Source organism: Oreochromis niloticus, linkage group LG2 (genome assembly GCF_001858045.2).
Source record: "Oreochromis niloticus isolate F11D_XX linkage group LG2, O_niloticus_UMD_NMBU, whole genome shotgun sequence".
NCBI lineage: Eukaryota > Metazoa > Chordata > Actinopteri > Cichliformes > Cichlidae > Oreochromis > Oreochromis niloticus.
In genome coordinates this window covers 31,478,157-31,621,459 of record NC_031966.2, presented here as the reverse complement: position 1 = coordinate 31,621,459, position 143,303 = coordinate 31,478,157, and the positions used below count along the sequence as shown (strand labels likewise).

Here is a 143,303-nt window from a genome sequence, read left to right as displayed (position 1 = left end):
TCTCTACAAACTGCCCAGTGGACCTTTTGATTCCATCCACTTGTGATTTTGTGTCTAGTGGGACCTTTTTTGTTATATAAATCATCATTGAGATAGACAGCTTTTTCCTTTAGGGAAGTCAACTTTCTTACTTGCAAAACTCAAGCTGGATCCTGACTGGGATCATTTTGAATTTAAACTGATAGTTTTCAGAGAGATCAGTCCCACAGTCATGAAAAAGCTCTTTTGGCACTTGACTTTGTGCCTCGTATTGTGCTTTTTGTCTTTTTCTATGTTACTCTGAAATAATATCTTCATTTTTTGACTGTTTCTTTGTAAATGATGTATGTGGTTTATATTTAATGCTTGTCCAAATACAAATAAGCAATAAATAAAAAAATGGGGGACATCAAGCTCTTTTATACAATCTGTGTTCCTGCTGTGTTGAGCTGAGAGTAGATGGCACAGCTAGTTGGCCAATCCCTGATGACCCTGTGAGCAACAGGCTTCTGCGTCTTTACCTTCATTTACTGCCACCTCCCCTATAAACATCCAAAATGGAGCTCTGTGTTCACCAGTTAGTTGCTAACGTTGTCTGTCTGCCCTTTGGCTCTGTGTGGGTAGTGTACTTTAGGTTTATAAGAGCACTTTGGCTGAAAAGAGCCCCCTCTCCCAAACACTGATGGGACTGAATCACAGCAGTATCTGTGGGCAACGATACCACGAAAGGGAGCTGAAACGAAGACACTAAAACACTCGACACATCTCACAACATACACATTTTTCTATTGTCAAAACAAAATATGGATCATCTTTTAATACACTGCACTCACAGACTGGGTTGAATAAACTTTATTTTCACATAAACATTACGGCTACGAGTCTCACAATAGCTGTGAATTTCAGGACGCTGTTAACTGTGCCAGGTCTTAAACAGATTAGGAGCCGATTTATGAATATGTTCAAAAATGGAATATGTTAGGCAGACGGTGAAACACAGAGAGAGAGAGAGAGAAAGAGGCAATGTAGCAGCCAAAAGTAACCTGCTGTTACTGTAACAAGGGACCCTGATAACACGGTAATAACAGGCTAATCGTATTTGGGTTCAGAAACCACAACATGCTAATTCAATTAGCTTAATAAGCCCCTGTAGATAAAGGGCTTGTTTCAGCTGTTGTGATTGGCTCAAGGTTCCAGGGAGGTGGTCCTCTGGGGCAGTACGTCTCAGCATCTGCCGCCACCAGTAGAGGGAGAACTTCCAGTGTGCCAATACAATATACAGCCTATTTTATATGCTGCTTATAAAAACACACTTACACACACATATATATATGTACTTTAAATTATATTTTAATATGTATGATGTGCAGTTTTTTCCATGGAAACGCAGGCCTGGATCATATTTCATAGTTCAAGCTACTATAAAAAGTTTCCCTCCCCCCTAAGTAGAGTTACATACACGCACATGTGATCCAAACAGCTTCAACCATAAGATTCTGTGAAGAAACAAATTCTCAGCTCCCGCTTCTGTAAACTGCAACATCCTCTTAAAGTTTCAACAATGAGGAAGAAGTTGCCCATCCCTCGGAACTTTCTTTATTGTTTGTCTTCACAAACACGCAACACAATGCCGAACAAAACCGTTCTTAGTCTATTGTCCCGGTGCTGTGTCTCAGTTCACTGTGAGCGTCTGTCTCAGCGCCGGGCTCTTTGTGTGGAGATGCACAGAAAGGCACGGCAGCATTGTCTCACTGGCTGAGGAGGAGAATGGAACTGTTACAGTGGAGAGAATTGGCAGCTGAGCCCGGCCAGGAGATTCTCCACACAGCATTAGGGAGAGGGATCACGACACTCCACCGCCGCGCTGGCCCTGCTCTCTCTCTCTCTCACACACACACACACACACATATATATATATATTTATATACACACACAGCACCCCAAAAACTAGATGCACGGCCTCGAACTCCCTCCCATTCCCTGTGAAATCTGCATTCTCTCTTAACCCTTTGTTTCTCAGCAGACAAGCTAATCTGTTTATGAGTGTTTGTGAGAGTCCCTTTGTTTGTGCTATGCACATACACACACACACACACACACACACACACACACACACATTAATCTGCAGGGCCACGAGCCAGCTGACACCAGCAGAATATAACACCAATCCCCGCAGACTCTCTCGTACACGCCTTCTTTTCCTTTTTGTGCTTTCTCGTTCCTTTTCTTCCTCCCCTGGTTTTCCCACATGTGCATGCGTGCACGTCAGTGTATGCAACTTGCGGCTGTGCGTGTTCTCTGCCAGGCTATGGAAAGACCGGGCGGGGGGTGCATCTGATCGGCAGTACGTAGAGCAGATAAGAGAGGAGACAGTGTCAAATGAACAGAGGCAGCGTAGGCAAAGAGCGGCTGGTGTCTGGAGGCAGAGGAGTGCTGTAAACAACACAGCTTGTATTTAAAGGAGGATTTGTTCAGGAGCGGAGGGCACAGCTGGATCTGTACTGTACACATCAGCAAAAGAAGGGAAAACACACACAAACACACACTCGCACTCCCACTCGCTCTGTCACTGCTGTTTCTCTCCTCGCACCGGCCCCGATCCCCTTCATCAAACGTCACAGCAATTTGAGAGATTAGACAGCGCGGATTAGACACCACAAGGCTGCCTCCTTTTTGAAGCATCGGATGCCTTTGTGCTCCATTCTTCCCGAGCCTTTCATTTCATAAGACGATATTATATCAAGTGGTGGTAAGACGCTCACACTCACAATAACAGCGTCTCAGTTGATTCATCGACTATAGGATATGAGTGAGTAATTATGTAAGAAGTAAACACATCTCACTGGCTGCTTTTTATTCCCTTCTCCCCACCTTGCACTGGCATACTTGTTTATTGGTTGGCCTTACTACACTTCCCTGCCTCTATTTCTTCTCTGATTAATGAGAGACACGCACACAAACTCATACACACACTCGAAGGCACGTGCTCGCAGCACCAGCTCCCTTCTCACCAACTTAGTGGCGCTATTAGTAATGATTGAACCCTATCCAGTGGATGTAATATATTAGCAGGGAGATTATTCTGACGTTAAAACATGTTCCCTGCGCTGACAGCATCATCAATCACCCTCACACTGCCTGCAGAAGACTCACACACTGGACATAATTGCTTCAGCATGGGGCTGGGAGGGGAGGAGAGGGGGAAGGAAGGGTGTGTTGGAGGGGGGGCGTATGAGATTTAGTCGGAGTGTTTGTATTTGCATGAGCCACAGAGGCAAGTGCAAAAGCTAAGAATAATGGACGGCGCACTGCCTGAACGGACATGTTATGATCGAGATTAGTCTAAAATGAACTTTAATTTGAGTCATCGCTCCTGAAAATTGCCTCCAACAATTATTTCCCGCAACAAAATTGAATGTCTTTGTTACCGTTTTTTCCTCGAGTCCCGTTCAGGTGGACACAACTTCTCCTGTTTGATGTCTTAATACATTTCTGTACTTAAAGTGGCAAACCGCACGGCAGGCCGGCATATAATTATAATCAGTAAACTGCATTTAAACTCACTCGGGAGCAAAGCAGCGTGCCGTAAAGGCGACACTGTTGTAAAATGCAGTCAGAAGCTGATACGACTAATACGTTTCAGCAACAGTCGCTTTAGGTCAACTTTTTCTCCACCAGTTCCTCAGGGGAAAAATCCATCTGTTTAGCTGCTAATTAATCTAAAGCTAGAGCTAAAAGGAGAAGAAAAAACAATTCTGTGTGGGTTTGTCACATTTAATTGTTCTTGTTAACAAGTTTTCACGTCTTCATCTTAAAAGGCAGATGTAACCTTCATGTTTTAGAACAGCTTTATGAGGCCATAATGTTGTTTTGTGTTACTGGATCTTCATTCTTGATGCACACTGATGACATGTGTGCAAAGTTATAATGGTGCAGCTGTCTGATGTGAAACTAATTTCAAGTATTTTGGGGGGAATTTTAATCTGTGTTAGATGTTAAATCTGTATTTTTTTGGAGCCTATCCGAACTTCTATGGAGCGAGAGGTAGGGTGAACAGTGAACCTGGCATGTGTGTCTCAGGACTGTGTGTGGAAGCAGGAGCACCTGGAGAACACCCAACTCTGCACACTGAAAACATGCAAACGTCACATAGAAAGGCCCCAGCTGCTCAAACCCAGGAACTACTCCTTCCTGCTGTGAGATGGATTTAACCACCGCACCACTGTGCTGCTCGAGGTTTATTTTTTACTTTGTTAGCATTGTGTGCGTGCGGTTATTATGTCTGTAATAGCTCAGAAAGTTTTACATGCATTCTGATAAAACTTTGTAGGAGTGCAGAGTGGGGTCAATCCATTAAAATTTAGCTGACATCCACCAAGGTCTTCAAGGCCAACTTAATGATTTATTGGTGAAAAAGAACAAAAAGCCTTAAAACTTGTGTGAGTACAATATAAAGATTTCAAATATCATGTTAGATTTGACCTCTGACCTCTCCTTCAAGGTCAACAGATTGATATTAGGCACTAAGTACTAATAATGTTATACAGAGGTATTTGAAACTATGCTTCTTACTGCCTTTGTTTGTACTGACAACATATACAGCGAATGATATGTGGGGATTCAAATATCACCTCACCTTGGACCTCTGACGTCTTCTTCAAGGTCAAATAAGATCAAATTTTCATAAAATGTCTTTTTTACCTTTGAAACTATGCTTAAAATTAGTTTGTATTGGCAAAACAAAGGAAATGATGCTGATATATATGATTTCTAAATAGTTCTAATCATAGTTTGAATCCAAATCTCGAAGCACATTTCACCTTTGACCTCGTTTTACATTTCACATCTGTCTTTCTTTCAAGTAGACCCTAAAATGTGTTACATCTTTAATAATGTTTGTTCAGTCAAACATCTGTCATGCTACCCTTTTTAAAAAGAACAAAGAAAAAAATTATGAATATATGCTTAAAAGTAACTACTGCCCAGAGAGTGAGCACCGAGGTTTGTACTCCTCGAGTGCTTCTTGTTTGTAAATAAAACTACAATTCCCAAATGCAGTCGCAATTATGATCACAGATAATAGGAACAGAGAATAAAATATTTCACAGTGTATATAACAGGAATGAAGTGTGCAGTTATTCAGAATTTTGAATAAAACCAAATCTTCACATAATTGTGTTGGTTTTCTTTTTTGAACGGAGAGCATTTGATCTGATGTGTAATTAAAAAACAAATATTAGGAAAGGCTGGATAAACTCCACTGATTAAGATTCCTTAAATATATCCTTAATGTAATAAAATGCGGTACAATTATGCAGTTATGTTATTGTAAAGTAATTTCATGTACAGAAACTGTGCAGGAGCTAGATTCATTTTTAAAGTGACAGCACACTGTGATGTACTCGGGTTTATTCTACGATGTCTTGTGATATTTCTTTATATTTCCAGCTCCTTTCTGTGGGTGACTTTGGTCAGAAGGATAGAAAATCTTTGGCTTTCTCTGATCTCATCTCTGTTTCCCACCCTGCTGTTTAGCTTTGCTCTCACCTGCGCATGACATTACTTTTTCATCACTAACCCTGCAGTATTTGCATGCTGCTCACAGGAAGGTGTAGATGTAAAACTACACCGCGTCTTGTGGAGCCCACCTTTATATTTCAGTTATCTGATATAAACCTTGCCATTCTCCCTCTCCCTTTTTTCTCCTTCTCTTTCCTTTCTTTCTTCTTTCTCTTCTTCGTCCTATTCTCTCTCTCGCCCTGTCTCTCCATCCTTTTTCCTTTCTCTCTTTCTGTAATGTGATCCAGTGATTAGTATTCTGCTCAGGCGTTAGGATGGAAAGCAGAGTAGTTGCCGAGAGGTGCGCTGAATCACATCACTCATATTCCTTTACGTGTGTGTGTGTGTGTGTGTGTGTGTGCATGTGTAAAAGAGAGAGAACCAAATCAATCTTATGTCATTGACCGGCCACTAAGTGTTGTGCGTGCAAGCGACACTGCATTCCTTAAACACACATTTACCACCTAACTGAGCTGCTGCACTGCCATTTGTCAGTTTTGCCCTGCATGGTGTGTACATGTGTGTGTGTTTGTGTGTGCATGTGTTGTTCTCACACATGATAGGGTCTGCTGCACCTGATCGCTGCTGGCTGGTAAATGCAGATAACCCTTTTTACTTGTTAAATGTAAAGCGGGTATTCCACAGATGAAATGTATTCCTTCCTTTTGCTAAAATCTAGAAAGTTATATTTATGCATCACTTATGAGCCATATATCTACAGGTGCAGGCTGCTAAGCAGTAAAAGGTCATCTGGACAGGAATTTAGTTTGAATTTATTGCAGCGAAATATAAATAACGCTTGATAGTATTTTTTTATTATGGGTGTTAATATGCTGTAATATACAAAGATTAGAAGTGAAAGGTTTTATTGCCTGGAAAACAACAGTTGGAAATACAAATGGGTGAGTTGAGTCGGCATAAACCTCCAGACAGGGCAGCGAGGTCATAAATTAACCCTTTTGCTGCAAATTCTGTGAATGTCATATTTTATTATTATTATTTTTATATGATCAAACTTTTACTCTTTCTGGGCAACACCATTCAACCCTTTCTTAAGCTGCCTTCAGCTGAAAATAAGCATCCTCTATAAGGCTAAAATCTACAATGTTTTGGCACCTAAATGTTCTTTACACACACACACACACACACATATATATATATAGATATATATATATATATGTAGATCTATATTTATATAATATGTATATATATATATATATATATAGACATATATATGTATATATAGATAGATAGATAATGGATTGTTATAGTAAATATAACAATGTAATTATAATAATTAATTATCATTTCTCTTAAATGAGAATCAGCCATGTAGGCAGCTAATGCATGAGAGCTGCTCTTATAATGTGTTATTATTATCACCTTTTACTGTTGTTGTGTGGTGTTTTGGTGCTTTGTCAGACTTGTGTTTATTAAAATGGGCTTTATAAATCAATTGGATTGAGCAGGTGTAAAGTCTAATAATGATCAGTGGTGGGGTCCATACGCAAAAAAACGATGTATTACACATTAGTTGTTACTGTTCTTAAAGGTAAAGCAGTACGCTACTTGCTCACCAAAGAAAGTAACACTATTACTATTACTTTCACACTACCCCATTAAAATGCCCCTACAGTTCCACACACCAACACAAAAGGAAATTCTTTTAGTTTTTATGAATAAACCCAAAACTAACAGCACAAAGCAAAGATGAAAACCAGCCCAGAGCTACTTCAAAGTGATGTAATGTAAGAAACATGTACAAATAGAAACAGAGGCTACAAGTCTGACTGCTCATCAGTCCCTTTGTTACCTGTTAAAGTACAGATTCTGGCTGTGAGGCTGTGGTCAGGATTCACTAAGTTTTAACATCATTCTGGGTTTTTGGCTAGCTTAGTGTTAGCATGGTGTTAGTGCAGATACTTGCAAAGAGCCAAATTATGTTAGCAATAAATGCAGTTGTTTCTTTCCTGGATGCCATTTGCATTTCACCATTATGCTTGTTGTTGCAAAAAAATAAAATAAACATAATGTCCATATCGCCACCCCTCAAAAATCGCGGACTGCGCCATCATTTTCTTCCCCTGGTACCCAAACTGAAATCATTGTAGCTTGAATGTCCAGGAAGAAAAAAACATGTTTGTTTGCTTTTTTCCCCTTTTGTTTGTTCACCCTTTGTAGAACCTTGTAATACAAGTAACAACATAACTGTAACTGTAACAGTAATTCAGTAAACTAAATACTGATTCACCACAAATATAGCTTAAGCACCGCTAAAGGTAGCTAGCTTAGCAGAGAAAAAGTTTTACTGTTCTACCATATAAGCATTGGATCTTGTGTATGGTTTAGTAAATTTATATCAGAAATCAAATACAGAATCACAAAAATAGTCATTTCAGTTTTTGTTTGTTCACAAACTTCTTCAGCTGTTACACAAATTAATGGTGTATTTCTATCTCCACTGAGGTACAGACACTCATTATGTTTAGCACCTAGCATCAGCAGGCTAACACCTAAGGTCAGGAAATATTCTATGTGGTGCTTTAACGAAGCTAGCCAACTCTGGCTACAAGCCCCACGCCCCCGGTACCGGGGGCAAAAAGGAGGAGGTCACGTTTAATCGGTTATAACGCGGGTTGAGAAATGTAAGTCCAGACATGTGTGGTATCCACAGAAACCTCAGAATCTCAGCTAAAATGTCATATAAACCATTTCTACAACCACCAAACACACCGAAAACAAGCCACGATTAAACGAGCAGTTACGTAAATGCGCAGAAGTCCGCTAAACAAACAAAACCGAACCAGAAATTCTTCAGACTTCATGTAACCGGCTAAAGATAGGCTGGTTAGTTTCCAGGGCTATCACTGACTCCACACACCAAGTTTCACCACGATCAGACCAAAATTCACTGAATTAGCTGCAAAAGAAGACCGCAAAAACACACAGCGGCGCAAATGCGCTAAGACAGAAATTGGCTTACCGTCCCGATTTCCTCTGTTATTTTCGCCGGTAGCCACGTGATTGCCGGTAGTTACCATGCCTACCTAGCCACATCAGAGCCGTTTTCCGTCAACAACCTCCATTTTAGACCCACCTACAGACACGTGACTGGACAGACGCCACATGCAATTAATTTGGACACACGTGGGTTTTGGCATTACAACGTCTGATTGGTTGAAGTGACGTGGACGTGGCATTGTTACTTTGAATCTATTGGCTAAAACGATTAAAAAGAGGTGTCAATCACGCAAATTGACCAAAAGAAACCAAAGTTACAGCCCCTCGGAGTTTAAAGGGCCAGAGGCCAATGAAGCGCTCTATGCGCACGGCAGAAAAGGGCCATTACCATGTAAATGTGTGGTTAATTCTTCAAAAATATATTTTAAAAAATGCATTTTTAGGCCTATTAATAAAATTTATTAATTTCTGCTCTTTAATACCTAAAAAAATAAACTGGCATGGTGTCCAATTGTGTGCCAAAATTGGACATCTTTGTACAACGTCTGGATATTCATGTATTGACAGGGCTGTAGTTTTTCACTGTTTTACTTTAGAAACATAAATCTTTGCACAGATGATGCTTATATGTAGGTTACTGGATTTCTGGAACCAAATGTGAGCTGAGGCATATTTTTAAAAGGGTTATATGCTAAAAAAATATATATATGCGAGAATAAAATCTACTTACTTTTTCTGTGTTCCAGTCTCAGTAACTTTGACACAGTAATATCTGCTTTAATATTTACACCTCTGATTAAATGTCCCAAGTGTTAGCTTCATTTTGATACCAAGATTGTAAGGACAGAGTTTGTAATTGCAGAGAAATAATCAATTTAATTTAGGCATTACATTTTCGAGCAGGAAGCTCAGAAACCCCCCTGGGGCTTAAGAGGTTAAAATATAAAAGAAAAAGTTTTAATTTGTTAGCTAATGCTCTAACTCCTGATCAGTTCTCAGTGGTGCTACAGGAAGTCCAACCTCACCCAAATATTAAATGACTATGATGTCTTCAAACTGACTTTGACTGTCCAACAAAATTCTCCTCATCTCAGGCAGATCCGTATGATTCCATTCGACGTCCACCACATTTGTTAAAATGTTGGAGATCTTACATGTGTTTATTCATTTATACATAATGACCATGCCTTCGTAATCCCAACCAAGTGGCTCTGGTGCTTAAACCAAACCAAAGCATGAAAAAGGTAAAAAAGTGCTTTCTTAAAATCTAAAAAGGGAAGGCAAACTCGAGTCTCCTTACTGAGAGCCATCTTTCAGTAAAGCCAGTACAAATCTTCCCTCCACTTTTAAATAGAGGCTCTCTGGTTTGTGGAATAGCTGGAGCCTCACCACCACATAATGCATTCATAAGAGTTTGTGGTCATTTCAGAGATCAAGCTGGCGAGCACAGGTTTTTCCCTTCCAGTTCTAGAAACTCTGGTTCAAAGACCACTAGCCTGTACAGCTTCACTAACAGCTGAGGCCGTGACTGTCACTACAGCATAGCAAAGTTATTCATATTAACAGAATTTTGATTGGCTGGAGGAGTACAGCCCCAGCCAGTAGGAGTCAGGGTCATGGATGATGCAAATTTAATGAAGGCTAATAACTCCAAAAAAGAAGAAGAAGAGAGGACAGAGGGGAATCTGGACTGTGAAGAAAAAATGTATCCAAGCCTTGGTGAGTAAAACTTGGCAGACATTTTTTTGTAATTGAGTCAGTATTTCTCCTTCATATTTCACGAATGCAATCCAAAGCAAAATTGTCAGCATGCGTGCACAAACCATGTTTTTGCTAATTTTATTAGATCATTTTCAAAACACAGTCCCGCTCATCTCGAACCATTACGATCCTTTTCAAGCACATTTAGCATTTCTAATGCTTTGTTTTAGTAACAACACATATTTTCCGTAAATCTGAAATGTCTGTTATGTGATTATATTTGCTGACGATCAATGGACCGTAGCAGAATTTGGATAACATTTCCCCACAGTCTCTTCCATAATGATAGCGCGCAGCCAAACTCTACTTTGTGTGAATAAAAGGAGAAATTTCATCACCGTATGAATTTGCAAAAATGCCACCACACTGTGAAGATATTAGCATAACAGGTATTAGAAATGCTAATGTGTGTGCAAATCATGAAACGTATAGAGAGATGCTGTGCACAGGTACACAGAGGGATAAACCTGAAAGTGTGTGGCGTGTGTGTGCGTTTGAATGATGGGGGGTGTGAGGGCCGGGAGGTGAAAGAGGAAGACGGCGTGTGTGTGTGCATGCATTAAAACAGGGGATTTTCTTGTCAGAGTAGCAGGGTTGGGGATTAGTTTAGGATCTGACTGAGACATAGGAAAAGGAGGGCTGATGACTTTAGCCACATAAAGAGATGACTGGGCAAATATGAGCACGTGCATCAATATCAGCAGTGAACATATTATAGCTACACCCAGCAGGGAGAGAGAAAAAAACATCCAGCAGACAACTGTGAAGATTTTATTTGTTTATGCACGACTGGAGGGAAGGAAATTAATATCGGTGTATTGAAACTGTTCCTATGGAAGATCTTTATGCTTCCCCAATCCGCAGATTCATATGCCAGAATAGATGCAAGTGACGCACACACACACACACACGCACACCCTGGTGAAAGACAGGCACTAAAATAACCTCTGTTCCAGCTGGTGGACTGCTGAGGCCCCTGCTGGGCTGTTTTAATGGGGAAAATTAGCCAAGCAGAAAGGTGGATCCTGTTTGTTATGCTCCACTGTCCCCCCCTTCCACGCAGTCGGCCAAGGAGGCATCCTCTGTTGTCCTCTCTCTCTGTGTATCTGCGAGCTCTCTTGACACTGTGTATCTCCACCAGCTGCTGCTGCCTCCGTGCATCCCTCTCCTCCTGCCTCCACACTCTGCCAGGCACAGATACATGCAGGACATTTACGCGAGCACCGAAAGACACGCACACGCGCTCACACAACAGTAGAAGCCCAGTCACAAAGATGCTGCATCTGGGATCTAAAAATCACAAAACCTGCCAAGGGATTAATCCTTTAATATTTCATAATTTTATATACATTAACCCACTCCTGCACGCGTGCTCACCAGCAACGATCCCTCTCACAGGAGAACGCAGAGGGGAGAACGTTGTGAGGAGGGAAAAAAAAGATGAAAACGTGCAAACAAATGAGACGTTTGCATGATACGGGAGTCAGAATGAACAGGGCGAGACTGAGAGAAAAGAGAGAGAAGTGAGAGAGTAAAGGATGAGTGGAGGATATGCAGAGGGCTGAACAGCTTCTTTGTTCTGGATGCCCTTGAGACAGCTGACATTGCCACAATAAGACCTTCATTCAGAGGGAACGAGCCGTCAGCAAGCGTCAGCAAGGAAAGAGCAAGAGTCGGATTTAGTACTTTTGGCATACTGATATGTTTATAGTATGCAGATGCCATGTTGGGCTTGTGTTTGTAAAAGGCAAATTCTCATGCTTCATCAGCATTCACATTAACTAGCAGTCTCTCCCTGCTGCGTGAGTTTAAAGCCACCATTTCTACCTTTCCCCAACTCATCCACATAAACCAGAGAGATCCAACTGGGCCGGAAGCACAAAGAGGAAAGATTAGCAAACTTCCAGAGCCTTTATGATACATAGGATACAGAATTTTGATGTCTTTCCAGACTACTGCTGAGAAATGATGGCATAAAAGCTGGTAATACCCAACTAAACCTAGAAACTGCCAAAGTTCATGTCTTGTGGTGGGTATAGGGTAGGTCAAGATGGCATCCACCACTGCTGTTATGGGACACACCTGCCCACGACCAATCTGTCACGAAAGCCTTCCCAAACTCACACTTTGCCAAGTTTGAGGTGAAAGAGCTACAAAAGTAAGCACAGTTGCTAGAGTGGCAACATATATATATCCAGGTACAAACTGCAGGATGGAAGGTCACTCAAGAAAGTGTTCATAAGCTGGTAAAAAATGGATGTTGGGTTACATATCTCAAACGCCATCACAGTGTATTGTAAATGTTGAAGTCTCAGCCAAAGAGTTTGCCGTGGCTTTTTATGGCTGTTGGGTCATCATTGCCAGAAAAACAGTTGTGATGTGATTTGTGATAGATGGTCAAATGTTGCCATTCAGTCTTTCATTGGTCAAAGCTGCGACTTGCATGACCATGAAATAATCTGCAGCAGAGTTTGGCTGCAGAGAAGGAGGATAGGAACAGTGTGATCATTTAGAGGCTCACCTGCCATGCAAACACACCCAGAGTTGTTGCATGTGTTAGGAGCCAGCTTACAGCATCTAGCACTTTCTATCTGAGCACGACTTAACAGTGCAAAAGAGTTTTGGGGGGCTTCCAATCAGAAGAAAGCAGGTTTAAAGATACAGCATGAAAAACAGTTGGACGTGAGTAAATTGCAGATTGCAGTTATCTAAATTCTGGTTTCTTACCTCGCCCACATCAAGTGTATAATCTTAACAACTCTGGCTATTGTCCATTTGTAGTGAGTGTAGCCTGTCAGTCCGATGTTTACCTCAGGTGGTGTCCATGTCTGTTTATTCTTTGTGAAAGGAACACGTTGATAAGTCTGTGAAGTTCACTTCTGTCCGATGACAGTGATACTGAGGTGACTCGTTGAGGATATCCTGAACTTTCCTCTCAGTAAGCACTCCTGTTTTTGTTAGCTGCTAATAGCCTCTGCTAGCTGTTGTTAGCCTCTGCTAGCTACCGTTACCGCTCCTATGTTTTCTTAATGGATTAATTCTAAGTTTATGACCATCAACATAAATTTGTTGGAATACGTAGTGACATACTAAACTATGTATATTTATTATTACAACATTCTTTTTTTCTATTAAATAACCTCAAAAAATGGTTGACTGGAGCTTTAAAGAGAAAAGCGTGCTAACAGCTAAAGACAGAGGCTGAACTGTGTCACAGTTTTTGAACTGGGACTTATGCAAAGTAACTCTATTCAATGGATAGAATAAAATATAATTATTAATATTTTTCCCCAGAAGGGATAAAGTATGTAATCAGTTCCGTTTGTTTGTCTGTCTATTTGTTAGCAGTTTAGCATCCACAGTTTTCAAGATACCATTTTCAAATTTTGTCTGATGGTAGAGACCAAAATCAGCTCAAGCTGATTTAATTTTGATAAAAATCCCATAATTTCTTACGGATGGCCTGCAAACTTCACAACAGTAAACTAGGCCTTGTGGAACATGTGTACCTAGGTTGGAAAAACATTTGACCTTGACCTTCATTGTTAGCGTCCAAGGTTAAAGTTAACCTTGAAAGAAAGGTTAACTTTGACCTTGGACAAAAGTGTGTTGTGCGGAGAGTTCTGCACAACACACTTTTTTTCAATATGATTCCCTAGAATGTCACAATGATGCCATAACTTTACAAACTCACACACTGCATGAATATATCTTAAAATCTCAAGTTTTTATAGCTTTTAGAAGCCAAAGATTTGAGCCAATTCTTCTCCAATCGTATGTGTAAAGAAGATGACAAATATACCATTTTAGTATGCGATGCTTCAAGGTCATAGGTTAAAGGTCAGGGTAGCATGAATTAGGAAAAGGCTTTAGTTTCCTTTGGGTTAACCCTAATCCTCCAGCATTGTGTGACTTTGTTGCAAAATTCACAAATGTCACCAAAAATTGTGCCAAAAAACAAATGAAAAAACAAAACAGCTGCAATCAAACTGGATTTTTCTTCAAGTTTTGAGTATTTTCTCTACACTTAACCCCACTTGCAGAAATACAGAGGGAGGTTAGCAAGTTTAAATTTATGTTTTCATTATCAACAGCATCACTGAGCCGCTTCTGGTTTTTACTGCGGTTCTGTCCAGCTCCTTACTTGCTGCCCGACTCAGTCACATCCTGTATCCCATGCGCACTAACAAACCTCACACACAAACACACTTTCGAAATCTGAGAGTGTGTTAGGCCTCTCTTCCTCCTCACCCAAAGTTCCTGGCCCCAGGGGGTGGAGGGTCTCTACACCGGTCTTACACATCCAACTAAAACACACACACACACACTGGCAGCAGACCACATCAGAGGGGGTCCATTCCTCCCCGAGTCCACAGGTCTCTGGATAAACATATTATTCTGGATTAAATGTTTCCCATATTTGTTATTCTTCCCTTCGAGACTCCAGGTGGAATTGGTACGAAACCAAAAATCATATGTACATTCCTTTGAAGGAAAGAGCTGGTGCCGAGGGGGAATGCTCGGAACCGGGATCGAGAATTCCCTTTCGGAGTAAGAACTTGTAACAACATTTGTGCAGATTTTTCGATTGCCCACATTCTTCGTTACACATCTAACAAAGGCTCCGCTGTGTTGTCCACAAGTGGTCTTTTCCCCTTTCAAACTCATGCTGCACTGCTACACAGACATCTCTACAAATCCAGGAAGTGTGTGTGTGTGTGCTCCGTGGAGGTCCACTGCTGGCTCTGAATCAGATCAAATTGGTTCAAGAGGCGCTGACCCTCGCAGGGATGCTGCAGTATGTGGGTATAATTTACTCTCGTGCAGTTTGAGCAGCGATAGAAGGTGACAGCCGAGCAGCAGCTTCAGCCACCGCGAGGCCTAAATGTAAGACTTTAGACGCAGGAGCTGATCACCGAGTCCTGTTCAATTATCATGTTCAAATTACTGCCAGAGCCTCTTGCCCTATCAGAGCCCAGGTTATAGCCTTGGGCGAGCCAGTAGGAGAGGTGATGATGTGGAGTGGGAGATCACAGTCTGCCCACTTTATGACCCCTGTGGCAATGGTAATAGTATCTGAGCTGTAATGATGGACTGATGGATGGACACACATGTTGCGCCATCTTCTTCAGTTTTCAGTAGCTGCGAGAAAGCCTTTCAATTAATAAAAGAAAGACGTGTTCCATGTTCGGATATTAGCAGTCAGCAGCCCATCCTGCGCAATCTGATGCTCTTGAACGATCTCCAGCATCGGCCCCCTGCATGCTAATTCAACCGTGGGCCAAAGCAGGGACACACAATAGCAGAGAAACCTATAAACCCGAAAAGACAGCGTGTTTGTTTCTCCCCAACGTGTTTATTTTCGTAAACTGCGTCGCCCCCAACTCGGGACGTGTGTTGTGGACAGAGTGTTCTTGCTTCGATGTGTTTGATGTCTCTCTCGCTCTCTCTCTGTCTCACTCTCATAGGCCCTGGAGACACCGTTGCTCATGCATAATCACCGTATGCGTCTTTCTGATGTGCCTCTGTGTGCCGCTGGTGGAGGTTAATGCGCAGAGCTGCACACACAGAAAAGACACTCCTGAATTAGAGACGAGCAAAAAAAACCCCAAAAAGCACAACTTTGCATTTCCAACGAACAACGAAGAACGAGGCGAACGGAGGCAGAGGGGAGTTTTGTGTCGTTTATTGAGGTGATGTAAGAACCGGGACAGCTCTCCGGGCTTGTGTGTCATTTAGCACTCTGCTGTGATAAACAACTGGATTGATTATGATGGTTTAAACACAGCATACACTGTGCTTTGCTTAATAAAACCATCTACCGCCGTAATTCATCATCCTTACCGTTACACTGAGCTGGGAAATCAGGGGGAGGTGACGCGATCTAAGGGAGGAAAGCAACACTCACGTATGCTGGTGAGGATTCCAACTGTAGAGGGGGCAAAGAGGTCATGAGGTGTGCGTGTGTGTGTGTGTGTGTGTGTGTGTGTGTGTGTGTGTGATGGCAGCATCACCAGTCCTCCAGGGCTCAGCAGGCTAATTAATAATGAATCCCAGAGAGTCTGTGTTTGAAATGCAGATGTGCAACTGCCGGCTCCGCCTGCTCCTTCAGAGGGACCTGTGTGTGTGTGTGTGTGTGAGTGTGTGTGTGTGTGTGTGTGTGTGTGTGTGTGTGAGTGTGTGTGGCTTTGTAGGCCACAGGGGAAAGTATGTTATGCTGGCTGGGTGTTTAGCTGTGGCAGAGAACTTGCTCATACTCTACATAAAATTCGGCAGGGCCATTCATTAAGCGCCGACTGCGTTCGACTTTTGAGGGCGATTTGAAGGAAAGCTCAGCAAGAGGAAAGGTAGATCTTTAGTGGATAAGTTCTCGCCCCTCTCTTCGGCTCCGGAGTCCTTCTCTGCTGCTCGTTGGTGCCATCAAAGGCCTCAGAAACACCCCCAACTCCCCCTCCAAGCTCTCGGCTCTCAGTGCAGAAGAGGAGCAGAAGAAGGGCATGTGGACGAGGAGCTGGAGAGGGTCTGAAGAGCATACATCACATTTCTATAGACTCTTACTCTTCTTCATGAGTCTCTTTTAAAGATATTCTGTGTTTATGTTCACGTGTGTGTCTGTGTGAACAGTTTGAAGTTTAACATATGCTAATGTTATGTAGATCTTTTTCTCTTTTTTTACCAGCCGTGGCGCCTTCACTGACCCAGGAACAATATTCTAGCCTCTTCTGCAAACAGCACCTGTAACACACACACACACACACACACACACACACACAGAGCAGTGAATAATCTCTTTGACAAACGTTGCCTTTGTTTGAAAGAAGGCAAGAGGGACAAACAGTTTCAATTTTGTTCGGGCGTTTCAAATCCTTGCAGATAGTGAAAAAAATAATAATAATAACAATAATAATAATATTCCAACAGTTGCTTTGGCAGAGAGTGTTTGTTCTCCGAGTGTAAAGACTGAAGACGTTTCGGGGAGCTGAAAGACTCCCTGACCCCGGGCCTGTGTGTGTTGTTGTGACTGAATTCATTTTCTAATTAACTACAAACCCAAAAACAATTTTACGCTGGGATTCGCATCATAGTCGGAATACTAATATCCACACCTTAGACATTTTATTCAAAGTCTTTGCTGGACTCTGTGTCCTTTTGAATCCTCCGGGAAAATTAAATGACTTCATTTTAAAGCGATTTCTGCAATTTAAACATTATTTTGATTGCATTTTTCTGTATTTTACTTTACTCATTACTTTAAAAATGATATGGTCATGATGCTTGATTAATCGTGTATTGATTCTTTTTCATTTTGTATTTTTAGGACATCTGTTTATGTGGAGAAAACAATATCAATAATGATAATAACAAGAAAAACAGATAAAATAACTATTAACCTGATCCCCATAGCCTGAGACTGCTGAATAGATTAATTGAACCTATCTGCGTGATTTTTTCCACTGCTTTTTTTATTTAAATTAAGATCTCCCTCCCCAAATCTGTTCACTGCACTTTTCCTTCACAGATTGAATAAATGTTAGAGGTCACAGGAAGCAGGAAAGTTCTTGTCAATATCCGTTTGAGGGGGAAAATTTTCAAAATAAAAGTAAAATTTTGTAAAAATTAGTTTTTAATGAATGACACGTTTTGTGTTGCTGCAGTGCTAAAGCTCTGATTGCCAGTGCCCATGTTAGACGTTATCTATCCCCCACCCCATAAATAACATAATGGACTTTTTCCGGTGGAAAATCTGAAAATGGGATAACCTTCAGATACATTTTCTTCCACAAAAGTCTCGACAGACTTCATTCTAAACCTGTTGAAGACCTTCTCTATGCCATGATGCACAGATGTCTGACTCTCTCACCCACCCACCCACCCACCCACACACACACACACACACACACACACACACAGTGAGACAAACTGCCCCTTGAACAGTGCAGACCAAACAAACGCACCGGGCCTCATGCATTATGAATGTACATTTACACCGGCGTGCTCTCATGGGGATGAGTTTTAGCTCCACGTCGGCTACACTCACTCACTGGCGTGTCCGATGTGTGTGTGTGTGTGTGTGTGTGTGTGTGTGTGTGTGTGTAACCTCTACTGGACACAAACACAGAGAGAGGCAACAGTGGAGTCTGTGACTGACAGCTCCGTGTCAAAACCAGCGCTTTAAAAAGCTGATAAATAATTTTTAAAAGACGTTTTTGAGTGGAGTTGTCACCGAAATGATGCGAGATTAGTTTCGGGTGTGTTTCTGTAAAAGACCCCCCTCACAAACACACACACTCCCCTCCAGTCCAAACACGGTGTCAGTGTCCTTTATTAGCGATGTCACGGGTTAATGGGGATATCGATTTTACTGTCCGGGAGCTTGTAAAGTGTGCGCGGCGGGTGTCAGGGATGAGAGCACAAGCACAAGTTTAGACTCAGAGGTGACATGGATGGATCTGGATTCCTTTAAAAGAAGCCAAACCAAAGAAACTACAACAATAATAATTATAATAATAATAATAATTTTAAAATGTGCTTATGAAAAATAAACTAAAACAACCTCATAAATACAAATTAAACATGTTGTTTTATCCCACTTATTATTTTGAACAAGGAAACAAGCCGGGAAATAACGTTTATGTCATACACGCTTCTAACACCGAGGAGCAGAGATTTAAGCTTCGTGGGGAAAGTTTGCAAAGGTCACGACACCAAGTGACACGTCCCGCCCCGAGGCCCAGAGCTGTCTCCACAGCAGACTGAGTCTGATTTATAGAAAAGCTACAGCATTAATGTTGTGACCTGAACGGCCAAGATGGAGGCAAAACCCCCAAAACAAATTAAAATAAAATAAAACAATATAAAATACTCAACGACTATCAGCTGCAGGTCTAACCTTGCATATGAAACGTAACTCCACTGTCATTTTTTAATAATATTTTTTGGGGAAAGCTTCCTAACTATAACAACAAAACTGAAGCACTTGATAATTATAATAAGAGGAAAAAATGTAACAAAGCTCTTAAAGTTAGAAACATCATAGAGCCGAGACTCAGACTCTCCAAAGGAAATCTGTCATGTTGTCTCTCTCTGCTCTGTTCTGCGGCATATATATAATTAAAGTGACCTCACATGAGATATTAATGCAGTGCTGAACACAAATGTTGGAGTTTTACAAACGCTCGCGAGTACATGTTTCAAACTTGCAATCAATACGCATTTATTAGAGACCTTAATAAACATGATGGTGGATATGACACTCTACTCGCATTCAGTTTTGAGTGAATCTGTTTCCTTTTTTTTTCGTGTAAATAGAAGCATTTATTTACAGGGCCACGCGTGCCACACGAGGAAGGAAGGGCACTGCTCTTCTTTTCCTTTGTTTCTGAAAACTGAATCCATTTTTGTTTTCTTGTTTACCTTATAATTTTATTTTAGTCTGCCTAAATGAAGTCGTGAAACAAATCTATTTATTTCCTTCTCTGCTTATACAGTAAACAGCCCGAGTCAGAAGATAATCACTGGTTAAGACTCGCTTACAGCCGCCAGGCAAACACAAACAAGCCGCTGAACAAACGCACTGAACGACCACGAAGCAACACTAACACACACACACATAAAATAAAAATAAAATAAAGAAATGATAAGTCAGTTAGTTGGAGTTATTTAGCACTAGTGCGCACTGGTTTAAGAGAGAGTCTGCAGTGTTAGTGCGTGGTGTAAGTGTAGCAGGGCTGGCTCGGGTTATCTGTGAATGGGCTCTTTATTGGAGGCGCGGAGCGGGGATTTGCCTTTTATTCGCCTCGCTATGGAAACGCGCTCGACGGCAGAAAAATGTTGACGCGAATAAAAGGAATCGGCACAAGGAGCAGTTTCTAGAGAAGCATCTGTTACACTTAGAAACTTAGACTATCGAGAGCAATACAGCCCCCTCTCAAAGTCCCTCTCCTGTCTGCTTTATGCTTCACAAAAACCCCGCAGACTTTATCTTTGTAAAGACCCGAAAATTAAAAAGAAAGGAAAAAAAATTGGTTTTTAAATTCAAATTTAGTTCGAGTAAATCTAAATTTAAAATCTCAAATTTTGTACAAATTTTTCGTCTTACATGTAATTAATTAATTGGGTTTTTTTTTCTTCCTGGAAGATCCTCTTTTATTTCTTTTGAAATGGAGACCCCCATCCTCCAAAATCAATTCACAGTGCGTGTCATTTAATATGACACGTATGAAACTGCGGGAGTCTGCTATTGAAAGCCGCTGCTAACGCTGCGCAATAACTTTATATTTTGCATTTAATTCTCTCCCCCCCACCTCCAGTCCCATAACAGCTCCAAACGAAGCAACCCAATTCAGCAAACTAGGCCACTGGAACAACACTGCCATTCACATCAAATATTCAGCCACTTTCAGCCAACTTCCACAGACGCAGACACATAAGGAATTTACACGTAAGGCCACAGCAGAATGAGAATAAAGACACGACAAAACGTATCTGATTAATTATCCTTCCATCCACAGGCGAATCTACTGCACCATGTAAGAGTTAAGAGCGCAAACATCCTGCCATCCTCACAGCTAACTGCCCCTGTCTGTCACCCCCCACCCCACCCCGGTTACCGAGGGCCTGTTCGCCCTCCAGCGCGTCCCTGTCCGGAGTTCTATACCCCGCGGTCAGCTCACCTTGCTCCGGCCTCCTCCTCTGTCTTCCACCAGCAGCGTGTAGCTCGGCTATACTCGGCGCTCTTTAATGACTTTCTGGTGGCTGCAGCCTTCTTTTATTTCTTCTAAATGTATGAAAATGTATGCAAATTTAAATCAAGCTTAACCTGGGAGCTCGAGCAATATATTTAATGGAATTTCAGACCAATAAGGAGATTGCGACGCAGTCTTCTAATGGCAAATATAATTACGCCGCTAAGTTAGCTCGCTGATTTGCAGATCTTTTTTTTTTCCACCTCTGAGAAGACCTGATGAGATTCTTAAATACTGGGAGTGATAAGTGTCTACTGGCTGTGCTCGCGTTTATCTCTTTGAACCTGTGTAACATGGAGACGTTTTCCTTCTGGGAAAATGTGTCAGGTGAGCAGATGTGGATTTTGGGCTGTTGGAGAAATATAATTTTATATCCCTATGTGTTTTATAAAAATTACAGTTTTGGAGAGAAAGACGACAAGAGTAAAGTCAAACATGTGTGTTATATTTTCACAAGCAAAATAGCTCGGGATTATGGATGGCCCGTGCGTAAAGCAATTTTGCGTGAAACACTCTCTCCAGACGTGTCATTCTACAAACACCTGAGGAAATATTCTCTAAGTTAATAATTAGCAGTGAGAACTGCTCTTAGTTTAATTGTATCCTTTTAAATTAAGTGTTGGCACGTCTAAGAAATGCCATTGCGCTTTAATCTCCTTCTTCGCGCGCGCTCAAGGGTGACAGGAGAAGCAATAAACTCGTGCGTAAATCAGTTGGAAACTTTAATTAATAAACAGGAACTGCGCTCCACGCTCACATCATTCCACAGCCAGACCCACTGGACCAGCACTCCGACACACTTCCGGTTCGACAGCCTGTAAACCTTTCCTACCCGCAGCTCTGCTGCCGGAGGCGGAGGTTTCGGGTGTGCGCCGTCATTGGCGGAGACGTGTCGTCACCGCGTCTCGGTCGGACTGTGAGTGGTGGTGGAGGCTGTCAGTCACTCCCAGGCTGCTGCTGAGCCTCCGGAGAGAGGGAGATGTCAGAGGCTGAGCTGCTCCCTCCCTTCAGTAGCATTAGTGGGGTTGAGCAGCCAGCATGGCCACAGCTGCCTCTAGCCCCTACACCCTGCTCAGTTCCAGTCCCATGATCCACCCGGAGAGCCAGGCCATGCAGCCTGCTAGCCCCTACAGAGGACATCAGAAACTGCTCCAGAGTGACTACCTGCAAAGCGTCCAGAACGGGCACTCCCTCGGGCACCAGTGGGCAAGCAACCTGTCGGAGGGGAGCCCCTGGTCGGCCTCCATGGAGCAGCAGGACGTGAAACCGGGCCGAGAGGACCTCCAGCTCGGCATCATCCATCACCGCTCTCCGCACGTAGCGCATCACTCTCCTCATCACAACAACCATGGCAACCACCCGGGAGCCTGGGGGACCCCGGTGTCCCACAACTCCTCGATCACCAGCGGGCAGCAGATCAACATCTACTCCCAGACGGGCTTCACTGTCAACGGCATGCTGGACCACGGGGGGCTCACACCTCCACCCAACCCGCAAGGCCAAGGCATGCACCCGGGCCTCAGGGACACACTTAGCCCCGAGCACAGCGACCTCGGTGGACACCACTGCCACGACCACTCCGACGAGGAGACGCCGACTTCGGACGAGCTGGAGCACTTTGCCAAGCAGTTCAAACAGAGGAGAATCAAACTGGGCTTTACGCAGGCGGACGTGGGTTTGGCTCTGGGCACGCTGTACGGTAACGTCTTTTCCCAAACTACTATCTGCAGGTTCGAGGCTTTGCAGCTGAGCTTTAAAAACATGTGCAAACTAAAGCCGCTGCTGAACAAGTGGCTGGAGGAGGCGGACTCGTCCACGGGCAGCGCGAGCAGTATAGACAAGATAGCAGCTCAGGGGAGAAAGAGGAAGAAGAGGACGTCCATCGAAGTGAGCGTGAAGGGAGTTCTCGAGACGCACTTTCTCAAGTGTCCCAAACCTTCCGCGCAGGAGATCTCGTCGCTGGCGGACTCGCTGCAGCTGGAAAAGGAGGTGGTGCGCGTGTGGTTCTGCAACCGGAGGCAGAAGGAGAAACGCATGACGCCGCCCGGAGAGCAGCCGCCCCACGAGGGACCCTATTCTCACAGCGGGAGCGCGGGAGACGCCTCCTCGTGCCATGATCTCTGACCGAAGCACCTGGAGGAATCCCCCCCACCTCACCCCACCCCCTCCGACACACACCTCCACCCGGTACGGACTCTCGAGCGCTCGGACGCGTGGTGGCACCTTGTAGCCCTCCGCACCTGTCCCGGTACAGACTCGCCCGGATGCCTCCAGCACTGAAACAATAACAGAGATACCTGTTCAGCCTTCGTCATTGTTTTTCCTGCCACGAGGGCATTATCCTATAGCGGCATATCAAACATCACATTCCAGATCACCTTTCTTTTTCTTTTTTCTTTTTTGGGAGAGCCCGCCACTTTTTTTTTGTTTTCTCTCCATCACGGATATACATACAAAAAATGTGCCTAATAACCTGCCAGCGCCTTTGGTTTGTGTGTGTGTGTGTATGCGTGTGCGTGTGTGTGTGTCACCGTTTTTAACATCAGCTCGGTAATAACGATAAGATGGGACTGATGGTTTTGTTTTTATTGTTGTTTTCGTGGCTTTTCTCACACACGCCGTGCTCCCGTTGTACCCACGATCAGCGGCGTGGAACCAGTAATAATAACAACAACACCAACAATAATAACGATGATAATAATAATAATAATAATAATGTTACTGTTCTTAATTGATTTGTACCAGCACCAGAGGCCATTTTTTACACTCCACCTCACTCTTCCCCCTCGGGCTTTTCGAACGCTTTAGCTCTCCTCATATTTACAGTCATTTACTTTGTAACGTAGAAGATCTGTAATTTTTTAATTTTTAATTTTTTTGTGCATTTGCAGCCTTAGGCCCTCATTCCAGCTGTACACCCACTCCACATGACTCTTTGAGGACTGTTTTGCTTTCTTTTACTTTTGGCCTGTAGCTTACGAGGGTTGTACGAAGCCACGCGCAGTTGCAGCTCTATTTATTCATTTACTTCTTTTTTCATTTCGATCATCTTCGACCATTTAAACTGTGCGGACTCTGAAAAAGGACAAGAAAGAGCCGAGAGTCTAGAAAGCAACGCTATACACCTGCCTATAATTTTAATGTACGTTCACTATCGAAATTTTATAATCTTAAATACTCCTGTTATTTGGTTTATTTCTTAAGTATTTTTTCGAATATTGTACAGTTTTATATATTACCCTTTTGAAGTCATTAATTTAAATAAATGATCTTAGTTATTCACGCACTTGATTAGCAGTGTTTTAAAAGAAAGAAAAAAGCAAACAAACACGCAAAAAATTTAAAAAACAAAGAAAGAAAAAAATTATTTTCAATAAGACTGAATGAACTGTTTCGGCGGTTTTATTCCAAATTTCAATGACAGCTCAAGTAATTATTTATTTTCAGTATAAAGCTTGTATTATGTTTTTGAAATAAACTATGTATGTTGTAATAAACCATTTCTTGCTACAACTGCTCACTGTCTGAAGCAGAAGTCAGCTTCTGATTTTTGTTTTTTTAGAAAAGTAAAGACTATTCAGAAGTTGTTGTTTTTTTAATCACAGCTTCCTCTTATTGTTATGGAAACAAAGCAATAATTTAAATGAATCACAGCACTTTAAAAAAAAAATCAATATTGCTTTTAAAAGCTTGTATATAATGTGGAGCATTCTGTGTGGGAAATGGTTCGAGCTGAGCTTGTGATTAATTCTGCAAAGTCACCAGTTCAGTCCCTTAATGCTGCGTTCAAACTCTTATATTCAGATGAATTATATTGTTAGGCGGCGTAACCTTCACTTGGCCTCAATGTCATGTCAAGAGGCATCTTTTGCCAAATAAATAACAAATAAATAAATAAATCCCTACAACTAACAGCTGTAAAATATCCAGTGGTTCACAGAGACCCTGGCTGCACTGCAAACGGAGACACTTTCTCCTGCAGTTCCACTGAAATGTTATTGTCCGGGCCCTCTGCCCTTCTCAATCAGACATGCGTGATTTATCGCCTGGGCCGCTGGGCCTGACAGCAAAACACAATGACACACATATACTCAGACACACACACACACACAATCAGAAGCAGATGAATCTCATTTCAAAGGCTACGGCTGTGTATAATTGGCCGTGCCAGGGCAAAATAAAGCTGTACTCCCCCTTTAGAAAAAAGAAGAAAAAAACATCATAATGCCCCAAAATAATTTAGGGATGGTTTTGGAAATAAGTAGATACATTCAGTACTGCTTAAATGATTCAAAAATAGATCTGGAGAGGGAGAGTGAAAGAGGGAGAGGGAGGAGAGGAGAGGCGGAAGGGTGCTAGGCCTTGCCTTGAAATGGGGAGCCTGACTGGAATACTAATGTGTCTGAATTTATGCATCTCCTCAGTCTGCAGCCCTGAGAGGGGGGTGGGGGAGACACAGAGAGAGGAGAGAGGAGAGGGAGGAGAAGGGGAGAGAAAAAGGGTGTGAGGGTGGAGGTGAAGAGGAGGAGGAGGAGGGGGGGTAATGTAGAAGAAGAGAAAAGTAAAACCATGGCTGATTGATTCTATCCATCTATTTTAGTCTGAAATAATCCCCGGCTTCTGGGAGGAAGAAAATGACCCTGGAAGGAAGGAAGAACCCAGAAGCCGAGCAAATAAAGCAAAGCAAGCCAAGGTCCACGGCGGCGCTGCGGTATCCTTGAGCCTCTTCCACCTCTCCTTCCCCATGCAAACCCATCCAAATATGTTTTTAAAGAGTAACCGGCGCCTCGGCGTGAATAACTTACCAGTTTTAAAAATGATTGACTTGGGGAGATTGTGTAAAGGATATTGAGTAAAGAAGAAGAAGGGAAAAAAGATAACAGGTGCAAGATGAAAGCATACTTCAGAGGTATTGAATGATGAACTTCAGGTAATTATTTTTAAAAAAAAAAAGGAGAAAAAAAGGCTTCAGGTTGGCTCGGCTCGGCGCTCTGGCAGATAATTGAGCTTCTGAATCAGATCCTGAGTGACTGAGTGACAATAGAGAGGCGGGAGTGGTGAAGTTGTGCAGCAGCAGTTTTGGAGGATGAGCAGAGTTGTTTACTTGCAGGTTATAATGGGAGCAGCTGACTCACACCTTTTCTTTTCTTTTTTTCATAATTACATCTCTTCTCTAACCTTTTGTTCTCTCTTAATCTATTCTCTCTTTCAAAGAGTCTGTCTGAAAGTTAAAGGGAGGGGGTGTTTAAAAAACCCACACAGACCAAACCATTAAATAAACTGTTTTCCTGTGCTTTTAATACTGTTATTTTGCCCATAATCATAATAATATTAATACAATCTGTCAAGGTCAGTGAAGCGATTGAAACACTTTGTGATTAAAGTAACTTTAGGTGGTGCAAAGATTCTGGGGAAGGCAGGAAAGAGCAGAAGGGGCTGATATACTGTTTGCAGTAAAACGTTGGAGGTTAAAGCAAGGACACTCAACATCACATTTCTCTTTAATTAGACAGGGCTGCAGTCTATCTGCCATAGCAAGAGCACAGAGAAGAGCCAAACAGCAGCACCACATGAGAGGATGGGAGTAATGAATGTCGGCTGCTCGTCTGCCACGTGGTTCTTTCACTTTTGGACACCAGTCCAGTCTCTTCTTTTAACTTAAAGTGTATAAAATGATCCGCTCTCCTGATGTTTGCTGTGTCTGCTGTGTTACCTGTCGTACTGCGTCATATCTGCTTAGAACTGGACACCTGCTGTATTCGACCACATGTGACCAGTTCAGCCCCTCATTTTTATTTCTCTTTTTTTTCACTTTTGCTTGATCCAAACTGCCTAAAACGTGGCAGGATTTGTATGAAAAACATATATTCGTACCAAAAATTTAAAATAAAGTTCCATAAACATGACCACAATTACGAGGACTAAAGAAATTTGAAAAAAATGACAATGTTTGATACAGGAATAAAAAGAAGTAAAGCAAATAGTTCCTATATTATTATTATAGTGAATGTTTATGGAAAACGATCCAAAGATTTCCAAGGACACAAGCAAACTCTTCAATAAAACACACATTACGTTAATAAGAATCTGTTAGGACCAAGTGGTTCAGTCTGAGAAGCCTCAGGTGAAGGTAGAGGAAGAAAAGAGGGAAAGATTTGATTCATTCCTCGTAAACAAGCTCTGGATTCAGAGCATAAAGAAAAAAAAGTTAACTTCCTCTGATGGGAATGGATTTAGCTGTTTTGGAGTCTCGTCTTTACGTTCCTATTTGTTAGCAGCACGTTTCACACTTGTTGCAGGGCGATTATAATGTACACCACAGCATTTTTCAGCCTCTGCTTGTAGGATTATAACCTTCCGGTCCTGCAGGAGCACAACGTCTCAGTGAGAGAGCAAACTTTACAGCTGCTTTATCGCTGCAGGTGCTGATGCACTGCAGGACTGTCAGCTCTGAATCACTTCCAACTGGACGGTGGAGAGACAGAAGAAAGACAAGCAGGGTGAGGATGAGGAGGAAGAAAGGGGGAGCATCTGCAAACAGGGATGCAAACAGGTGTAACCTGAAATCAGTTTCACCTCCTCAGCTCTGGTATTCTGACACCAGGGTGAGTTAACTGTTAGTTTGGGTGGGTTTGACTCTTCCAGACAGTCTGAAAGGATTGCTCCATCACTCCTGGCAAAAGCATAAATGTTGTTTTTGTACGCTGGAGTTTTCCAGCTTTCTCACATGAGTGGAGCCACTGAAGAAGCCCTTTAAAATCCCAGAATCACTAGTGCCCCCCCCCCCCCTCACACCGGGTCAGTAATTAATAATAAAAATCGTGTCAGTGGAACAGCTGCCTCTGACATCCGGTTGCTCCTCTCTGTCTAGGCTGTGTCATTCATGCCTTTGCAGTCAATTAAAGCTATATTACCGCTGTGCAGTGTGATCCATCAATTAAGCAACATGTGAACACAAAGTGATACAGTACAGCTTGACATTTTCCAGGCTGCACTTTTTCTGTTGATGTGACGTTAGGGTGGTCACACGTGTCCCACGATTGAGCTGTACAAAGTGCCAGGTTTATAGGGGAACCCACGAACGTGGAAACACACACACACGCACGCGCGCGCGAGAGAAGAAAGGCCTGTTTGTGGCGCAGAGTGAGTAAATCACTGTGTCTGATATCTTCATTTGAGACAGGGGGCTGATCACCGCTCGTCCTGCTTGTTCCACATTAACTCATTATCACACGCGCTCACTCCATTAATTCTCCCGCTTTTATTAGCTGCAGAAGCGCGCGCGCGCGAACACGCGCACAGTGGGCCGATGACAGCCACTGCCTCTACCTCATCTGACAGCTAATGGCTTCATTAGGAGCAGCGTGTTAATTGGCTGACTTTGGGGAGACGCTCGTTAATGAGGATAAATAGATTCACACCTGAGCGGGGCGCTACCCAGCCACAGCAGCACTGTGGGAGCCGTGGAAGAGACGCGAGTGTGGGCTGCAGATACGACTGCATCGGTTTGAGTGAGCGGAGAAGAGACCTGTCCCGCTCTCCTGCTTCCTCCCAGCCTAAGCGCAGTGGTGTTTTCATTGCCAGGCAGACTTATTAGCCGAGTGGTTGATTAGCACCAGGAGGCCAAAACAAAGAGCAGTATGTCAAAGCAATTAGCCCCACTGTTTACCTCTCAGCTCCCACGATGACTGCAAAATGCATCTAATCCAGGACAGAGAGAGAAGGAGGGAGTCAGCTCAGACAGTTGCAGGAAAAGGACAACAGCTGGTCCCTGGGCCAAAGTGTGTGTGTGTGTGTGTGTGTGTGTGTGTGCATTGTGATGGGAGCAGTCCTCTTGCCTCAATCCATCTGCTTTCCTGCCTAGACCCTCCATCCTCTGCTGTCTGCTCGTGACAGCTCCGACACGCAGACACTCACGCAGACGCGCGCTTCTCCTTTAACACACCACTGCTTAGAGGAGCTCATATCCTCAGGGGAGCGGGGTGGGGAGGTGGTGCTGGTGGGGTGGGCAGACAAAATGGAAGCAGGCGAGACTGATGATTTACAGCAGGGTAGGAGGACAGGGATCCAACCTGGGACGCTGCGTGTTCAACGCTCGTGGAAGTTGGCATGTACTGGGAGGTAATACCACCTAGTGGTGGCTAGAACCCGCTGCAGGTCATTGATGTTTGTTGGGGGAGGCAGGGGAACAAAGAGAAGGTTAAGCGGATCGAGATGCGGCAGATATTTTTGAAAGAACCGGTTCACTCAATTTACCAAAAAAAAAAAAGAAACCAAAAACTAATCTAACACAACTGTTAAAGCTATTTTAGTCGGAACATCACTTATTTTTCAACAGGACAATGACCCCAAACACACCTCCAGGCTGTGTAAGGACTATTTGACCAAGAAGGACCGTGATGGAGTGCTTCCACGGTCACCTGACCGAAACCCAGTCGAGATGGTTTGGGATGAAATTGACCGACAAAAGAGCCAACAAGTGCTCAGCGTCTCTGGGAACGCCTTCAAGAGTGTTGGAAACCATTTCAGGTGATGAAGAGCGTGCAAAGCGGCAATCAAAGCAAAGGGTGGCTATTTTAAAGAATCTAAAATCTAAAACATGTTTCGAGTTATTTCACACTTTTTTGTTTACTACATAATTCCATATGTGCTCATTCAAAGTTCTGATGCCTTCAGTGAGAATCTGCAACGTAAATAGTCATGAAAATAAAGAAAAACCATCAAATGAGAAGGTGTGTCCAAACCTTTGACTGGTAGTGTAGCAGAGAGTGTTTTTAATCAGTTTCAGTTACTTTGGTGTCAATAAAATTAACAACAGGAGCACTAGAGGGGCAACAATGAGACAACCTCAGAAACAGGGATGCTTTCACAGGTGGAGGCTTATTGACATTTTTCCTTCTTCAACTCTTTTTCTGTTTGTTTTTTCACTAGTATTACATTTAGCTGTGGTGAGTATCACAATGGTTCAACTGCTTATTAACATCTATATCTAAACAGCCAGTCACACGGCAGCGACTCAGTACATGTGAGGTCAAGACCACCTGCTGAAGTTCAAATTGAACATCAGTGGGGAAGAAAGGTGATTAAGTGACTTTGATTGTGGCATGATTGCTGGTGCAGGCTCAGGCTGGCCTGAGATTTTCCCACACAACCAGGTGATAGAAGATAAACAGACTGCGTTGAGCTGATAGGAAGATAACAGCAATTCAAACAACCAGTTGATAAAACCAAGGTGTGCAGAAGAGCATCTCTGAACGTCTAACCTAGAAGCAGCTAGGCTAAAGTAGCAGAAGACCATGATGGGTGCCATTTCTAGGTGAGAATTTAAACCCCACAGCTACCCGACAATTGCCGCTGACCGTCATTTAATGACCACAGTGTATTCATCATCTGATGACTGTTTTTCCTGCAGACTGCTACACCATGTCATACAGTTTAGATCATCTCAAACATGAGATCAGTGTACTCAAATGTCCTCCACAGTCACCAGTTCAATACCATAGAGCACCTTTGGGATGTGGCAGAACGGGAGATTCACATCATATCAACATTGACCAAAGTCTCAGGAGTGTTTCCAGCACGGTGTTGAATCTGTGCTACAAAGAATTATTGGGTAGGACAAAAGTGAGTCCAACAGTTGTTTCTCCTCTTCAGGTATTCTAACCAAGTAAATCTGAAAGATCACATCCTGGGTCACTAAAACTGAAGTTACCTCTTCACGTGGCTCTGTCACACTCATTTGTTAAATCTGCCTCTGCACTATGTAACAAAGCAGCTCAGACCACAGTGGATGCATGTCAATAATGATCTTTAATGTCAATATATACAGAACTTGAAAGAAAAATAGAATCTTAAAAATCAAATGAAATAAATACAGTATCATACAATTTCCACAATGTCTTTTGAAGAGATTTCCATGGAAATGTTTTTGTTATTCATTTATTTATTCTTTTAAATTCAGCCTCTCTGGTTCGACAGGGTGCGTCCCATCCCCCCCAGAGAAATCCCGACAGCTCCCCCCACATGCTCTTCATCTTCATTATGTTCTATATAGTTATATCATTTTTGCAAACGATTTCTTGTTACCACATAGTTTCACCTTCAGTATCGAGACAGTATCTTTTGTCCGTCTGCAGCATATTTACCTCTTTTGATACACAAAGTAACACGAGTCCGACTGAGTTTCAAGGGAAAAGCAATACAGGATCTGTCCACACATGCGTTTATGTTACCAAAAGTGCTGGGAAGTGATTTTGTTTCTGAAGAACCTTTAAACCCGCTTCAAGCAGTATCTGATTTTTTTTTTTTTTTTTTTAAAACACATTTATAATTTATTTTTTTTAGTCTCAGAAAGAAAACAGTCTTGCAAAGCACCTCAGTCAATACCAACTTGCCAGCACTCTCACATAAATCATTACTTCACGTTGAAAAACAAAAAAATAAAGTTAGAGAGCAAAAGCAAATGAGGGGAGAGGAGGATGGCAGAGCGAAGATGAAGAGCAGTGTGTGGGGGGGGAGCACAGTTTAACCAAAGCAGCTTTTTAATCAGCCAATCACAGTGAAGGAAAACATCAGCTGGTGCGTTTCTTCCTCACATAAAAAGGAAGAAAGAATGAAAGGCGAGGAGGGTAAGTGCATATGAGAAGCTGTGGAAATAAATACAAGTCTGTCTCCCCAGCAGTAACAGATACGAGGTTCCTCTGTTCCTCTTCGGCTGACTTCTGCAATGCAACCTCGTCCAGTGTGTGTGTGTGTGTGTGTGTGTGTGTGTGTGTGTGTGTGTGTGTGTGTGTGTGTGTGTGTGTGTGTGTGTGTGTGTGGTGTGATTGCAGATGTTCGGGTGTTTCAAATAAATAGATTTTTTTTTAAAAGAAAGAAAACCTGGGAGACAGTAGTTCTGACTGGCCAAGACTTGGGGCTGTGGGTGTGCGCGTACTTTTTGCTTTTTCTTGTTTGCGTATGAGTCTGACAGAGTGAGATCAAAACTGGTGGGTGAGCAACGTGGGTCTACATGTCCGTTGAGGTGAGTTTCTTCATGCTGCGTCTCTGGGCTAAACTGGATGCCGCCACAGGCTCCAACACCGGCTGACTCGTCTTCTGGCTCAGCGCTGAATAGGTGGCCGCCATCGCTCCCTGATGAAACAAAGACACGTGGCTTTAATGTTTCAGCTGGCCTCAAAACCACCACTGCTGCTACTGTATAACTATATCATGAAATTGTTGCTTACTGGCTGGGAAAAAGATAAAAGTAGTTTCAATAATGTAACAGAAGCTGACGAAATATTGTTAAAGTTAGTGTTTTAGTAACCAATGAATGTCTTGCATATAAATGTCATATTTTCCCGTCTGTGTCGATCACATGTTTTGTCCAACCAACTGCAGTTCCTCAAATGGCCATTTAAGACTCCCAAAAAGTTTGAATATCTAACTTTACAGTAAAAATAAAAATATCGAAACTACTTTTTTGTTTAATGGTTAAAGTTATGCATTATAATGCAGCGGTCCCCAACACCCCCGGTCTGTGAGTCGTTTGGTACCGGGCCGCGAGAGTTGAGACTCGGGTGTGAAATTTATGGTTTTCAAGGTTTTTATCGTTAACTCGGTTCCCCTGGGTCTTTTCCGGTGTTGTAGTTGTGTCTTATTTTGAAAGAAATATTTACGTGTTACCATAGCGACCAGAGAGCATTAAAGGGCAGAGAGGAGGATGTTACTCTCAATGTTGTTGGTGCATTTCAGGAGGATGCTGCTAATAAAGTTACACAATTACACAGTGAATTCGAGTTTATTATTATATTTACAAAATACCACAGTTTTTGTTTTGGTTGTATCATTTTATTTTGTTGTATTTATCCGAGACACCTTAAAGGTGTCTGTGGCGCAAAAAAGTTTGGGGACCGCTGTTATAATGGATGTGATACATTTGAGTGACAGGTGGGGGCCAATATACTGACAACCAAGGCTGAAAGGTGATTTGAAAATGTCTTTGGGTAACTTCCTCCTCTTTTCGTAATCCTCTGTGATCCACATCAAATTGTCCCCCCCCCCGTAAGAAAAATAAAAACATGACAAGCAGCTACTCTGCTGCACAGTCTAAGAGTCCTTGATTAGGCATCTAATGTTTCTGCGATTGACAGTTAAATGAGCTTTTCTGTGTGGATACAGTTAATTATTGAAAAGGGTCAGAGAAAGCAGACATTAGGCAGAATTCTGACATGACCAGCACAGGTTACGGTGCAGCCCAGGCTACCTAATGTTAACCGAGCAGTCCGGAGACATAAGGGTTAACAAAGAATTTTGGGATTTTTAGGGCTGAAACCTGCTGTTAATCTGGTCCTTCCTTTAATGGTGACATTATCACCGGATCAGGAAGTGTAAAAAGTCAGAAGCAAAATCCTGTGCATGACTCTGGCCTTTTATACAGCTGCTGCTCTCTGAGATTAAGAGAGGTCAACTCAGCTGGGTCGAGTGCTTAGCACACATGCTACCCAGGCAACCTGGCCTGGCCCCCGTGTGCCCAGCCAAATTAGGGCGTCCGTATTCCAGCAGAGTGAGGGCAGAAATGATTGACCTCTCCACTCATTTGCCTTAGACCCATTTCTGGCTCCAGTCTTAAATCCAGATGCTTTTAAACTAACTCCTAAACTTTGAAACAACCTTCTGCAGTATACCAGATCTGCTCAGTCTGTGGTTTGTTTTAAAGCATCTGCTGAAGAATTACGTCCCCAAACTGGCCCCTTCATCTGGCAGCAGTGGACAAAAGCAGTCCTCAAAATCCTGAAGTTTTGGAGGAAATCTGTTTCACTGAAGCCACCGACATCACGATCCGAACACTTTTAGCTCCAACTTTGCGCCCACACGCGCCTCCGTACCCAAGTAGCAGCAGTGGCTCCACAAATAGCTTCCACTAAACCGTTTACTCTTCCTCAGCCTCCTCATCTGCTCACAAATCTGCTCGTTTCCACTGCACATCACTCCATAAATAAAAAACCCAACTTCCTTCTAAATACAATGTTATCACTGTCCATCTGTACACAGATTTGCACAAATCTTCTGACGCAAAGGAGAAAAATCTTACAGGTCTGAAGTCCAGCACACATGTTGAGGTGTTAATTTCTTAAAGTTCTCTGTTCTTTCTCTAATATTTAATAAAACCACACTACGGACCAACAAGCGGCTGGTTTTTTTATGCGTTGTCGTTAGCAACAACGATGGTAAAACCACTGCGTGGCTCCGCCGTCCGCTTGTTTATTTTCCACATAAACCTTTCACAATAAAGCTGAAGATCCTGTAGAGATTTTTCAAAATAAACTGAATCACGTGAAATACTATGCAGAGTGTTTATGGATGAGAAGCTAAAAAGAGCCGTCAGGTGCTAAAAACAAACCTTAGAACAGGCTTTTCCCCGCAGCACGCCGTGTAATAAATACTTAAAATTGCGTCTGTTTCAACTTATGTAACACTCGACTCCAGGTACACGACGCCCAGCTGAAAACACATCACGCAAGTAAACATGCCTGAGATTCACCGAATTTACAGAAAATGTAAAATTTTTGTGATATACATCGTTGTCGGGACGATAGATGTCCTATATCGGGATATGAGATTTTGGTCATATTGCACAGCCGTATTAGTACATAATAACAAATGTTCCTGTAAATTGAGGTCTATGTTAGCGGGATATGGTTGGATCTACTCACCTTGACGAGGTGCGGTGCATCATGGCGTGTGAGCTGGAAGTGCGGTAGCGTATCTCTGCACGTGATCCAGGAATGCTTTAGAACCTGCTCTGCTGTGTATCGCTGGTGAGGGTCCACATGGAGCATATGGGACAGCAAGTCCTGGAATACACAAATACAGATTTCTAAAGGTTCATCTTAAAAAGCCACTATGAACTCATACGGGTATAAAGGTTTAATTCTGGCCAATTTTAAGTCAACGGCATAATTTGTATCAAACTTTTAAGTACATGGGAAAAGCGGGTCATCTTCATTAAACTTCACAGCGCTAGGTTTACAAAAGGAAACATCACAGCTGCTTAAAAGGAAGCCCAAACAAAAGGATTTGGAATAACGTGTCAGTGTGTGTACCTTCGAGCTGTCTGACACAGTATCCCAGTTGCCACCCGTCAAAGAGAACTTCCCAGATCCTATCCGGAGAAGAATCTCTTCCGGTGTGTCGTTTGGCCCATTAGCGAACGGTGTGTACCTGACAGCGATGAAAACAAAGCACAGATTATGAAATGCATAATCATATCACATGCAGTTTGCTATTAATCATGCAAACGACTCCTGAGAGTTCTCCTGTGTGCAGTCTTACCCTGCTAACATGGTGTACAGCAAGACTCCAAGGCTCCATATATCACAGGCTGCATCATAACCTTGTCGCATTAGTACCTACGGAAACAAAGAACACCACAAGCCATCAGACTCATAAACAAAGCAAATCATGGAGTCTCTTCTGTGCCTTGCTTCCTGCTCACCTCTGGTGCCACAAAGTTGGCGGTGTAACAGGGGGTTAGAAGGAGGCCGTTGCCTCCCCGGAGCTGCTTAGCGAATCCAAAATCACAGATCCTAATGGAGTCGGGATTCCCCGAGTCGTCCATATACAGGATGTTGCTGGGCTTCAGGTCTCGGTGTACTACCTGAGGAGAAGGAGAAGATATTCAGAAAACGTGTCCAAATTAACTCTGCTGTGCACACGCGTGTAAGTGTTTCCTCACCCCTTGGCAGTGGAGGTAGTCAACAGTCTTTGTAATGGTGTAAAGAACAGCACTTGCTTCTCTCTCGGAGAAAAACTTCTGCCTGAGGATTCGATCCAGCAGCTCCCCTCCCTTCATCAGCTCCGTCACCAGGTATACATACCTGCCCTCGTCATACACCTGACACAGACACAACACAACCCATCAGAACATACCCGCCAAAACTGGACTGTGTCGGAAAGCTCACACATAAATGTCACTGACGTCTTTCAGAGTGATGATGTTGGGGTGCTGTCCATATCGCATCAGGATCTCGATCTCTTCAGAGGGGTCCCTCTTACTTTTGTCTATAATCTGAGTGAAACAAAAACACAGTATTAGTGAGCAAACAACTATAACTTCTATCAGAGACTTGAGACACTAACAGCAAACTCTGAAGCTGTGCTGCCATCTGCTGGTGTTCTATGAATAACCAAATTCCATTTGAGTCGCTCTGTTTTAAATGTATCAATAGTTAAAGACGCTGATGTCCACGAACTCTTATTCTACACACATCAACTGTACTTTCATCGGCCCTACCGAGAGGTGCAAAGCATGTGTAATAAAACAAACCAGTCGTGCCACTTAGCCATCTATTAACTTGCAGCTGCACAACACTGCAAACTAAAGAAGCTGCAGTTTACATCCATGCCTGTCCAGACATGAGAACGCACACAGGAAAAGGCTTTGGAGGAATAAAGCAGGCTCCACAGATTTGTGTCACCAATTCAAGCGTCTGACATTCACGTGTGTTTTTAAAGAACTTCTCCTTTTAGACATTTTTATTAAATCTTGTTATAATCAGTGTCAGTTCTTGAGGACTGGCAGTGAAGATGCAGTGATTTTGAAAGAACCCAAATTCTAAACAGCTCATGTCTGACTCAGAGTGCACATTTGTGCTATAATGTAAATGTAATTTACATAAACATAATGAAATTTCCCAACATGATCGAGATGCAGTCATAAGAAAACAGGCCATCTAAAAAAACAAAACACACTTCTGTCCTCTGGTATAGATTCTTTAACATGTTCGGAGGTCACAAGGAAACATAGCCGGTTACCTTCACAGCATAGTCCATGGCAGAGACTCGGTGTACACAGCGTTTACAAATAGAGTAGGAGCCGACCCCGATGTCCTCCTGCAGCTCGTACATGTCGGAGAACTTGGCTGAGCCTCCGTGCAGCTGGAAAGGGCAGGAATCATTAACATTTATACTGCGTTCTGTGACATTAAAAGTTCCAGCACAGCATCACCTCGTGTCCTTCACGAGCGACGCTGAAGGATGCAAGTAACACTTCAGCTTGTCTATGCAAGTCAACAACGTGTATCAAATGTTAGAGCATCCAGGTAATTTGAGTCCCACAACAAAGAACATAATGTCAGTGAAGTTGACCTTTGGAGAAAAAAAATAAAAAGATTGAGTACTTCATCATTTTATCTAATACTTTGACCTTTAACCACCAAATGTTTAACAGGTCAACCCAAAGTTCAGGTGGACATCTGCGCCAAACGGTCCAGAGTGAAACTACTGCTGCACATTTACACAGGTGCTCTGCAGCAAACCTGCCATCAAGTTAACACTTTGTAATGTGCCTGTTTGTTTGTGTCGGTCAGCAGCAGAACAGCCATTACAAGATCATTCAATTTGGATCCTAGGCCTCTGCCACCAATCCAAACTATTCCACTGCAATTACAATCAGCAGACAACAGAAAGAAACCGTGTCAGCAGCACTCAGGTATTAGTTACAATGTTTCAGTGACCAATCTGTCTTTGTTCTGTACAGAGCTGCAACTGCATCATGAAATTTATGCATGGCTCCAAAACAGGAGGAGAAACTGCTGAATTTCTAGCGATTACAATAGTTTCTCATGAACGCAGCTTCATGAAAAGAGAAAAAAAAAAAAAAAAAAAGTCTGTAAGCTTTGTGCATGCAAGACAATACTTTAAGTACCATTAAGTACCACGTGTAAAGAGTGAGCGAATACAAGGTTAACACAATGCATCTTCACCTGAACTATGGGGAGGATGCTGAGCAGCGGGGAGCTCTTGTTCTCATCCATGGGGGTCGGCGCAACAAAACTGAAGCCTTTGAAGAGCTGGTGTGCATTAGCACTGGGCGGGATACCTGGGGAGTCTAAATAAACCAAGATAATTCAGAATATAAACAGACTAACATATAAACACCCACTAACATTTTGCAGTTGCTGTTTCCATGGCTGCAGGACTAGCTGTTGCTTGTAAGCTTAAAAACATGTGAGCAGAACGTGTATGCGTGCTTGTGCGTATGTGTGTAGGTGTACCTTTCGGCGTTTTAGCGGTGAACTCTGGGTCAAAGCAGAACGTGTCATCTGGTTTACCTGCTGCGGGCTTGAACGGGGGCTGGAGCTCTCTCCTGTACAGTTTCTGCAGGTACAAAAAAGCAGGAGACACGAAAACGTGTGAGGAATCAAACTATCACAGGCCGTCTGGAGTGTGTGAACATATGTGCAGGAGAGGCCAAGACCCCTCCCAGATTAACCCCCTGAAATCCCTCCACCGCTTGGTCCGGCCAATAGCATCCTGCCGGCTCTTAAACGCTCATGCAGGGCTATTAGTGCACACACAGTGAGAATTGGACCTCTGCCCAGACTCATGCACACACACATACGCGCACACACACAAACATAGATCCCGTGGCCAAGACTGATGGCCAGTAGTCACCACGCCAAACATTTGTTAGGTGTGAATCCTCAGCAGAAGCTGGGGAGTTGTGTGTGTGTGGGTGTGTGGGAGAGAGGAGGGAAAAAAGAAAAAGAGTGTGAGAAGTGCGTGTTGGTGTGTGCACTCACATTCCAGTCGATGGTGGAAAAGAATGCATGGCGTTTGATCTCTTCCACGCCGTCGGGCCCGGCCCCTAAAGACACAGATCGCTCTGGTTCAGTTAACCCAGCGTTATTGCTTTTCATCGACTCATCCGCACATTATTAACCTCTTGGCCGATTTCGAGGTAGAAGCGGATGCCAAAATGTTAACCAACCTTAGGCTTAGTGAACAGCGTGACTTGACGATCACGTTTCCTTACCTAGCCTGTTAGCAGGGTTACGTTTAAACAGCATTCTCAGCAAACTCTGGGCTTCCAAACTCAGGAACTGGGGCATTCCCAACTTAGCTCTGCAGGGAGAGAGACAACAGAGAGATGAACATGGGGTCACTGTTATCATCTACATATCAAAACTTGTCTGACATGCCTTAATGATGTCATGCATAATGACTCACTTGAGAATCATGTTCATAGTCTCATTGCGGTCTTTCCCTTGGAATGGTAACGTCCCTGTGAGCATTTCAAACTGCAAACACACCATAGGTCAGATTTTTTCCTTTTACTTTAATGTATAAAATTCCTATGAATACATATGTCCCATGTCTTTTCTTCTTATTTAAATCAAGTTTGTGTGAGGTTTGTGAGGTTGCGTACCATAAGTACTCCCAGAGACCACCAGTCTGCACTCTGCGTGTGTCCTCTCCTGTTGACCACCTCAGGGGCCATATACTCCACCGTACCACAGAAGGAATATGCCTTCTTATCAGCATCTACCGACTCTTTACTCAAACCAAAGTCTGTGTAACATAGTCAAGTTTTAGGTAAGAAGTTACAGATTTACTGCAAATGTTTGCATTTGGATTCTACTTATTTATACAAAACAGAGACCATGCATATTAACATTGTTGCATTTAAACAAAAATGTAACCAATGCAATACACGTATGACTTCTAGCCAAGCTAACTTGCAGATCTTTTCCTGGTTAGCCTTTTAAGATGCAGTATAGCAACACAAATATAAATCAAACAGTTAGAAAACAGCAACAGCAACCACAACAAACAGGAAATAAATAGAAACAGTTAACCCATTTCAGTGATCACAGATTTGCTTTTGTTTGTTTGTTTGTTTAAAACTGGTCTTAAAATTTTTTGTTGATGCATCTAATCAATATTATTATTATGAAATTCATAATAAGCCGAAGTCGTCCCGCTATCGTTTCATGCAGCGTGCTTTTAAACTGAAACATGGCTACACTGATCCATCATCATCAGATGAGAGAAAGCAGGAGGACATTTCCGACTGTTAGTTCGATTTCTGACAGCGACGTCGGGCATCTCTGGCAGTGAAACCTCCGCCGTGTGTGAGAAGCGAACGAGCAAGATATTTGACAAACAACAGAACTAGTAGGACTCAATACTCAACAGTAGTGGCACATCTATCACGTTAAGCACGATCATATTTAACAGGTTAACTACATTAGACTCTTTCCTGATTCTTCATAGTCAAAAAAAAGTCAGACAGTAGCTCATACCTGTTAACTTTATGTGTCCAGCTTCATCAAGTAAGATGCTGAAAGACAAGAAGAGATTTCACACAGAGGTGAGCATCAAAGCATCTCATGTTTTGTGATTTCTGCATAAAGCACGACTAAAGCGAGAGAGTTCTGAGAGGTTTGTATATAACGTCAGTTCAATCGGTACGCTGCAGAATTTTGTGTTTGGAGACATTTTATGAAAAACGGAGCAAAAGCCAGAAAAACTAAACCAAAATTACTTTTCATACAGAAGGTAAGTTAGAAAACAAAAATAACCCTTCAACTGATTTTCTTAAAAAAATTAATGTTTTATCAAATCCTATCATTTTGTACGCATCGCCTTGTGATATGGAGAGATTTTCCTAGATTTATGTTAAATTTTCATTTATAGAAATGAAGTCATATTAAAGATGGAGCAATTTTGTATTTGTAATGAACCGCAATCAAATACTGATAATTATGGTTTTTCCTTTTTTTAAAGTGCATGACAGCAAAGAAAGGTGCTGTCTGGAGGCATTCACCCTCCTTTATCAATAAGTTGTTTGTTTCGCAGTAGTTCAGCAGTTTCTGACTTATTTGCGACTCGTTTTGGCCGAGTGAGCCGATAATAACGGAGCCTCAGACAGCTTCTTTCACCATTTCAACTCTTATGTTGGCCTCTCAACAAGCACCAAACGCTGCCTTGCATTTTCAGTGACCTAGCATGTTGTCAGCTTTACTCCGCCCATCTCTCATCTGCTCCACTGTGTGTGTGTGTGGGCGCTGCACACAGTGGGGAAACTAACGCAAACTGAGCTGAGGTGTTTATCGTTAATTTTCTTTTTTTAAGTCAGATTTTTTAAAAATCTTTAACTATTTGAATTTATGCATATGTATCTATTAATTAGTCAAATTTTATTTTACATGGCTGTGTAATCAATAGGTGTATCTATTGTGTAACCTATTGTTTTTACAGCTGTCAAAACAATAGATTGCATTTTTTTTAATTCAGACTACATGTTAATTGTATTAGCTGCTAACAACTAGCAATATACAATATATATACACACACACACACAAAATATAGTTTGCAGCAATATAGGTGAAAGATCAAAGTGGTTTTGTACTTGAAAATGTTTGTAATGAAACCAAAAGCAAACAGCTGTTGCAGTTCCCTCCTGTACTCCGTTCTGTGCCATTGCGCGGGGCTATGCTACGAGAGGCTGAAAGGGGAAGATGAGGTCTGTGATTCTTACTTCTCTGGCTTGAGATCTCTGTAAACTATGCCCAGGTTGTGCAGATGGTCGAGGGCCAGGGCCAGCTCTGCAAGGTAGAATTTCACATCTTCCTCTGTAAACATAACCTGATAAGAACTGGACAAATTTACTCTTTGAACTCTGAAGAGAAATTCAGCAGCAGCAAAGGAAACAAAAAAACAAAACAAAAAAAACTTGAATATTAAGCTTCAGTTACCAAAACAGAGAAAAAGAGTATTATCGTTATTGTCACAACAACATCAACATTTCAAATACGTTTCAGGATTCGGCGAGCTGTTGATCTGACGCCGCTGGCAGCTATCGCTTTAGTTCTGAGACATGCTTTCAACAATAGGTCTATCTAGAGAACAATCACACATTGTTTGAGTGCCCTGAAAGCTTCTGAGAAGAGCTGAGCCGGGAATCTGACTGACAAGCAGCTGATGATGAAAAAGGGGGAATAAAGATTCCAAGAAAAAGCACTTGCCTTTTCATGAGGAATTCAAGTCGGAATTTGAATAAAAAACAAACAGAAGATATCAGAGACAAATGACTTGGCACATTTATGCGCTTTTAAAATAAATAAAATACTCTCACATACTAAAATTGCACCTGTTCCATTAGTTGCCGTCATATTTACATTTCCTTAGGGTTTATAAATTAGCATTTTGGCATCTGTAGCTCTGAGTTTCACAAACACGGGCACTAATAGGATTTTTATTTTTAAGAAAATCTTAGAATCTTTTTTTAACCAAAGTACAAAATAAACAGAATAAAGACAAAAATAAGCTTGAAGGCACAACAACATGTAAGACAACAGAATGCCAGCTTACCTCTTTGGATAAGCGAGTGAATACATCCCCTCCCCTGAGAAAGTCCAGTATTAAATACAGTTTCCCTTCTGTCTGAAAGGCTGCGGAGACAGGAAACTGACAATTTATCCACAAGCCAACAGTATTGTGATTTAACAGAGATGTCGAGATGAAATGTCAAATCCTGTTAAATAACTAAAGCATTCAAAAATATTTTGTTAAATGAGGTTAAAGGCATTTCTGACTGAAACACGATGCGGATAAGCAGCTTACACCATGTTAAACCCACTCTGAATACATTCTGTATGATCATACAGTTACACGGACATGAAACGTTACAGCAACATCTGATTTCAATCAGTTCTGCAAACTGTTTTTTTCTGGAGCAGAAAGCAAAAAAACGTAAAATGAACACATGGTTCTGATTCCATGTAGAGGGTCAAAACTTTACATCCGCGTATTAATTCAGCACTGCTGCAAGTTCCAAATACTGGTGCTGGTGATCATGACTAGACTCACCAGCAAGTCCAAGGAGCTCAGAGCACGTCTGAGGAAGACGATGACAGATTTTGCACAAGTCAGGGACATCTCTTGAAGCCATTTCTAAAGACTTTTATAGTCTAAGATAATCAGTTTAAATGAAGTGCAGCCACTTTGTCAGGGTCTGAAAAGGACTCAAAAAGCTTTGATGCGTACACTACAGCCCTGAACTCCTCCAGACATCACCCAACAGACGTGCACAGGGGAACGCAAATGCAGTCAGACTGAACATTAGCCGGTCTTTAACCTGATAGCTCCCTACTATAAAGTCTGTGATGCCGAATTATGCAGATGTGCGAGCAGCGCAGCTATCTGTCAGGTGCGTTCACCTAGTGAGTGGGCGTCATGTTTACCGCTTTCAGCGTGCTCCATCAAGGCAGCACCCTCGTATAAACAACACTGAGTAGTTCCAGTTGTGTTAAAAGCACCTGAAGTAGAGCCTTTCATTCTTTGTGCTAAGGAGAAAGAACAACTGTAGAAAATATCCTGACCGGTTTTTCTGAAATTGGCTGATGTTTACTGGTTAAAACCGACAACAACATTCAGCTCAGCTGACAGGAAGTTGGAGAAATTATCCAGAAATCACCAAAGCACAGGTAGAAGCAGCTGGGAGGCAGAAGTGGGAATGAGCAGACACCCCATGAATACAATATTACTGACATTTCTAACATTTTGCAATGTGGAAAGTATTGCAACATATATTGTAATTTATCACCTTTTCCAACTTCACATTATGTCCTCAAAGATTAACTTTAACAATGCCTGTTTAATCCAATAAGACAAAGTTATCTCGCTTCAAGTTTTTCTTGCTGTAAAATGAGCCAAACACACCAGCACTGTCACTAAAACCTGCCATAAATGTTGCCATAAGATGGGAGTTAACCTGCAATTGAATGGGGTCAAGTTGGCTATTCCAAGCAAAGTTTTTAACTGTGATCAATCATTGAAAATCTGTTGCTTGCTACATAGACAGAAATTCACATTTGGATGAAATGCATATTTAACTATTACATCTGCACTCAGCAAACTTCCTGTTCTTTAGGAATACCACCGTTCTGCAGGGTTGTTGACAATTGACCAGCCTGCGCAATCACCTTGTGATCAAAAGTGGTCGTGAGTGTGCGACAGCCTCAAGCTCGAGGCAACCATTTAGTCACAACAAGTTCAGTCGGTCAGAGAACATGGGGGGAAAAAAAAAAAAAAAAAAAAAATAATCACCAGACTGCCACTGATTTTTGCGAAGAGGTTGTTTTCCCATTTTTACTGCTGTGGTGGATGGTGGTGCATGAGATGAGCCAGAACATTTTACACACTTCATAAAATACACACATTTGGCGTTTCTCTATTGATACATTATCACCACATAAACCCCTCTGATACTTTGACACACTGATCATTTTCCCCCACCCCTACTGGAACATCAGTGTCAGTCTACCACCAATCATGTTTCACATCACCACACACTGACAGGCTGCAGAACTTCAGCGCAACCTCAAGCTATTAGCCAGACTCCTGAAACTTAAAAACAACTAGATTTGCAACAGGACAGTGACGCCCTTAAAGAGAGGAAAGCTGGTCGGGGAACAGATAAATTGCCTAATATTAAGCTTCTCTAAAGCCTCAATACTACTGAAATCTGTTGACTCGGGTTTAAAGCCAGTTCCATGCCAGGACAACAAACTTTATTGAACTCTACCAATTCCGCCAAAACAAATGAATGATTACCAGAATTACGCCAAAAGCTTGTTTATGTAAAATTCAGGACCCCATTGTGTTTTTAAAAAAAAATGATTTAAAATGCGTGCAGTATATTTCACTTATTTTTTAATTTTTATTTTTACTTGATGTAAAAGTTTCCGTCCCAGAAAAAGAAATAAATGAAATCCTGATGTTTCCATGACGCTTTAGTCCATGATGAGTGCATCTACATGTTCAAAACTGTGCAATAACCATGCTATGTGTATTTGAAATAAATAAATACATAAATAACTAAATAAATAGTGTTTGTCTTACCGTAGTGCAATTTCACTATGAAGGGATGATTGACTTCCACTAAAATGTCTCTTTCCATCTTAGTGCGAACTCTGTCCCTGACTGGAGAGACAAAGGGGACAGATGGAGGCATTCAGAAAGAAATCCAGCACTGTGGACAGACAATACTGGTGCTGTTTTATGCGGAGATGGCCAAAACAACAGTGGCATTACCTTTCAAAGATGCCTTTTTTAGAACTTTCATTGCATATAACTGACCAGCATCTGGACCCACAATCTTCCTGACAAGAAACACCTGACAGAAGGAGAATGAGAGAATTTTAGACAGATACAAGCGCCGGCACAAACAAACCACTCGACTCGTCTCCAGAGTTCCCTCACCTTGCCGAAAGAGCCCTGGCCGAGGACTTTTAGCAGTTCGAACTGAGACGGATCGGCTTTCTCGCAGCCCTCTTTTACATGGTGGGTGATAGGAATCTCCTTATATGTCCCATCATCCTACACAAACATTAGCAGAATGAGACAGAAGCACGAGGCGGTGGGGTTAGGTCACCTCTTTATGCACACAGACATGAAGACTTAAAAGCGCAGCCTTACTTACACAGTGTGAGAAAGACTCTCCCTCCTCCATGGGCTCATCCATGATCTGATGCCCATTGACCTGCAGCCAAAGCAACAAATCTGATCAGAGTTGTCGTCAACAGCAGTAAGCACTTTCACAAAGCTTATTCATCCTTGTTTTTAGCTGAGCAGGACTATGACTGCAGCAGCAGCTGCACGCCCACATGTATGATGGAAGATTCAACAGATGAATTCGATGAGTCACACATGCAATAATACAGCACTGTCACTTTTCCAACTGAAGTTCTCTGCGTGTTGTCAAACAGTATGGAGTCCATACTTTAATCCCGTCCAGCTGTCCAGCCCTTATCCTGTCCCTATAAAGCCCCCCCCCAATTATTAGCATTCTAGCTTAATCCCCAGTGAGAGCAAAAAACAACATGTCTGACAGGCTCCAAGAGTCAGATATTTGCTGGAGCTACAGTCAGCATTCAAGACATAATAGGGCCTGTTTCTTTTAGAGCTTCTAGCTGATGATGCTGGTAAATGCATACTTTAAATGACCGCAGACCACATTTAAGAACCCCCCCCACCCTCTTTGTTTACTGTAACAGCCACGCATGCTGTAATGATATTGTCAGAGGAGGAATGTCAGATATCTCGGCATCTGCGAATCAAACGACTGACCACAACAACATTATCCAGGTCTGAATATTTCAGTTATGGGCTGAAGCGCAGCCTGCATTATGTATTCAGTCCACTGTGTTTGTGTGTGTTGAATTCCATCAAGCCTCTGAAGAGGGGTATGAGTCATAGCACTACGCAAACCCACTCAGTGGGTGGAGCCACCAACATACACTCGTGTACATCCACACAACGGAGGCCAGCAAAACCACTTTCCAATATCTCGCTACTGCTGCTGCAGCAGAGCAACACTGGCAACAAAAACATATTTAAAAGAAAGAAAAAAACTGGACAAGATAGACACCACAAAGGCCGAAACAACGCAGAATAAAGCTGAAAGCAAACGCCTCGGTGCATCTGTGAAGGGTAACATCCAAGCTTGGCCGAAGCCAGGGCAGAGCTTGTGTCATAATTCACACATGCATTTTTTTCACTCCCACCTTTGCTGTGTCTCATCACAGCTTGTAACGGGAGTGCAGCCTACACTCAGCGCAACCAGGCCAGCCTTTTGCAGCCATCTGATGTCTGACAATCCTACATAATATCATTTCGCATACACTTATACCGGCATACAAGGGTTTGGCCTGAGAAAAAAAGAAGCGTTTTATGTGAGAACTGACACAGTGTTGATTAAACAGCCAGCATCACCACTGCTCTGGTTTAGGTAGCTCAGCTGATATTTACTTCTGTAATCTCGCAGTTTTCAAAGCTGCAGCTTACAGTAAACAGCAAATTCAAGTTTTTGTCTGCAGTAAAACTTTTTGAAAGCATTGTAATATTTGGGCCATGACGCTGACGAAGTTATTATGAAAGCATTATATGAAAGATTAACAAAAAGCTTTAGAAGTTACCAAGAGAAACCTCAATAAAAAAAAAAAGGAAGGGTCAGTTCAAACAACGCCAGGATGTTTCAGTAACTTTCTGTTGACTTTACGAAAGTCACAGGAGTCTGCCAGACGGACTTTTTCAGTGTGTAAATGTGAAAGGACTGCAAAGAATCCCAGAAATGAGGTTTAGGATGTCAAGCTGGCTTTGCTGCAAATGGAAAACCTTATTATGGAGCCCGAGCAAAAGCAAACCGAATCCTTCCCACAGCTGTCACAAGACTGTTTCTGGATGTCTTTGCAAAAAGGTATCACTGGTTTTTACCAACGGTGATAAACAGTACAGCTCCATATTGCGCAATTTTCAGTCACAGCGTCACTTTATTGCCGCTGTTAGTCCATTGTTAAACGTCTTGTGCACTTTTTTGGTCAAATTATAACTTATAAAGCTGCGCAAAGACCTTTTTTTGTTCAAAGTTATTAACAGCATCACTAATTGACAAGTGCTGCTGAAAAGCCAACCTTCAGCAGTAAACACGACTGACCGATTTAGCGCAGCTAATGATAAACTTTAAACAAAAAAAAAAAAACTGCAGTGGCTGAATTCATGCGCTGCCCAACTGCTACACACAGACTAAAGTACTTTAGCAACCTTTTATTACTTAAGCAGTAGAGGTTGGATAACAACTTGGCTCCCAAGTTTTCAAGCCTGCAAGCTGTCAGCTATTAAGCTAACTACTGCTAATGCTACAAGCGCTAAGCTAGCTAGGAGATAAACTCCTCCTGAGAAGTGTAAATAACAAGAAAAAGATGCGCGACGGCCACCTGTCATTGGATAAAAACACCAGTGTCGGTGCGGAATGATGAGCCGTGGTGAAAGACGGGACGGGTAAGTGTTAAACTAATAAGAAAAAACCCGGGCAGAGCAATAAAAACAAACATCTAACCAGCTGTTAGCATTAGCTAGTGCGTTAGCATGCATCACGGTGCGCTGCAGGTCGTGATGCGAATTTAAGCTCTGCCGAGGCGAGCAGGGCGAGCTAACTTAACGGGACACCACGAAACCAGAAGCAACGCGGCGAGATTAACATGCAAAACACGCATTTGTCAACTCACCTCACTACTAACGCTGTTTACCTCCATCTTGTACCAGGATTCCTCTCCAAGTCTAAGGCATCGTAGTCCACCTAGACCCCCGCTCCACGTTGCATGTCTTCCCCCCCCAACCACCCTCTGTGGAAGTCCGGCTTTTTTCTGCCTCGATGCTCCGACGCAGGCTGTGGAACCGCGGGCCGCTCTGAGGAAAGGTTTGGAGGGTCGGCGCAGGGAACAGTCGATGTTGATGACTGGATCACACGCTCGCCGAAAGCACCGCTACCCTGCCATAGATGCGAATATGGCGGCTACCGTGGTACCTGATCGTCAGTGAATGGGACTTTATTGACGTATTTATGACGCAATTCAGTTAAGGATTTCCCCCGTCCAAACCAAAGCAGCAGGTCTTGAGATAGAGAGGAGGGAGAGTGGACGTGGTGGCGCGGGGACCTGATGCTGTGTGTGACATGCACACATCCGGTTGATGGACTATTTGCTAGCGACCGAAATAGTTAGTCACCGTGACTGTGGCAGGCAGGGAGTTATTTTTTGCTTGTTTCTTGCTGTTGACGCAAGATGGAATTAAAGCGCAAAACGATTTGTAAGTTAGTGATCTTAACAGTGCGAGCTGAACGTTTTAAAACCACTGTTTCATCATAAGCCTTTCCATCCCTGGTTCAAGTGCATATAAGAGGCTTAACGCTCTCCGCAGCTTTCTCCCACCCACAAAAGCTCCGTGTTTGTGTAGTGTGCCACTACATGCGTGGATTTGTCTATTTGATTTGGCACACGCATTTCTTCGGTCTAAAGCTTAATTATTTAAATATATGTCCGTGTACATATTTGGCCATTAATACTTCTTTGTACAAGTCAAGGGTACAGTAGGTCAAAACTTAGGTGCTAATCTGTTAATAAATACCGGTATTTGCAATCAGACTAACTGTATTTTAACAATCAAACCAATGAGGAAGCACTTGGTGACAGTGGTAAGGAAAATCTCCATTTTAACAGGAAGAAATACCTGGCAGAACCAGGCTCAACCCAACCCTGAGCAGCCTCCAACTATTACAGCAGTGTAACTAAGGAAGGGTTCGAGGTCACCTGATTCAACCATAACTATAAGCTTTATCAAAAAACTAAAGTTTTAAGCCTAATCTTGAAATTAGAGACGATGTCTGTGTCCCGAATCCAAACTGGGAGTTACGTCCACAGAAAAGGGGCCTGAAAGCTGAATCTCCCATTCTACTTTTACATACCCTAGAAACCAGTAGTAAGCCAAATGCCTGAGAGCAAAGTGCTCTACTGGGGTGAGATAAGATGAAAATAGATGGAGCCTGATTATTCAAGCCTGTATGCGAGGAGTCCCCGTCAGTACTTTCACTGCAGCATTCTGGATCCACTGAAGTTGATTAACTGAACACATACTGATGGCGCTCCAGTAGCAGTGTGTGTGTATGCAGCTGCGATCGTTGCAATTACAAGTTTGTAAATGTTTTTAAAAAGTTGTATTTTTACAGCTTAAATTCCTAAATAATTTCCTACTCATACTCCGTAATACACGAGAAAAACAAAACAAACAGACAAAGTTAAGTTAGAGGTCATTTATTGTTCTCTCAAGGCGAATGATATGCAGTAAAAAAGCCCAACAGTCATAAGTGAAGCGTCAATCCACAGGCACTGGGCGTGGAGTGTGACTTTTCCAAGAGTGTTTTTGTAATTGTTAGACACTACAGTCTCTCTAGTTTGAAATAAGCCTCTGTTTGGAGTGAGGAAACATCTCTATAAGTGTGTGTGTGTGTGAGTCACTCTTGTTCTGCTTCCTGCATTTGCTCCTCTGATGCAGAGGGCTCGGTAACATCAGTATCATCTTTGATCATGGTGACCAGCGGGACTTCGTTGGCCTGGGCCAGCTGAGGGTCTCTGCAGCTCGCGCCGGCCGCCTGGGGGTTACTGTGGATGGAGGATTCATCTGCTGACTCAGCAGGAGACTGGGCTCCTCTGTCCACGGTCATGTCCCATTCCTGGTCTGAAGGCTGAGGTAGACTGGCCATGAGTTCCTAAACACGCACGGCACAACTCAGCTTAGACACTGATAATAAGCTTTTCTCATTTAACATATAAACAAGACTGTGAACATACCTGCTGCCTCTCCAGGTCATTGTTCCTCACAGCACTGAGCAGGCTTTTTGTGAAGCTTGCAAGCTCCTGGTATTTTTGTTTTTGGTTCTCTAGCTCATTCTCCAAGAACTGGACTTCCTCATGCTGAAACAGAAGGATCCAAACAAGGCAAAGAATCCATTCAGAATTTAAAATCATGCTAATTCAAGTTAAAGCACATTTACCATCGTGCATTTTATCCTTGCTGCTTTTACAGCAGCGTGAGCAATGCTTTGTGAATGTGTCACAGTCTGTGTGGGTGTTTTCACCTTGAATTCCAGCAGGTTCTGCATTTGCTCAAGGTCCGAAGCCACTAATTCGTCCTCATCGGCTTCCTCGTCCTCATCGATCACTTCGATCTTCTGTTAAAAAAACACAGACATCAAATCACTTTAAACTCTGGAAACAAGGAAAGAAAAATGATTTACAAGAGTTTCGCTGATGATTATACCCTTATACACATTATATGAAGCGTCTCCTCAATCAAGTAAACAATACATCACCATCATCCTCGTTAATAAATAATCCAGAGAATGAGAATGAAAAGGCTTTTACAATTATTTAAAACTAATTCATTTAAAACCTAATAACCCAACAGTCATCTTAATCAGTGCTCTAGAATATTTCAAAGAACTATTATTTAGAAAAATGAGCTGAGGCAAAGAAAAATAAATACAATTATTGGCTACAGGGTGACCTTTTAATCACAGCAAGCTAAGATAAAAAATGTGCCTGTGATTGGTCAAGAAATGTATTTGTCACTAGGTTGCTTTTGATTTTATACACTGCTACATTTCTCCTGGGTAATAATTAAAATCCTCTAAAGCTTAATGTATGAACCTAATATTAGCTCTACTATAATGTTGAAAAGTCCACTTTGAAAAAAGGCTGATTAAGCACATTACACATTGTGATGTAAGTTTGCGAGTCACCGGGTGGCAACCTTGAAGACTCAGAAAAATGTAGCCACTGCTGTGTGCAGTTCCTTTAATGGAGACCTGAGGCTGTTTCTAAAAGTGAGCTGACATCCGTAGACTTGCATGTTAAAATCTCCAACATTTTTAAAGCTTGTACTGAAGGACATTATAAGGAGTTAGCTGTTTAGTCTTTCTGGTAAACAGACTGCACTCCAAGCATCCCCTTTAAGACTGCAGTGAATTATAGTTGCTGTCAACCAAACTTTAGCAGACAACTCTCAGCCTAATTGCTAAACTCATATCATTACATGTTAATATGAATTCTACAAATCACAAAAGCTAATGAGGCTCTAATATAAAGAAGAAGTCATAAAGTACCACATTATTGGCCAGTGGAGCAGCATTGGACAGATCGTTTCCATCCTCTCCATCCCTGTGTTGTGAATCGATGGTGCCATCTAGGTTTGAGATAGATACTGCGTTAATGCCGAGATGCGCGGTTTGTACACAGGATGTGTTAATGTGCGGACGGCATCAGCGGCCTCACCCTCAGACAGGCACACAGAGCCGCCATCGTTCATGTCATCTCCGATTTCAGGGGTTCTGAGACGCTCCTCGTTAGGGCTGAGGGACACTGGCGATTGGTTTCCTGGCGATGAGGTTGTGAATACAGCAGGCCCACCTTTAGGTGGAGGGATTTCAATACCCATCAGACGGTACTTCCTCCGTCTGTTACTGATCCATGTCTGTAAATCATGTGGGAACAAATGGGAGACCGGGATAAGTATCAGCGAGTGTCCAGTGTATTTCCATACCCGGATTTTCAATGAGTGTGCTTATTAAACAAATGGACTGCCTCTTTGATCTGTAACAAGATTCTCTAACACTGATTCATCCAAGGTCAGATGGTGAACTGCAGCAGTCGCAGCAAGGAAATTATTTTGCAGTGATCTGAAGATAGTCCTCATTTACTGTAACCGTCTCTAAAGGCAAAAGTTTTATTCCTTGCAATAAATATCCTTGTAAGTGAGATGGCACAGGGTCATGTGTGTGTGTCAGGACTTAGAGACTATATTTAGTCTACCAGCATTCCTGCTGTGGCCCTGATATATAACAGCATGACTTTTACACAACATTGTGCAAGTAAGTTAGAAAACCTGACCCAGAAAAGTTATTCTTTCCTCCTTTCTAACAGCCCTCAAGAGCTCAGACAAGTTAAATAGTCCTGTTTCCATTAAATGTCATAAATAAGTGAACAATTGAAGACCCAGAGCTTTACCATTTGTTTTGTAGCGTATGCAATGCCATGTCTCTTTTTTGATTCTTCAAAACCTAGAATACATTAAGCTATTTCTTTCCTGTTGAGTTGGTTACCTTGACTATTTCAGTGTCTACATTGAGTTGGTTTGCTGCAGCGCTGATCTTCTCCCTGCACACTGAGCCCAGGCTGGTCATGCCTCGGTCCCAGTAGCGCTTTAGCTGGATAAGATCCCCATCACTGAACTGGGTCCGATCCTGCAGCTGAAAACACAAACACCTGTCTGACTACATGTCTCGCATCTATAATTGTATTACTTATTTCCAGCATGCTACATGCGTGCATAAATGTGGTGCTTTAGAGCGCTTACTGTTCTCTTTCTGGAGTTGCTAATAACCCAGGGGGCAGCAGACACACCAACTGCAGTCTGCACACAAAGACACGCAGGTTAAATCTGTCAACTCACTTAAAGGGACGAATGTACCAGCAATAAAACCACTCCTACTTGTGAGCTGGATTCCCCTGTAAGTGAGGTCTGTGCTGTGAGGGAGTAGCTGCCCTGAAGCAATGCGGGTCTGGAGCTCGTCATCGGAGGTGTGTGGTTTCCTCGCACGACAGACACTTCGGCCCCGATTGGGCTGGCTGACGTCTGCTCCCTGTGGATGTGTGTTTGAGCGGCCATATTTGCCAACTCCTCTTCCCTTTGCCACTCATCTTCTTCATCTCCAGTTTCCATGGCAATGGAGAAGTTATGACTGGTGTCCAGAGGTGCTGGCCTGTGGGTCTCCTGGCTTTTACGAGCTGACGTTGGTCCGGGTCTGAGGCGGTCCCTGTCGCCCTTTTCTGACAAGGTGAAAACCTGCTGAATACGAGGTGTCTGATCAGAGGAGGGGCCGGCGTTGTGAACTGGCAAAGAGACCCGAGTTTTCTGCGGAGCAGGCGGCTGAGGTTGTGGGTTGGAGTGAGGTCTGGGCTGAAGCTGAGCCTGGGATTGTGAGGAAGAGGACCAAGGGCGAATTTGCGCTGTACCGTATTGTCTAGTCCAGCTGTGAGGTACTACCCCTGCTCCTGCGCTTACCCCCCCCTCCCCAAGGGATAAAGCGCCTTTTCTGACTGCAGTGTAGACTAAAGGCCCTGAGGCAGAAGTGAGGGATGGGAGATTCTGAGAAAGTGACACTAACTTGGAGTGGACGGGTGAGGAGGAACTGTTCCTGATCTGCAGCACCTGGTTCATCAGAGATGAGGATGTGTGCGCAGAGAGGTCAGAGTCTGACTGAGGCGGTGGGGCCGCGGCTCTCGGTCGGGACTGAGGGCCAGAGTTCAGAGAGTAGATCCCTGTTAGTATTACATCATTGTTGTTGTTGCTTCCACTGCTTAGGGGTGAGGAAGATGAGGGCGGGGAAGGTGTCGACGAGACAGAAGGGAAGGACGAGGATGGAGGGAGAAGGTGCACGCGGTTCTGGATGCTCCGCGCTGCAGTCATGTCAGCAGGAAGCAGTGCTCCTACTGCTAGGCTGTGATTGGACAAAGCACCTCCGGCTAATGTGTGATTGGAGAGCATTCCCCCAGCTAGTCCATGACTAGATAAGGAATGAGACACCCCTCCATTCTGGGGAACCTTGGAGGCGAGCTTACGCCTTTTGTTGCCAACCCATGTCTGCAGGGAAAGAGCAATCAGCTCAGTAACATCACTTAAAAAAGCATTCTGCAAAACATTAGGGGAACTAATTCTGCTAAGTGAGGGCAATAACTCATGACTCGACACTAGACGAAGAGCTCGCATGGTATAGATCTGACTCACTGCCTTGATTACCTGCTGCAGCATTACATGAACATTCCTTATTAAAAACAAAATAGAGCATAAATCATAGCAAAGGGTTCCCTACTGCTCGTTCACACGCACAAGCACATTTTATGGGCCTACCCGGACAACACTGAAGTCCAATTTGGCCTCCTGAGCACACTGCAGTATGAGCTGGAAGCAAGACTTGCTCTGATTGGTCATCCCATTCTCATAGTAACGTTCCAGGATCCTCTGCTGCTCAGCCGTAAATACTGACCGCAGGTTCATCTTAGGGGAAAAGGAAAGATAATTACTACTTTAAGTCCCAGCTCGCTGAAATTTTAATTATTTAATTATGCAATTTTCTTTTAACTTCTCTTATCTTTTTCAGAACTCACACAGTGGCATTTTTTTTTTTTTTTAAATTCTAGCTAATGCTGTTACAGAACTCTTGATGTACTCACCGTCTGCAGGCCACGCCTTTGTGGCCACGCATCCATTCTACTGCTGGAGGGGAACGGGGCAGCCATGCAGATCAAAGCAAAACCTCCGTATTTCTACATTTGCACTATTTTGCTTGTACCCATTTTGTCTCAGTGTATCCGACGCACCGCTGGGTAGTGTGGCTGAGGAGAAAGCAAAGCAGACAACACCTTCTTGCAAAGTGTAAACAAAGAGTATAAATAGTAAAAGAAAAGAAAATAACTCCATTATACTCCAAATACTCCATTTAGCAGTGTGGATTGAAAAAAAACAAAAACAGATATTAAATCACTTTTATCACACACACACCTATATATGTAACAATCTGCAAAAGTCTTGAGCCACCACTTGTTTCTTTATATTTTGCTAGGAAAATAGGAAATAAGTGCAGTGATTAACTGAAACATGCACATATGGTTCGCCTTATATAAATACAGTATATAAGGCAAAAACAGAGGTACAGCTTTAAAGCCAATACTTGGTGCGACCACCTTTATTTTTCAGCACGGCCTGGACTCTCCGAGCCAAACGTTCTTGTCATGTCTTTAAGTGATCTTCAGGAATAGTTTTCCAGGCTTCCTGAAGGACATTCAAACCTCTTCTTTGCTTGTTGGCTGCTTTTTGTTCTGTTCTGTAAAGATCATCCCACAGTGCTCTAATAATGTTGAGGTCTGGGCTCTGGGGAGGACAATCCATGACTGATAGTGTTTTTCTGTCCAGGTATGGTTTTATCGCATTGGCACTTTGTTTTGGGATCATTGCCATACTGAAAAATGAAGCTGTTGACAGTCAGACACCTTCCATGCATGACAACACCACCAACTGAAATGCAGCACTAAACCATGACAGAGCCTCCATTGTCTTTTACAGATGGCTGTAGACCCTCGCTGTCATACCTCTCTCTCATAACTGAACCAGAAATTTCAAATTTGGATTCGGCACTCCATCAGACCTGTTGCCACTGATTTTCAGTCCCGTTCTTGCTCTCTCTCTTTCTCCTTGTTTTCCTTCCTTTCCTACCACTGAGACCATTTCTAATGAGGCTTCACTGAACAACAGATGATTCAGCTGAAGGTCAGATGCATTTCTCAGGTCCTGTGTTAGGCTTTTTCATCATTTTTTTCAACCTCTATTTGTCCAATTTCCTCACATTTGTTTTTGTTTTTTGGATACACTGCACACCACACCAAGATATGCCAAGCTGTCAACTAACAGCTTGTTAGGAATCACCTGTCAAACTCTGTTATGTTTGGGATTTTTTTGTGAATTAAATTAAATTAAAGAAATGAGAACAAATGCTGTGCTTCTGCAACAGATGGCTAGTAACAAATAAGATTTTAACAATTTAAAATCAGTTCTTTGCTAAATTGTTATGTGTAGATATGAAACTGGTTCATCCATTGAGTTAAGAGCCTTTTTTATGCTTGAATGAGTCACAGTCACGATTGAAGTGGCTTAAACAAACAAACAAAAACAGCATCTCTCTGAAAATGCTCAGGTGCACCGACTGGATTTGAAAGGGCGAAAAAAATAACCAATTTCAAAAGAAAAACTTTGAAAAACTTGCAGAACTATTTCTCAGATAACTGCAAAATTAAAAGACAGTCTGGCTCCTTGAAAGCAACATGCAAAGGAAAGAGGGCACAGGGCATAAAAGTTATAATAGTCCAGTTCTATAATAGCATGACAGTACTAGGTCATTTGAGCAGCTGAGTAATTTTAGTGCAGTGAAAATACTCAAAATACTAATCAAAACAAGTACTTGTTTTATCAAATCAAAACCACTAAAAGTACTTTAATAAATCCAAAAGTCATAATTACATACTTATAAATTATACCGTTATGCCTGACTTTTGGCAAAAACAAAACAAAGAGCGACATCCTAAGCGTGAAACTCCTGGTAATTGTTAGAGCCATTCAGCCTTCAATTTAATTGTACACACCGTCATGAGTAATGAAGTGGCACACAGGTAACTTTGTCCATTTGTTACAAACTGATTTATTAACATGGCTGAGTTAAATGTGAGACTTTTAAATGTATGCAAGTTTCGTAGCAGTGCTGTCCTGCGTTAGGACGGGGTCGTCAGGAAGAAAACAGCGGCAGCCAAATTAGCGTAAAAAAAAAAAACCACTCGGACTTTCACAGAGCTGGAAAAACAAAGGCGAACAAGTTTTAAAGCAGAGCTGGGAAATGTTTAGTTTGAAACAAAAGTCACATACGGGAATGTTGTGCGACCAATAAGCAGGCGGCAGGTTTATTTTGAAAGGCTGACTGCGCATGGCTACAGTCAATATGGAAACATTAAGGAGAGAATTAGCAAACAAATTGTGGGCACGTCAGGAAACGGCGGACTCCGGCGCGGATTTACCGCACGGGAGGCTCGTGCCATAACTTTACGGTCGAAAACCCGCACAGTAAACTGACCGGGTAAGAACCGCTTTGTCACAATGGCAACACAGACAGCCTGCGTTAGCTTGCAGGCCCGAGCGGCCATGTCTGAGCCAGCCAACGATAGCTAGCATTAGCATAGCTCTCCCAATGGATAGCTGCAGCTAAACTTTTCCTTCAAATCTGTGATTTCCCGACCGCGGCAGGATCATTCTCACTGACCCTGGCTTCGAGCGGATACCAGGCTACAAAGCGTTCTGGGGTACCCTGAAGCAAAAAGGAAAAATCACGTCCCTACATACCATTTTTGATGTTAAAATCAGACGAACGCTCAAATTCAGCAGATTTCTTCACCAGTCCCCTTTGCTAGACAATGAAATCAGAACGTCCGATCATCAATTCTAATCATGATTGTGACGTATTTGCAGACAGGAGCCAATGGGAGCTCGAGATCATCGCTGTCACGTTCGGAACAGGCTGAAAACTGAGCAGCGTAGTCCCGCCCACCATTGACTTTGTTCACAGGACTGCTGGAAGGAGGAGGTCACAGACATGGAAGCAGTGGAAAGTTTGGGTGGGGAATGCCTCGTTTCCTCTTCACCTGGATATCTCTCTTACTTTAGCTGCCCTCTACAACACTGCACAAGGAGGAACTGTTTCACTACATGCTGCAAAAAAACAAAACACAACAAGCCCCCCTCCCACACACACACACACACACTTATTTTGATTGCAGATGTGTTTAGAGTTCTGGCTAAGATCTTCATTAGTTGTTATACGTTTCGCTGAATATTAGAATTTGCATTTGGAGATGTAAAATCTACACTTATAAAACTTTAAGATGGTGTAAATATGCAAATATGTTTTCATTAGATGAATTTGTTATGATAATGAAGATACAAAACATATATATGTGAACTGAATTGCTTTTTATCTTAATAAAGTTTAAGCACCTCATCCAACATAAGTTTGGATGCACTCTCAGCAAGGTCCACAACGTAGCTGATTTTCAGTACCTGTTACAGCCAAGGAGTTTATAGGTTACATTAACAATCAACATGGAGACTCAGTGCCATAAACAAAATAGGTGCTGATTTCTATTCAATTACCATTTTTGGACATAAACGAATCACAGCAGCAGTCACCTCAAGGTGCTTTTATTGTAAGATACCTCTATAATAGAGATTTTTCTGTATGAAAAACTGATATTTGATGTTTGTTTTACTTTGAATCTATGACAATGAAACAAAGACTTGCCTGTCAATTGCAAATATTATAAAACAATAATTGAATCTCGTTTTAATTTAGATGACTTCTAGAGTCATTATTAATTATTAATATAAACTGCCACTAAGAAGGGTCACGTGAGCAGTTTGTACCGTTACTATTTTTTTAATTCTCCCGAATCAATAAAGATGTCTTTCATTCCTAAACGACTAGCACGGTATCTTTCGTGAGTGGAAGTTGGTGGTGTGGATGTGTGTGGAAGCGGGCGCTGCTGTAATCCATGACGTCACCTGGTTCCCAGGTACACAGCAGGGGGCGCTGTTCCTCTCAGCTAGGGTCCACACAGCGAGCAGCAACGCCTGACAAAGTTGATGCTGATTTCCTCACAGACTGAACTTAAAAAAAAAGGAGGAGGAGGAGAAGAAAAATCTTACACCTGCTTGCCATGTGATGCGGCACGAGCTGCTGACGCGCAGACGTGGTATTGCAAAAGCAGCGCTGCCGAATTCTTTCTTTGCTGGGAAGAAAAAAAAACATAATTAATGATATCATTTCTGAAAAATTTCCACAAGTGCCCTACTTATACCGTGTCTCTTGTATTCAGTTGAACCTACTGCATTTCATATATTATTTATCAGGGTGTTGCTGCTACATAGTCTGGTGTTTATTTACTGTTTGCATTAAGTCTCCCCCCAACCCCCAGACACCCCTCCCACGTTGTGTATATGTACATGTGTATGTAAGGCAAGGAGGGAGGGAGACCGAGAGAGATCCTCCCTATATGGTGTGCGTTGCACCATTCCCTGGTCTGTATTATGAGTGGTGGCCCTAGTGATGCTGCAGCGAGGCGGGCTGGAGGGGGAAAAAAAGAGGAGAGGAGAAGGAAGGGAGGGGAGGGGTCGCTCCATCCCCTGTGCGCCCACCGAATCCACTTCTCACAGAGCGCGGGGCTGCTGGCTGGCGGGAAGGCACGAGAAAGAGAGAGTGAGAGTGAGAGAGCGAGGAAACGAGAGGAGGGAGGGAGAGGGAGAAGCGAAGAGAGAAGAAGAGAAAAGCGTGTGTGTGCGTGTCCGTGTGTGCGCGTGTGGATTGCACCACCGCATCCAGTTCACCGTTTTCTGCAGGCGGCCATGCTCCGATGGAGAGAATAAACCCGACCACGTCTGGTTTCCCCTCAGATTTAGCCACTCCGCTCCGTGTTTCCAGATGTGACTGACAAGTCGTTTTATGTCGCCCGCATTGAGCTGTGCGCCGTTCATCTCGGATAGACTGTGACACCATGGCTTTGGTTATGGAACCTATAAGTAAATGGACACCAAAGCAGGTGCTGGACTGGATGAAAGGTAATGTTGGATACCCCACCACCACCATCACCCCCATCCTCCTTTTCTCTTTCTTTTTTTTCCTCGCTGTTGCACCATGCTCTAACGTTTTCATGCTGCTTCTGGTTAGACTGACGATAACGATAATGATGATGAGGATGATGATGGTGGTGGTGATGAGCAGCAGAGGGCCACGCTCTGTGCATGTGTGTTCTACTTGTCCAAACCTGTACCCTGCGCCTGACCACTCGGAGACTGATTAAAGTCACTAAAGTGGACCGAAATGCGTTCGAGCTCCTGTCATCTGGCTTGCTTGAGAGCGCATCTCTTGCAAGCCCAGCCATATATGGCAGCGGCGGCGGCATCGCTCTCATCAGTGAATGCTGAAGATATGTCATCTCCACTCACTGGCACATGCCCTTATCAAACCCATGTCACCTCTCGCCGTGCATGTGTGCGCGCGTGCCAACCGTGCGTGTGTGATTAATGTAGTTAGCTGCATACACCCCCCCGCCCCCCTCCAGTGGCTCACGCCAGCCCGTTTCAGCACCTTGGACAGCGCAATGCCGCCTGCCATATAAGGCAAACGCAGCGATCACACTGCTTTTTTTTTTTTTTTTGTGCTTTTTTGTGTGTGCTTTTTTTCCCCCTGCTGCTCGCTTTGCTGGCACGAGTTAAGTCCCTTCAAAGCGACAGTATGAATGAGTAATCCCTAATCGTGCGTGCATGTGTGCGTATGTGTGTGTGTGCGTGTGTGTGTGTGTGTTTGGTGGCGGTGGTAGGTGGTGTTCTCACACACTCTGGTCATCTACAGAAGCTGTGAGAGAAACTGTGGTAGGCCTATTGACAGACAATGGAAATGGAAAGGGAGGGTGTCCGCAACCCCTTACTTAAGAGGATGACTTAATCGTTCCTTGTTTGATGACTCAGACTGTTACAGGAGTGTAACAGATACTTTGCGAGTGTGTGTTTGAATTATTTATGCATTGGGCAGTTTCGGTATTTAATGTAGAGATGTGTTCGATCCCCAAGTCCCTGCGTGGCTTTTTGGGACCACTACTTTCCTCGTGTGACGGCCAAGCGCCGATCTCTTGGATTGGAGAGTCAAGGTATAGCCGACACACCATCTGAGTACGCGGAGAGGGATTATTTTGGGATGCGTTACATTAAAGCGATTACGACGTTGTTCCAGGTTTTTATGCTCCCCTCTACCTCTCTCTCTTTATCCTCGGCCTCAGCCAGTGGAGCTCCAGCTTCATGCTCTGATGCGTGGAGTGCTCACCCGACACTGCATATTAAGAGAGGCTGAGCGGATTTCTTTTAATGTTTTTTTTTTGTTTTGTTTTTTTTATTTTTTATGCGAGATTACATGTGGAGCAGGCCAAATCGTGAATAGAGATCGCAACTTGGAGAACAGAAACAGAACAGAAAAGAAAAAGAAACATTTGCTCACAAGATGTCGAGAAGCAAGTGATCAGAGCTTACAGTGATACAGAGCCAGTGCCAACAAACATGTGATGTCCACGATGTGAAAGTTATTTGCAGTTTCTCCAGTGTAAACAAACCCTCTCTCCACATATAGCTCAGGTTCCATTTGATCAGCAAGAAAAACTGAAAAACAGAACATAACTGTTGAGCTGGTGGGTCTAATTTCCACTGTCATGTTGTGATCGTTATTAAGCCATCGCATCCCACTGCAGTTTAAAAACTCTCAGTGTGGAAAAGAAAGAAACGAGGAAAGAAACTAAGTGCCACAATTCAAACCCACCTGCTGGGTAATGAGTACAAATGATCATGCTTCACAATTTTTCACGTTTTGTCACCTGCAAATCCTAGACGACTTAAATCACTGTTTATAAAAAAACAACAACTTTGTGTTCAGTGAAGGACAAGCAAAGAAAAATGTCCACATTTACATCCAACCCTTTGAAGGAGAACTGTTTCATCTTGGTCACATAAAACAAGCCACATCCCGGCCTCTTTCACATGAAGCCGGCTGCTCGGAGGCTCGTTTTCATAGATGTTTGCCAGCATCTCACAGTGCCATCCCTGTTCTTGTGAAGCTCCTTCCCCCTTGTTTTTTTTCCCTGCAGGGCTTTAAAACAGACCCTCAGTGGAAAGCGTGAATAAAGTAAAATGTGAAAAGCTAGTGCTAATCTGTCCGCTTATGTAGGCTCCACTTTGGCCTCTTTGCTGGGGAGCGCTCCGTCTCTCTCATGCCGATCTAAGTAGTCTTGTACCATTTTAGCAGAGCAGTGACTCTGAGACCTTCTCTTAATAAGAAGTACTTCAGCAATCCCCCGTTGCTTTTGCAAACACTTAGCAAACACGTGGGTGCAGACAACAAACATTTAGATAAACTGATATTTTCCCTGCATGAAGAAACAAAAGTTATCTCCTTTTTTCATGGTGTAAATGCTGTGCCTGTAAAATGTGTTTACTGTCATTTTATGAAAGAGAGAAACAACAAACACACTCAAACATGTTATGAACCAGTGCAAGAATCGAGCAAGAGTCTGAAAACTATTGAAAGAAAAGTAAATAAAAAAAATAAATAATATCCATGAGTTCGAATATTTTGTCTGCTGCGTGAGTGTGCAAAAAGCAGCCAGAAGCTGTAGCTGTTGGAACAAAATGAGCCATTTAAGTGATCCGTGAGCGTGGGTGATGATTTGGGCATCAATCAGCGGATACCCGTCTACATTTTTGTGAATCCATCCCTTACCAGCACAACAACAACAACCACACAAGCTCTGCTTTTCTGTGTGGGACGGTATGTCTTCTTCTTCTTTTCCTTTTCCTCCACAGCCCTTTCATTTTATATGAACGGAAACACGATATTCTGCAGCCCCAGCCAGAAAACCTGACACAGCTATAGCAGACCATACTGTATCTCCCGCTGCTGTAGAAGGACTACTCCAGCGGCAGAACACTGGCGAGCCTCACAGAAAGATGACTCATCAGCATTTGTTTTGATTTTAAACACCCACACCGGAGGACTTTCCTCTATGTATGTGCGCGTGTGAGCGCATGATGCATCTCCTAGGGTGTGTGCAGACGCAGTGGATGCGTTAAGCTTGGCGCGCTCCAATCTGGGCTTGTTTCTGAGTCCTCTTTCAGCCACACGGTATCGGCAGCTTGCTGATGCATACATTGACAGGAAAATGAATGAATAAGGCAGCTCACTTTTCCTGCAGTAATCCCTCTTACCTCTCCGCGTGCGCTAATGTATTGGAACGATCTCGATGTAAATGGTGGGGTGTCACATTTGATTCAGCGCGAGGCTGCTGTGGATGACTATAGGACTGTAGTCTGTGTTCAGATGGAGGGAAGATTCCAGCTCACTAATGTGTAGTAGTGTGATCTTATTAAAGAGCTCCTCTCAATGTTATGTGGTAGATTAAGTCTCCTGGAGTGTTAAGGACCATGTTTAGCATCATTCCATACTGTGCCTTCTGATTGCGTCTCCCGCTGGTATGGTAAGGAAGTCTGTGTTGCAGAACACTTTCCCCCGGCTCTGACTGTGTGCTTGTCGTAGTTTCAGCTGCATTAAAGATTGAAGAGTGTGCCTTATTATGGGAGGGAAAAACACACGCGGAAACTCCTCGTGTCCTCTATTATTCACAAAAGAAATGCTGAGGTGCAAGCGTCACGTATGGACACAGATGCTGCGAAGCATATGATAGGAATGCGCGCACGCTGACACACGAGCATAGATACAAAAACTCTGGAGCAGCAGCTTTAAAGTGGGGCATCCGTAGTCATGGAAACCAGATCTGATCATGTTGGGAGTCACGGCACATGTCATAAGATGGGGAAGCAGCAACACGCACACGCAGATGCCCAGCGCACATCCAGACTCGTATAGACCCATGCGCATATTCACGTTTCCCCTCCGCCTGCTTCATTGCCTCGAGTTAGAGACAGATAGAGAGAAGAGACCGCGGGGACATGAATTCAGAGATCGGGAGGCGCAAAGCAAAATGAAAGAAAGGCTGAGAAGCCTAAGATGGGGGAGGAAATGAGGGTGCGTGAAAGGGGAATGCTGGGCATGATGGCGAAAGAGAGAGGCGGTGGCAGAGCGGGGTGTATAATAGGGGATGCAGTGGGCATCATATCAAAGCACCCGGTCTATCCGGCTGCTCGGACAGAGGGGCCTGTGTGTGTGTGTGTGTGTGTGTGTGTGTGTGTGTGTGTGTGTGTGTGTGTGTGTGTGTGGAGATGTTCACATGTCCGTTACTGGATTGATTTTGCACCTGTTGTTCCGGGGCTGCCGTTTTACAGCCAAACATGTTAGGATCAAATGAAGTTTTTCAACCCAGGGCCAAAGACTTCAGACGAGGTCTTATAATATACAAACGGGATCACTTGAAATATCTAATTAAGCCAGCAAATGTGCACTATAAAATCCTTTTATGGTGCACACTAACAGCTTGCTGTGAAACTACAGTCAGTTTTGTTCATTCTTTGTGCAAAAACCATTTGACTGTTAATGCCTGTGAGGTAAAAATCTTAACCGCAGTTACAGTTTTTACAGTATAAATTTGTAGATTTCTTTGGCAATCACAGACTCATTGGAATATAAATGCTTGAATGCAATAATTTAGAGTGGCCAGGATGCTGTTGTAATGTAACAGGCTAGACCAGAGATGTCAAACTCATTTCCCATCATGCACCATATGCAGCCTACTTTGATGTGAAGTGGGCTACACCAATGAAACTACATAAACACGTACAGTTACAGAAAATGCTCTGATAGTTTATTGCTCAGACTGTCCCGTAATGGTAAATTTTGAATGTAAAGTTTTCATTAACTGAGAGAAAATATCCTTCTACTGACTCTTATTTTAGCTCTGTTTTGTTCTCCACCAGCTTCTTGCTAGCAGCTAAATGGCTCGTTCCCCTGCTCTTGCTGCTCACTGTGTAGCTGTGTAGAGCTAGATTTTTAACATACACCTTTTTAATCAGCTCAAAATTACTACCTGCTGTGATTGCCTCCCCCCTGACCCCCAACTGGTCGTGGCAGATGGCTACCCCTCCCTGTCACTTGTTCGGATGGCGGTTTCTTCCTGTTAAAAGGGAGTTTTTCCTTCCTACTGTCACCAAATGCTTGCTCATAGTGGGTCGTCTCCTTGGTGTGGTTTTCTCTCTTTTACCGTAGGGTCTTTGCCTTACAATGTAAAGCACCCCGGGATCCTTTGCAGACAGTAAATTAATCCAGATTTATGTAAAGTTGCAGCTCAAATGTAAATGTGTTTCAAAAGATGTGTAAGTTTGTAGCTCTTCTTCATCTCCAGTTACAGCAACAACTGGATCAAATGGGCTAGAACAGAGACAGTTGGGGCTCGTGAGGTAAAACTAAAGCTTATGTTAACATATTATCAGTCTTTCTATTCCAGCCTTACTGTAGTCACTTCAGATTCTCTCAGGTAGGTCAGATCCTCAGAGTAAAGCTCTGCCCGTGAACTCCTCGCACTTTTCTGGTTGACCCTGTTCCGTGAGATTGCCTCTTGACACCTCCCTGCAAGCTGGATCTCAGAGAAGATGCCGTGGTGCACTTGAAGTGTACAGGGGAGCTAAAATGCCACAGTCATAAGAATATTCTGGCATGATGTGATGAATATTTCACAGTAGGAATATTTTTAGTGAGAGCTGTGTCTTTTCCTTGCGCTCGCCGATGCACTTACTCCAGCTCGGATCTCACAGTTGGAGGGTAAGGCAACAGGACAGGAGTCTTTGGTGCTTGTCACCACTCTTAGCCCAGGCCACAAACTGACCCAAACATTGTCTCAAAGAAGGACGAAGGTTTGACTGATTTCAGCTGACATTAGCAGCCAGGCAGTGAAGCCTGTTTTCTGCAAGTTGTTGGGGTTTTTTTTCCAATTTGAGACAAACTCAACTCTAAGAACAAGAACTCTTCAACAAGCTTTCAGCCATCGTGCAAGGCATGTACAGGCTGCAGTGTTAGTATCTGTGTGCTTAATGTGTGTGCGCGATCCTTAGCTTAGCATCAGTGCAAGGTCTTGAGGGGAAGCAACTGCTGATCGCTCACTTCTGCTCGGAGGCCTATCTCTCCCTTTGGTTGCCTGGCAACCCTTGTGTTTCCGAACGGGAGGGGTTTATTTTGCCCAGGAAAGAGGAAAAGATTGGAGGGAACCGCATGAAATGTGGATGAAGCTGTCAACATGAGATGCTTGCTCAAGGCTTAGCACTCAGGGATTCAGGGATGGTCAGGATCAAGGGATCCCTTAGTGTTTCCTATAGGGATCTATTTAACAGATTAGTCCGACATAGGAGAAACACACAAACAACACAGGGCCTTTGATTTGAGGTTATAAAAACATAACTGCGCTTGCTACATTCATATTTTAAAAACAATAGACAAATGTGTCAATCGGTTAATCTCACAGTAATTTTAAGAATAAAAATTAAAAAATTAAAAGATCTGCTGTTCAGAACCTACAGTCATAATACTAAAATCTATATCTCTCCCTGTCAGACTGCATATTATCTTCCAGCTGAATGTTTTGAGTACTGCACGCCTAAAAGAGAGAAGAGAGAAAAATGGCCTTGCAGGCAACACAGCATAAAAAAAGACAAGTACAGAGAAAAATATTTACACAAGCAGACACCTTTTGAAGCAGTGTCTGCTGATAATGGTAATATACTCAAACATAACAGAAAATTAGCATTTTGAGTGACCACTGCAACCTGTCTTAATTAGCCCTGAGATCTTGGGTTTGGTCTTCTCTTTGCTATTGATGTGTGTGCCGTGTCATCATGCCAAGAATTAATAAGCTCTCCAAAGTCTTTGTATTAAAAGCTGTGGATGCTTATGAGTCTGGGAAAGGAATTTAAAAAAATCTCTGAAGTATTTGAAATAAATAATTACACTTTAAGGAAAGTCGTTTGAAGCAACTGCCAATTTGGGAGCGACTCTTTTAATGCAAATTTCACCACAGGATGTGCAGCTTGCTCTCCTGACTCCTGTGTCAATGTGAAGGTTAGCAGTTGGGTCAGGAACCAAACACATATTTTGCATATTGTTGTGAACAAACAGGCAAAGAGCAGGCATCTGTATGTGCTTTGTAAAGACCAATCAAAGATGGTTGGCCTTTTTAACAGTAGATGTGTTTGGCAGGATTTTTTAGGATAACAGCTTTAAAAACAAATCCACCAAAGAATGGCTCAGAAACAACAACTGGACGGCTATGAAATGATAAATAGTCAAAGGGGACGACAGAATCCTACTGAAATGTTGTCGGGGGATTTAATCCAGGCAACACATCCAAGAAAACCCTGCTGCAACTGACAGCAATCAGCAATTTGTGCTGGATAAAGATTTCAGCAAGACCATGACAGAGAGCAGTGGATACAAAAAAAGATGGCTGTAGAGATGCTGATTTTCTCCTCGGAAGAATGCCACACCTCAGGGTTTTAATGGTCACAGAGAGTCCAGTACTAGTACATGAATAGCATACATGTAAAACTACTGGTAATACTACCAATATTTCCTGTCGTGTCTCCTCCTGGAGTTCAGTAATGATTCATAAAAAAAACCTTCTAAATCTGATCATCCAGAAGTGAAAAAGCACCGCTCAGACTCTAGTTCACAACCTTTCACGGGAGAATTTATGCTGTTGTGAATACTCGGGATGTCATTTCATGTCGCGCTGCAGGCAGTAGCCTTGATTTGAAAAGAAAAAAAATACTATCGATCAACTGTCTGAGAAATCACACTGTTGACAGTTGACACATTTCTGTTACCAGATGTCGTCTGAGGTGCAGAAACCAGAGATGCTGAGACTCAGCAACTACAGTTCCTGAACTGTGTCGGGAAAATAAACAATAGTTACTGGAAAGACACTGAGTGGCCTGAGCCCACTGGAGAGTAATTATGAATAAGCTATGATAAAACATCTTATTCCTTAGAATATTTCCCAGAGGGTACGAGAACAAGCTTATGACTATGAAAGACATTTCACATTCAAAATTGCTTTTTGTGTATTTCGGTTGGGTTTGTTTGTCCTTTTATTGCGCTGCACGGGAGAGTGAGGTCAGTTTTCATATTTTCTGAACACTGCAAACTGATGCGAGGATGCAGTGACTGCATCTCACACACCCGCTGTGGTGCAGTTGTGTCATCTGAGCGTACAACATTTTAATATCATTAGCGATCTGGTGAGGTTACGGTGCTGAGAAAGCTCGTCTCTTATAGCGCTGGTTTGTGCGAGCGTTTTTGAGCGCCATGTGCTATTTCCAGCTGGCACATGAACTCGGCAGATGAACCCGGATCAGCTGTTTGTCCTCTAGGGGGAAGGCATTCTGACTCATCTGATTGGCTAGCAGCTGTGTGTCACTCTGTGGATGTATGTGTGCGTTTTAATGCATATGCGAGTGCGAGCGTGTGTGAGTGCATATATTTGAAAAAAAAAAAATCCCCTTACAATGTGTGTGCATAATCTCTTTGCATCTAAATGTGTGTGTGTTGCAGAGGTGGGAAATACTATAGCTATGGTATAGTAGGTGGTTTTCCCAGAGGAGGCGCTGATTCTTTATTCATCACATCTCCATATTTTTTACAGTACTGTGGTTATAATCCTTATGCACTTCAACCACAATGAGTTGGCTTTAATATTTTTTATTTATCAATTAGTGCAGAGTAAAAAAACAAATCTAATCAAAAATTGATTTACACAATTATTCTATTAGGTTTAGAGTTTTTTGGGATACTTGGCAAGGAGAGTGTCCAAGCGTCTTGTGTGGATTTAGGCTGTCTCGGTGTCTTCTCCTTCTTCGTGTAATCCCGGACCGAGATAATCTTAAGTGCCTAAAACTCTTTCTTCCACCTCAAACGATCTTAAATGTGCAATGAAGATATTACACTGTCACCAGAAATTGCATTCGCATCGTGATGGAATAAGCTATAAAGGGGCCCCGATTGCATCACGTGGTCCCTATTAAAATGTGTTTCCCTTGCGCCGGAAGGAGAAATGGGGGAGGACAAGTGTGAGAAGGAGGGAGTGGCAGAAAAAGAAATGATAGAGAGGTATTAGCTGGAGAGGAAGGCTCACCTTTCTTGTGGACATAAAGACTTCCATCTGTGAGATAGCCAGCACAGTTTTTTCTTCCCTCGCCTCTCACAGTGAGGGTCAGGAGTAAAATATTCAGGCACCCTATTTATTAGCTGCAGGCTGTCTTTCTGCTTTATCTCCATGTTCTCTACTTCTAAAGCTGGCGGCCGGCTAAAGGAGACTGCAGAGCGAGTCCACTTGTGCGTGTCTATGCCAACTCTGGTGATGATTTATGAGACTATACCAGACTGTCTTACCACAGCAATGAACAGGGTGTATTCAAAGAAAAACAAGCTAATTTGAATATAATACTAGACTATAGCACTGCACTTGGCCTTACTCAAGCATTTGTCAACAACAGCAGTCTTGTAAAACAAATGGAGTTTCTTGTAATTTTTTAAAGTGGCCTTGAGCAATAGTTCTCCAGCTGTTCTGAAGCTCTTTTCAAGGGTTTTCTTTAGACATTGGCTGCTTTTTCACTCATTTAAACTCCAGTTCTCAGAGGGATGTTTTTTTTCAGTTTGTTTGTTAAGCCACGTAACAGTGACCAATGAATCATTCGAGGATAAAAAGAAACAACTCAAAGGATGAACCAGCACTGCATCTAAACACAGCAGACAACTTAGCAAAGTGTTAAACTGTATCTCTTTGTTACTTGTAGCCTGATGCAAAGACATACAATTTCTTTAGTTGAATCTATGAAAACTGCCAAATGCAGGAAATAGTATTTTGCACCAACACAGTGATTCCCAAAGAACTAAAACTTGTCATATTTGGCATATTTTTGTGCAGTTTGTTAAAAAATGTCAGGAAAGTGGATAAGACGAAAAAGCAGCAGGCTAAAAAAAAAAATCTGCATCAGTTGAACAGTATCTGAAATTCGTGCACGCTCTTAAGAAACAAGAAAAAATCCAGTGAAGATCTGACACAGGACCAAAAGATGCATCTGGCCCTTCAGTTGATCCATTTACTGTTGGCCTGATCAGAAATGGTCTCTGTGGAAGCCAGTCTTAAGGAGGAGGGAGAAACAGGCTGAGGTATGCCAGATTACACAAGAACACCACTGAAAAAAAGTGGCAACAGGTCTGATGGAGTGATGAATCCAAATGTGAAATTTTTGGTTCAAATCATCATGTATGTATGGACAAGATAGAGGTACGACAGTGAGTGCTTGCAGCCATCTATAAAACAGGGTGGAGGCTCTGTCATGGTTTGGGACGCATGTTAGTCAGTGGTGTTGGAGATCTTGTCAGAATTTATGAAATTATGAACGCAGAAATAAATGAATGAATGAATCTTACTGGGAACAGCTTCACTTTTCAGCATGGCAGTAATCCCAAACACACTAACGATGCAGTAAAAGCATTACTGGAAAGAAAAACACACCAATCCATGACACTATCAGTCATGGATTGGCCTCCCCAGAGCCCAGACCTCAACATTATTGAAGCAGTGTGGGATCATCTTGATAGAGAACAGAACAAAATACAGCAAACATCCAAAGAAAAGCTTTGAATGTCCTTCAAGAAGGCTGGAGAACTATTCCTGAAGACGACTTAAAGAAATGACAAGAAAGTTTGCCCAGGAGAGTTCAGGATGTGTTGAAGAGTAAAGGTTGTCAAATCAAATATTGACTCATACAAACTGTTTGTTTTATTTACCTTACATATCCTGTATTTTAATTATTTTAATTTCCTATATTCCTAGCAACATGGAGAGAAATAGTTCAAAACAGTTTACATACCATCTAATACGTCTAACCTGGCAGTGTCTTATACCTTAAAGGTCTATCAAATGTTTTGTTATAATTTCTTAAGATTTTTTTAAAAGCCATAGATATTTTTTTTATTTAGAATAGAATAATCCTTTAATTGTCCCACAAGGGGAAATTTGGTTGTAACAGCAGCAAAAGAAAAGCACATATACAAACAGAACAGGACACAGAAAACAAACACACACAATTTTTACAGAAAAAAATATTTACATTATGGACAATAGTTACCAGAACAGAGTACTGTACAGTTATTAAGATTAAAGTACAGACAAAAGTGGCAAACTCAGGTTGTAGTGTGCAGACAGAGCAGGGTACAGGAAGATGTTTAAATAATTAAGAATATTTAGAATATTTAGAAAAAGTACAGATTTTGCATTGTACCTGTGCATTAAAAAGTAAATGTGTAACTTCCAATAACAGTAGTAGTTGTTCAGTTGAATTTGAAAGCATGAATTGTTTAAAACAGGAATACACAACTGGTAGAAGCACCAGTCCCTCAGTTTTGTACTGTGTGAAACATAATAATTATAATATAGTACTTGAATAACGGCATTCATATATACTAATATTGCCTATATGAAAACAAGTCCTCATCTGCACCTAAGTCATGTGCAGACTCAGTTATCACACAAGCCTTCCACGTTGCAACACTGTATCATTACCTGTGAAACACATGCTTACATGCGGGCCATTAGGGCTTTTCCACGGGGAACTTATTCTATTAAACAGTTTCCACTTGTGTTGCTACCGTTGTCACTGATGTGCTGCTTTTGAAATGGCTCTGCTGTGCTGTATGTAACAACACTGTGTCTGCATGTCACTCAGAGCAACAGTCGGCTTTTTCCCCCGTTCTGGTATCTCCCATGGCAAACGAAGACCAAGAGATATCTCGCTGGAGTGTGTGTACTCTATATACGCATGTGTGGTGACTTTGTTGAGGTGCTACCGCACTGTCTGCTCTTAAGCTTTGCATCCCTCGGGCATCGGTGTTTTCCTCACAGCTCTGCTAGGCTTTAACAACGGGCATCTACAGAGGTGTCAAGACCCTGAAGAGCAACACTAGCTGTAATTGCATTGTGTTTGAAGTCCATGCTCATAGGGGGACAGAGTGTACCTTATGTGTTTAACTGTGGTTCTGTGCATGTGTGTGCGCATGGATTTGCTTACTCTCGTGCAATTATTTTGCTCTGTGTTTGCTCGTTTTGGAGCGGGCTCGTTCATTAGGTCTGTGGGGAGATGCGGCTTTTTTTGCTGACTATATTTGAATCAAAGCCAGAGGCTCTTACCGATCAATTGTATCCACCACGCCTATGTGCAGCTGATTGGCTCCGTGCAAAGCAGGCAGCCGCAGCGTAACAGCAGCAAGTCATACGTCGATTTATTGCTTGCATCTTCCTCGTTATCTTTCGAATGCCTCTTTAATTATTCAAATTATGTGTGAAATAGATTCTTTTCGCTCTAAAATCTCTTTTATTGCCTCTTGAATGTTAAAAGCAGGGGTGAGAAAAGACTTTTTTTTCCTCATCAAGCTTATCATCCCGTACAGAAAAGGTGTACCAACAGATGTGTTTTCTAGCTGTCAGTAAGTTGCTCATAGATCAGTCAGAGCTCCTGGCTTTAGGCTGCTGTTTATCTTTACTTTCTGATTTGGCAGGCACAATTTGCACATTTTTATGCCTGACTACAGTGTTGCATCAAAGTAAGCCAGGATTCGGTCTCGGGGAAGGAGCTCATTCTTGTGTCAGTCAGTCATGTCTGGGACAATATTTCCTAATCGCGTTTTCCCTCTTTGTCTCGGCGCAGAAAGCCTTCTAAATCACTGATTGAAGCCAATATAAATATTTTTCTATATACAGTTGCGCAAAGTGATAGACGACAGATACATCAACACATCCTAATCTGTGTCTGTCTCCACTCTCCTTAGGTCTGGATGACTGTCTCCAGCAGTACATCAAGAGTTTCGAGCGGGAGCAGATGGGGGGAGAGCAGCTGCTTCACATCACCCATCAGGAGCTGGAGGAGCTGGGTGTCACCAGGATAGGACACCAGGAGCTCATCCTGGAAGCTGTGGACCTCCTCTGCGCCCTGGTCAGCCTATGATTTTAAATGCACAGTACTTTGGATGGAGTGCTGGTCAACAAGCTTCTAGATATGCTTCTTATCTTCTTTTATAGCTATTAGTTAGTTATAGTTAGTGTTGAGACAAAATAACCTTAAAAATACACTCATTAGTCACCTGTTCAACTGCTCTTTAAGGAAAACATCTACATATAAAGATGAAAGCATGGCTCCGTCCTGCCTTGTATCAAAGGTTCAGGCTGGCGATGGTGTAATGGTGTGGGGAATATCCAAGGAGCTTGGAAAGAAAGCACCTGGACTTCTTTAAGTTTCTTGATTAAACTGCAAACAGTCCAGCTGCTTTCTTTCCACATCCTTAGACTACCATTACTGGGATGACTGAGAACCTACACAGACAGTGTGGGGAATATTCCTTAGCACCAACTGAGCCATCCCATGTGCATCCCTTTGTGACCACAGTGTCCTCGGCACCTGATGGCTGCTTTATCATGTCACAAAGCTCAGATCATCTCAAGCTGGTTTCTTGAACATGTCAGTGAGTTCATGGCACTCAAATGGCCTCCAAAGTCAGCAGATCTCAATCTAATAGAGCATCTTTGGGATGTGGTGGAATGGGAGTTTAACTTTATGGATGTGCAGCCAACTAATCTGCAGCAACTGTGTGAAGCTGTCATGTTAATATGGACCAAAATCTCTGAGGAATGTTTCCAGCACCTTGTTGAATCTGTGCGTCAGAATTAAGGCAGTTCTGCAGGCAGAAGTGGTTTCAGTCTGGTGTACCTAATAAGGTGACTGGTGAGTGTATGTATGTGTATATCATATATGACAGGTGAACATTTCACCAAAGAACAATCATTGTTCAGTGCATGAAACATATGGAAAATCTGTTAAAATCAACTAATTTAAAGGTATCAGGTTCATTGATTAGCCACCATGTCAACAACCCTCCTGTAACAACATGTATCTGGATTTGACAAAGTCAGGGAGCACTATGAACTAATGCACCTGTTTAGATACCACAATGTGTTATAGTTTCTTCTGGTTTTGTTTAGATATATAAAATAATACATTCTCTAGATATATGAGATATCAAGTAAAGTGCTGTTTTTTGGTAGGATAAAGTTATTGTATGCTGTCAAAGGTTTTAAACCATAGCTGGTTCTAGTGTTGACGCTGATTTTTAAAAAGTACATTATGGTTAAATAGGTTGTACAATAAGATATTTGCTCCTTTTTCCCAGTTACTTTAAGATGTGACTATGAGTTTTCTTCTTTTATAACTCACAGAAATACTCACAGGTTCAAAGGTATATGTATTGTTTTTTGTTTATTTTCCTCCACCAGTTATTGATATTGGCTTAAGAAATGACTGAAAAAAAGAGAAAATCATTCAGGCCTCGCTTTGTGTGTACTTCCTCGGTCACTGCTGACTGTATGTGCGGCCCTGCCCGGGATTAGAGAATTAGGGGGAATTAGGTGCTACTCTCCCAGAGAGAGAAAGCGAGGGTGAGAGGGAATGAGAGAGAGAGAGAATGTAGAAGAGTATGCAGGATGCACCTTATCTCCCAGGCACACATGGCTGGATTAGTTGGGGCTGTTTGAATGTGTGTGTCAGTGTGTGTGTGTGTGCATACATGGTCGTGTGTGTGCTAATCAGCACCTCTTCTCATTCAAATGTTCCAGTATGGGAATGAGAGTCCAGCAGTAGCGATCACCATATGTCCTGAAATTGCTCACGGACATAAATTCTGAGTATCAGACAAAATGAGCCACTGAAGCTACCGCTGTGAGTACTTTTACTTTTTATTTGTCTGGTGTCATTCCGATCAGTTGCACTGATAATTAGTGAGACGGAGGAATGGATCAGCGTCTGATGGGAAAGCACACACAGTCAGACATGTTTAAATATAGCCCACATTTACCCGTTTTTATAGTGTACTTAAAAACAGCACAGAAATATTATCCAAACTGACAATTGCAATGCTAAGACTACAAACAGGCTGCATTGTGCACACACAGTTTTTTTTATGTTCAGAGGGATTAGTACCAACATTTTTTGGTATGTTTAGAGAATCTGGCTAATCTGTTGGCAGGTGTACAGCTTGTCTGATCATGCCACTGCTCATTCCTTGCCCAGTCTCTCTTGCAGGGACGTCGTTATGATTCCAATTATTTTGGCTAATAAAAAAAAGAATAAATAAACCCATATTAAACCCAATAAATCCAAATCTTTAAAAAAAAACAGAAACTCTGTGGTTCATGTAGATGCTGAATATTTGGGCGATAAAAGGAAATGTCTGGTCATAAAGAAGAGATGAAGTTGGCTCCCATGGTTCAGCTGGGACCCCTCTCTGGTCTGTCTGTTGATCTTGATCAATGCAGGTTTCAAGAACTGACTGAGCTTTCAATCTTGCTGTAATTGTAGAAAAGTTCCTTCTTTTTTGCCGGTGCAATCAAATTTTGCCCCCAGCGTGTATACTAAGTAGAATATGTGGGTAGTGAATTTTCAGTAAGCTGTGCTTGGAAATAACTTAAAAAAGAAAATTACTGCTCCTTCCTAACATGAAAGACAAAGATACTGGTGCCATTAAAGTTACAGGAAAAAAATACAAACTTGTAAAAAAACAAAAAACAAACTATATGTAATAGTGAGGGTTGTACTGCAGTATACGGTATGTGTTCTGCTTTAACTGATTAATTAAATCAACTTTAACAGTCAGGCTACTTAGGTAGCAGGGTGCTACCTAAGTAGCTAAGGTAGCCATTTATGTGAACAGGGTTTAGGGAGCCAGGTTAATATAGTTCATATGCTTCAGTATTTATATTTGTTGTTAAACTTGTTTTGTGTAATTAATAATTTAATAAGTAAATTCACGGTTATAATTGAAATAAAATTATTTTGTTGCATTCATGTTGGCTTGGTAAAGTAAAACTGTGATTGTGCCTTAAAGGTTTGGTTTATAGTTAAAATCCCGGGAGGGAGCCACGCTGTTTTCCTACCGTAGTATGTTTGTTGTTGAGGATAACTTAGACCTGATTACTCCTGTAAGAAGATTTACAAGCTGTGGAATAAATTTTTGTTTGTATCTTTTCACACCGGTGTCCCGTGGAAGTTTTTTCCTCTTCAAATGAACGTACACGAGTAAAGCACTGGAAAACTGGTCTCACACCTATACAAGGGTTAGATGCTACTTAGATGCTACCTAAGTACCACCCTGCATGTGCTTTATCCTCCACTACCTAACGTTTGCCCTTTGTATCCTGTCAAAAAAACATCCATCAGATCTAAACAATCAGCCTTTTGGATGTGATGTTAGCTCAGGATTTATCCCGAGGACAGCGATGCGCTCTGAGTATCTGCGTGACAACTCACCTGTCTAAAAACTAAAAAAGTGCATAATATAATTAGCCTTTAGGTTCTGACCTAACTCTCTCTATTTTTGTGGGTGGAGAATAATTAATAATTAAAGCTACTCAATTACATGAGTTAGTGTGTGTAACTACCTCTCTTCATTTGGAGACACCTGTGGGAGGATCCTGGTGCTGTCTGGTGCTACAGGTACTTCACAAACTCACAGGAAAGACTTCCACAAACAGCTTTAAGCAACAAATCAAACCTTAGCTCCTGTAAATATTCTGTCCGAATGGTTATATTTATTAGGCCGTCTGACTTGTTGGAGACTTTTTTTTTTCAGTTTGTTATAAATGTGAAATTGTAGAGCAAATGACAGAAGCAAGAGTGACTATATACTGAATGTGTCTGTGGTTTGAAAGATTTGTGTGAACGAAAGGCTGAGAAACTGTCCACTGGAAAACAGACATGTCAGTGAGAGCTTTTATCACAATCATCTATCACTTTTGCTCTTCATTAAGGAATTTCTTTCTCACAGTAACATGAGATAAGTTTGGACAGCTTGAAATCACGTCACAGAGACTCAGTGCAGTCACGTTTTTGGGGGTTCCCCCTCCCCCCTCACGTATCTGTGTATTAAAACAGCGGAAGCCATGATAGATTCTCACTTTGACACCTTGGGTTAGTTTATGAGATTGATTGTGATTAGCTTTTTGTAACTTAACAATTAAAATTTTTTGTCATAATCTTCACTGATAATAAATATTGTTTCTTTTCGTTTCTAACTCTCCAAATCTGCTTTTTCTCATTTCCTTTATTCTACTTTCATCTCTCCCTGCACCTCTTTCGTTTGTGGGTCCTTCTCAGTGCTATTTTGTGACTCCAAAGCAACTTGAAAGTTAGTTGCAACATTTATTTCTTACCATGCTTACCGGCTCATGCTTGATGTATTACTTGGCCTTTTAACTCTTTACCAAGTAGTTTGGAATAGACTCACAGAAGGGGCTATTACAAACAAATCAAACTATATGTAGCTCTGTTTTTAAACATTTATTTAACTCACTAAACTGTGAATAGATGTCCCTGACAATCAAGGTAAAAAAAAAAAATCACTGATATATTAAATGCAGTGCTCAACAGTCACAAAAATTACAGCAGGACTTATTTTGAAGAGATGCAAAAAGCCTGCAGTAAAAATGTAAAGTTCATTGGTTGCACAGAATCCATCTGCCTGATTTGAGCACTGAGGCCAAATCTTTTTGCAGAAAGCAACACGGGCACGATCGATATATTCTTTCTATGATTGATAGATATTCTACATTTTGGTGTAAGCATAGCGCAAAAGCTTTGGCCGAGAAATCTGCAGCTGAGCAATACTTTACTTTTCAACAGGATTTTATAGTCAAGTCCCTCTTTTACCCAAACATGTCATAAATGATGTGTGATTGTGACTCAGTGTACGAACAATAGCAGAAATACCAGCATAGCGAAGAGGCCACTCCAAACATGGCTGCTATGGTAACCACATTGACATGAATGGCGGGGGGTGGGGGGATGGATGGGTGGTGCTCTAATGGCATCGCTCTCTTACTGTATTGATCTGACACACTCTCTCCATCACACACACACACACACACACACACACACACACACACACACGCAAGCATTGCTAAAATTACTTCTCTCTTTCTCCAAAGTCAAAGTCATTCATGCGCTTTTATTCCCCGCTTCATCTCAAGCGCTCTGTAGCCTGCAAAGAGCAGCACACAGCTCTAGACTGAATCATATGACAGCCTAATTACAGCTGTGCAAACACATTCACTCTATGTACATGCATGCATCTGCATTCACACAGAACACAGGAGATTATCCAGAACGCAGTGTATGCATGACCCAGTTTCAGCAAGATGCATAGCTGGGTACTGTCTCTGTTCGTCTCGCTCTCTCTCCCCCCTCTTGTCTTCTGCCTCTTTACTTCTTTAGTTGCCTCATCTCTCTCTTTCTCTCTCTCTGCTGCCACTGTGAAACCCTCCATCCTTTGTAGTCACTGTGGTCGTGACTGTGTAGAATAGATCTAGAGACAGAGGAGGAATAGATACGTCTAGCTCAGCCTGTGGCTCTGACTACACAAGGAGGCGTGTGTGTGTGTGTGTGTGTGTGTGTGTGTGTGTGTAGCCTTTGTGTCACCAGGAATCAGGCTCCGTCATACAGGACATGACTTGAGGTGCCTTGGGATGCTGAGCACAGTGTGGATTAGTGGATGTGTGTATGTGTGTTTGTTTATTTAAAAGGGTCCCAGTGCAGTAATGGGCTACTCAGCCAGCTCACTGTTTTTCTATTAGTGCAGTTAGTCCCTGTTTTAATGATTATTAGTAATTCCCAGATGACATTTTTAAATTTCATGTCATTTCACCCGGAATAAGTTTTTATTTAACTCATGTTTCTTAAATATGATCTTTGCACATGGTCAGCTAAGACTTGTGTAAAGATCATAGCTTTAAAGAATACGTGTAAAAAAGTATTTAAAAAATAAATGCTCTTACAAAATATACAAATATTTTTCAAACACTTAGTCTTAAAGTAAATTAGGCTTATCTATCACTAGCTACAGTCATGTAAAAAGACTTTACTATCTCTGCAACCCAGTGAAAAACTAAATACACTTTGAGAAACATCTCAGACTCTACAGGCCTCAGTTAGCGTGCTGAGTGTAAAAGCTGATGGCAGTACAAAGCTTTTTGTCTCATGTACATTTTCTACATGGGAGTGCAGGAATAAAGATGAGAGATCATGTTGCACAGTGCCACATTTGGCGAAACACCTCATACCAACTGTCGAGCATGGCGGTGGAGGGTGATGATTTCTGCAGTGACAGCATCTGGGCACCTGACTGAAATCTGACCAAGAATTCTAGATTGAGGTGTGACTCTAGAATGTGACAGCATTTGTCTGACAGTAAAATGTTAGCTAATCGTGGGTTATGCAACAGAAAATTGATATCAAGTGCAGCAGTAAATCTACAATAGAATTAAAATATAGATGAAAAAAAACATTTCAAAATCCAGACCTCAACCTGAGTGAAATGCTCTGGCTGGACCTTAAGAGAACTAAATGAATGAAGTGAAACAACGTTGTGATAAAGAGAGGGCCAATCGTCCACAATGATGTGAGAAGCTGATATTCAGAGATATCAGAAGATACAGTTATTCACTGACTGTATATCATGTCTGTTATACAGATAAAGTAGGTTGGCGTAAAATACAGACTAGCGGAAGGTGACAGCTAGCCTCGCTATTCTTAAACAAAACAAAAACATGCATGTCAGTGCCTCCAGCTAGTCAGGTTAGCTTAACGTAAGAAAAAGCTAGCATGATTTTATGCAGAGTTTTAAAAAAAGTCAGTAACCCCAAACCCTAAAAATATCTTTCCTGTTTCTGGACCTTTTGAAATATATATATATATATTTAGGTTTTGTATATATGTATGTCTTCTAATCCCTACATTAGCTAACTTAAGTTAAGATAATTGCTCCTTGGCAAAGCTCCTCACTCCACCCAAGGTCGTGAGGTTTTTATCCAACTTCAAATTCTCAGGATAAAAATATTTTCTGAACTAAGTTTGTTTGTTTGTTGTCTGTTTGTCCTGCAGAACTACGGACTAGAGACAGAGAACCTCCGGACTCTATCCCACAAACTCAACGCTTCAGCAAAGAACCTCCAAAATTTCATCCTGGGCAGACGGAGGGGCGGCCATTATGATGGGCGAGCTTCCCGAAGGCTACCCAACGATTTTCTCACTTCAGTGGTGGATCTAATTGGTGCAGCCAAGAACTTGCTAGCTTGGCTTGACAGGTGGGGGATAACATATGAAGATTAGATTGTCTTTTTAATTACACTGTTAATGAATAAATGAAATTACAAATATTAAAAAAACACCAAATTTCTCAAAAACTGTCCAGGCAAACATTTTTCTCTAAAACTGATGTTTTTTTACACAGCAGAAACATTTCTCAGGTTATGATCTCTATTATTCTTTATTTTCTTAGGTCTCCGTTTGCCAGTGTGACAGAGTATTCATTACTGAAGAACAACATTGTGCAGCTCTGCCTAGAATTAACCACCATTGTACAACAGGTGCTTTCACACACATTCCTGCAAACATCACACAATCCACCATTTCCATATCCATTACATTAAAGGTCATGATTTGAATTTAAGGGTCAACACTAGAGCAGGATTGGAAACATCAATATGTATAGAGCTTTTGTTGCCTACAGCTGGTTTCTATAGATTTGAGCACGTGCGCAACTTACATGCATTGCCACAGGCTGTTTGCAGCATGGCTGATGGGACGAGTGGCTCTCAATAAAAGCCTTAAGCAACGTACTCATCGACTCACTGTTAGACCTCATCCCTTGCCTAACTTAGGCTCTGTTGAACAGTGAACCGGGGGTCTCTCATCCCTATAATTCCCTGTCCTCCTTCTGCTTCCCCTCTGGCTCGATTCCTCATGTTAATGCACCACATTGCACACACACACACACACACACACACACACACACACACACACACACACACACACACACACGTGCACACATCCAGCATACTCACTCTGGTACTTTAGCCATCTCATTGTTTGGACAGAAACTATGTCTCCTCTCTTGGACCCCATTCATATCCTCCCAGTAAGAGGCTGCTTAGAGTGTGTGTGAAAGTGTGTTTGTACTTGTGCCCAGAGTGAGTCCTGGAGCCGAGCAGATAACACCCATCCCCTGTTACAAGGGCCAAAGAAGAGCGAGGAGAAAGAGACCACCGCAGGTCCACAATGGGCCAAATGAACATGTGGCTGCCAGGGTGCAGCGAGACAGACAAAGGTGGCAGCGCCGTCCGCACTAATGCGTCAGACAGATGAATTAGCTGCTACCGTGCACATCTGGTGGATTTAGTGGGCTGGTTTCTCAGAAATGCATTACCTATCAGCTGTCGGTGAATAAAACTCTGTCAAGCTTCAAATAAAGTCATTTTATAAATCCAGATATGAATTTGATGCTGCAGACTCCAGAGTAGATCTAAAACTCGTCACTCTACTGTCAAGCATAATGCAGAGGGGTTTGTAACAAAATAGCCAACTGCTCAGGTTCTCCACATGCCTTCCATTTCTTCCTGTTGGGCATCTCATTTATCTCATTTCCTTCTTTCCTCAGTGTTATATTTGGACTAGAGAAAGACACTTGAGCTGGAGTGCGGATGTTCACGTCGATGTTTTCTTAATGTGTTCCTCTTTGTTCTTTTCTACAGGACTGCACTGTGTATGAGACCGAGAATAAAATTCTTCACGTGGTAAGTTTTTCTTATAATATCAGCGACCATTCAAAGTTGTCGGTCAGTTTTTGGGGTCAACAATGAACTTTCATGCTCAGCTAGCTTCACTTCATTGTTGCACTGTCACACATGTGGTTACAGCACACATGAAACTGCAGCGTGTGGTAATCTGCATATTTCCAAGCAGCTGGCTCATTGCACAAACCTGCCATCTAGTATTTGCAAGGACAGAAATTCACATCTACCGGCAGACTTCTGCACCGGTTTTGAGAAATAAAAGCATTTAGAGAAAATCTGTGTGTGAAACAGAAAAGCATTAGCTAAACTGGTGCATTTGAGTGCGCTTCAGTTAGACGTTTGTGTTTGTGTGTGGGCGTGTGTGGGCATGTGTGTGCGTGCACTTCAGCGTACTGTTTGTTTTTGGTCGAGTGTGTGGCACAAATTTGTGCATGTTAAAGTGCAAATGAGCCCGAGGCCTTCTGAAAGCTTCAGCGTACCCGTGTAAGTGTGTGTGTGTGTGTGTGTTGTGTGTGCATGCGCGCAAATGTGTGCGTCCATGACGGAGAACTGTCTGCATCCACGTGTGAAACGGACTGAGCAGCCAGTGTCTGATTTGGGTTGACAGTTGGTTTAGGACACTTCCTGCTGCCATTCAAGGTCAGGTGGAGGAAACCAAATGAAATGTTAGCAGGGGGAGCTCACAGAAAAAACTGTTGACGCATCTTTTGGCAAAGAAAACGCTCAAGGAATGCATATTTTTGCACATGCACATTAGATACTCTGTCATCCATAAGCTCTTCGGTTGAGCTGTCATTTACCTCTGCTGTTACAGCCCCAATAATGACACAGGACAATGACATCGGGCAAATTCAGATATTTAAATGGCTCCATGTGCACACGCAGTTACATGCTCAAGCACAGCCATCAGTGCCCGACGAAGAGCCCCACATGATTAAGTCTGTTATGTGCGGGAGGTTTATGTGTGAAAGAGTGAAACAGCATGAAGAGCGAGAGAGAGGAGGAGCTGTTTGTTTTTAGATCCAGCTTCCTCGCAGACTCTTATTTACTGTGAGTTTTCCACAAAGATGAAGTGAAGGTGAAGTAAACCATGCAGGCACACACAACAAACACAAATATCCAATCTTATCCCCTGTTTTTGAAACACAATGACACTTATATTTGGACTTATACAAGTGGACTTGTTCCCAAAAAAGTTTTTTCTATTGTGTTGCTAGGTAAAAAAAAATAGGTTAGTTCTAGCCAGTGTGTTATGTTGACTCGATGGAATTTTATTATAGCTGGAAACTGAATTAGGGGGAAGAAAACAGCATATTTTTAACATTTGAATCCTAGTGACCCCTGAAATTAAAGATTATTTACTTTAAAATAACAGCGGCCAGAGGTGATTCAGCATAAATGGTAACTTGCTACATTAAAGTGCTTTTCTGCTCTACTAGAGCACTCAAAGCTCTTTATAAAAACCAGACTATTTACTATTTATCTCAGATTGTTTAGATTTGACCTCCAGGTATAGCAGGTGGATATAAGTAGCATCTTCTCCACCACATAACCAGCAACAAGCTGGTTCATGTCTGTTTGTTACAGCTTCTACTAAAAGCTACATGTTTCTCAGATGCAGCAATGATGTCCACCTCTTCAGCCTCACCCTACAGAGTTCAGCAAGGTGTACTTAACTCACAGGTGCTTCTTCAAATTTTGAAGTAGAGCATGTTAGCAGCTGACAGCAGCTAACAGACTTATCATCACCCCAAGCAAGCCTTTTTTCCTCTTTTTTTTGTCTTTTGACACAACATTGGGGACAGTAACAGATTGACTGGAAACACCATGTTGTTCATTTCAATGCAAATGTAATCTGAGTACTGCTGCTTTGTAACATGTTAGAGCCAACATTGCACAAAGCTTCAACAAAACCAAAGTAAAGCAATAAATAAATTAAGTAAATTAAGTAAGCTTTTGGTAATTTGATCATATTTCTAACTGAAGATTTAGACTGGGCTCTCTGATAGAAAACAAGAGTTAAACACACCCGTGAGTAACATTGGTTGATTAATTACATTTCCAGCTGGCACTTTTTCATCCAGAGCTCCAAAACAGTGGAGCAAATGTCTACAGCAACACCACCTAAACATACCATAACTGTAGGACACTAGAGCCTATCGTAACAATCTATATAAATATATGAATATTCTAAAAGGAAATGCTTTAAAGGGAGCGATTCTTCAAATTCTGCTCTCATTTCGGTCTGAAATCTTACTTACAAAGCAGTCATTTCACATAACTGGGTTTACAGTTTCACTCAAGTATTCTACTGTATGCAGTTTGATTCAGACAGACATACAGTATCTAAGAGTCTCCAGTGTATAGCCAGCATGGGGAATAGAGACTGTTTACTGTAGTGATAGTTGTACCTATCTCAGCTTCTGCTCAATAATGCAAAACTCACTGCTACTCTGTTCTCTTTTAGACCACGGCCTGCAGCAATCAGATGGACAAGGATAGTGTGCATGCGTGTGTGTGTGTGTGTGTGTGTGTGTGTGTGTGTGTGTGTGTGAGAGAGAGAGAGAGAGAGGGAGATAGAAAAGAAGAGCTATAAGATATGAATATGTGTGAGTCTGTGTCTGATGGAGCATGAAGTGTGTATGAGTGAGTGTTTTTTGTGCACGCATGCATAAGGATGAGAGGAATTACATAAGACTGTCCTAGTTGTGTGTTTTCCCTTTCTCTTGTTTTCTCCCCCTTTCCTCCCGGACTCCCGCTCCCACCTCCCTGCCTTTCTGCTTCTTTCTCTCTCTTCCTCTTCCCTTCTCCGCCTCTCCATCTTTCGCTCTGTCTTGGTTGATACTTGCTGCAGTGTGTGTGTGTGTATGTGAGAGACCATGCATGTGCAGAGGATGCATTATGCAACCGTGCTCGATGTGTACGTGTGCATGAGATAGAAGGCGCGAGTCGATGAGGACGAAAGCACGGGAGAGAATGGGAATAAGAAATGTGGTGGTGGTGCTGCTGAAGGAGGGGGATTCCGCCAGAGCTTAATCCATTTGGCAGTGTACTATGTCTGGCTTTCTGTTTGACTGCTCTTAAATCTCACGCCAGCCAGCCACATAAGTTAACTTCCCTATAATCTGTGCTCTGGTGCTGGGGAGGCGTGTCAGATCAAGGTCCAGGGTGTCAGAGCTAGAGTAGCCGAGAGTAGCCGCACCGGTGGCCTTTTTGACTCTCTGCTCGCCGTTAATCCCAGGTTAGGACTATTAGTCTAATGATCAAAAAGGAGCACAAGTATAGCCCCAATATTGTCATTCGAGTTGGAGCTTGGCATGGCTCTATATACAGGATTATAAATGCACCTTTTCTCGTTGTTTCTACCCCTAACCGACCTTTAAATCCACCCTCACTAAAACTTAAAATGTTGTTTGGTGCCTGAGCTGGGTATGCCATTACGTAATGTGAACACGCTGGCTAGAACATAATATTACTGTATAAACATAATACTAAGCAGACAAGGCGATCTTTAAATAAGTGACTCAGAAAAAAAGATGCAGGTGTGTGTGGATGTATGTGTGTGAGAGACAGCATCACATAGCCAGCTCGCCGAAGATTCTCCACCTTTTTCTTTCACACTGAATGAATCATAGGCTGTGAGCTATGGTGTGTGTGTGTATCACATGTGTGTAGACTGAAGATCTCCTCTGTTCGTTTCGTAACTGTAATCTGGTAATTGCTCATTAGGACGTAGATCAGAAGATTATTTCACACAGGGTTCATCACTGCCTTGGTACTCACAAACATACTGTAGCTCTAGTCTGTCTTCCATGTATGCCTGTTACATTTCAGCGTGTGTGCATGTGTGCTAGCATGTGTGTGTGCACTACAAAGAGATGCTATGAAGGAGGATAAGCAGGGTAACAGTGTCTGTAAACCACCTGCAGTCAATCAACTAAGATTAGAAGGCAAAGATAAATGAACGTGCATGCGTGACCGAGCACACAAACAGCCTGAAATATAGTCAAGGTTTATTTAGAACAAAGGCAGGTGAGGCAATGCTTTTTGTGAGCGCTGCTTGGATTGGGTAATGTTGTATGTATTAGGAATAGGCTTTAAGTGCAGTGTGGGGAAAAAATACAGCAGTTTTACAATTTTTCTTTTTTTTGTTTGTTTCATTGATATCCAGGCAAATGTTACAGATAAAAAAAACCAAATGGAAACTGCGCTCTGTAATTTAGACGTTAGAAAATGTCAACTGAACACCTCAGGCTGGCTAGTACGGCTGATGTGTTGTTCTGTCTGCGACGGTGTCTTGTGGGCATGCCTGCGGACGGACTGTGACAGGAAACAGTTTGAGCGCTGGATTGATGGAAGTGGCGATGTGGAACAATCTGATGAAATAATGTCTGTTTCACCTCCTCCAGCTAGGTCACAGCATCCCTTGCGGCCCAAAACCAATCTCAATAACTTTCTGTCTTCCTCTTTTTCTGCCTTTTTCTTTCTTCCTGTCATTTTCTCTGCTCTCTTTGCCTCCATCTTCAGTGTAAGACCTTAGCAGGGATATGCGATCACATCATCTCTCTGTCGTCAGACTCTCTGGTCTCTCAGTCTGCCCATCTGGAGGTGGTCCACCTTACCAGCATCATGCCAAACGAAGGCCTGGTGAGGACCTCTTTGAGAATGCACACACTCAAACATACAAGCTAAGGCTGTTTTAAAGCTGCATTTATCAACAAGTGTTTTATTTCAACAATCGATTAAATTATATTTTTACTGTGAAAGGCAACCTGTAGTTGTATAGCATCTTCTAACCTAAAAGTCTTTCAGGAAGCACTTATACAGCTCTTAATTTACATTTTCTAGACTCCAGGTCTTGGTTTATTTTTTGCAGGTTAAGGTCATGAGAGCTGGATGTTTCAGGTACAGACTGTCACTGAATGGTTTGAAGATTGTAAAACTGTAGCCTCATAAAAAGCCCAGTCAAGTATGAGTGCAGAACTTGGACCAGCGCTTTGAGTGTTTTGGTGGTTCATGGCTAACCGGAAACTTTGTGTTAGCGTTTCCATTAAAATGATCCATCTGTACAGTTGAAGTCTCACAGCAAACATTTCCTAACTAGGTCTGAAGTTCTCACTTTTCAGGTCAAAGGATAAATATGCAGCACTGTGCAGAAGTCTTGAAAATGCCAAAAAAGTTCTAGACAAAAAACCTGCTGTATCCTGGCATGGAGTGCAGTGCGTCCTGGACAAAAGTCAAACTGGCAGGCCTAAAAAACTATCTACAGCAGACGAGAAGTCATGTCCTTAAGAAGTAGGAAAACCTCCAGCAAAGACCTGACAGAAGACCTGAGAAATGTATCTGGTCCTTTAGCTGATCCACCGACTGTTCACTGAAGCCTCATCAGAAATGGTCTATGTGGTAGGGTCACTATCAAGGAAGGAAGTGAAACAGAGAGAAAACGATAACAAATTACACAAGAACTGGACTGAAAATAAGTGGCAACAGGTCTGATGGAGTGATGAATCCAAACTGGAAATTTCTGTTCAAGTAATTTTCAACATGTATGTACACGGTGGAGGCTCTGTCATGGTTTAGGCTGCATTTCAAGCCAGTGGTGTTGTCTTGTCTATCTTCTTCTTCTTTGATCCCTATCTGGCGTTAGGCCTGGATCGGCTCCTAAGCCTATTCGCTGCTGTGGGTGCCAATGGTTGTCGAATTTCCTTCACAACTCATTTCCATGCATGACGATCGTTGGCGATTGTCCTGGCCTCGTCGAGATTTATTCTGCAATCTCTGATGTCATCTTCGACCTGTTTTAGCCATGTTTTCTTTGGTGCTATTTGTTGGATTCTCCACTGGGCGGGTCGTTTACACCAGAAGAGTTGGTGTGGTAGTCGGCTCGCGTCCATTCGACACACTTCCAAACCATCGCGATCTGCGTTTTTGAATTTGCTCCTCGACTGGCGGTTGGTTGTCGCACATCCGTCGGATGTCCTCATTTCGAAGGCGGTCTCGAAGTGATACTCGTAATATCTGCCGAAGGCAACGCATCTGGAAAACTTCGAGTTTGTTCAGGTCCACTTTGAGCACCGTCCATGTTTCGGATCCATAGAGTAGAATCGGCAGGATCAGTGTCCAGAAAAGGTGGATTTTGGTCAGGATGGAAATATTGGTTCGCTTCCAGTGTCTTGTCTATAAGGTGTCTGATTGGCAACAGCTTCATTTCTCAGCGTGGCAATGATCCCAAACACACTTCCAGTACAGTAACAGCATACCTGTGTAGAAAATCACACAATGGACCTTTATCAGTCATGGATTGGCCTCTATAGAGCCTGGACCTCAACGTTATTAGAGCATTGTGGGATCATCTTTACAGAGAACTAAACAGAGTCCAGACAACATGCAAAGAAGAGCTTTAAATGTCCTTCAGCAAGAACTATTCCTGAAGACTACATACTTGTAGAAATTACAGTAAAGCTTGGCTAAGAGAGTTCATGCTGTATTAAACAATCAACTTTGTCAGTATTATGCAAAATCTGTTTTTCCCTTACCGTGTAAACCGCTCATAAACCGGTGCACCTAATTCCCATTTATCTAGCAAAATATAAAAACACAAGAAGCAGCTCAAGACTTTTGCACAGTACTGTACATATGATGTATTTCCCTGTGTACTCTTATACTAAATCCACCCTGGCTGTCTGTGTTTGCCTGCGCTTCAGGGGATGTATATAAAATCAACATATGATGGACTCCATGTTATCACCGGAACCACAGAGAATGTGAGTTTTTGTTTCACTCATTTGAAAGGTTGATCCTCCACCAACCCCAATTCTGTTGCCTCAGTATTCGCCTAAATTTGTTTCCATTGTCTGTTTTTGTCCTCCATTTTTTGCCTCTGCAGTCTCCAGCAGATCAGTGTAAGAAGATCCATCCAGGGGATGAGGTGATCCAAGTCAACCACCAGACAGTGGTGAGCTAAAGACCTGCCAAACACAACACTGTAGGCACAAAAAATCACAGGAAAGGTCCTTTCCATTTGTTTCCACCGTGACTGCAGTCTTTTGTTCCCATTATGTGCTATGTTAAGGAGGTGCCAAGGTACATAATGTCTGCCGCCACCACCACTGCTGCCACCATGGTGCTTCCTGTCCTGTGCCTGTGTTGCTATATAGGCTAATTAGGCTAGAGGCAGGAGCAGATTATAGGGCAATTGTTAGAAGACCTTTATTCAGACCAGTGTGATTATCAGCTCACTCTTTCTGGAATTTCTTCCTATTGTCAAAAAAAAAAAACCCTGAAGGAGGCGTCCTGTTTGAAATGAGAGCCCATGTTCCACTTTCATGTGTGAAAAGCTGTATTCTGCCTATAACTCATCACATCAGAGGAAAGCACAGAAATGGGCAGCCATTTTAAATGGAACGATGGCTTGTGAGGGCATGTGATTGAACGCGCCTATCTATGGCCTGTGCTGTCAGCTCGGGCACAAACAATTTGTTCCAGTGTTTATATGAGATTTCTGAAGGGGGGAGGTGGGAGTGTTGTGTCTGTGTGCAGACGTCTTTTGTCTGCTTTTTTTCCCATATGAATTTCCTTGTGCATCTCGATAGGTGTTGCTCATGCGAAAGCATGCATGCAGGGGCTTGGGAGCGGTTCTGATTGACATGTGAGGGAGGTACGTGTTATCTCTGTCTCTCTCTCCTCGGGGTGACGGTGCAGATCGCACCCTGCCAGGCTCTCAGCTCCAACCCTTCATTACTCCCTCAGCTAGACCCTCACCACTCTGATACCTCACTCTGGGGTAGGAGATAAGCAGTGGGGGAAACAGAGGTGCGTGTGCGTGTACGGTAGAGCGGGGGGCTGAAGCATTTGGGGGAGGCTGAGATGCTGAGGCAGAGCTGGGAGAGTTGGTGGGAGGGAGGGAGGGAGGGAGGAGGAAGTAAAGAGGGACTTGGGGAGAAGAGTAAGGGGATAAAAAGAAAAAGAGAAGGGAGGGGGGGAGACAGCAGAGGGAAGTCTCCAGTCAACACAGCTCTTCGTTCAATCCCAAATTGAGCTGCTAAAGAGTAAAGACGGATACACACCACCAGTAAACTGTAACTGTCAACAGCAATTGATAAGTTCATCTTATCAGCCTTCAAAGTTAAAATTACATTAGTGTGAATATGGATTGTACAAATTCCGTTACATTATGGAATCATTATGTAGGCCTATTAAGCAACAACGCTGCCTTCGTGTCTGTGAATGAGGGTTTGGGGTTTTTTTGAGACTCACTTCAAAACAGGGAGGTTTTTTTTTAGCTCAGCTCGTCTTCTGAGGAAAAATGTGGAATTTGCTCAAATAAAAAACTGATTGTTTGAAGAGGCAGCATAATTATGTGGAGGTAATAGCATCTGGGAAAATAATGAAGACCCCTGGGATTTGAAAAAAAGCTCTCCAGCAGCAGTTTATGCTCTGTTATTTTGTTAGGTCTCTCCCTGCTTCCCTTTGCTATCTGTGTATTTGTATAAGAGAGGAGACCTAAACTCGGCTGGTTACGAGTAGCTGTGTGAACCCTTTTAGTGTATAATGCACTATGTTGCTGTGGAGCTTAAAGTCATGGAAGAAACAAAAGTTTAGCTTGATAAAAGTCGAGTTCAGCTTCGAACCACAGTCTTATCAACTCATGTAGCTTCAAAACTACAGACACGGCAGGATTAGCTTAGCATAGCTAAGTGAGGTGGGGGCAATGTTTGCTTCAACAAACAAGATATTGCACTAATTGTTAAACTTCAGAAGCACTGGTACAAAGTTTTTTGTAGTTTTTTGTACATTTTGCCAGATTTGAGCTACCTGTTTCCACCATTTCCCAAGTGATTACACTAAGCTTGGCTAATTGTTGTGTGGTTGTCACTTCAACTGCTAAACAGACAGTTTGCTAGCAGTCAGCTCAGCAGCCAAGCATGAAAAGCTTTGGACAGAATGTCCCAACATGTTGAAGTTTTCCTACCATAAAAGAGGCCAACATGCTTAAATGGTAAATGTTCTGTGAGCGTACGCAGCTGTTTAAAGCTTTGTCTAAAACGAGTCGACTTTTATTTCAAATCTGATTAATGTATCAAATCTGTATCAAATCTGATTAATAAACAAGATTTAAAATCTGACCAGAGATTCAAAGCTAGCTTTAGATGCTTGAAGGTGTTTTGATGACAGGAACTATTTGTTTCCACACTTCAGTTTGATGAATGTCCTTACCCCTCGCACAAGGATTTGAGCTTGAGCTCAACAGTTCACATTGGTAAATTACAGCACAGATGAATGGCACCAGTTCTAGTGTGTCCAGGAATAACCCCTTTTTGGTTTAAGTGGCAGGAGAGAACAGACAGCAGTAACTCACTTTGACCCAGGCTCTTCCTGCATTTGAACACTGACTGAACTCAGAGCTCTGAACTGCAGAGGGGGAAAGTGGACGCTACAGGCAGGTCATCATTATGTCAGGAATAAGGTCAGAGCAGCTCTGTCTCTGTGTGTGTGTGGCTGAGTGTGCATGCGAGTGTATGTGGCCTCTGCGGACGCTTACAGTGGCTGAGACCAGTGTAGCCAATCAATGGCCTGACGACTGCTTCGAGCTCTGGAGACAGGCCGGCCAGAATTGCTGCAGTCAGCGCTCCTTTTTCTCTCTCTTCTCTGCATTCCTTAGGCCTAACTATACTGACTAAGCAACCCTCTATTTAAATATGACACTTCTTTTAGACCAGTGGGGCCACAGTGGTCAGTTTTTTGCTCTGCTTAAGGCTACAAAGTTTAGCATTCAAACACTCTGTGTTGCAGCTTGTATGTTTGCCACTATTAAATCTGAACATTTTTCCCTTTTAGGTTAGACGTGCTTGTATTAGACTACATCAAATTTTAGCTTTGAGTTAAATAGCAAACTCTAAACTAATTTGGTAACTAGTTTCAGAAATGGCAAATTAGAGGTTTATTATAGACGGTATTACATGCACACCTGTGGGTTCTTTCCAGGCAATCTGACTTGCTCCCACAGTTTAAAAAAAAAGCATATTGGGTTAATTGGGGATTCTAAATTGGCCGTAGGTGTGAATGTGACTGTAAAAGGTTTTCTGTCTCAATTTGTTTGCCCTGCCACAAACTGGCAACCCTGCCTTTTGCCTTATGACAGCTGGCATAGGCTCCAGCAACCCTGTGACACTGAGTGCTGAAGAAAACGGACTGAAAGTCGACTTGGCTTGGAAATCATGCTTGGAACGTTTTCGGATAAGGGCAGGCACTAGTGAAAAATAAACTTAGCTGTCCATCACTGTGTGCCAACTAACCAATTTTGCCCAATCGCATTAACCCTTTAAGACCTACCATAGAACCAAGTCCGCCAGAGCTTATATTATATTTTTACATGCTGTAGTGCCAATTTTGCCCAATCACATTAACAAATCTTACAAGACAGACATACAAAGATTGAAAGCAGGTGATATTTTGAAAGCTAGCAGGTACTGTTTAGGTAGGTGTGAAGTTAGCATGTTAGATAATCCTATCTTTGTAGGGAATATTTGTGTATAACATGAATGGAAATGGCTGGCAGTGATGTTATCTATCTATTATGCATTTAAAACAGAAGTTCCTCATAGGATGCTGGTTTGTCTAAGCTGTATATTAGAGCTGCTCCAGTGGCTTTTCTAATAATTTCTTTAATACTACTATTACTCTCTGTCTGTGAAAAAAAGAAGGTATAATATGTCCTAGAAACATACACTGTTTTGGACAAGCAGTATCAGAAGCATGTGTGTGGTGGTTTGCAGCAGCAGTCCGCCATATATCTGCTGCTGTGCATGGTGGTTTTCCACAGCAGATGCAGCTGAGCCTGATTCATTGTGTGCAGCAGTTTGCAGCAGTCGTTTCGGTAGCCTGGTATGTGTGCTTCTCAGGTGGGCTGGCAGCTGAAGAACCTGGTGAATGCTCTAAGAGAGGACCCATGTGGAGTCATCCTCACGCTGAAGAAAAGGCCCCAGAACACCCTGAGCTCCACGCCAGCTCTGCTCAGGAACGTCCGCTGGAAACCACTGGGCTTGCAGGTAAACACCAGCACAACTCACAGACGCATTAATGCCTCGCATGCTGACTGGACAAACAGACTCAGTTTGAAGAATTACTGTGACTAAAATTTGAACAGGGATGTCAGAAATTAATAATTGGACATCTAGACTTGTATTACTCCCCTTCTGTTTAGTCTCATGCATCCTTATCAGCACACTCGATAGCTACAGTGTAAATTCTCATGTAGTAACCTGTGTAGTACTTCCATCTTTGACTCACTCTCACTCTTGTTTTTACTGCCCACACTCTGCATTCTGCTCCTGGCATTTTAAACGAATATTGTTTTAAAAGAAACTTATTCCCTGATTGACCTTGTATCAGTCCTCCCGTTGAGCATTTGAGAAATCTTTTTTACCATTTGCCACACTGCTGGCACCGCTCAAAGCCATTCACAAATGCGTAGGCAGCTAATGCTCAACCTGAAGAGAATTTAGGCATACAGAAGGCTTGCTTTTTTTATTAAACAGCAATAATGCTAAAAAATCATAGCAGTGAAGGGGAAACTACCTAATTAAATCTGTACTTTATTTCGATCTTGTGTGAAGGATGTAAATAGCGCAACGTGGCCTAAAGTTTTATGCTAGAGAGAAAGAGTTTAGGTAACGAAAGGTCACCCGAGGGGGCCCCATCCCATTCCCCTCCTGCTCACATTCAGATTTATTGAGACTTTAGTCCCGATTCATTCAACCTTTGCCCCAGAGAACGTCTCGTTTTCAAAGGCGAGTAAATTTTTAATGTACTGTAGATCTTAAAGGTGGAACGCCTGTTTGAAGTCTTGCAGCTCATAGTGGTTGTACACATTTCACTTAAGGGCAAATACTTTGTTAATCTGTCACTCGCCGCCCAGAAATATCACTGAGCAATTTAGGCGCACAGAAAGAACAAGCTGTGCCGAGACGGACGGAGGGGTGAGGCGAGGGCTAGTCTGATGCTGCCTGAGTGCTCTCTGAAGCGCCGAATGTTTTGTCAAGCTCCTGTGTTGCACGACTGCTATTTTTATCTCAGCGTCAGGCTAATTCATTTACATGCTACATGTATGCTTTGATCTCTGCTCAGTGTTCAGCTGCACTTTGGCTTTTTGAGGGTTTCTTTTGTTTGTTTGTATTTTTTGTAATGCTCCTTTTTTTCATTCTGTGTTTTCTACATGACTGTGAGCATATTGGCGTGCATGCAAGTGTTTGTTTATGCAGAACTTGCAGCTTCTGGGTAGAACCTATTGAAACTGTGCAATAGTGATCAACTTCATTAAAACAAGGTATAAGACTCTTCTCGTTTCCAGGTTGCTGCCTTGTTATCACAGCCCCCGAGTTGTCATCAGGAGCTTATTGTTATATTTATGCATGGGCAGGGGATTGTGGGAATTCTACTCTGATGGACTGCTTAGACATAAACGTGCCATGAGGGGCCCAGATCAGAGCGCAGAGATATCTGCTGGAGAAGAGAAGAAAGGAGTGTTTTAGTTTTGTTCTCTCTCAGAAAGACCGGAGCTCTTAATTATTCATAAGCAACTACAGGCAGCTCCACTGGCTCTGAAACAAGAGCTGCTACTCAGCAAATACTAGAGATAATTCACTGAATCCAAAATATCTTGCTAAACAGCCTGTTTGTGTGTGAGCATGTGTGTGTGTGCGGTGAAGAGAGGTGGGTGTGCGCACATTGCTGAGCTTGGCCGCATGCACGCTTGTCCATCTGGGTGTCGGAGCAAGTGTGTTACTGTACGTGTTTGTGCACGCATGCGGAGAGATGATTCCCGTTATCAGACCCGTTGCTCCTTTGAGAGGCGAGGGAACTGGGTCACTGCACTCTGTAAGCGCTGGTTTTTGGATGCATTACTGTACATGAACGCTTCCAAATCAAACACACATAGAGAAGACATGCGCACTCGCACCTCTGAGCTCAATTTTGGAGGATGAATTGTACGGGCTGCGAAGTTTAGCTGAAATGTGGCAAATGTACAGCTGGATTATAACCGAATCCACAAAGGAAACAATTTATCTCGGCATGTTATCATGTGATTCCAAGCTCCCGAAATCCTGCCATGGCAACGTCTTTTATTCTCCTAAATAATGACATATCTCTCTCCTTTGCTCTCTCTTTCTTTCTATGTGTATGCCAGTATGTGAGCAGCAGGAAGGAGTAAAAGCAATTTGATGATTCACTGTCATTACATTGACGCTGTGAAAGGGTTTTAAAAGAGAACACGAGGATTACCATGATGATGCATACCGCATGCATGCATTCTTGCATGAATGTCTTCTGGGCTGCTGCAACATGTATGTGTTACTGAGAGCATCCACGTCACAGGTCACACATGCGCCTCACGTTGTCTGTGACCCTGCTTTCATAAATCTCTTACATGCTCAGACATATAAATCATTACTCTTGATAAAAACCTGCTATTTTGGGCAACATGTATTGGCAGTTAAGCTATTAATTGATTGGCTAGCTGAGTGCGAGGGAGCTTATTGATTTTTTTTTTTTTAAATAATCACAGGTCGTTCTTTTGGTCTGTTATTGTGCTGTGTTGTGTTTTCAGCTCCTAGTTTCATACTCAGTGCAGTCATATGAGGGTGGTATCAATCTCTTCATCTAACTAGAGGCATTAAACCAAATAATTACATTTCCCCAAATGTCACACTGTTAATTTGACACATCGGTATATGCCATTTCTTTTTTTTCCACATGGGCTTGCTTTAAATATAGTCACTGGCCACTTCATTATGTACACTTTGCTAATACTCGGGGGATATTGGGCCATACTGACATGATAGCTTAAAACGTTTGCAGCAGATTCATGCACATCCTGTCCACCACATCCCAAAAAAACGGATCCATTTGAGCTTTTTGACACGGTGGGTTATCCAGCCATCACCTCATTTGATTGTCTGTGTGTTCATACACAACTTTGCATTTAATCTTTAGTTATTATTCACCTCTGACTCTCTTCCACATCGTGTCTTTTGTCCTGTCTTCCTCCCCTTACCCCCAACGGTTAGCACGTGTAAACCCCCAAACCTTTAAAATACCACATTTATTTTTGACCTGAAAGCTGCACCTGAGGAAAGTCGGATCACAGCAACACTCATTATCTCGTCTGAGTGGGTGTGAAAGAATTGCTGCACATTTCACGTATGTCAACATACTGATTGTTATCAAGAACACAAATTACTTGTGTGATATTTACACATCATGTGGAAAATGTGAAGGTGTGATGACAGTTTAGTTCTAGTCAAATCATGTTTAATGTGCTGATCGAACAGAACAGGAGTTTTTCCTTCCCACTGTCGCCAAGTGCTTGCTCACAGGGGGTCATATGATTGTTGGGGTTTTCTCTCTATTATTGTAGGATCTTTACCTTACAATATGAAGCATCTATATAAATAAAACTGAATTGAGTTGAATATGACATTATATCACTTTATTCAATGGGATTTTGTTGTTATTTTGATACACCAAAGGTGACTTTCCTGACACTTCAGCCTGGTCAAATACTGCCATTTCATTAAAGTGTGTAATATCAAAAATTACACACAAGGTGTCTTTTTGTGCCAGTGTGGGCGTCACCTGTTTTGGGCCAGTTCCACAGTCTCACTGTAAAGAACTGCTTGGTGTCACATTTTACTATATTAGCACTTTTTTAAAAAACTTGTCTACAACCAAGGAACAGGCAGGAAACGACACTCTGGCATATCAGGCAGCGCAGCAGTGTTTAACATCCTGGATGAACTGAGTTGCATAGCCTCATAACGGCACGACTTCCTGTGAAACAAGGACGCTTTTTATACTCTAACACACCAAATTGTCTGCAGTGGATAAGGCCTATTGTGACTTGAAAATTAGAGGCTCAGTGAACTTAACTCAGTAAAAGAATCCCAGAAATGGCAAAACATTAAATTTAATAATTCTCCTTTTTGGAACATTCTTAAACGTTTAAGGCCTTTACTTTGTCAAGTGTGTGTGTGTGTGTGTGTGTGTGTGTGTGTGTGGGCTGAGGAAAATTGGTCTGGGAAAGGTTTTAGTGGTAGATTCTTAGGTAGTCTAGAGTGGACACAGCGGGGGTCAAATGCTTTAAGTGTTGTTTTAACAGACTAGAATTTCTCCTGCTGCGTTACTCCCATCGCTCCCCACTTCTACCCCCAATCCCTTTCCCATGCAGGGAGCAGTGGGCTGTAATCACTAAATTACTGTTTTCAGACTCAGTTCGAGTCACCAAACTGCACAGCTCCCCCACCTCTTTCCCTCTTTGTCTCTCTTGCTCTCTCTCACTCTAGCACTCTTTCCCTTTCTCTCTTTGTCCTATTTCATTTGCTCTCTCATGTCGTTCTCTTTCCAGCTCGCCTTCATTATTTATCATGAAGCCGCCTTACTGTAAGCTGCCTTTATGAGTGGAGGGCTGTGCGGGAGAGAGAAGAGGAAGACAGAGGCAGCCTGGGGGATAGAGGCGAGGGAGGGGAGAGGAGAGGATGGAAAGTTTGGAATATGAAATGAATTTGATTAATGCGCTGCTGATGAAATGATGAAACCACGGACTTTCGTAATGAGAGCACTGCCCACTTTGCCGTTGCTCCGGCTTCGTATCTGTTTATCCATTCTGTCTTCACTTGCGTCGTCTCCGTCTAAAATGGAGCGTACTCCTCCGACAGTAAAACACTTCATTTTTCAAAATCTGTAAACCTCTTGCTCGGGGGTGGAGGGGTGACGGCACGAGCTAAGCGTTTGCCACCCCCGGCTGTTTCGTCTGAGAATTAATATAATTCGTTTAAAAACTTGGACTGAGTCGCAGTGACATCAGAGGCGAGGCATCCTGTCCTCACGGAGGACCCCAAGGCGAGGCATCCTGTCCTCACGGAGGACCCCGTGACAAATGGGTGTCCTTGAGTCAAGCATAGGTAGAAGACTACACTACTTTCCCTCTGTCCCTGCTTTTTCTTGTGGCACGGGATGCAGGGAGGGATTTACAGAGGGGTGAGAACCGAGGAAGAGCAAAGAGAGCATGGGAGAAGGAGGGGTTGTCATGGGAACAGACGTGGAGAGGCCTGTGAACGAAGAGGCTTGAGACAAAATGACAGGATGGTGAAGTGACTGAACTTGGGATAGGCAGGTATTTAAAAAAGGGAAAAAACAACATAGGCGACATGACAGCGGTGTGGAGATAACTCTCTTGTTTGTGATTCGCTCTTAAAACAAATGCCAGGTGCAGCGCGAGCAGGATATCACAAATAAAAGGCTCCATTCCCTTGTAGGACCGTAAACTGTGTGCTTGTTTGTTTTTCTGTGAAGCAGGGAAAGATCTAATGCTCACTTACTGCAGGTTGTGCTCTGAGATCCCTCACCATCCGCCCATTAAAGACTCTCGTCCTTTCTCTCTGTTCTCTCTCTTCAGCCGGTCCCAACCAGCCCCACCAGCACCTCACCTACACCCGGTGGAACTTTGGGCATGTCCAAAATGGATGCACCGAGCATGCAGGACGTCTATATCCTCTCCCCTGTTTCCGGACTCTATAGCACCAGGTCAGCCTCACACACAGGCAGATGCCTGATGATGACCATTATATTGATTATTATGATACGACGATGATGAGTGCGCTCATGACAGCGGTGATGACAAGCTGCGCTGTCTCTCCCCAGGGAGGAGATGGGTCTGATGTCATGTGACGACATCAGCCGCTACAGCGTTAGCTCCCAGTCGGGCTCTAAAGGTTCAGAGGCGGTCAGTTACTACCTGGACCAGGACAGCGGTCAGTACTTCTCCTTGCTGGAAGGAGACGGACCGCCGGGACCTGACTATGACAGGGGTCGCAATACGGGGGTTCGTCGGCGAGACAAGACCCCTACCCACGGTAAGAGGTCGAGCGTGACCAGGCGGCTTGGATGGAGCAGGAATGGCTCTGGGTCTGTGTTTGTAATGGGAAAAAAAATCACGCTTTCTCCCACAAGTTCTCTCACCTTTTCTTTTCACCATTCTCTCAGAGCTCCTCCTTATATGTTTGTTCATCACCCGCCTCATGGCTCTGCTCCTTTGTGTCATTTTCCGGCGTACACATGTGCCAAAAGCAAAACAAAATCACACGCCAAACGGTCAATCCAAATAAACTGTCTCCAGCTCCCTGTCTGCCCCACCACCTGTGTCCACCCTCGTTCCAGATCACTTCCAAAGCATCCTGTAATGCACCCTTCCTCTGAGTTTATTCAGGCACAGCTATATGGCATGCAGGATGAGGGTCATCGAAGCTGAATCAGAAGGCAACGTTTCTTTATCATCTCTTTAGCGAGGCAGTCTGAGAGCACAGTGGCAAAATGAAACTACATATGCAAGAATGATTGTCCTCGTATGTTTCATGTGTCGTTTTGTGCCAGGCAAAACAGCATGGCACATTTTCACCAGGATGGTGGCTGAAAAAGAAATGATGGGTTAAAAAAATACCTGTCATGTCAAGTAATGTCAGACATGACTGCAACAGTATAAACTTTAGCAATATCAATAGCAGCTAACATGCTAGCATGGATATCTCTACTATAGTGGAATATGCTAGCATTTTCTATACCTCCAAAGGCAAAGAGAGGGGACTGCTAAATGAAGTTGCAGGACCATGGCATTATGAACAGACAACATACCTGATTTGAATTTAATCAGTTTCCCTTTCAAAGTCATCTTCTCGTGCACCTCTGGGCCACTTTCAGTGCTGCTGCTATTTTTAGATCGCTGCTTGTTTTGTCTCTTCTGCACTGACTTTGTGATCTCACTGTGGACCTCGATTTTTGCAGGAAGGAAACATCAAATTTTTGCTTCAAACTGAGCTCACTTCTCTCAGGGATCATCACTGGTGAAAGAAAGTGACCTGTGATACTACTTAAAGACCTGTTAGCTGTTCGGTTAGACCCCAAGGTTTCAAGCACAACCAGGAGCATCCTTGTGGTTTTTTGCCTTGTTATGCACAGGTTGTGCAAAGTGACATGTAAAGCTATAAACCCAGCCTTCTGGAATACATCCTGGAATATCTGCCGCTGAATATAGCTGAGTTTCTACGATTTTTCAGTGGATGACAATAAATCTTATACCATTATGAAACATGTTTATTACCCCTTAAACGGGGAAACAGTTTATTCTGCTACTGATTCTCGTTTGGTGTCGTTTCTTGGATTGGATGATTAAAGTCTGAGATAGTGGCAATTTAACAGTTTATTTGTTTAACAAAGGGGGGCCTCAGTAGCTGTGGATAAACCAAACACAGGCACAAACGCCTGAGACCTCCTCCTCATGATGGCCACCAGCTTGGCCCCACACTTTGTGAGATGGCATCGTGAGTCACCCAGCAGGGTTGTGTTGGTCACAGAATATTTGTGGCCAACATAGTTTGGCATTGGCAGCAAGGATCTGGCACATTTTCAGGTATTAGTACTGGACTGCAAATGATTGACAAAGCAGCCAAAGTCCTAAGAAAAACTTTGATAGACCTCAAGAAAGGCTGGAGAACTATTGCTCAAGACCCCTTTAAAAAATTGCGCAAAAGTCTGACTCCTTGGAAGCAAAATATAAAGAAATGAGGGACTCAAGACAACGTCAAGCTTTGATGAAATACGAATGCAATTAAGTGACAACAAAATATAAATTCAGCCTAATTACGAGGCCTTACTTGACACTCGCCTTGCAAGCTGTGTAAGTCCCCCGAGAGTCTGCCTAACCCCCTACCTGCACACACCTTCGCTCCCACCTGTCTGCCCCACCAGCTGTGTCCCACTCTGTCTCTCAGTCGCTGCGTCCTGCAAAACACCCCACCCCCAGTTCCTCCCCCATAGCAGACTATCTGATTGATGATTGGTACTTCCAGGTGACCTCAGACCCGTTTCCATGCCTCCCGAATATAACTGGATGGCCGAGGCCAAGGAACCCAGCATGGGCAAGAGAGGGAGCCGAGGTACACACACACAAACACCTATACATGCTGAAGCACAGCTCTCACACACACTGTTCAGACTGGTGCTTTGCTTCATACTCAGCTCAACACATTTCAGCTCATCTTCTGGTTATCCATGGTGGTGTGGTTGTGTGAGGATACATATCTACCAGGTATGTATCTGACAGGGTGAAAAACGAACATAAATGCAAAGCGACTGCATTTATACAGCTGCCCTGGAAATGTGAATATTTCAATGTTCCCGATTTTACCCAGCTTCACCTTTTTTTGCGGCAAGACTCGATTTGTATTCAGCTGGGGATCCACAACTCTGCCATCAGAGAGTCTATGAATAATATTAAAGCACAATACAAATGTTGGGGTTTTGCCCTTCTCCCTCTCCTTCTCATTCTCTCTGTAACTTTTTCGTTTTCTAATATTTAAGTGTTCGGATAAGAAGCAAATTAGGTAAGATGCATTGTCTATCTGGAGCCAAAGCAGTATAAAACTTTCTGTGACCAACAAGATTTAGTTGTTGTGGTGCCTCCCAAATCAACATAATCACTGCAGACAGATTAGATGTATGTCCCCAGCTGTGGCGCCATATCAGATGCAACAGCTCTGAGGCACTTTTATCCTTTTCTGTTGGGTTTTTATCTGTAAGGGTCTATTCAGTCTTGTCTGGTTCCGCTCTGCTCAGGGCTTCTCCCTTGACTCTTATATGCTATCTCCCCCCCCCTCTGCGGTTTTCCTCTTACTGTCATCCAATCTATCGATCCTGTCCATCATCTAATGTCCGTGTCCCTTCAATCCCCCTCCTCTTCCATACAGATTCAGACAACTCCCTCCTGCGCTACCTTAGTGACGACAAGATCCTGGTGATCGAGGAAGAACCCGAGGGTCCGAGCAGAGAAAGCCGCCGGGATTCCACCAGACGCTCTCGACGTAAGAGCCGTAATCCCAGCAGCCCTAGCTTTCCCATCAGCCCCTCCATGCTGTCCTCCACCCTGCGCCTAGACCAGCCACCTGAAGCTTTGCCTGTAAGTACATTAGTTTTGAAAGTTTATTGTTGCCTTTAAATACAGGGCAAGTATGTTATGTCCACCTTTATCAGGACACAAGCTTTTTTAAAACAGACTGAGTCCAAGTGAAACAACTGTCCCATGGTCAAACCAATTTAGACTGAGATTCTTGATAGAGCCTTGTAGTCATATGGAGAACACATAAAGGAGCCAAAGAGAGGGGAAGTCCACTTTGCTGTCAGCACAAAATTCAAAAGCCAGCATCTGATGGCATGGGTAGGCATTAATGAATGCATGACACGGGTAGCATGCACATCTGTGAAGGGACCATTAATCCTGGACGTATACAGAATTTTTGGAGCAACACGTGCTGTCACCCAGATCGTGTCAGTTGAAGATGAGGATGCCAAAACACATTTACACATCTTAAAACAGCATGCTCAAAACACAAAGAGCTTCAGGGTTTAAGGAACCTGCATTCAAGAAAACATTATCTTTTCAAAACTAAATTAAATGGTGTTGGAGCCTAACGAACCTGGCAAGGAGCAAGAGGCACACAGAGATGGAAAACCATTCATCCTCACATCTACACCTAGGGCCACGTTACAATCACCACTTATCTGTGGACTGGGGGAAGAAACTCAGGCCCGAGCCGGCCAGTGGATTCGAACCCAAGGCCTTCCGTTGCTCCACTGCTAACCAGCGTTGGTCTATCATCGACAAAAGTAGCAGTTATTGTTCAAAAAGTAACAAGCAATTATATTTCTGACTTGATTCTTGATTTTCTGTTTCCCCATCCTCTTTTTGCTTGATGCATAAGATTCATCTCCTCATCATATGAGTACTTGATAATTAATTTCCAGATGTATTTGATGTCTGACATTAACCATGGAGGAGAAAGGCTTGGTACTGATAGAAAGGTGCGCACAGAGCATCACAGTTTGTTGTTGTCCAACACCGACAGACAACAACACGTGAGGGCACGTGAGCATCAGAACTGGACCACAGAGAAATGGAAAATTGAACCATATATTGGGTGTGGGGGAGATTACCCCCTTTATGACCAAGGATGTTGTTAGAAACAGTTGTGATCAGGAGGTCACACAAACGCACCCCCATGACACACACACACACATTCTCACATACACACACACACACACACACAAGTTCTTGCACATGCTTACACACACACACACACACACACACACACACACACACACACAGTGCCTTGTCTTTGTAACCAAGGGGGGTTTTATGAGGGGAGGTGCTTGTGCTGTGATGTGTACTGTAACTGTCATGTCAATAAAAAGGCTACGAGGACAGCTACTCTTTGAAGGATTTGGGCTAGAGACAGGTGATGAGGATTATGCTCCACTGCCTGGTTCTGACCAAAGCTTCCCTCGTTAGCTAGTTGAAAACCGGTTGAAGATGTTCCGTTTTGTCTTGTGTTCTTTATGAGGAATAAGTCTCTAAACTAGCGGGGCCTGTGGAAACACAGACCCAACAAGGACGATGCTTTGAGTAATGTTCTGCTGGGAAATCTTGGGTCCTGCCATCCATGTGGATGTTACTTTAACACATACCACCTACCTGAGCATTGTTGCAGACCATAAACACCCTTTCATGGAAACTGTATTCCCTAAAGGCTGTGGCCTCTTTCAGCAGGATAACACGCCCCGCCGCAAAGCAGGAATAGTCCAGGAATGGTTTGAGGAGCACAACGAGTTCGAGATGTTGACTTGGCCTCCAAATTCCACCGATCTCAATCAAATCGAGCATCTGTGGGTCCACCCTTCATGATCCACGAAGGCCCTACAGGAGTTTTACAGTCTGTTGCTAACATCTTGGTGCCAGACACTACAGCACCGTTTCAGGGGTCTAGTGGAGTCCATGCCTCGACCAACACATTATTAGGCAGGTGGTCAGAATGTTATGCCTGATCAGTGTATTATTCAAGTTTGAACATTTCCTAATAAATATGTTATTTACTTTGTTTTACTAATTTTTTTCAGACTACAGTGCTCAGCTGTTTAAGATTATTGAGCCATTTTTAAACACCAAACTACTGATAGACACACATTTAAAGGTTTACACCAGGGGTGGGGAACTGCAGGTTTTAGATCTCACCCTGGGTCAGCACACCTGAATCAAATGATTAGTTCATTACCAGGCCTCTGGAGAACTTCAAGACATGTTGAGGAGGTAATTTAGCCATTTAAATCAGCTGTGTTGGATCAAGGACACATCAAAACCTGCAGGACACCGGCCCTCGAGGCCTGGAGTTGCCCCACCCCTGGTTTACACCATCGTTAGGATTTACTGGTCTTAGGACTAGACTAGGACTAAGAAAAGCATTGAAACACCGACAACTGTATTGTCACATTTTACCTTAATTTTCTTGAACTTTAATGCCTGTATATTTCTAGCCAAACCTTTCTCCTTAATATCAAATATCAGCTATGTCTGGAAATTAATTATCAAGTGCTAAAATGATCAGACAATAAGCAACAAGAGTTTGGAGAAACAGAAAAGAGTTTCAGAAGCGAAGCAGAAAAATAAATCAGATTAAAAAACAGTAAAACTCAAAGATGTAAATGAAAAATCTTTAGAGGAACTACTGAGTGTAACTGAAGCTTTATTATTAGTGAATAACACGTCACAAAGCTGATCAAAAGCATTAAGTCATAACTACAATTGCTTGTTCTTATCATCAGAAGCATCTGGGCCTCTGAGAAGGGACCTGCCGGTGGCTGTAGGAAAGATCGCGGTGTTCGCACCTTCTCACATGCTGTCGGTTGTGTTTGTGTGCATTTGTCAGGTAGAGGACACAGAGGAGAGCGAGAATGATAAGTGTTATTGCACGGCCGTCAGCATCGCCGATGACGAGAAAGACAGTGACACCGAAGCACTCCCCTCCATAGCTCATATGTTTCTCCCGTGCGCAACAAGCTCACGCGCACGCGGCTACGCGCAAAACAAACGAGCATACAAGGAGGGCATTTGTATGCAGGGTAGCCATCTCACGACTCATCCTAACTCATCCTAATATCCCCCATCTCCTCAGACACGCCTGGGTCTAAATAGGAGTTTATTCTGAATAAACACACACACTCCCGTGCGCACACACAGGAGCACGTATCCCTGTGAGTAGGTGTATGACTCAGCATCAGCTAGACCAATTACAAGCGCAACTGACAGACTGTGCTTAAAACACCACGCACGCAAACACAAACACGCACACCACACGGCGAGCTAACAGCTTAGCTCACACCGGCCCTCTCTAACCCTCTCGGCTGCGTGTTTCTCGCGGTGGTGAGTCATACCTGTTTGGTGGGACATGAAGTATACCATCCTGCACTAACAAGCATATGCTAACCTAAATGACCCGTGGGTTTTGTCTGTCTCATTTCCTCTGTCTGATTCGTTTCTATCATAGCAACAGTTTGGCAAATGTCACACAAACTGAACGGCAGACATTTAGAAGATTTATTTTAGTTTCTCTTTTTTGTTTTCTAGTTTTTGCACATTTTTTTTTTACAGTGCGTGCTGTTAGATTGCCCATACGGGTGAAGTATTCTTAATATCATGTACTGTAAGATGTGCAGTGTATAATGCTAGCAAAAGAATGTGCAACTGTACTTGTGTTGCAAAATCTCCTGGAAGCCTGCAAGGATTATGAGATAATGAAACCCCGACTGAGCCCCTGCTCTCCAGCAACAAATGCTCCTAATGATCTCTTCGCACTGTGGCTCAGGATCTGAGGATCCCTTGAGCACAGAAAGCTGCACAAGTAGTCCCATTTGTTTAAGAAGAATATTTTGTGATAATGGATTTAAAAAAAAAATGTTTTTAAAGGACACCACAACTGAATTCACTGAGCTGCAACTAGATTTTTATAGTTGGGTCCATACGTGTTTGGCATTGTCACAATTTTTGTAATTTTGCCTCTCTACTGAATTTTAAATCCAACAGGCTAAATGTGGTTGAAGTGTATCTTTCAACTTTATTTCAAGGGGTTTTTACAAAAGTACTGTATTAACTGTTCAGAAATTACAGACATTTTTACACACAGACCTCCATTTTCAGAAGCTTAGAAGTATTTGGGCAATTCACTGACAAGGGATTTTGCAGCCAGATGATCTTCCTTCATTATTCTATAAAAAATTAGGCAAATTATAGATTAATATTGATGGTATGTGTTCAAGGGGTATTTAGGTACAGAGAGATGTTAATGCACATGAAGGAGGGCCTTATTGGGCTGAAAAAAAATAACTATTTAGGGAGATGGGAAAAAGCTTCTAGTACAGTCTGGTTATTCTTTAATATAAGGAATGCATTGGACAACACAGGAGACAACTAAAGACTGGAGATTTCTTTACTTGGTTGGAAAAACAGCTTCACGACCTCTAACCAAGTCAAGAAGACTCTCGAGGAGGAAGGAGTGTCATTGCCAAAGTCTACAATCAAGAGATGCATTGATTGTCAAGAGAACCACTGATTACACATCTAAGAGAACACCTAAAAGAGTTTGACCACATCCTTCGTCTAACATGGTGTAGGCAATTTTATGGCATGGGCGTGTATGGACACCAGTGACCCGGACTAGTGTTTATTGATGATGTGACGTCTCATAGAAACAACGGGATGAATTGTTAAGTGCGCAGGGCTGCACTCTCTCCTCATAATCAGTCGAGTGCTGCAAAACTGATCAGGCAGCACTTCACGGTGCAAATAGCGAGCGTACTGCAAAGGCAACCCAAGAGATTCACAAGGTAAAGAAATGTGACATCCTTCAATGATGGCAACAACTTAAAGTGTCTGCAGTAAAGGCCTAGCAAAGTCTGCACTTTAATAATTGTTTGGTATTTTCATTAAAAATCGTCTGCAGTGGTGCATGAAGCAAAATTACAAAATTAGCATTACTGTCCAAATACTTATGAACCCAATCCATTGCTTAAGTAAAAAATCTAAATCCTACTTTAGTGGCCTAAGAGTATAACATTTTTAGGATCAAAACATATTTACAGTGGTTACAACAAAGTGGCTTCTAATGCAAAATGTCACTTTTCAGGAGCATATATCTATTATATTACTGGGACACTCTCCCCCTTCAGGTCATTATGTTTGTGGTGTTATAATTGGGAGCAATTCTCGTAACACTGCAGTTAGCCACAAATAGTTTGCCTGCAGACTTGACTGCAACATAAAACAATTCAGTAAAAAAAAGGCAGTGCAGTGCTGATGAGTCTTGATCCTCAGCTTTGCTGTGATCCTCACGTTATAGAGTCTAGTAACTGTGGTGTTTTCATTTTAGCTGTTATTCTTTCATTTATACAGTGCAGCGTATACATGCGTGCAGAATTATGGAAGGTTTCAGAGGTTATTTAGTGATTGTTTTTCTTTTTCAGAGAGGTGCAGACACACTGAGGGCAGACACAACAGACAGGTGAGTTTGTGTCCGTGGTTGTTCGGCGTTTTCACCGCTTGCTTGTGATTGGTGGAAGAGGTTGTGAGAGTCGTTTGCGCTGACTTTCAGCTCTGTGCCTTCTTGCAGGTACTCGGGCTCAGGAAGCTCGGGAGCCGCCTCCATGAGGAAGGTGAGGGGGAAGACAGTGCAGAGGGGACTGGCTTTATATTTCTTAACATGCTTTATTATGATGGGATTTTTCAAGCAGCGCTGCCTTCAGTATACTGATTCTGACTCCGGCACCATTTTAATGAAGCGACAGTTACATCAACAATCTCCTAGCAACCGCATCTCGCTGTTACATGGAGATCGATTATGTCTTAATCGCTGAACATACAGCCAGACAGGAGCAGGAGAGATTTCTGAGATTAAATCAATTTAGCACTTCTATAATTGAATAAAAAGATAACAGTCGGGTAAGTTGAATTGGTTTCCATTTTCAGGTTACTGTGGCACAGGGAGCTGCTTTAGTCATTAGCCCCAGCCTTTTCTCTGAAGCAACATGAGTTGTCGTGTACAGTGACTAACCTTGTTTGACTGTAAACAGACAAACAAATAGCTGCCAGGCTTGTTCATTTGTGTTAGTGCTAATGCTATCACCAAAACTCGCATTAGCTTCTTTGATATACACTTTTTCTAATGTAGAAAACTCTTGTGGGAAAATCATTTGGGTGCAGCAGGCTGACCTTAAACACCTATACCTGACTGAGCCTGACTGAGAGGGACAAATGGATGCATGGATAAAGTCCAACTCCTCTGAGCTTCAGAGTTTGGGCCAGAGGTACAAACATCCAAGGATCACAACCAAAAGAGCAAAAAACTCATTTATTCTCAAGGCAGTAGTCTAGCCACTGGTGTCATACTTGGACTCGGGTGATGGAATGCACAGATATATAAAAGAATTGCATTTTACTCTAAGCAAATCATGGTTTGCAGCTACTGACGTGCACTAGACTGGTATCATAGCTCTGGGAGATGACTTTGGATTGCTGCTGTTTCTGTCTGGTTTAGAAAAGAACCAAATGCCTGTCCCATTTGGTTCTTTAGTGGTCAGAATTGTTGTCTGAAGACCAACAAGGATACCCAATGGATTTATTTTGCCAAATGGATCATCATGGCCTTGCTGTATTGGTCCATTTGATCGACCTTTGTTGTTGTTATTTATTTTATTTTATTTTCAGTTGTTACAGACGGGACAGACATGACTGGGGGATAGGAAAGGGAGAAAGAAAGAGAGGAAGGAAAAGAAAAACAGAAGGAAGAGGGACAGTGAGAAAGGGCACTGAACCGAGCCGCAGGCCCAGAGGCCGGAGGCCCGAGGGCCCCCCGCGCCCCGGAAGAGGCCTGACTAAGCAACAGGCGCCAGGCCCCGCCAAGTAGCCCCCGGGAGTGAGCTGGTACATACCTGAGCGCCCAGCCCCGGACACCAAGAACCACCAATTCACCGACCCCTGAGGGCATCAGTCACCGGCAGGGAGTGTGGTGAGGGGAGATAGGCCTCCACACTTTGGAGGGCCTGAGATATTCCCAGAGAGGTGGAGTCTAAGACCCGACCTGACATATAGACACAAACATGCATTCCCACCCTCATGCACACATATACAAACACTCAGCACTCACCCAACGTAAGGATAGACATAAATGGACATGTACACACAATCACACTCCCCAAACATACTCTATACCCCGGGTCCAGGTACCCTCGCCCCCAGAGGGGGAAACGGCACCCAGACCCAAGAGATGTTACCCTTTCCCCCGGGGTGGAGGCAAGCAGACCGCCCCAGGCTCCGCAGCAGCAGGGAGGCCAATCGGACAGCCAACACCTCCTCCCAGCCCCCCGCCCCGATGGCTAGCAGAGAACGGGGTGTGTGAAGACCCCATACCTCCCTCCTCCCGCTCATGTGTAGTGTTGCTGCGTGTTGTTTTAAAGTGCATTTAAAACAAGGGAGGGCATGGTGCTGCTGCCAGAGAGCAGCAGGTGTTATTAAAGTTTTCTCAATCTAAGTCACTAAGAAGTAAAAACTTTTGTACTCGCATATAAAAAGTTACAATATTAAGCTATAAGGGGCTCCCTTAAACACACAGTTCAGCAGGTGTTTTATCCCATATAGCCTTAAGTCTGGAAGCTTTTGTCAGCTGGTTTTCGATATTGCTGTGCATGACATATTACTAAATGACTTTATAACTGGTCACAGGTGCTATTGTTCAGTAAATGTCATGTTAGCAACTTCATTTACAAGAGTAGACACATTACTGTCAACACAAGAAAAACAGAGGGTCATTTCTATCCGGTATACATTTTAATAAAGTCTGAAGAATATCTACTGTTGTTGTACAACCCCAATTTTAAAAAAAAAAGCTGTGGTGCAGTGTAAAATAAAAACATAATTTAGGAATTTGAAATTGTCATAAACTCATATTTTATTCACAATAGAAAACTGAAAACATACCAAATGTTTAAAAGGAGAAAATGTACCATAGTAGAAAAACATTCCTTTTTTGGCAAAGGTCGTCTGGTGTGATTTAGGATTCTAGCTGCTCCACAGTCCTCGGTCTCCTTTGTCATATTTTATATTTTCAGTTAGTTCAGGTCTGGTTTGCAGGCGGGCCAGTTGTAAGAAATCCAGTAAGCAGCTTAGCATCATCTTGCTGAAATATGGAAGGCCTTCCCTGAAAAAGACGTCATCTAAGATGCTGAAACATGCATGTTGCCGTACATGCTTCTCAGCATTGATGGTGCCTTGCTCAAGCTGCCAATTCCATAAGCACTTACCCCATACCACCAGAGATGCCGGCTTTTGAACTGAACGCTGATACCAAGCTGGATGGTCCCGTCTCTTCAGCTCAGAGAACACAGCATCATGTTCACATACAGTTTCTTCCTATACAGACTTTTAACTTTGTTTGTAGACACTGATTTTTGGAAGTGCATGCAGGGATATCTATGACAGGATCATGTCACACCCATCTAATATGTATTTTTGGTGTTGCCCCTTGTGCACAGATTTCTTCAGACTCTTTAAATCTTTTGAGGATATTATGTATAGTAGACTGTGAGATATTCAAAGTCTTGTACGTTGAGGAACATTATTCTGATATTGCTCCACAAGTTTTAGACTTAGGTTTTTGCAGATTTGTGAACCTCTGCCCATCTTCTGCCTGTCTAACATGCTCTTTTTAGACCCAATAATGTTACCGACCTGTTACCAATGAACCCAAATAGTTGCAAAAACTTCCTCCAGCTGTTTCTTTTTTGAGTACCATTTACTTTTCCAGTCTTCTTGCTGCCTCCATCCCAACTTTTTTTGAGATGTGTTGCTGCCTTCAAATTCAAAATGAGTTCATATTTTTCATTCGATAGTAAAATAGCTACATTTAAACATTTGATATGTTTCCTATGCTCTGTGGTGATTAAAACATATATTTATGAGACTTGCAAATCGCTCCAATCCGCTTTTACATTTTATACAAGATCCCAACTTTTTTGGAGTTAGACTTGTATTTTATTACATTACTAAAAGTCTAAAAGAAGAGCAGCCCTGACCTCTTTGGCACACAGGTTATTACTGATTGTAGGTCACTTCCTGCTCTCTGGTAGGTTTAGCCTTGTGCTCTGTGCCTGTAATCCTCTTTGGAGTGTGCCTGATGAAATTTTGAAAAAATCAGCTAAACATTGCGGTGTGAGCTAGCCGCTTAGCTGTGTGGTACATCCTTTATACAACCAAAGACTTTCTCTCTAATATCTTTCTTTTCTCCCCATCTAGTCTTTCCATTACACCTCCCTAAGAACGAAAACCAAAAAGAGAAGTAAAGGTAGGTACTTTTCTCTTTTATTTTCCAGTGTAGCATCTTCACAGTAACACACTGCAGTGCTGCATGTATGGGAGCATTTGAGGCTCCACTGATTTACCCTGAAAATGTGTCTAAACTCCCGACATGATCACTCATCACTGTGAGATAATGACAGGGATTAAAATTCTCCCAGAGATAAAGAATAGACTCCTAACATTTGGATTTCATTTGTTAGCATTAGCAACTTCAACTACTGATTACATGTTAGCAAACACAGCGTACTTATTTTCACTGTCAGACCTTCAGGATTCTCGGTCTTTCTTCTCCCTCGCTAGGTTCCCTCACTAGTGCCAGTCGAAGGAGAATCTCCTGTAAGGATCTCGGCCACGGTGACTGTGAAGGCTGGCTATGGAAAAAGAAGGACGCTAAAGGCTACTTCACCCAAAAATGGAGGAAGTACTGGTTTATCCTCAAAGAGTCTTGTCTCTACTGGTACACCAACCAAAACGTAAGGCATCACATTCAAAAACACAGCAATTTTGGCGTGCTTATTGTTGCCAGAACTAATGAACACCAGCTAGATGTCACAGTTTCAACACAAAACTCCACCAGTGCACATATGAAGTGTAATACAGTGTCTAATACAGATACATTATTAGATTTCAAATGACTATAATGGCTCTCTTTCGAATTAGAGACCAAATTAGTTTTTTGAATAAAAAAAACAAAAACACCATATGAGGCATTATTAATAGCATATAGCAATGAGTGCTACAGGATATGATTGTTAATAATTTTCTCTTCAATTTTGAGGCTTTTTTTTTCTTATTTATGAGGTTCTGTTTGTGCCCAAATCAGTTTCACATCTCCACTGTCTGTTTCAGACAAACATTTGACAAGACATCATCTTACTTCCTTTCATTTGGCTGCGTTGTGTAGTTTTGGCTATAGAACCAGCAGATTAGTGGTTTTGCACCAACAACCATGCCATGGTCAAAGTCACCTAAATCAGTTTAAATGAGTCACTTAAATGAACTTCAGCAGGCTGTCTTGACCATGCCTACATGCCTACATGAACAGAGTTGCTGTCATGTGGTTGTGTACCTAATAAATTGATCAGTTAGTGTATATGTGAAATATTTTGAAACCAAAGATCTCATCGAGATGAAATTAACAGTGGATGAGTTTGTTTTTGCAGAAGATTTTATCTCCATGTTCTGGCTATGATAGTCATAGCTTGTCTTTTTAATGTTAAGTGGGAAAAGGACTTTATCCCAGCCAATGTAAACAACATATGTTGTTTTCATATGCTTGACTAGAGTCTTACTATCCCAAATAAAATTGGTATGCATGACATTTTGTTCTGTGTGTTGATGATGTACCACCACTCTCCATCTGTCTCTGCCTGCAGGATGAGAAGGCTGAGGGCTTCATCAGCCTCCCTGAGTTCAGAATAGACCGAGCCATAGAGTGCAGACGGAAATTGTGAGTGTCTCTCACATGTCGCCAAAAATTACTAATCAAGCACATGTGCGCTCACCCACACAACGTGAGCGCGCACAAACCCACTGCGCACACGCAAAAACGCTAATCAGTCCTTCTTCTCCCTGACTGACTGCAGTGCCTTCAAAGCCTGTCATCCGAAAATCAAGAGCTTCTTCTTCGCCACAGATTGTCTTGAGGAAATGAACAGGTGAGTTTCTGTGAATATATACAAGTTTCTGATGTTTTGGGTTTGTTTCTTTAAATGTGGACCAACGTCAGAGACAGGGGACATCATGTGTCTTTTAATGAATATTTTAATGGAGTAAATCAAGTTTACACAGGCAACAACTCACCAACACAACTAAGCATGAATAAGGCATGAACTTGGCCCTCCTTTGTTAAATGCTCTTGTGTGTGTGTGTCGTGTGTGCTTGCAAGAGATAGATTGTAGAGATACATTTGCAGGAGTGCTATCTGATGAGCTCTAATTATCCACACCTCTCCTCAATGACATGGGGAGATAATTGGAAGACAGTAATTAATCAGCTATATTTGACTTCCATACTTCATCTGGAGGGTTCCTGTGTGAAAGTGTTGTTTCACGCATTTTCTTGGAGATTATGTGTGAAAAGGTGGGTGTTAGCATTTTTTAGCACTTACAGCGAAGCTAAATTTAGATCCTGATTCTTCGTTGTGGTTCACAAAGTCCTAAAAGGTTTCTGTTTCCCTGGGGAATGCATCCACATATCCGTCTTAACCGCAAATCTAATTCAGGGTTGCTGGATGAGAGGCCAGTCTATCACAGGGCTAACCCAGTGGCAGACAACCATTCATTCCAGTATCCACACCTGAAAACTGAAAACTAGCCAAGATAAAAACCACATCAATAGAGACATTGTTCCTCAATAATATCTAAATGTTTTGTGACACTTATTCCAAAGCTTTGAACATAGTGCATTTCATAACAAATGGTTGGTGGCAAATGTGTTATTAAAAAGGGCTGAATAAAGATTGGCACTACATTTTTTATCAAAGAAGAGGAAAATATTGGATTGTGAGGAACTATTTTTATATGAGGATTAATATGTGGTAGGTGTAAGTAATAGCTATATGAGCTATTAGCAGAAAAACGAAAAAAACAAACAAATATAAAAGCATAATTAACATGATTTCAACAACTGGTTAAAGAAGGCTTGTTTAAAATGTTTCAAAGTTTAGCATTTTTGCTGGTGATACCTTGTGTTTTGGTCTTTTTTTATTTTTTATTTAGATAGAAATCACCACATTTACATGAGAGCGCTAAGCTATCAGCTAACGCTAGCCAGTCGGTTAGCATCTGCATGCTGAATGGGTGCTTTGCGCCGACAGATACTTGCTAATTAGTGCTAACGTACTGTACAACTGTGCTATAAATAACAAATAAATTAGGATTTCATTTATAGAAACAAAATACATAAAACACATTTTTTTTTAAATGGAGATTGAACATGCTATTAGCACAGTTAACCATGTATAAAGCCATTCTTTGTCAGAAAATTAAAAAGCACAGGTCCAGTTCAGTGACCTTGCTACAGTGACACCTAGCAGCAAAAACAATCAATAACTTTAAGGCATTTTTTCTGTAAATATTGAAAATAAAAGTATATGGATATTTATTTACCTTTGAAGTATACCCCAAGTGGCCACACCACTAACTGCAGGGGTTGCTGCTTTTTTTGTTCATGAGGGGTTTTTTGTTTTTAATTTAAAAATGTAATGCGTGTGTGATTTCCTGTTGGAGGCCCTACTTACTGTAGTTTGACAGGTTTCCTGTTCTTGCAAAGTCGGAGACTCTATTCTTAGTCACAACTTTATTATTAGGTGACTGTAGAGAGACACGGGACGAGGTGGGATCTGTGTGGAGACAGACAGGAGCGTGGAGGCAAACAGCATCCGAGACTCACTCTTCAGAGAGAATGGCTGTTTTTCTCTCTTGTCTCTCTCTATTTCTGCCTCCATCTCATTAATTATCTCAGAGCCTTTCTCCTCTCTTTGGGGGGGATAGAGTCAGTTAGACAGACATCAGCTGTTAAGAGAAACAACTTAAATTATTTAGAGTGAAAGTTTTTCTTATTCATCACCTACCATTTACCAAGTATAACCCATCCTTCCTTCTCATCATCTTGTCTACACGTATTCTCATCTATCCTTTGATGCCTTGCTTCACTCTGTTTTTGTTACTCACCTTTAAATTTCCTTGTTTCCTGTAGGTGGATGAACCGGCTGGGTCTAGCTGCTATTGGATACACACCAGATGATAAGGTGCCTCGCCCTGATGAAGGTGAGGTGGATGGGCTAGACAAGAAAGGATTCCCTCAAACTTTGTGTGTGTGTGTGTGTATCTAACACAATTTTGTATGTGCATGTGTATTTATCGTCACGTCAGACTATTGGAGCGAGAGCGATCAAGACGACGTCGATGGCTCGATGACACTCAAACAGGAGGGACCTTCATCCCTCTGTGATACTTACCATCGCACACCATCGGTAAGTAACACACTCAACTACACTCCTTTGCAATGTTTCATTCTGATAGAATATTTGATTCTTAAAAGCCCCACAGTTTTCAGATCTGCGTAGGCCAGAGCTCGGCATTAATAAAACATCAGAGTGTGAGCCTAACGGCTTCTGTAAGCAGCCAAGACCATCACTTCTCTGTGTTCTGCTGCCAGAACTTGTACTCAGTCTGACCTCTAGGTGGCGTCATGCACATGCTCATTACATCACTGCTCTGATGTTACTCAGAGAATTAAAATCCAGTGGCACTGGTGTCATTAATATCTCAGCTGAGCCACACAATGCTCATGTCAGTCATTCTTGGATTACTCCATCTCATTGCTTTTTTATTCTCATCTTTTGCTCTCTTTCTGTCCTTCTCCTGTCCTCTCTCCACCCTTGCACACCTCCTCCTCCTCGTCTTGCGGGTCACTGTTTCCTTGTATCTGTGCTCACCTTTCACTCTTCACCACTTTTATCTATCCCTGCTCACTTCTCTTACTCTTGATCCGTTCAGGCTAACCTCCTCCACAGTTATGACCAGTTGCCCCGCTCAGTGAGCTCCATGAGCCTCATGCGCTCCACTCCATCCCCACTCCCCCCACCGATGAGTGCCTCCACCTCCCCCATTCCTCCACAGATGGTCTCTTCCACCTCCCCTCTCCCTCCACAGGTTAATTCTTCTAGCCCGTTCCCGGAGCCTAAGCATGGTCGGCATTTCTCCAGCGAGTCCACACACTCCCACTCCTCTGCCGAGGACCAGCGTGGAGACGGCATGGGCATGGGCACTGGCACAGGCAGCACCAGTACCCACTCATCCGGCTGCCGCTCTTCCCATCGTGAACGTCGCTCCTGGCAGGACCTCATTGAGACCCCTCTGACCAGCGCAGGGCTGCACTTCCTCCAGACAGCACCGGGGGAGAGTGAGTATGGCGGCTTAATGGGGAGCATGGCTGGAGAAATGGGGTTCTACGGAGGGCTGGGCAGACAGGGCATGTCCCCAGAGAGACGCAGGCAGGCCACGCTGCCCGTACGGAGACACCACGCCGCAGAGAGGGACAGAGAACGGGACGGGCCCTTCCCTCTGGAGCGGGGGCCGTACACACACAGCCACACACACAGACGCTCCCACAAGCAGCGGAGCCAGAGTCTCCCCAGGAACAGGGACCCGATGCCAGGAAAGCTGCTGCACACCTCTGCTCACATGGAGGAGAGGAGTGAAGACGAGGAGGCAGAAGAGCAGGCTGCAGATATGCTTGAGGGTGAGGAGGGTAAGAAAGTTACAGGGTTAATATTTTCCTAGTGTTGTATGAAAATATTACTATCATGTATTTAAGTTAAAGTAAATAAAGCTCTTTATAACACAGCCCACGACGTAGACTAGAATTAAATGTAATTTCGCTTTATGTTTTCTGAATAATACAATTATATTTATCTAAAGTAATCGGGTAACAATTCAGCTATTTATAGCAACTATTCACAGGAGATAAAGAAGTAATGATGATAAAGAAATAATTATATTTTAAGGAACTTTAAGTAGTGCATAAATTCTGAGTATTTTATAGGAATTGAGACACAAAATGATGTAAAATTGATCACAAGTTTACGGTGTTGTTTTGTATATAACTATTAATCTTAGTCCTGTGTTTGTTTTTATCCTCCCACCCATATTTACATAGGTCAAAATATGTAGTAAACGTCAGCTCAGTCATTAACAATAAGAAGAATAACTTTATTGATCCCAGAGGGAAATTAATATGTCTGACTCAGTTTAATTTAATGATTAGTATGCAATCACTGACTTTTCAGGCTCAACTATGAAATGAATATAAGCTGTCATGTGATCATTGACAGATACAAATATTTTTTTTTAAATCTATGAATAATAATATAATAATATTTCTCTGATATTTCCATTTCTACAAAACAAACAAAAAATCGTCTAAACTTTAAAACTTCATTTAAACTTCTGCTTTGAATCTATGTAGAGCCCAGAACATAGTCTGCAGTGATTCTAAGATTATATACACACCCTCATGGGCATGAATCTCATGCTTTTGGGCTTTAAATGGTTTCTTTGAACTCTTCTTTTTCCAGGATCTAATGATTGTACGGCAACATCTTTAATTATTTTAAAAAACAAGAACTGGAAACAAGTTTGGGTGTTTTCTAATCCACAGAAAGTCAAAAGTATACATGTAGGGTCAAATATTTAAGTACACCCCCCACAAATATTCGGGTAAATGTCCCTCACCGAGTTGCAGATGTTTTGGGAGCCATCGACGAGCTTCTGGCATAATTCTGGATGGATATTTGACCCCTCTCTTTGGCACTAGGTTCATTTAAATTGGTTGGTTTCCAGGCACGGACTTGGCATTGAAGCATAGTCCACAAATTTTCAATAGTGTTGAGTTTCGGGGCTGAAACGGGAAGACCGTTTCAGAAGCTAAATGTTAGTCTGCTTTAAGTGTTTTCAGGACCATTGTTTCGTTTCTGTGCTTCAACCACATACCAACTGATTTAGATTCCCAGTTTGATCCCAAGAGGAGACACAAATCCCTTTGGGGTTGCATCAGGAAGGCATCTGGTGTAAAAATCTGCAAAATCAGACACATGCAGCCACCAGCTGTGGTGACCCCTCGTGAATAAGGGAGCAGCTGAAAGTAATAGTTTTTCCTTAAGCTGTTTTTGCAGATGCAGTGCAGTCTTGAAATTTTGCAGGAACTCACTCATATGAAGCCCTTTGTACCAATATGCGAATAAAACAGCTAATATTCCAGTACATGCTAGCAGGTGGGCGTCACATGTATCCAGGCAGCTCTTGCCTAAACCACTGAGTATTCCCAGTTTTATGAATGCATCTAAATAGACTCTTTCCTGCTGTGTGACACATGTGAAACTATTTATACTGCTCTTAGGATTATTTGTGCCAGTGATCAGAGTTAATTCTCTTTACTTCACAGTTTATTTATTTAGTTATTTTGTAAAGACAAAACAGTGTCACATTAGTATAAAGGTATCCAAATCTAGATATGGGACAAAAACATTTCAGTTAACTTGAAAAAAGCCCCAGAGAAAACAAGAATGTCTCTGAGGAGCGTGGGACGACATGCCACTTTGTTTGCTAGTTTTTTTTCTGTCAGTTGTACATGATCGGTCTGACTCTCAGCGTTCGTCTCGTTAGATCTGCGGGAGCTGAGAGTGGAGAGCAGAGAGAGGAGGGTGTCGGAGGGACGGGAGCGGCGAGTGTCGGAGTGCCGCGAGCCCGAGCCGCTGGATGGGCTAGAGCAGCTCTATCGGGCCCTGGAGCAAGCCAACGTGACAGCTTTAGGAGACCCTAGACCATGTAGCAGGCAGGAGCTTCGACGCTGTTTCATCCAGAGAGCCAGGGACCCCCTGCTCAACGACAGGCTGCACCGGGTCCGCGCCCTCCGTAGCACCTTGAAGGTATCATTAACAACTTCTGTCACGAACGCAACAAAGATTTGACATGTTTTAAAACTTTCTAATACCCGTAAACCCATAACTCCCTCAGTCACGTGTCCCCTTAGTGTGTCCTTTCATGGAAATGTTGCAGAAAAACAAACAATACTTCCCCTCCTTACATCATAAGTATGCTGTACCTTTCCTGGCGTATTATGGAGTGGATTAATCTTGCCTTTTCACATCGTTATTTTTTAACGTCTTTATTTATTACTTGATGCACATCAACATGATGAATTTTAATTAAAGATGGACCCAAAATAAGATGAGCTTTGTTCTGTCGGAGGTTTCTTCCTGATAAAGTCTGTGAAGGTTCTCAGTCATCCAGGTGAGCTTGGAAAGAAAAGCGTCTGGACTTCTTTAAGTTGCTTGAAGATGTTTCGCCTCTCATCCGAGAAGCTTCTTCAGTTCTAGGCTCAAATAGTGGAGAGTCCCCCCAAGAGGGACAATGGACCTCCACGGGACAAGACTCTGCTGTCCATCTGAAACTAAAGGTCAAAGGTCACTCTTTCGAGGATGCCAATGTTCACATTTTGGACAGAGAAGACAGATGGTTTGAAAGAGGAGTGAAAGAAGCCATTTATGTCCACTGTGAACGACCATCCTTGAACTGAGGCGGTGGTTTATGACACCAACTGTCTGCCATCTATAATCCAGTTCTGAGATCCCTTCCCAGACGCCTTAACGCCCACTCGCATCCTGGGCCTTCTGACCTCAGGAAATCACATGATAGGGTGGGGCTAGGTTTCACAATGAGCTCACCCAAAACCTTGGCTGCTTGTGACCTACACCCGTTTTCACATCTTGGCTCGTGTGATGAGGTAGAGGATCATCAGGGGGTTCTTTGTCCACTATTTGACCTTAGAACTGAAGGAGCTTCTCGGATGAGAGTTGAAACGTCTTCAAGCAACTTAAAGAAGTCCAGACGCTTTTCTTTCTAAGCTCCTTAGACTTAGTGTTAAAAGGGAGTTTTTCCTTCCCACTGTCGCCAAAGTGCTTGCTCATAGGTGGTCATATGATTGTTGGGGTTTCTCTCTATTATTGTAGGGTCTACCTTACAATATAAAGTGCTGTTGTTGTGATTTGGCGCTGTATAAATAAAACTGAATTGAATTGAATTGAAAAATAAAGATGTAAAAAAGCAAGATTTCCCCCCTTCATAATACGGCCCACACTCCGAAAAGTAAGATGCAAGATGGGGAAATAATGTTTTTCTGTAAAATTAACATAGAAGTACATATTTACACAATAGTTAAAATTACTTACAGTGTAAGTAATTTTCTTGACTGACATGTTACCCCCTTATTCTAGTCAACGTATTTATAGATAAACATACAGCAATTACATTGTAGTTTCAAATGAAATACATTGAATTTCCATTTAATTACAGGGGAACTACATCCTTTATCGCAGGGTCTATTATAAGTGTTACCAGGTCGTTGGTTTTTTTACACACAAAAACAAACGTGAGGTTTTAATGTGGTAACGCTCTTCTCCTACAGGCCAAAGAGTCGGAGCTAGCAGTGATCTGTTCCCTCCTGGAGGACCCTGGCCTGTGCTCCCAGACCTTCAGAGAATGGAAGCAGTGGCACGGCGAACTCTTCTCAGACATCTGCCAGCTCAGCCCCGGCACCAACGGCCAGGATGACCTCTCCCCGCTGGCCGCGCCTCTCATGACCCACACACACTCCTTCATCGAGACCCACGTGTGAGAAAGAGACGAGAAGCGAAGGCTGAACTGACACGCACACGCAAACACACACACGCGCGCAGTAACACGGAGCTTTACATTAGCTAACCCTCTGTCCTGGTTACGACTCTGAGCATGCACACACACACACACACACACACACACACACACACATTGTAAGATGTGTAAATATCATAGAGGGAACAGTCCTGAGACCTGCGTGTATGAACTTTTGATAATCCCGAGGACCCCACAGGGTGCCTATTGCATGCCTGAACAGAAAGCATTAATCTTCCTTTGTCTATGGATCTCAGCATAAACGCCACACGCTTGTCAAGCAAAACGGGGGGAAAAAAACAGACTTTTTAACACAATTTTTTTCTTTTGTATTATCTTGGTTTTGCTTTTGCTTTTTTTCTGCTTTATTTTAGGGGTAAGGGGGAGCTATGTAGCAGCAATACAGAGGAAAACCCTTTTCACCACAGCACTGTACTTTTGTACTGATGAACTTTGCACCCAGAGCCACCAGTTCTCCCCCTTTCTCTCTCTGTTTTTTTTTCCTCTTGCGTATCTTTTTGAGTTACAGGGACCTCACTGTTATTTCAGGCTGATCTCACGGGACAGTGCGGGGAAAGTAAAGTGTGAGACTGTGAGAGGTAGCCAGCAATGTCGGTTTATCAGCGAGAACCCCTTTGCGCTGGCCGGATTCATGTGCTGAAGGAGGCTCCTCTGAACGAGTGCAGTTCTGTTGGCATCTTCTCTTCCTCTCGTTTCTCTCCATCACCTTCTCTTTTCTTAGCGACTTCTTTCTCTAGTCCTCAAAGACTTGTGTATATGTGTATACTGCTGTGTATACTGATGTAAATGTTTGCGTTCCACTACCACTGTGATAGGCTTCTAGAGGTAGCGGAGGGAAGACAGAGAGTATGTATTTGTGCGGGTGCAAAACAAGTTTATTATTATTACTTTTTTTGGTTTCTTTCATAGTTTTTTTTCCTTAAACCGTGAATGCAAGAGCTTAGAGAGTTCTTTTTCAGTCACTCACTACAACGAATGCACTTTCTATATCTCTATATCTCATCGGCTGCATCACAGGGTCTACGTGTCATCGGCCTCATTACCATTGCTGTTCAAATATCAGGTAAAAGCATTTGCCGTCTCATTTTCTAAAGATTTGTGTACAGTCTACAAATATATTTAAACATAGAAGACTATATAAAATCTATTTACGTTTTGTGTCATAGATATAATGTAAAGTATGATGTATTCTATGCCAAGGTTCTGCAGTGTCCCCCTCTTCACTCTGTAGATGCAGGGTGTTTAGCAGTTGAGCAAATAGGAGGCGACCGACAGCCGTCGCTGATGGTCTTTACTGGTTTACATCACGGCTGACCATTCTCTGGGTGGTGCGTTGCATGAGACAGAGGCCTGGGACTGATTTGAATGGACAGGGTAAAATACTGTGGATCATTTGTGTTCCTTTTTTTTGTTCCTTCTCACAATTGCAAGATAATTAGACTCGTAGCGCAAGATAGATGCAAAAGTACCGTCGAAGGATGACTTTTTTTTTATGTGCTCGTAGCTTTCAAGTCTTTGCTTTTCATTCTGCAGTGTTTAAAGACACGTACTGTACCATGAGAATTAAGGGAGGTTTTTCCTCCTCCTTTAGCATCCAAGCAGCAGGTTATAATTTGATGTTTGGCTTACATAGAAGACCGACCTGCATCCTAAAGAAGCTTACACCTTACTCCAAGTGACATCACTGCAGTTGCTTCCAAAGTGAAAGCTAATTTGACATTCCCTCTAAGCATATGGTTGATACTGGGCAGTCACAACCTCTGCACTAAACGGTCTGTAATGTCTGTGAAACCGGGATGAATCATTTCATCCGCAATATCAGGCCAAGGACTCAACGGTGCCCCCCAGTGTCGAGGACTCCGAGAGACACGTGTAGCACCTGCTGCATCCAGCACTGTCTGTACTTAGTCTTCATATTTTACTGTTCTTCTTCATGAGTTTTCATCATGTCACACTGTAGTGAAATATCAAACGTGCCCCAGAGATATAGCTCATGTTATTTGCCTGTTTTTTGTTTGTTTTTGTTTTTTTGCTAGTTTGTTTTTTAATGATTAATTTGAGAGTAACACAAAGAAACTCAATGATGCAAGCACTTTCCCTGTGCCTCCCAATCCTCTCTTTGGCAACGAAAGGACTGACTATTTCCGCACACAGGCACGCACACACACACAGACACACACACGCAGCTGTAGAAGAGTTACAATACAGTTTTAGTCTGCAGACCTCTCTCTGTTTGTCATCTGTAGTGTTGGTCTTCTTTCTCCAACCGCTGCTCTGCCGAGCAGGTGACATACTGTAGATTAAAGGAGTTCTGAGAGTTTTCATTTGTAGGCACCGACTGTGTTATTCCTCCCGAATCTTTTTGTGTGTGTAAACCTGCAGAAACAGGCCGAAAAGGGAGATTCCACTGTGTGTTCTTTCAGGGGTGTACACCTCATGGTACATTGCACAGGTGTGTAAGATGTAAGTTGCACTGCGACATTAAAAAAAAGGAACATATTGCTCTTTTTCAAGGATAATATTAGCTTACTGTTATTCTGTACATTAAAATGACTAAAGATGATATTAAAAAAGAAAGAAAATTACATTTATTCTTCCTAAAGTAGCCTTTTTTGGTTTCATATATATGAATATATATTACAGAAAATACAGATTGTAAACCTAAGTTGTTAAACTTTGACTTCAATAAACTGAATCCTCTGCACTATGGCCGGTTAATGTTTGCCTTTCCTCTGATTTATTGAAAGAGTTTTGCCGTGTCTTCTAATTAATAACAGTTTCAAGTTAAGGGCAGGAAGCCCTATGGTATGCTGTGCAACCCGTGCCATCCATCTATCCATCATATCTTTGTCAATTTATAATGTGGTGGGCAAAAGCTTTGTTTCCAGGCTGTCACTTGGCTGACACACTGACAGCCCTTCACACTCACATTTGCACTCTTTTAAAGATAATCTTTATTCTGGATTCATTTCTTGGGGATCTATAGCCTTGTTGGGGCCTTACTATTGGAATGAGTATGTGCACAATTGCCTAAACAGATTCAGCATATGAATATAGAGAAGGTTTTTTGATACTGGAAGCTTCCATTAGTAGTCTGCTTGTACTCTCAATACTAATAAAACAGGTTTGAGCAGGCTTTGGTTGCCTGCAGGTAAATAGTCCAGGTGGAGAGCAAAAGAAGGATGCTGTTGAAATGCAAGACATAATCAGCAGCTATTCCTGATGTATTTCCATTTGTAAACAATGTTGCAAACCTTAGCATAGATATCTAGTGGCTTCACCGGCAACCCAAAAATTAATTCCTAGACTGATACTGTTTCATCAAATCCAGTGCAACATGTGCACCTGGGCTATTCTGGTGCAGAACTTTGTGTGTGTAGGTTGATTTCTGACTGAACACATCTTAAAGCTCTTGTGCACAAAGTTAAGTAGTACAGTAAATTTTCTTATATATATTCACTTCATTAAAACTAAACTAAATGTGGAGAAATCCTGTGGTGCTGGAACATGTGGCCCCCCCAGGGTCGATGCTGGCAATGTTTCAGCAACATAAATAACAACTCATTTACATGTGAAACTGCGAGTAGGAGTTTATTTTTATTTTAATTACACGTATGCAAATGTACAAAAGCAAAGGTCAACTGTACGCTCAGTGGGTGAGCAACATGTGGACTTAACTGACGAGTAGGATCGCACAGCCGAGCTGCAACTCCCACTTCAGCCCATTAGGTGGCAGTAGCCGACCGCGGAGTTTTTTGGGCTAGACTGAAGCTGTAACCAACAGAAGAAGGGGGAGAGCGCTGTCATGGCGGCCAAGGTGAATGCATGTCATTTTCTCTTCAGCAAAGTTTTTAGCTTTTATTACAATGACTTTTCAATGAAAGTGTAGGCTGTGTGTTGGCGTCAAGTGCCCCGTAGCTGCTAATGTTTACTTGTTCTGGTTGTCACCTCTCAGGCGTTGTTACGCTGCACGAAAAAGCTTTGCTAGCTATGTGTGCTGTGCTAGCTTCGCTGAATGACTCCTAAAAAGAATACACGGAGGAAGGTTTTAGCAGAGGTTACGTCTTTAAAAGTTTGCAACAGCTGTTTAACCTTAATAGCTGTCAGTCCTGCCTTTGTTAGCTTTCTAGAGCCACATTAAGCTACAACACAAACACAGTCGGTAAGGGTAACGCTAGCATTAATGTCAGTTAGCTTAACTAGTTGAAAACAGTTTGTACACACAAAACAAAGGGAATAAACTCAGGATGTATACTTAGAAGTTCATTAATGCAGTATAAATAAATATTTGAAAGACTGGAAAAGCGGTGGTTTGAAATATATTGTGGTATTATTATTAATTCTTCCACTCAAAGTCCACGAAGTAAGCTGTGATAGTGACGTGGTGTTGCTTTGAGCTGACTGACACTACAGTGTATCCCCCCCCCCCCGCCAGGTGGTAATGGTGGCCGTCCCGACTGTGCTGGGAATAGCCTCCCTCCGTGTGTACTCTGTGAATGAAGCGCCCGCTGATGGGCTGGTTACTCGAGAAAAGGTGTGTATTCATGATTTATATGGGATATTGCCATTCATAGCCATAATAACACACCAACTCTCTACCTCCCTTTCCCCAGCTCAACATCTACACCCCGGTGTTGCAGTCTGCTCAGGGTAAGTTTGTCCCAGAGAGTCCGGGGGTCATCGAGAGTGGAGTGACTACAGCCAGACAGACAGTACTACCATTTGTGCACACTGTAAAGGTATTCACGTTTTTGTTTTTTTTTGTCCCGTTGTGTACATGTAAAGCTGCATGTCGGAAAAAATCTCATTCACATTCACCGTCAAGTACTGATGTAGCTCATGCTTTCACATCCTCTTCTGCACTTTTAACACAAGCAGATGGTGGAAACATGTGTTTATATTTAAACGTATGAGAGCTAAAATGCACCAGAGAACTCTTATCTTGCACCTGCGAATTTAGTTGACACCACTATCTTTTTGCTGCTCATTGTGGTTTACAGAGCACAATCCCACATGCTGCAAGTGCTCGGTGCAGGAAGGATTCTTGCAGGTTTAGGAGTTAGACAGGAAACTGTGTTCATGCAGTTTAACTTCACAATGTGAAGTTACACTGCATGAAGTTTGCTGCAAGAAGATTTGACAGTTTGATTCTGTGAAACACGGGTTGTTGGGTGGGGGTGAGCAGTTAGCACTGACTCACATGTATCTGTTTCAGTGTTGCTTAAACAGGCATGTTCTTGATGAACTTTTGTAGTGGTTTCAGTTTAGTCTTCTGTTCCCTGCAGGGTGCCTGTATCTCTGTGAAAAGGGGAAGTATTGATCTTTACCATGCTGGAGAAGGTGAGTAAACAACAGGCAAACAACAGTCTTAGTTACATTGCACCTAAATATAAAATTTCAATAATAATAAGACATTTAAAGTTTTCAACATGTCACAAATTTACGAAGTAAATATATTTCAAGGGGTGCTATTGATGTGACATTCTCACCAGGTATCTGTAACAACCCATCCATTTCACACATGCAAAGAAATCAAACCACTGATGTCCATTAATTATGTGTAATAGCGAGAAATGACACCGGGAAAAAGTATCAAACGCATGAAAAGGGTGGTGCAAAAAGTTGTGGAAAGTCATGACACTAGATGAAATCAATCCTGCCACTTGTGCAAAGTGCAAATTAATATCAGCTGGTTCATCACCAACTGATGGCCTGTAAGGAGGAGTCTCATTACTAAGGTGTAAAACCAATGAGCTCTCTCAAGGCCATTGCAAAACATACCGAAGAATTTCTAAACTAGTGAAGGTTCCAGTGAGCAATCCCAAAGTGGAAAGAACATCATGTCACCATAAACCGACCATGACCAGGTGCCTCCTGCAAGATTTCAGACAGAGGAGTGAAAAGAATTATCAGAAGAGTTGTCTGAGAGTCAAGCAGCCCTAGATAGGTGCTGCATATCACCCCCAAAACACCATACCAACAGTGAAGTTCAATACTGTGTGTACAATACTTTCTCCCTGTGTCATTTCTCATTATTACACATAACTTAATTTATGGCCATCTTTGGTTTGATATCGTGGCATTTGTGGATTGGATGGGTTGTTTAACACAATCTGGTCAGAATTTCATGTAAATAGCACCTTTAGAAACATATTTAATTTGTGATGTATTCAGTACATTTTTTTAAGGAAGCTGAATGTATTTTTGTCAGTATCTTGATTTCTGTTATCTGCTCCTCAGATTTATACTATTACCTGAAGGACCCTCCCCCTGGTTTTCTGCCCAGATTTGGCACCATCACCGTGGCTGGCCTGCTTGGCATGTTCTTGGCACGGAAAGGTAACTCGACCTCACAAACAGTTTAGGCCTGCAAGAAACGTTTTAATCAGTTTCTCGTATTAAATAAAGGAAAATGTTTGAAAGAGTGTTGGTCTAAGTGTGAACGGTTGTCTCTCTGTGCCCTGCAATAGACAGGTGACCTTTCCATTGTGCCATATTACAGCCGGGATAGGCTCCAGCCCCATGTGACCCAGTAAAAGCATTGCATACGACTATAACAAATGTGGCATACGCAAACACTGCACACACAGCAAGATTTTGCTAGTAAGCTTTTTTTTTTTTTTTTTTTTTTTTTTTTAATTTGTTCATTTCAGGCACAACAATAAAGTTGAACATAAAGTGCACAAAAAACAAAAACAAACAACAAAATGTACCTGAAAAGGAGTGGGATGAAGAAAACTTATTAAATCCCACCCCTATATTCACTTATCAACAGAAACAATAAACTTCCCGCAGCTACGCCCAAGCAAAACAAATAGAACCTTCATAACTGAATACAGAATATATTAATTATAATTTGCGTTACCACAGGTAACAGGCAATAATAATTACAAGTAACAAACACACATACATATACATACATACATATATATCTACACACACATGTACATATATATACATACATACACACAAACTTTTTTTTTTTTTTTTTTTTCCCCCTTGGAATCCATACCAGCAATGGTAAGAGAACAGACATTTCAGAGCACACTAACACCATCATTGATTATACTGTGACCAGACCAACTGTTTGTAGAGAAATTTAAATCTATGAATATTTTTGCATTGTTTCAGTTGTAAACTCAGACTGTTCCAGATTTTCACACCACATACAGACACACAAAAACCTTTACGGGTTGTTCGAGTTCTGGGTAATTTGAATTGTCCAAAGCCTCTCACATTATAAGCCCTTTCTCGAATTTCAAATATAGATTGTAAATTTGCAGGTAGAAGTTTATTAAAGGCTTTGTATAAAATTATGGATGTATTGTAATTAACCAGATCCTGGAATTTAAGTAACTTTGCCTGAAGAAAGAGTTTGTGAGTATGATCTAGATACATTAATGAATAAGTAACTCAAAACAAATCCTTTTTTTTAGAAATCAAAATTAAAGATGAAAATCCTGAAAAACAAGTGCATTTGGTTGAATATGTCTCAATAAACATGCATTGCTGTTGACTCATCAGTGTGCCACTAAATGGTCACATACAGTGTTTTGAATTTCATCAGCAAAACTCGACTCCTGTTCTGTCGCTGGGTCACAACAACAGTGTATTTGTTCTACAAACTGCATTCATTAAGGACACTTCTTACACTTATCGTCCAGTGGGCTTGACACTTTGGCAGGCTCTGACCTTTGACCTCTGGGCTGTGTGTTTTAACAGTCCCAGATTGTTAAGGTGCGACACGAGCTCTGCTACTAAGGATCACAGCACTTTACGTTTTTTCTTAGACCATTTAATATTTTTCTTTTGTTTTGCAGAACATAGAAAAAAAATCATATAAAGTCATTTCAGAAAGACACAAATTAGTTTTACGCTCTCAGATGTCTCAGAAGAAAGTTTCATTTCAGTCACACAGGAAATAAAGTATTACAACTTCTACTTAATGTATTCATGGGCTGAACATTTGAGATATTTTCTTCACTTCTCATCTCACAATACATGTGAACTTGCACAGAGACATGCATTGTTTGTTAAGCAAGAACATCTGTATTACCCCCCTTTTTGTTTTGTTTTTTAAAATGCACATACGCTCCACATTTATTTATGTGTATTTAATCTTAGCGTGACTTTTTCATGTACGAGATAGCACTGTGATTATCAGGATTTAGACACCACAGCCGCTGAAGCTGAAGTACCCCTCATCATCAATTGCCCAAAGTTTACCACAAGAAGTTTCTGAGGAAGTTTCACTTTTCTCAGTACTTTGTCTTCCTCGCTCTTTCTTCCTATCACCATAGAGTCATTTAAAGTGCATGAAAATGTTAATGTCTTTAAGTTAACCTGGGCATTGTGTTGGCTAAAATGTGCTGCAACACACTATGTGAGGATGACCTTTCTGGATGTAGCAGTTCAGTAGCTGCCCTCCAGTACTTAACCTCTGCCCACTTGTATTGATCGCTGCCCTGCTTTGCAAAATGTTTTATTTCAGGCTCTCGTTTCAAGAGGTTAGCGGTCCCACTGGGCCTGATGAGCGCAGGAGCATCAGTGTGCTACCCTGCACAAGCAGTGGCAGTGTTAAAGGTAACGCTGCTTCCTCAAGCACGGATATCTTGTTAATTCGCACTATAAATGTTAATATTTTCCTAGTTTAATTCGAGCGTTGTCTTTTGTTCTCCCAAGGTGACGGGAAAGAAGATTTACGCTGCAGGGCAGTGGAGCCGTGCTGCAGCGTCTTCACTGCTCGCCTCCACGGAGCCGGTTGCCAAAGAGACTGCTGCTTCACAGCCACAGGTTAACAGACTTTTAAGCAGAAAGACTTATAAAGCTGTTTTACTGTGTGACTAAAACCTAAACAGCACTTCAGCTCGTGTAACTTGCTTTCCACTCGGTGCCTTTCCCTTCTCTACATGTGTTACTTACTGAGAGAGAAAAAAATCCCGTTTGTGTGGTAAATAGGTTATATTCCATTTCCTTTCCTACACATTGCCTTTCATAAGTGATTGTTAGTGTAGTTTTGCTCTTTGTGCCTCACACATGATTTAGGCATATTTTGTGAGAGTTTAAATCTAAAACTTTAGCACTTAAATATTCAAGAAAATTGTACATTTTAATTGTGCACCATTAAAGAGGATTTTTTTTTTATTGTTTTTTAGTCAGCTATAGCAGCAAATCTAGAGCCTCCAGCGGCTGAAGAAACCTCACAGCCCAGCTCCACTACAGACACCTCAGCCCAGAGCTCTACAATCTCAGACACAGAGGTGAAATCAGCTGATCCTATCTCTGATGAGCCCATTGTCGCTGTCATAACAGAGGAAGAGTCATCCGTAACAGCCACAGAAATATCCCCCAACCAGGCCCCCACAGAGACCAGCACAGGTATTATCAGTATTGATCCCTGTCGTCTTGTTTCTCTGTCTCCATCTCTTCATTTCACACACAATCACACAGAGACTTATATCGACAGTGGTGGTTTAATTCCCGCTCTTTCCGGCTCTGTTGGCAAATTCTCCGCCAGTAGAAAAAGTGTCCGCGCCTCCCTCAGAGGAGCTGCCGGCCCCTGTTGAAAGCCAAGAAGCATCGGATAGAAAACAAGCCTCCGGGGATGTATCCACGGACGCGAGCCCATCCGAGCCTGCAAGCTCAGGACCGGAAACAATAAAGGCCGTTCCAGTCGAGTCGGCATCTTCCTCTGAAGAAACATCTACTCCAGAGGCTTCCAGTGAGGCCACAGGTACCAAAAATATTTCATGTCAAAGAGCAAAAGGTTGATAAATAAATAAAATAAGAAGAAATGAGAACCTAAACAGAGAGATCAAATCAAAACATCCACTCTAACGTAGCAGGACCTATGCTTTAATCATCACTCCACAGCTCTTACTCTACACTTAATGTGTGCTGCTAACCTTTTACATTTCCACTACCCTGAAATGTCAATTAGTTGAGTCAGATAGCATGGAGGAGTTGCTGCTTTTAACGAGACACCAGCCGCCACACCCACACCAACACCTATCCAACACAAAGCCGTTACTGGTTGTACTTTAACACTTTCTGCACATGTACCTTTGCTCTTGTTTGGGTGTTTACAGTAGACCAGCACAAACAAATGTCTTTTTTTTTTTTTTAAAGCCCACAGACAAACATAGTGAGCCTTCACTTCCTGATGCTCACACATTTCACCTCTTCTAAGAATGATGTGGTTACCTAAATGTGGAGACCTAAAGGTTGTGGGTCTTGTGTTCTACATAGTTGTTATTATTATGATGATCACTGCTACCTGGGACTTGTATTCTGTTGTCGCTGTAGGACGTTCAGGTTTACCTCCTAACATGATATAAGTCTGTATTAGTTTACAGTTTAACTCTTCACATCTCATCCTTCAGCACAGCTTACTTATCCTTTCGGTACATCTGAGTAGCAGTTTGACATACTGAGGATTGACTCACTCTGCACAAACTGTGTGATGTGAAAGAAAAGAGAGGAATGTGATGTAACATCTCACAGCACTCGGTATGTGGAATATGCATTTTAAAAAGAATCGCAGGGCTTTAGTTACAGTCTGCTCAGCCTGGCTTTAAGTTGAACCGAAAGATAGTTTTACCAAGAAGTGATATCATATTGCATAATACAGTTTTCTCCAGTGAAATCACAGTAAGAGGATGTGTTTGGGATGTTTTTTCCTCCAAGAAAATACGTTTCCCGTTGCATGTTGCTGCAGATCTTCTTCCACAAGGCAGCAACCGGAGCTCCTTGTAAATGTTTAAAGGAGGTTGCCGTCCCAGTAGGTTGACTGGGAGCTGACGTGTGGGTTAAACTGCTCTAAAACTGACAGAATGTATGTACGCAGCGATCTCTGCTTTGTCTCTGCATATAAATTCTTTAACATGAGTTGCTCATAGTAACACAAGCTGTGTCAAACTATACCACATTATATTTTTCAGTATTTCTGCTAGATTTTAACTCAATGTTTCCATTTAGCTGGTAAAAGTAGCAGTTTATGTCAGCACTGTCTCTCCCATCCCTTTTATTCCAGAGGTCAGAGGTTCTTTGAACCCACTGCGGAAAAAGTGCAAAGTCACTGTAGCTGTTTGATTTGTTAAACACTCAGTTTGTTCATAAGAATTTCCATATCTTTGTACCGCATTTTCAAAGGATTCCTGTGTAGCCAGATGGTAAATGGGCTGTATTTGTATAGCGCTTTTCTAGTCCCTAAGGACCCCAAAGCGCTTTACACAACCAGTCATCCACCCATTCACACACACATTCACACACTGGTGATGGCAAGCTACATTGTAGCCACAGCCACCCTGGGGCGCACTGACAGAGGCGAGGCCGCCGGACACTGGCGCCACCGGGCCCTCTGACCCAGATGACTGAACACACAGTTTAGATTTATTTGTACTTTTTAAGAACCAACGCATCCAATCGCTTGGAATTCAGGCGATTTTAGGAAGAAACATCACCTTTTTCTGCACGTTTGGCTGTTGCGCTGAACATAAAGACAGAAACCTGCGACTTTCACCTGGCAACTCTTAATGTTTTCATCTGTTAATAAAAGTTCATTCTACAAATTCTCTTATTTATGTGCTTTGCATTTCTCTTGCTGCCCTGCAGAGGGCTCCAGTTTCAAGCCCGACCCTTCTCTCATGGACTTCGGCCAGTCCAGCCCTGAGGATGAAGACCTGTACAGCACACGAAGCTGAGAGACTGCAGCCAGCCACAGGAGAAGCCTCATTCCCACACACACTGCCATCTCATATCTCACTCTAATTGACAAACGCTCTGTATCATTATGCGTTGTAAATAGGCCATTTTGCAAGCAATCGCAGTTAGAAAGACTTTAATCAACATTTCCATTCTCATTTCGTCTGCCCACATCAGCTGTTTCCACAGAAAACATCCCAGTACATTTGCATTGCAGCAGCGAGGCAGTGAATCTGGGCACACTCAGTTTGCGTGGGACAGAAAACTGGAATAAAAAAAAAAACACCCACTACTATTTACAAGCTTTTATACCCCAAATGGCAGATTGTGAAATTTTCTGTGTCATTTAACAAATACTGGCTTTTTGTGCTCCAACTTTCACAGTCATGAATGCAGCGTGCTTTTATTTATTGTAATTTAGCCCAGTGTGTTGGTGAACTGAAAAATCTGCACATGTGCTCGTGGTGATTACAAGATGGACTAGTGCTGTTTCGCTCGCTAACACAGGAAGTTGTCCTCACTTGTTAATTATGGAACTCAAATAAATCTATATTTTTCATGAATTCATGTTGGGTCTTGTCTGCTATTGATTACAGCACTTCCAGCATGTAGCATCAACAGAATTTCACTCAAACCCCGAGTTGTCATATAATGAGCAGCTAAACATGAGGAATCATCTGAGCCGCATGAACCGGAGTTATCTTTGAAGGGAGACCATTAAAGTGGCCCATTTCTATAGGAAGACGATCCACATAGTGAGTCTTCATGCTGCAATTAGTCCATGAATAACAACAACTTGTGCAGAAACCCATATGGTACACACTCGCAGCTCTGTTCAAAGTATCTTACTTTGAAGGGCACATTTAGTACGTGCTAATCCTGTATCAACAGCAGTGGCCAGAATTTGCCATAATAACCTTTGTCACAGTTTGTAGTAATGGGTTGTAGATATTATTAATTATATTTTAATGAAGATTGAGTACTCTTAGATTTATATTTAAAAGTCAGAGGTAGGCAATTCCAGGCCTCGAGTGCCAGTGTCCTGCAGGTTTTAGATATCACCCTTGGTCAACACACCTGAATCTGATGATTAGTTCATTAGCAGGCCTCTGGAGAACTTCAAGACATGTTGAGGAGGTCATTTAGCCATTTAGATCAGCTGTGTTGGATCAGGGACACATCTTAAACCTGCAGGACACCGGCCCTTGAGACCTGGAGTTCCCCACCCCTGCCCTACAATAATAGAAAACCTTATTTCTGACTCCCCATAAGCAAGCAGTTGGCAAAAGTGAGAAGGAAAAACTCCCTTTAAACAGGAGAAACCTCCAGCAACACCAGGCTCAGGGAAGGATGGCCATGTGCTGCGACGGGTGAGAGGGGACAGTTTTGATCTGTCTGTGCCAACACTTCTGCTCGTTCAGCAGAGTAAACATGTTTTGTCTAGAACAAAACTGTCATCACACCTTCACATTTTCCACATATGTAAATATCACGCAAGTTATTTGGGTTCCTGATAACAATCAGCACGTTGACATGCATGAAATGTACTGCAATTCTTTCACACCCACTAAGAAGAGATAATGAGCCCTGACTTTTCCTCCAGAACCATGGTTACATTTTTAATGTTTGGGGTTTACATGTGCTATGATTTACAGTAACAGACTCACCAGTGTGGCTCCTAACAGCCACGTTTTAAACATTGAATCAAATCAAGTTGTAACAAGTCAGACACCGGGTCAGATAATCTAAAAGCTAATCCCTACTGATGATGCTTTACAGAAACCAAAAGTTTGAATGGTATTTTCAAAGTTGCAATAAAATCATAATGTAAGCACAGCACCCGAGCAATTATTATTCATGGGAATGATTATGCCGAGCAGTTTGAACAGCAAGCGTGCATTGATGCCTTGTGTTCTCTGAAAAGTGATTTTTGTTTGTGTGCTTGCGTATGTGTGTGTGTGTGTGTGTCTAGCTCGAGAATATTAACAGCCGAGCAGAAGCCAGCAGCCAATCAGGTGCGAAATCACAAATTAATAAATAGGCTCCTGGCTGGCAGCTGTGCAGACTGCAGGCTGACCCCAAGCGCTCCGATCACATGCTTTGTGTGCTCTCCCTGTGTGGCTGACACCTTTGTTTTCACCGTTAACTGTTTTATATGCACTTTAGTGTTTTTATTGTTCGGGCACTGAAGCACCCTGAGGTACTGTATGTTTTTAATTATTGATTTATTTGGTCTGCCATAGGCTTTACTGTAATTAGAAAAAGCTGGAAAGAGGCGGATAACTAAGGCAGATGCCTTTTACAGAGTGCAATCTACCAGTGCAAAGTCATAACAACTCTCTGTTTTTCATGTTATTTGTGTACTTTTGTATATTTCAGTGATTATTTACATTTATTGCTATTATTGATCATTTAAGCCCTGATTTAGCATATTTAGGTTTAACCCTGTCTCTTCGTTTCCAGTCCTGCAAACAGTTGCTTCCTCCGGTCTTGGTATTGTTGGAGATGATATCTTTTGTTGGTGCACATTTTTATGTTTAATCTTATGTTACATTTCTCCCAGGCAGAATACTCCCAGTTCTCCATTAGTGGATGGTTTTGCTTCTCCAGCTGAGATACAGCTTTTTTTGTTGCCCCCTTTTCCTTTCCTCCCTTTGTTAGAAATCCAGTAACTGCAGTTACAGCAGATAAGCCACACCGGCTGTTGTAGGCTGCTCAGTGCTTTAAATCACCTGCGTCACGTTTACACACACATACACAAAAAACAGCATTCCCGGTGCCACATGTTTTTGCTTATTTCTGTATTTGTAAAGAGGGGCTGAGGTATCTGTTCACATCTTTATAGCCTCTTTACAGCCCCGTAGAGGAACTGGAGCTGGACCCTGGACCTCATAAACTCTGCACGAGTCTGTCCGGAGTCACGACCCTTGGGATCCTCTGCGCCTGTGTGTATGTAGTGTGAGTCACAAGATGTCCGTACTTGCACGTTCTTCTTTCTGGAATATATGGAGAAGGGCGCACATACGGGAACTTGGCTTCGTGTGGCATCAAAGCAACAGCTTGTGCCGCTGCTTTGAGTCACGGGAGCAAGAAACTTACTGACTGGAGGGAGTCTGTTTTTAAAAAAAATATATAAATAAAATAGGTCTGACAGTTCCTCCAGGAACAACCGCAGCAACCAGCAGCATCAATAATACTACTAATAATAAAAAACCCATATGGAACAAATTGATTCAGTTCAAAATAGAAGTGACCAGAAAGAGTTGGGAATCCTGGAAATCAGTGAAATCCTTTCTTCTCACAGCTTGTTAGGGAAGGACGGACATCTTGTTGCCATAAGCTGTGGCCCCCCAACACACACACACACACACACACACACACACACACACACACACACACACACAGATGTGACTAAGTATAGCTTCATCTGGCTTCCCTCAAGGGTCCCCTTCACATATAGGGTCCCTTTCCTCATAGCATCCCACACCAACAGCGGCTAGAGCCGTGTTCTGAGAATTAAGAAGACTGGACTCTGGCATGTAGGCCAGAGTGCTCTCAGATCTGATTTTTTGACCAGCAGAGAGGAAATGGGCGGGGGGGGGGACTACAACCCTGACCTCTCACCTTTCACCCCAATGAGCTGGATTTTCCACAGAGGACTTTATGGGGGTTATGGTTTGTGGTGGTTATCTTCTCAGGGTCTGTTCAGCAAGGGACACCTCCCCACCGCCTCCACCACCAGCAAATAAACACATATCACATTTATCAGCAAAAAACCATAAACACAAGAGTCATGGAAGCCGTGCATGTTTACTGAAGCACAACTTCCTCCTCTGATTATGCAGGCCAGCATGTGTTCGCAGTACATGTTTTTCCTGCAGTGTGGGATTAAATCAGATGGCAGCAATTTAGCCCGCTGAAGAGCAACAAACTGATTTTAGCAGAGTTTGGCACGTTTTTCAGGCTGCTGATATCAGCTGTAGTTTTTTTTTCTTTTTCCTTACAGCTGTTAATATCATTTTATTTAATGAGTGCCAAGGAAACAGAAAGCAGAAAGACCTGGCAAACTACACTAGTGGAATAATAATGATGATAATAATAATGAATTAAATGTCATGCTTTTAATCCAGGCTAAAATGAACTGTGAGAAAAAATAATTAGCTGGGAGAGTGATGTCCAGCAATGGTTTGCGAGGTGAGCCGAGGTTTGATGCTCTCTGCTCCGCTGCTCTCCTTATCTGGTGCCTGACTGTGCAGACACACACACACAGCCTCCCGCTCTCCCACACATGCTCGGTCTCGCTCAGCCCGAGTGAATGCATGATTTGGGGATTTCTGAACATGCAGCAGACGCTGCCTCGTTTTAACGTGCAATCACCGCCTTGAAAAGTGAATTCCCCGTGAGCCGCTTTAATTGATTGTTTGCAGATAGGATGTTGTGTGATTGCCTTTCCAATTGTTGACAAAGGTCAAAGAAAACATTCCCTTCATTTCTTCATCACAGAAAGGAAGCTCTGTGTGTGTGTGTGTGTGTGTGTGTGTGTGTATGATTGAGCAAGACAATCATTTTGATTTTTGAACATTTTTCAGCGGTGCAGCGGTCAGGGGTGAAGCACAGAACTAATCGGTGTCTGTGAGCCACCTTCACTTCTTGAGCCATAGTTGTCACATATCTTCTGATTTTTAAATATTTTTTGGCAATTAATTGAGCAGACAACCGCACACAACTATCTACAGAGGTCATTAGCCACTAATGAATTGTTTATTGTTTGAAATCTCATATTTAAACTCATTTCCCAACATCCTGCAGTCTGCTTGGAGTATAAAGCTTAAGGCTGTATTATTTTTCTCATTTTTATTTAAATAATTATGATTCCAGTGACATAAAAAAGCTCAGTTGTCAGTTTTGTAGCACTTGTCGAGCACCCTCTGTCCTTCCTGTTACCTTCAGAGCGACCTTCCTTTTCCTCTCGCTTCACTTCCATCATCCTCCATCTCGTCGTCTTGCTCACAATCCTCTGCACACAACCTTTCACCAGAATTAAAATTGAAATTAGCCTCTTAACCTACTTACAGCCTCACAGTGTTTTCAATCTGTTTAGCGCTAAAGCACAACAGAGGTCAAACCAGGTCCATCATAATAACTGTACAAAATGTAATCATCTTGATAACTGTGAAGGTTCAAATAACTTTTTAAGCTTATTTGTGTTTATAAAGCTGTAACAGTATAATCACACCGGCCGCGTAGGCCTAATAGCAGGACGTTAAAATGCACCAGATTAAATTAGATTTACACGTGCGATGACAGGCAGCACGGTGGTGGGTAGCACTGTTGCCTCACAGCAAGAAGGTCCTGAGTTCAAGTCCACCATCTTTCTGTGTGGAGTTTGCGTGGGTTCTCCAGCTTCCTCCCACGTGAAAAAGACATGCACTTAGTGGGGTTAGGTTAACTGGAAACACTAAATCGCCCATAGGTGTGAATGCAGGAGTAAATGTGAGTGCGAATGGTTGTCTCTGTCTATGTGTTAGCCCTGCGACAGACTGGCGACCTGTCCAGGGTGTACCCCGCCTCTCGCCCTAAGACAGCTGGGATAGGCTCCAGCGGGGCGCTGGCGACCCTGAAAAGGATAAGTGGAAGCAAATGGATGGATGGACGTGCGATGACATGGCCTACTGTATAACAGCTGTTTTCTGTTCCTTTGATGTTAAGAGAAATTAATTATACTTTCAGTAAATTTATTTATAGTTTATAGCAGCGGTCCCCAACTTTTTTGCAGATAAATACAACAAAATAAAACTAGTACCGGTACCAAAAAAAAGAAGATTTATTCATAACACACGTGAAAAGACCCAGGAAAACCGAGTTAACGATAAAAACAATAACAAAATAACGCTGAAAACCAATAAAAACCCTGAAAACAATACATTTCACACCCAAGCCTCAACTCTCGCGGCCCGGTACCAAACGACTCACGGACCGGTACCGGTCCGAGGCCCGGGGGTTGGGGACCGCTGGTTTATAGTAATGACTTTGTTTCCTCTATAAGCCTGACTTGTCGCTCCCTTAGTCTAGTGTGTTTATATGTAAATTACTTGTAATTATAACTAAAATAATTGAAATTCCATGTAATTACAGGGGAATTGTGTCCTGAGTCTGGAGCCATATTATATAGCCATATTAAGGCTTACATTAAAGTGCAATTGCATCCTCCCCCTTTAACACCACCCTCCTTTGCCTGTCACAAATATTAGGTTTGAAAAGCAGGTGGGTGGATTTCCTGTGCCCACAGCCACAGCTATGGTTTGAGACGACCACATTAAGGATATTTGCCGTCACTGTTTAGTAAGAGCACCTATCAATGAAACTCTGCATACATATTGCAGAGGTAATATATTGCACAAGTAATGTGGTTATTTAGTTTCTGTGTATTTATTTTAAGGCAAACTAAGTCTAGTAGAGTAAAAAGAACAATATCTTCCAATGAGACGTAAGGAGAGTTTGATCACTGTTAGGGTGGAACTGGTGAAGCACAAACATAGTTCTGCTTTCTCTGTCATCTGGTATTTCTGTTGGCCAGCGTGAAAGCAGAAATTTCTGTTTTTAGTTGTTGCATGTCATGACTAAGGGCCTTTGGCTTCTGTCTATCTGTGTGCGTGTGTGTGTGTGTGTGTGTGTGTTTGCATTCCTGTCTCTGAGAGGACTGTTGATTTAAAGCTTTAGTGACCTTTAGGACAGGATGCCTTAAAGGGTCGTATGTCATGTAAAACGTGGTTTTTAAGGTTCATCTTACAGAGCTTGGGAATGTGTTACTATCTGCAAGGCTCCTCATGAAAATATGACATGTCTGAGTATGAGAACAACTGTGCATACCCAGCATGCCAGTGCATGACAAAGTTTCCGTTCTGGAGAAGCAAAAGCTATCGCATTTTAATAATTTTGCAAGTTGCAGCACGTTCCCAGTTTCTCATATCCTGCAAACGCGCCACGGCGAACCTCCTCATTTTCAGCCTTCAAAATCTTCTGCTTTCTGTCTCGCCTTCATCCTTCATCCTCGCTGTCAGCTTTCCCACGGCCATTACAACACATCACGTCCCGATAGATGCTCAATGGAGCAGAGTGCGTGCACATGTAAACAGATCCAAGTGCGCTGGCGTCGATGAGCGCATGCCGGGCTGAGTGCACCCGCGTCTACACGTAATGGAGCATAGGTGCAAACGTGCGCGGGCGGGGAGAGATTCGTGCTGATCAAAGGAGCTGTGATGTAATCAGTCTCGGAGCTTTGCACGCATCCCTCATTAACTTTCACCAGAGGCCTTAATGAAAAACCACTGGAGGGAATCTCCGCTTTCTCTCCTTCCTTTCCCTCATCTCTCTCTCCCTTCTGCCTTCGCATCTTCTTCTTCACTCCCCACAGTTCCTCCTCATCTTCCTCCACATCCATCTTCCATACTGTGCACCCCCACCCCCACCCCTCCCTTTTTTCTCTCTGGCCCAGGAGCTGGTTTGACTTCCGCTCACCCGAGTAAATATTTCCCATGGCTTATCTGACCACCAGCAGGACCAATATGACACAAAGTGCGAGGCTCTGCTAATTAACAGAGCCTCTTTTTCTGGGGTCAGAGGCCCCGTCGGGGGCAGTTAGAGCTGTAAGTTTGACATACAGAACACGCCAGCGTCCCATTTATTGCGGTCAGGTATGACACACCGCTGTGTGGCTGCAGTCACTGGAGACAAAGTTTTACTACAACATACATCTTGATTTGATTTTGTTAGTTTCTGGTGGAAGTTCCTGGAGGGAGGGCGGGGAGGGATAAAGAAAGGATACAGGGGGAAAAAGGAACAGAGCAAGTTTATTTCTTTCTGTTCTTCTCCTTCTGTGCAGGCTGGCTTACGTCCAGGCACAGTCCAGCCCCTTGGTAGTGATGGAGGTGTGTGACGTACAGCAACTTCCCTGTTGTGCAATCATCAAGAGACTCCCGGGGCCTATAAGACCCCCAACGTCATCTGGTTTCTCAGAGTCTGGAGGTTGTTTTCTCCACACACACACAGGCGGTCCAACTCATGAGCATGATACAGTCCGGGGTCTTCAGCTGTGCAGATTTCTTTTAAAGGGGTCGAGGAGAAAATGTCAAGACATGGATTTTAGCCAAAAGAAGCTTTGAAAAAGAGCTAGACTGTTTGGACTGGACGCTCAATTACATCAGGTAAAGAAATCATAAATGGCTTTTCTAGTCTAAGAGCGAGAGTTTTCTGTTTTCTATCACAACTTCAACCGTCAGAATCATTTTTTATTGGAATCAGCATAGTCGATGAGATAATTTTCCATGTACGAATGACTGCTTGCTTTGAATTTGATTTATTTGTGCAGTTAGTAGTGCTTTCACTTGTACACTGTTGCAAGATCAGTTTTTATTATTTTTAACACTTTTAAACCTTTTTCAAATGAATCATGATTGTTTCAAAAATGTATTCTTTAATCGAAGAAAGATGGTTTTTTTTACAGCATTCCAATAAGATTGGATTACAGCCTTTTTCAGTGTATCAAGTATGGCGTAATGTATTTTTGCTTTGATTAGATATCAAGTAGGACACCTAATAAAGGTTCGCACCAAATAAAGATGCCTGTGTAGAGAAACTTTGTCCATAAAAGGCAGCTGAATTTTAAATATGCTCTTGTTTTGCATTATTTCCAGCTGACCTTGGAAAACTCAAAGGAGGGAAGTGAAATTGTGTGAGGCAACGGTACATCCAGTTCCATGATGGCAATCCCAAATGACCTCTCCCTTTTCAACTCCACCTCTTCCCTCTATTCGATGACGGAGGTTTTTGTGAACACCACCCCGACTCCCTCTGCTCCCCTCTGCTCGGACTGGCCTCCTGTGCCCATGACCACAGTCATCCCCACCGTCTACAGTGTGATCTGTGTGCTGGGAACCATAGCCAACACCTTGGCAGTGTGTGTCCTGGCACATGGTAGTGCCTCAAGGAGAACAGTAGCTAACACCTTCATGCTGAACCTCTGCGTGTCCGACCTGCTGTTCCTGTTGTCGCTCCCGCTGTGGGCCGTCTACTACTCCCAGGGTTACAACTGGCCCTTCGGCCGAGTAGCCTGCAAAATCTGCGGCGCTCTCCACAACCTCAACCTCTATGCGTCCATCTTCTTTATCACATGCATGAGCATAGACCGCTACCTGGCCATCGTGCATCCATTCCGTTCCCAAAGTGCACGAGACGCCAAGCGCGCCCGGTTCACCTGCATCCTTGTGTGGGTTCTGGCATGTGCTTGCTCAGGCCCTACCTTAGCTCTGAGGGAGACCTACTACCTGGATGCGCTTGGTGTGGAGGCCTGTGCAATTTTATATCCTGATCATACCTGGTATCGGACCCTGGCCTGGATAAAGATCGTTCTGGCCTTTCTTCTACCACTCTTTGTCATCTCTTGTTGCTACTGTGCTATTGGTAGACATTTGTTGGTTGATACGGGGTTGGTAAGAATGCAGAATGTGTCTCACCCGCACAGAATGTCATCCTTTAAATCAATGCAGTCCCACGAGGGCTATAGTAAACCGGAGAGACCCCCCACCCCTTCTGTGAGTCCCAGCTCAAGTGGGGCCAGACCCCTGGAGGGTAGGGGGCTTGAAAGGGTATTGTGGACAGTAGCTGCAGTGGTTCTGGCATTTTTCCTCTGCTGGTTCCCCTTCCACTGCGTGACCTTTTTGGATGTGCTGCAAAGTGAAGGCTGGTTGGACAGCTGCTGGGTAAGATGGAGTGTCCAAAACCTCACCCCTCTCACCCTCTGTCTGGGTTTCTCCAACTCAGCCATCAACCCTGTGCTCTACTGCTTCATCGGGAACCATTTCCGTGGCCGTCTAGGAGGCTTATGCAAGGGCCTGTGTGCTTGTTTAAAGGCCCGAGGGGAAGAACACAGCCAGAAGAGGGGCTCCTTCAGCACCAGGCTGAGCTCCTTCTCTCGAAAACTCAGTGACCTCAAAGACTTGGCGACTGTGGAGCCCTCTGGCTCTGCGTACCTGCCCCAACTCCCAGCCCCGACTCCAGCGAGAAGACTCTCTCATCCCCTCAGTGATAACTGCTGAACACCAATGAGCTCGGCTGTGTGAGATGGAGCTGTTACTAAAACTGACTAATTCAAATTCTAGCAGAGGTCATTTCTGCTTTACAAAAAATAACTGTAGATAAAACATTTTCCACACTTGACTTGGACAGTGATCAAGCATCTCTTGTGAGTCACTCACATGATGTCATTTCTGGCTGCAGCAGAAATCATTTTGGAAAAACAACATTGTCAAAACTTAATGTACAGTACCTGATAAGAACCAAACAGCTGACAGACACAGTTTGTGCCTAGCAACTGAACAGAGTGGCGCAATTAGCAGCTAATGAAGAAGATATTCCCCCAGGAGTTGCTAGAAACTACAAACAAAGCTAAAACATAACAAATGCTGCATATGAATTCACCATCTGGATATAAACACAAATCTAAACAAATGATCATATCTCTGTCCATAGCTGCTGTATATAAAGATGATTTATTCACAGCTTGTTTTATAGCCCCACAGATTAAAAAAGAAATCTGTTAGCTATAAGCAGTGCAAGCTACATCTATGCTAATTTAAGATTTTTAAGCATTGCTTTGGTTTTTATGTTCCTCTAGCCCAAATCACTATGAAATATAAGAAACTACATTGGGTTGCTGTGTTGCTATGTTGGGTAATCAGACCATATTATTTAAAAAGTCTAGTTGATAATTTAGCGTTAGCCAAGGCTAGCTCTAGACATCTCACTAGCTAGCATTAATTTAATAGTGCGCTTTTTAAGTGTGGTTTGTTCTTATACAAATGTTATATCCTATATTTTTCTAAAAGGAAATATCTCATTGTATAATAATACTTTATATGGTTAAGCAAATGTAGTAAGTTAATAATTGTTTTTGTGGAGCATAACAAGCTAAAAAGAAATACATCAATTTCACAAAAGGGTCTACTTTTCCTCTTTTGGGGGGAGCAAAATATCATATGTGTACTTGACATTTATCTGTATGTATTCTGTAAAGACTTGGGAAAAGAAATAAAGCAAAAACCACTTTCCATATGCCACTTCCTTTGCTTGATACAGTTCTCCAAAATGACTATGCCTTCCGTTTTGTGAAACCCGATCAATTTACTAGAGATTTCAAATGTTCCTTTTCCCCGTCTTACCCTCTAACAGCTGTGACTCCGAGCTTTCCCCACCTGGGAATATGAGCGCTGAGATTACTGTCAGCCTGGCAGATGGACATCCAGTCTCCCCTTCCAGAAAGCCTCACACGAATTCCGCACATATCAAGGCCAGATATCATAATCTCATACTAATATCCTTATGATGCATTCCAGTCCAGCCGCTTGTGTTGGTTGAGGGAGCCTGCAGCTGATCAATGATATATCTCAGCCTGCTATTTGTGTCCAGTATAGATTTGCTGCATTCTGCATTGACCCTGGGCTGTCTCTCTGTGAGCCGAGAGCCAATACAACATGGTGTAATTTTGTTCCGGACTGGTGGTTGCAAGGAATTTTTACAAGCAGGAAAGCTAAATGAATAATCAGTGAAAGGCTTTATTATGAATAAATGGAATAAATAAATTCTTCTTTTCTACCTTGAATGTTTTTTTGGGTTTTTTTGGGGGGGGGGGCTGATAAATAAAGTGAGGAAAACTTCTTCGTCTACTCGAAATAGACGAATATTTTTTTTTGCCACTGGGTGGCGCTAAAATGCTGCAGAATCATTGAATGACATGCCATTGGCTGCTTACCCAGTCAAAGGCCCAAAGTCCCACTGCTCATGATCTTTGTGAGCCGAGGGAAAAATGGCTCTGACACAGACTGATGACTCATGTAGGCTACACTTCTGAATGTATAAAAACAGACACCCGCGACAAAAGCCGCATTAAAGGGAGCCACCCGCTTGGAGAATACTGAATGCCAGAGTCACATGGGTAACCTTTCTGAAGGGGTTTTTCTTGCAGAAGCTTTTTGGTGATGTGAAGGACACCATGCGGTCAAGAACAGCATTCAGTCCTGCAAATAAAAAAGCCTACATCTGAACATGACAGATG

The 143,303-nt window shown here is 42.6% G+C and overlaps 6 protein-coding genes and 2 long non-coding RNA genes across 14 annotated transcripts; 5 read left to right on the top strand and 3 right to left on the bottom strand.

Moving 5' to 3' along the window:
• The first annotated feature begins 21,889 nt into the window (after positions 1-21,889).
• On the top strand, positions 21,890-24,540 carry LOC100692750 (POU domain, class 3, transcription factor 4). Its single transcript, XM_005460517.4, has one exon. It carries the CDS (start codon positions 22,044-22,046, stop codon positions 23,127-23,129), a length of 1,086 nt encoding a protein of 361 aa, XP_005460574.1. The 5' UTR covers positions 21,890-22,043; the 3' UTR covers positions 23,130-24,540.
• A 6,256-nt stretch (positions 24,541-30,796) lies between these two features.
• Positions 30,797-48,339, bottom strand: rps6kal (ribosomal protein S6 kinase a, like). Its single transcript, XM_019345879.2, has 22 exons — positions 47,843-48,339; positions 45,259-45,318; positions 45,039-45,155; positions 44,871-44,952; positions 44,679-44,759; positions 42,147-42,226; positions 41,314-41,420; positions 40,076-40,113; positions 39,199-39,341; positions 39,000-39,070; positions 38,806-38,894; positions 38,573-38,637; positions 38,045-38,147; positions 37,754-37,878; positions 36,804-36,926; positions 35,968-36,057; positions 35,725-35,883; positions 35,485-35,646; positions 35,322-35,398; positions 35,093-35,210; positions 34,703-34,843; positions 30,797-32,138 (listed from the first exon to the last, which is right to left on the bottom strand). The coding sequence occupies exons 1-22, from the start codon at positions 47,867-47,869 to the stop codon at positions 32,013-32,015; spliced, it is 2,184 nt and encodes a 727-aa protein (XP_019201424.1). The 5' UTR covers positions 47,870-48,339; the 3' UTR covers positions 30,797-32,012.
• A 1,068-nt stretch (positions 48,340-49,407) lies between these two features.
• On the bottom strand, positions 49,408-57,261 carry hdx (highly divergent homeobox). Of its 2 annotated transcripts, XM_003455786.5 has the most exons (11): positions 57,111-57,261; positions 54,401-54,562; positions 54,078-54,224; positions 52,659-53,810; positions 52,524-52,580; positions 52,270-52,416; positions 51,443-51,641; positions 51,274-51,353; positions 50,248-50,340; positions 49,961-50,083; positions 49,408-49,878 (listed from the first exon to the last, which is right to left on the bottom strand). In XM_003455786.5, the coding sequence occupies exons 2-11, from the start codon at positions 54,464-54,466 to the stop codon at positions 49,624-49,626; spliced, it is 2,319 nt and encodes a 772-aa protein (XP_003455834.2). In that variant the 5' UTR covers positions 54,467-54,562; positions 57,111-57,261; the 3' UTR covers positions 49,408-49,623. The 2 variants fall into 2 exon arrangements, with proteins under 2 accessions (XP_003455834.2, XP_025753828.1); XM_025898043.1 differs by lacking the exon at positions 57,111-57,261 and having other exon boundaries at positions 54,401-54,713.
• LOC112842110 (uncharacterized) lies at positions 54,729-57,968 on the top strand. Its single transcript, XR_003213754.1, has 2 exons — positions 54,729-56,847; positions 57,237-57,968. It is a non-coding gene; the product is annotated as an uncharacterized LOC112842110 (long non-coding RNA).
• Positions 57,969-58,940: 972 nt separating this feature from the next.
• si:ch211-26b3.4 (connector enhancer of kinase suppressor of ras 2) lies at positions 58,941-122,200 on the top strand. 5 transcript variants are annotated; one of them, XR_003213747.1, is made up of 25 exons: positions 59,315-59,378; positions 72,130-72,293; positions 79,284-79,486; positions 79,681-79,768; positions 80,933-80,974; positions 85,502-85,621; positions 87,679-87,738; positions 87,861-87,929; positions 91,876-92,022; positions 97,428-97,555; positions 97,673-97,884; positions 99,874-99,960; positions 100,771-100,979; positions 106,370-106,407; positions 106,516-106,558; positions 110,193-110,241; positions 110,556-110,728; positions 111,632-111,705; positions 111,842-111,913; positions 113,955-114,025; positions 114,131-114,231; positions 114,914-115,511; positions 117,425-117,687; positions 119,226-120,554; positions 120,723-122,200. XR_003213747.1 is itself a non-coding variant. In XM_019345862.2 (24 exons), exons 1-24 carry the CDS (start codon positions 59,315-59,317, stop codon positions 119,433-119,435), a joined length of 3,285 nt encoding a protein of 1,094 aa, XP_019201407.1. In that variant the 5' UTR covers positions 58,941-59,314; the 3' UTR covers positions 119,436-122,200. The 5 variants fall into 5 exon arrangements, 4 of the variants coding, with proteins under 4 accessions (XP_019201407.1, XP_025753825.1, XP_025753827.1 ...); XM_019345862.2 differs by having other exon boundaries at positions 58,941-59,378; positions 119,226-122,200; XM_025898040.1 differs by having other exon boundaries at positions 114,914-115,502; positions 119,226-122,200.
• A 988-nt stretch (positions 122,201-123,188) lies between these two features.
• Positions 123,189-131,476, top strand: apool (apolipoprotein O-like). Of its 2 annotated transcripts, none has more exons than XM_003445904.5 (10): positions 123,189-123,308; positions 123,927-124,025; positions 124,105-124,230; positions 124,777-124,831; positions 125,732-125,830; positions 127,983-128,074; positions 128,174-128,284; positions 128,647-128,869; positions 129,012-129,224; positions 131,105-131,476. In XM_003445904.5, exons 1-10 carry the CDS (start codon positions 123,297-123,299, stop codon positions 131,191-131,193), a joined length of 1,119 nt encoding a protein of 372 aa, XP_003445952.1. In that variant the 5' UTR covers positions 123,189-123,296; the 3' UTR covers positions 131,194-131,476. The 2 variants fall into 2 exon arrangements, with proteins under 2 accessions (XP_003445952.1, XP_005468087.1); XM_005468030.4 differs by having other exon boundaries at positions 129,009-129,224.
• On the bottom strand, positions 125,801-142,844 carry LOC102079993 (uncharacterized). Its single transcript, XR_269065.3, has 3 exons — positions 142,411-142,844; positions 136,139-136,222; positions 125,801-125,858 (listed from the first exon to the last, which is right to left on the bottom strand). It is a non-coding gene; the product is annotated as an uncharacterized LOC102079993 (long non-coding RNA).
• On the top strand, positions 139,106-142,308 carry agtr2 (angiotensin II receptor, type 2). The gene is made up of 2 exons (XM_005468031.4): positions 139,106-139,398; positions 139,888-142,308. The coding sequence occupies exon 2, from the start codon at positions 139,951-139,953 to the stop codon at positions 141,286-141,288; it is 1,338 nt and encodes a 445-aa protein (XP_005468088.1). The 5' UTR covers positions 139,106-139,398; positions 139,888-139,950; the 3' UTR covers positions 141,289-142,308.
• Positions 142,845-143,303: the final 459 nt, after the last annotated feature.

What these genes read in the sequence shown, in the direction of transcription:
- apool (XM_005468030.4), top strand. An exon ending in CTGCTGCTTCACAGCCACAG is followed by an intron (nt 128,285 to 128,646) that starts GTTAACAGACTT and finishes ATTGTTTTTTAG; the next exon opens with TCAGCTATAGCAGCAAATCT. An exon ending in GGCTTCCAGTGAGGCCACAG is followed by an intron (nt 129,225 to 131,104) that starts GTACCAAAAATA and finishes GCTGCCCTGCAG; the next exon opens with AGGGCTCCAGTTTCAAGCCC.
- si:ch211-26b3.4 (XM_019345862.2), top strand. Translation starts at nt 59,315, where the DNA reads ATGGCTTTGGTTATGGAACCTATAAGTAAATGGACACCAAAGCAGGTG. An exon ending in GGAAACCACTGGGCTTGCAG is followed by an intron (nt 92,023 to 97,427) that starts GTAAACACCAGC and finishes CTCTCTCTTCAG; the next exon opens with CCGGTCCCAACCAGCCCCAC. An exon ending in AGACAAGACCCCTACCCACG is followed by an intron (nt 97,885 to 99,873) that starts GTAAGAGGTCGA and finishes TGGTACTTCCAG; the next exon opens with GTGACCTCAGACCCGTTTCC.
- LOC100692750 (XM_005460517.4), top strand. Translation starts at nt 22,044, where the DNA reads ATGGCCACAGCTGCCTCTAGCCCCTACACCCTGCTCAGTTCCAGTCCC.
- hdx (XM_003455786.5), bottom strand. Translation starts at nt 54,466, where the DNA reads ATGGCTGCCCCGTTCCCCTCCAGCAGTAGAATGGATGCGTGGCCACAA. An exon ending in GCAACTCCAGAAAGAGAACA is followed by an intron (nt 52,417 to 52,523) that starts GTAAGCGCTCTA and finishes TTGTGTTTTCAG; the next exon opens with CTGCAGGATCGGACCCAGTT. An exon ending in AGAACCTGCTGGAATTCAAG is followed by an intron (nt 50,084 to 50,247) that starts GTGAAAACACCC and finishes CTTCTGTTTCAG; the next exon opens with CATGAGGAAGTCCAGTTCTT.
- agtr2 (XM_005468031.4), top strand. Translation starts at nt 139,951, where the DNA reads ATGATGGCAATCCCAAATGACCTCTCCCTTTTCAACTCCACCTCTTCC.
- rps6kal (XM_019345879.2), bottom strand. Translation starts at nt 47,869, where the DNA reads ATGGAGGTAAACAGCGTTAGTAGTGAG. An exon ending in CATAGTGAAATTGCACTACG is followed by an intron (nt 42,227 to 44,678) that starts GTAAGACAAACA and finishes CTGTCTCCGCAG; the next exon opens with CCTTTCAGACAGAAGGGAAA. An exon ending in CCAACTTTGTGGCACCAGAG is followed by an intron (nt 35,399 to 35,484) that starts GTGAGCAGGAAG and finishes TTGTTTCCGTAG; the next exon opens with GTACTAATGCGACAAGGTTA.